At 39.2% G+C, this 136,786-nt stretch overlaps 8 protein-coding genes across 12 annotated transcripts in view; 4 read left to right on the top strand and 4 right to left on the bottom strand.

Annotated features, from left to right (window-relative positions):
• The window catches only part of tmem11.S (transmembrane protein 11 S homeolog), a 5,384-nt gene extending 1,665 nt beyond the window's left edge, over positions 1 to 3,719 (bottom strand). Inside the window, exon 1 of the mRNA NM_001096267.1 lies at positions 3,653 to 3,719. Coding sequence (NP_001089736.1) covers positions 3,653 to 3,699 — 47 coding nt within the window. The 5' untranslated portion in view covers positions 3,700 to 3,719. The remainder of the gene's footprint in view (positions 1 to 3,652) is intronic.
• A 6,153-nt stretch (positions 3,720 to 9,872) lies between these two features.
• On the bottom strand, positions 9,873 to 19,853 carry natd1.S (N-acetyltransferase domain containing 1 S homeolog). The gene is given in 5 exon segments (NM_001096341.1): positions 9,873 to 11,144; positions 12,642 to 12,760; positions 16,015 to 16,252; positions 18,849 to 18,991; positions 19,834 to 19,853. Coding segments are annotated over 3 exon segments (330 nt in total). The 5' UTR covers positions 16,109 to 16,252; positions 18,849 to 18,991; positions 19,834 to 19,853; the 3' UTR covers positions 9,873 to 11,027.
• Positions 19,854 to 22,786: 2,933 nt separating this feature from the next.
• arpc1a.S (actin related protein 2/3 complex subunit 1A S homeolog) lies at positions 22,787 to 42,090 on the top strand. 2 transcript variants are annotated; one of them, NM_001086684.1, is given in 11 exon segments: positions 22,883 to 22,971; positions 26,199 to 26,283; positions 27,034 to 27,128; positions 28,281 to 28,385; positions 31,552 to 31,774; positions 33,143 to 33,250; positions 33,422 to 33,634; positions 34,711 to 34,786; positions 37,167 to 37,360; positions 39,641 to 39,731; positions 41,603 to 42,090. In NM_001086684.1, coding segments are annotated over 9 exon segments (1,113 nt in total). In that variant the 5' UTR covers positions 22,883 to 22,971; positions 26,199 to 26,283; positions 27,034 to 27,064; the 3' UTR covers positions 41,642 to 42,090.
• A 5,042-nt stretch (positions 42,091 to 47,132) lies between these two features.
• arpc1b.S (actin related protein 2/3 complex subunit 1B S homeolog) lies at positions 47,133 to 63,856 on the top strand (the record flags this gene model as incomplete). The annotated part of the gene is given in 10 exon segments (NM_001092368.1): positions 47,133 to 47,234; positions 49,593 to 49,658; positions 53,354 to 53,458; positions 55,108 to 55,330; positions 55,503 to 55,610; positions 57,739 to 57,945; positions 58,445 to 58,520; positions 61,168 to 61,364; positions 62,790 to 62,880; positions 63,601 to 63,856. Coding segments are annotated over 9 exon segments (1,110 nt in total). The 3' UTR covers positions 63,640 to 63,856.
• Positions 63,857 to 66,873: 3,017 nt separating this feature from the next.
• bud31.S (BUD31 homolog S homeolog) lies at positions 66,874 to 81,935 on the bottom strand. 4 transcript variants are annotated; one of them, XM_041579248.1, is made up of 5 exons: positions 81,917 to 81,935; positions 75,039 to 75,145; positions 72,955 to 73,077; positions 68,393 to 68,559; positions 66,874 to 67,071 (listed from the first exon to the last, which is right to left on the bottom strand). In XM_041579248.1, exons 2-5 carry the CDS (start codon positions 75,130 to 75,132, stop codon positions 67,021 to 67,023), a joined length of 435 nt encoding a protein of 144 aa, XP_041435182.1. In that variant the 5' UTR covers positions 75,133 to 75,145; positions 81,917 to 81,935; the 3' UTR covers positions 66,874 to 67,020. The 4 variants fall into 4 exon arrangements, with proteins under 4 accessions (XP_041435182.1, XP_018094543.1, XP_018094544.1 ...); XM_018239054.2 differs by lacking the exon at positions 81,917 to 81,935 and adding an exon at positions 81,696 to 81,873; XM_018239055.2 differs by lacking the exon at positions 81,917 to 81,935 and adding an exon at positions 81,718 to 81,863.
• Positions 81,936 to 82,220: 285 nt separating this feature from the next.
• On the top strand, positions 82,221 to 96,865 carry pdap1.S (PDGFA associated protein 1 S homeolog). Its single transcript, NM_001092529.1, has 6 exons — positions 82,221 to 82,255; positions 88,720 to 88,811; positions 91,916 to 92,011; positions 94,083 to 94,204; positions 94,392 to 94,543; positions 96,538 to 96,865. The coding sequence occupies exons 1-6, from the start codon at positions 82,243 to 82,245 to the stop codon at positions 96,594 to 96,596; spliced, it is 534 nt and encodes a 177-aa protein (NP_001085998.1). The 5' UTR covers positions 82,221 to 82,242; the 3' UTR covers positions 96,597 to 96,865.
• A 6,278-nt stretch (positions 96,866 to 103,143) lies between these two features.
• On the top strand, positions 103,144 to 111,613 carry cpsf4.S (cleavage and polyadenylation specific factor 4 S homeolog). The gene is given in 8 exon segments (NM_001092868.1): positions 103,144 to 103,372; positions 106,296 to 106,346; positions 107,489 to 107,641; positions 108,262 to 108,357; positions 108,446 to 108,539; positions 109,142 to 109,214; positions 109,297 to 109,467; positions 111,233 to 111,613. Coding segments are annotated over 8 exon segments (810 nt in total). The 5' UTR covers positions 103,144 to 103,269; the 3' UTR covers positions 111,302 to 111,613.
• A 5,198-nt stretch (positions 111,614 to 116,811) lies between these two features.
• atp5mf.S (ATP synthase membrane subunit f S homeolog) lies at positions 116,812 to 120,342 on the bottom strand. Its single transcript, NM_001093896.2, is given in 4 exon segments — positions 116,812 to 116,922; positions 117,497 to 117,613; positions 118,099 to 118,206; positions 120,303 to 120,342. Coding segments are annotated over 4 exon segments (270 nt in total). The 5' UTR covers positions 120,319 to 120,342; the 3' UTR covers positions 116,812 to 116,893.
• Positions 120,343 to 136,786: the final 16,444 nt, after the last annotated feature.

The raw sequence follows: 136,786 nt of genomic DNA, 5'->3' as shown, positions 1-136,786 counted from the left end.
TAGGGGGCATTCAGGTATGCATTAGGCACAGAAGAAAGCCAAAGAAGTCTTCCAAAGTAGGAAACGTGTCATGAGACATGCAATGTTAAAGACAAATAGGATCAATGAAAAAACCCTAATTTTTAAGGCAATAATTAACGTTATGTGGTTTTGGTTTTAATTTGGGCTAAAAATTAATATTTTCTTTAAAATGTCCCCTTTCTTGGAGTTCCCAATAGATCTGCTATGGTCCCTGTCTGTGTTTAAAATAGAGGGTTGGGCCAGTCTTATTGGTCCCAGCCAGAAACACAGTAGGAGGGAGACAGCCGATCACAGCCCTGTAGTCACACAAGCAAAGACAGGCTTCAGTTCCCTATCAGGTCAGCCTAGCTGCTGATTGGTTCCTTATCCTACAGTGCAGCAGTAGTAGTAGTAGTAGTAGTAGTAGTGTTTTTGCTGACATTTTTAATAAATCAGCCTGCAACATCTTTTTTAAGCACATGCCAGTGCATTATACTCTTTTAAATATAGAAGAATTGTTCTTAAAAAAGTAGCGTTTTAGGTGGATTTTTTATTTATTTCTGCAAAACCCGTAAAAATCCCTCCCTTCTCTTCGTGCTCCCTAAATTCTCTGGCTGTACAGGGTAATCAGCGGCACTCAGAACACTGTAGGACAGGAACCAATCAGCAGCTAGCAGGACCTGATAGGGAACTGAAGCCTGTCTGTGCTTGTGTGACTACAGGGCTGTGATTGGCTGTCCCCCTCCTACTGTGCTTCTGGCAGGGACCGTTAGGACACTCCCACCCCTCATTTGAAACTGAGACAGAGACCAGAGAACATCTATAGGGGGGTTCCAATAAAGGGGCAATTTTTGAAGACAAAATTACTTGAAAATGGTTTTATAAATTTAGCGGAAACTACATTGCCAATATATTTGTCCATGGCAGGCGTTTTACTGGCTAGGCTGGTAAAATGCTGGCTGAGCGGCAATCCTATTACAAGTCAGGAAGTGGTACTAGTATTCTCAAGGAATATGGGACTTTCAAAATCAATTGTGTTTTTTGTGTGAATTTACCTAAATTTATGAAACAAGATGACTAGAACAAAATGATAAAAAAAATTGCCTTTCCAGACTAATGCAAAAATCAGCATGCAACCAAAATGATGAAAAATATACAGTTGCTGCAAATTTGGGAGCAACATTTTCTAAAGCGGACCTGTCACCCAGACATAAAAAGATGTATACTAAGTCTTTTTCAAATTCAACATGAAAACCAAATTATTTTTCTTCATGAAAACATCCATACATGTTATAAATGAATTTAAAAATCTCAGCTGTCAATCATATTTTGCTTGCCCCACCTCTCTGCCTTAGGAATAGAGGCGGGGCTGGCAATGACTTCCACTTTCCATTCTACACTTCCTAGATGTCACTTCAATCCTCACTAGTGAGGGCCGAAAACCGCGGTACTTGCGTGGGCATGTGCATCAAAAGTTCTCCATTCTGGTGCATAAACAAGATTTAGGGCTAATGCAAAGCTTTTCTTAAAAACATTGTTTATAAAATGGCTGCCGCCTGCTTACAGTGATTGTGAATTTCAAGAATCAAAGAAGCAACATTAAATAATTGGTATTATGTAACTAAAGTATATTTTGTTTGATTAACATGATAAAATTGGATTTGGAATAATTTCTTCTGGTGACAGGTCCCCCCCTTCCAACACTTTTTTCAGTTCAGTTGTATTCAGATCGATCACCAGAAATAAAAAAAGTTTTCCAATTACCTTCTATTTTCTACGTGTGATTGTTTTTCTAATATTCAAAAGTAAAGTGTAATTTTTCACCTTCTAATGCAGCTCTGGGAGGCCAGACCCTGTAAATTATTCTAAATGGATACATTTAGTTGATACATTTCTTATCTTTGTTCCTGCAGAGCAGAATCTCTGAGTTTCATTACAGGCAGCTGATAGAATTGATACAATAGTTGCTAATACTCCAGAGATGCTGCTGAGAAATGTATCAAAATTGTAACAGTTTAGGGCAGAGACATGCTCAGATTTGGGGAGATTTAGTTGACCGGCGATTAATCTCCCCTTCTTTGGGCGACTTATCTCCCTGAACTGCCTTACCCTCAGATAGAATGTAAATTGACGGCAGGATGGCATTCAGAGCGCTTTGTTTTCAGCAGTCACCCCGTTTCCTCGTGAGGCAACTTCGGAAAACGAAGCGCTCTGAGTGCCATCCCACCATCGATTTACATTCTAGCCGACGGGAAGGCAGTTCAGGAAGATTAGTCGTCCGAAGAAGAGGAGATTTGTCGCTGGGTGACTAATCTCCCCGAATCTGTGTGTGAGTGTCTCTGCCCTTAAGAGTCTGCACCTGAATTACTAAGCTGCCAGACTGAAACTTCAGAGACAGGAACATTCAACTTTAATGGAGAACAATGTAAAAAAACAATTAAAACTGAAAAAAGTGTTTGAAAGGTGAACAACCCCTTTAAACCTAATACCTCCACACCTACACCACGTGTGCAGTGCATGCTAAATCAAATGCTTTTTCTTTTTTTGACATAAATGCTTAGCGGTGATCAAATTTAATTTAATTGTTGCTCCAACATTCAACTATTTATAGAAGTCTTATTAGCAGTTGACGGACTATGGCAATTGGAAATCTGATTACCGATTACTAAGCGCGTTTTCAGAACTGAGAAGATCAAGGTGGCTCTTGGTTTTCTATAAGAGGGTGAATCCCCTTACTAGTTTTGTAGATGCCTCCTTTTTATTACAGACATCCAATCCGGTAGCAGATGGCAGTCCTGCATGTGTGGATTTTAGCAAAGGCCAGAGTGGCTACTATGAGATGCCACCAGAGGGGCTAATATGAGGTGCAGAGGGGCTACTGTCAGGTGCCAGAGGGGCTGCTATGAGATGCCAGAGGGGCTGCTACGATGTGCCAGAGGGGCTACTATGAGATGCCATAGGCAGTCACTGGGCTGGGGTGGGAGGGGGCTGTCAGGGCCTAAGTGTACTTGTAACCCCCAGGCCTATTTTGGATCCCAGTCCAGGGCTGATGATGGTATCCCCTACACTACTGCTGTTTAAAGGAGAAACACCCCAGTTCCTGAAAAGCAAAATAACATTTCCATGAATTTATAAGTGAGCAGACTGGCATTTTCTGATCACTATTTTAGCTACAGAAATGATTAACCTTCTCATCCCTTGTGTTTTGTCCTTTTATTCTTTTGAATAGAAGTCACTGAGTTGTAACAGTAGGGCTCGTCACAAACTATTGCCGTTGAACAGAGCCTTATAATAACAATTGTCCTACTCGTTTATTCTGCCTGGGAATTTTTCTCCGTGAATCCTTCTAATCTGTCCCAGACCCAACAGTTATATGGGGGTCACTTTCCCAGTTAACTACTTCAATGTGCTCGGGGCGCTGGCTTTGGCCACTCAGTGACAGCTGAACTGGTTATAATCCCGCCCCGGGCGGCTGACTACAAGGCAACCCTCCTGTCAGAGAGAACCAGGCCGCGGCCTCCATACATTAAGCGCGCAACTAAATTAAACACGTACAGGAGAAACGCAACTGATACTGGGGCATGCTCCCATCTCAATACTTTCGTCTGCCTCTCATTTCACTGGTTTTGGGCGCCTTGTCCCCCAGCCTCACCTCTCTCTACCGCCGGGCCCAGCGCGCCTCCTTCCCCAAGTGGCCATCTTGGGAGACTCGGTTGCAAATGTTTCTCCTCTAAACACTGTGCGCCGCGCGAGCGTTGCTGGGAAATATAGTCCTAGCAGCGGCCGAGCTGTCAGACATCACACAGAAGAAAACCACAAATACCAGGAGCCCTTGCGGCGCTGTAGTCGACTGCTTGCGCTTAGCCAATCGGGATTTGTAGTTCGGAAAAGTCTGCGGGATTGCTGAATGTCACAGGGACTCAGGGCAGAACAATGCAGTTTTGCAATAAAAGGCAGTTACAATGTTGCAATTGTGTGACTTCTTCCGAGGTTTTGAGTTGAACGCAACGTTTTACAGGATATTTTCTTCAATTGCATTTCGGCGTTATTGAAGGATATTTTTGCTGTGCACACGAATGACGATAATTATATAAGGCTTATTTATTAAAGCATGGCCCTGTCAAAGTATAAAATTCCTATACGTTACTTACAGTAAATCACCTCACAATATTTGAAAAGCTAAAGAGAGACACAACTGCCACGCCCCCTTATTGTGGAGACGACAAGCACTAAGGCCCTACACTTTATGACATATTGTGGCTCCTACAGCTAGGGTTGCCACCTTTTCAAAAATACCGGCCAGGTGGCAACCCTACCTACAGAAATTCATGACAGACACCCAATGCAGTCGGACTGGGATGCCATTTGGTCCCTTTGTCTCAATAAAGAATTAGAGAATGAACATGAAATTGTTACAAATACTTAGAAGGAGGGCCCACTGACACCTGGGCCCACTGGGAGTTTTCCTGGTGGGCCAGTCCGACTGGCATCCCGGGTATTCTAGTAGCCTGCACCCCATCCTCTCTTATCTCAAGGTAACTGCTTTTTATAAAATATGAGGAATAGGGTTGCCAGACCAGAACAATGCAGGCCTGTTCGGGAGTGAACTTTCTATTCGTTTTTCAGCCTTATGAAACCCAAACAATAATCTGGCCAATACTGTACATGAAAATCATTTAAATACTAAGATACTCACCTTTCTTATTATTACAGATACAAAAAAAAAAGCAAATCAGTCAAAAATAAGATTTTTTTTTTCTAAATTAGCGTTGCTGTATTTCAGAGCTTTCTGGATAACTGATTTCTGTATAATAGATCTCATACCTGTAATTAAATGATTGAGCTTAAGCATCAAGCAGAATATAGACAGAGATAGGTTTGCCACCTCTGTGGTTTTGAACTGGACATCAACACTTGAAATCCAGCCAGGTGATGCAATAATCTTACCCTGGTAACTCCTCCACCTGTTCCTACATCACTGCCCCACCCCCAGGGGCGATCTGTGGGCTGCTGCCGCCTGAGGCAGCAACAGCGATGCCGCCCCAGTCTCCCGCTCCGCACTTTAGTTTAGCGTCGGAGTGGGTCAAAAGGTGCGGCATCGCTAGTGTAATGAGCGCGTACTGCACTTACTGCACTAGCAGAGCTGAATTTCCGGTTTAAAAAAACGGAAATTCGGCTCTTAAAGTTACAGGAGGCGGCTTTTTGCCGCCCCTTGTAACTGGCCGTTCCCTGCCGCCGGAGGCAAGGTGCTCGCCTTGCCTCATGGCAGGAACGGCCCTGCCCACCCCACGTGTTCGGGTTTAGCCATCAGCAAAGGTGGCAACCATAATGCGGAATGAAGGCACATTCTCATTTTGCGACACTGTAATTGGCCAGCATGAAAAGACATTTAAGAGCCAATCCAGGACCATGAGCTGGCCTGCAAAAAAATTAGGACAGACCCTGTAAAGTAGGCCAGTTCCATATCACCTCTCTGAACAATCCCTCCCACCAAATTCCCACTTACCAAGCTCAATAGCAAGTGCCCCAACTTGCTTGTAAATTAGGTAATTCACATGCAACTGGCAACATACATATTCTAGCTGCATTCTGCAAATGTAATCACTTCCAGTACATAATGTCAATAGAGGTATTTGTGTGTAACTGACTGGATGAAAAGAAGTTGTGAGCATGGATCTATTGTCCACCTTTTCCAGAAAAAAATACCGGCCTTCCTATATATTTATCTTTTTTCCCTATAAATACCATTGGGATAAACCATCATTTATAACGGCCAGGTGGCAACCCTAATTGTCACATGCTTCTTCCTGAGCTCCAGTGACACACACAACCTCAGCATTTGTGGAGCTACACCAATATCAACAACTTTGTCTTGGAGCACACCACTTACTTATTGATGCAGGGTGCATTCATATCCCAAGCCAATTATGTCATTCAGACTGTGCAGGGAAGAAGCACACCAATTTTTTTGGCAAAGCCTTTATCTTTTTATTGCAAGCATTTGAAGTACAAGCTTTCGTGGACCAACCCTGAGGAAGGGGTGAAGCCCATTACTTCCAAAGCAAGGCCTAGACCATGGGGTCACCAGCCTTTTTCACTCATGAGCAACATTCAGATATAAAAGGAGTTGGGGAGCAAGACAAGCATGAAAAATGTTTTTTGGGTGGTGCAAAATATGGGCTGTGGTTGGCTATTTGGTAGCCCCTATGTGGACAGGTAACTATGGAGGCTCTGTTTGGCAGTGCATCTGGTTTTATGTAACAAAAACTTGCCTACAAGCCAAGAATTCAAAAACAAGCACCTGCTTTGAGGACACTGGGGGCAACATGTTGGTCACAAGCCAATGGTTGGGGAATCACTGGCCTAGACCCTTTCCAGCAGGGAAAGCATTGTTAACGATGGCTTGCAGAAGTGCAGACTTTTACATTTTGTTTTCATTTTTTCAACTAGCAGTTAGGCAGGTTATATACAGTATAGACTATAAAGGTTGAACTTGATGGACGTGGGTCTTACCTAACTTACTTTGGGGTCTGTTTACTAAATAGCGGTAAATTTGATGATATGTTTCTGCATGTTATCGCTGCGAATATATTTCCACCAGAATATTCACATCTACTAAGTTTACTAAACAGCAATGCGCTCATAAGTCATTGCGATCACTTGTGGTAACTACGTTGACGAACCAGCTTACGTAAGCGGTAATTTTAGCGAGTTGCAAATTTTCTGGCAACAAATTAAGTTTGAGAATATTTATGCTATAAAATAGTCTTGTTTTATGGGGTTTATTATAGCATGATTCATGGCCAGATATGTATCTTCAAAACTGCTAAACTTTATAGATATTATCAACAACACAGTTGAAATAGATTTCACACAATCAAACATGTGTGCATCATATAAATCCACATTTCAATACATCACAAGACTTACCCCCTGCCAATAGAATCATATAAATAAAATTCATAAACAAGTTTACCAATAAATCTGAGTGCATCATATAAATGTAGTTTAATGTAGGCCTTTGGTCCCTCATAGCCATAATAAATCGTCTTTCAGCTGAAAAAGCTGCTGTAGCAGCAGACATATGAATAATCCAAAACATCTTTGATTATCCTGTCATTTCTCTCTTCTCCTGTCAGGAATGGCAACAGGAACAGAATGATGGGTAAACCAAGGTTTTATGGGATATTTCCTGTCCCCTTGAGAATTTTCTGGCGAAAAAATAAATTACCACTTCTATATACAGTGGTGTGAAAAACTATTTGCCCCCTTCCTGATTTCTTATTCTTTTGCATGTTTGTGACACAAAATGTTTCTGATCATCAAACACATTTAACTATTAGTCAAAGATAACACAAGTAAACACATAATGCAGTTTTTAAATGAGGGTTTTTATTATTTAGGGAGAAAAGAAATCCAAACCTGTGTGAAAAAGTAATTGCCCCCTGAACATAATAACTGGTTGGGCCACCCTTAGCAGCAATAACTGCAATCAAGCGTTTGCGATAACTTGCAACGAGTCTTTTACAGCGCTCTGGAGGAATTTTGGCCCACTCATCTTTGCAGAATTGTTGTAATTCAGCTTTATTTGAGGGTTTTCTAGCATGAACCGCCTTTTTAAGGTCATGCCACAACATCTCAATAGGATTCAGGTCAGGACTTTGACTAGGCCACTCCAAAGTCTTAATTTTGTTTTTCTTTAGCCATTCAGAGGTGGATTTGCTGGTGTGTTTTGGGTCATTGTCCTGCTGCAGCACCCAAGATCGCTTCAGCTTGAGTTGACGAACAGATGGCCGGACATTCTCCTTCAGGATTTTTTGGTAGACAGTAGAATTCATGGTTCCATCTATCACAGCAGGTCTTCCAGGTCCTGAAGCAGCAAAACAACCCCAGACCATCACACTACCACCACCATATTTTACTGTTGGTATGATGTTCTTTTTCTGAAATGCTGTGTTACTTTTACGCCAGATGTAACGGGACGCGCACCTTCCAAAAAGTTCAACTTTTGTCTCGTCGGTCCACAAGGTATTTTCCCAAAAGTCTTGGCAATCATTGAGATGTTTTTTAGCAAAATTGAGACGAGCCTTAATGTTCTTTTTGCTTAAAAGTGGTTTGCGCCTTGGAAATCTGCCATGCAGGCCGTTTTTGCCCAGTCTCTTTCTTATGGTGGAGTCGTGAACACTGACCTTAATTGAGGCAAGTGAGGCCTGCAGTTCTTTAGATGTTGTCCTGGGGTCTTTTGTGGCCTCTCGGATGAGTTGTCTCTGCGCTCTTGGGGTAATTTTGGTCGGCCGGCCACTCCTGGGAAGGTTCACCACTGTTCCATGTTTTTGCCATTTGTGGATAATGGCTCTCACTGTGGTTCGCTGGAGTCCCAAAGCTTTAGAAATGGCTTTATAACCTTTGAAATTGAACTCAGGTGTGATAAACCACAGTTAAGTTATTTTTTAACAAGGGGGGCAATCACTTTTTCACACAGGCCCATGTAGATTTGGAGATTTTTTTCTCCCTTAATAACGTAAACCTTCATTTAAAAACTGCATTTTGTGTTCAATTATGTTATCTTTGACTAATAGTTAACGGTTTTTGATGAGCAGAAACATTTAAGTGTGACAAACATGCAAAAGAATAAGAAATCAGGAAGGGGGCAAATAGTTTTTCACACCACTGTAGATGGCGGTAAAATTTTGAAACTATTCTGGCATTAATTTTGTCTTTCGTACAGGTGTTAATGTGTTATTTTCAGCAAATGCGATAACTGGCGAAAACATATTCTTGCGCAAGAAAATGTATCTTCAAGCATGACAAAGAGTGGAGTGCCACTTGAAACGTTGCATCGTGTTGCTGTCCTGCTATGCATATTTGCAAACATTAAAGACGGTTTTAAGGAATTGGAGTGCTGTATATGGATATAGAGTCGTGAATTATGGAGGAGCCACTGTGAACAGGCTTAATGACGTGCACCCGAAAAGACGGTGGGCTTAAAAAGTTAGTGTAGCTTAACTGGAATCATTTATTTACTCCCAATACACACTGGGAAAAAAAATAAAAATAAAAACTTAGCTTGATGGTTAGCCGCAACAGTTAGAAAATATACACCAATGGCTCTCTCACACCCCTCCCTACCCATCTTCTTGATGGGACAAAAACTCCACTGTAGATTCCATCTAGACTGGATAGAGAATTTAACCAACAAAGAAAAATAGACCAAAACATTTTATTTTGATACTTGGCTCACCTACATAACAGCATTAACCCAAACAATCAAGCATCTAACAATACAAATTTTCCCAATATACCACTTGGTATTATACAGAACTACTTCGAGATAACTCACTTGTTCACAAGGCAAAACAAACCCTTCAAATCTGGACTCTTCTGGATGATATTCAATATATGCACCACTCTAACAGAAGGTTATAAACCGTAGGGCTGTTTTGGATACATTGTTTACTCAGAATAGTCACAAGATCTCAAGCTTTCATTTTTTATTACTTTCCCCTTTCTGATTTCTAATTCCCATTTTCTGATTATATAGATGTATAATTAATGTTGTTTCTTTAAGTAAATGAAAAAAAATGTACAGTATATAATCTGAAATGTCACACTTTCTTTAAAGTAGCAGCATGAAGGTATTAAAAAAGGGAGGAAAATGAAAAGTTACTCACATATTTTTTTATTGTAGTAAGAAGTAGTATCAAGCATATCTTACCAAACGCATTCATTTTACAGCCATCTGAAGTCTCACATGATGGGTTATTTGAACTGTATTATGCCAGCCACCTGGGGACTTGCCAGGTTCTATGTCATTTGTCTTTTCCACCCATCATTGCAACTTTAAAGCTATTCACATGCAGACAAGTGAAATAAACACAGTTTATTTTATTCTTAAGAAACCACTAAATAAAACATAACATATAGCTTTCATGATTATTATAAGCCTATCTAAGACATGAATGCTTATTTGAGGGGCCTGCAGCTATATTGTTCTACAGCAGTGTGCACATGTGCAACCTCTGAACAGCAGCAGGAGTCCAAACACCAGTGCAGATTAGAAGCAACATACTATGCAGTCTCTAAACTCTGCTTAGCAGTCCCATTATTTATCAGCTCAGGGAGTATCATGGATACTTTGCAAACTTTATTTGTGATCCCATATACTAAACTTCCACAAACAATGGTGATGAGTGCATACATTATATCCTTGGCATTGATTTAAAAGCAAACAACTGTACTAGGGGGAGGGGAAAGTAACAGCAATCAAAAGGACATTTTTAACAGATAACTGCACGATGGCTGCTGAAAGGTAGACAAAAGCAACATTTTAGCCAATATCTTCACACAAAACCCTTCAGTCTTCAATTTAATCTTCTGATATCATGATAAGACAATGGAGACGAAAGGGATAATTTTTCAATTCATCTGAATTTTCTAGCAAGAAAATCCACTGGGTTTCTGCAAAAAGCCTTAAAACTGCAAATGATTCTGGCTATCATCCAACAGGATATCAATAATTAAGAAGGGTTTAAAGTGAATACAAATAAAGTTTAACACAGTATGTTATTTTCTGGAATGATCATGACCAACCCCATTCATTTTCAAATGCTTCTGCTGATTTCTGGCATTAATTTAGAATCTGCATCTAAACTTTTCTGCTTTCAGAGTTCAGAGTTGTCTTATGTGCCTTCAATAGAAAAGCCATGTGAAATTCCTGAAGGCATAGCCAAGAGCAGAAGATCCAGGACATTATTTCCCACATGAAGCAGAGCCAATACAACAAAGCTTATCAGAAACCAGAGATGCACCCTTTGGTGGCCACTCAATAGGAATAATCTGAAGACAGGTCAGATGGTGTTAAAACATTTGTACTTGCAATTACTCATGTATAAAAGGTTCCCTTTGCTGCACTCATGGCTAAGGCTGGTGGGTTCTGTGATCTCTACTCCCTGAGCTTTCCTAATCCCAGTGTCTGTTCAATGGGCTCAGTGTGCTGGTGTATAAAATAAGTCTCAGGGAAGTCCAGGTTAAGGCTGTAAACGTTCCAGGTATTGAGGAAGTGGATTTTCCTTCACATATTTCTGAATATACCAGCAGGTCAAATGAGCCTTCAGATCTTCTTCGACAACAAAGTCCATGGCAGCCTAAAGGGAAGTACAATTTTCATTAAAACGTTTCTGACCCTTCTTTACATACCCATACAGCCACTCACTTCTCCTTAAATGCCATTAGCTGGGTGCTAACAGCCATATACCATATATGAAATGAAAGCACTCACGGCAACAGTCCAATTCAGGAAAATTCCTTCCGGCATTATGGTAAGATCGGACATTGACGGGTTTCGGGACCGGCATCAGGATGTACATACAGAAACCATTAACCAACTTAAATACCCCCAATCTTGGTCGTTCCACCCACAAGTGCCACATAATTAATGAGACTAATTAATCAAAGGGAACGAGGTGCTAGTGCATCATAAATTAATTTATACTAACATTATTACTTACAAAAATAAAACCAGATTGAATAGTTCTAAACAACTGCATATTTACCTTTTTCAGAGAGAGAGAGAGAGAGAGAGAGAGAGAGAGAGAGAGAGAGAGAGAGAGAGAGAGAGAGAGAGAGAGAGAGAGAGAGAGAGAGAGAGAGAGAGAGAGAGAGAGAGAGAGAGAGAGAGAGAGAGAGAGAGAGAGAGAGAGAGAGAGAGAGAGAGAGAGAGAGAGAGAGAGAGAGCTGAAGGTTCTAATGAGGACCAAACACTTGGACACAAATGGTATGTAAATAAACATGTATAGTGAGAGTAAACAATAGTGTGGAAGAATAATGTTACTAACATCAACATTATAATACTAAAAATACAAATCATGTAGTAACAAGGGTAAATACAGCAATGTTTTCCATATTCATTTATACTGCGTGTGATCTTTTTCACTGCCTAGCAAGCTATCCGTTTATGTTCCAGGCTTGACAGTTGCAAGTGATTAACTATTAGCCTCTATATAGACTGGCAACCTACAGGAGACTCTCTTTGGCAGATCATCTGTTTTTTATATAACCAAATCTTGCTTTGAGGCCACTGGGAGAAACATCCAAAGGGACCAAGAGCAACATGTTGCTCGCAAGCCACTAATTTGAGATCACTGGTCTAAATCATACTAATTAGGGATGGGCGAATTTGAGCTGTTTCGTGAAGAATTTGCAGCCGGCGAAATGTCGCAGATGCCCATTAAAGTGTATGGGCGTCAAAAAAATGTTGTCGCGCGCCTTTTTTTTTTTGACGCACGCCACCATACAAGTCTATGGGCGTCATTTTTTCGGCGAAACAAGGCGAAAAAATTCACCCATCCCTAATACTAATTGGTTTTTTTAAGGTTATTTAGCCCTCAGATTAATCAGAGCACCCCTTCTGAGGAAGAACCTGTGACACACCACCAATGATCTGATAGTTGGCCCGACAGCCTAACAATCATATCATACTGATCTCACTTCTACTGTATGTGTGCTTATGCACAGTATTTATAGATTACTATAGGAAGCAGTGACATGCAGATAGGGTTAAATACTGAATAATTTAACACCCAAAATGGATAAAGTCTCATACATAAATGTGTCTTCTGCAGTATACACACACCCGCACATACCTTAGCAAGATGTTTGGCTATCCCTCTCCCTCTGAAGGCATCTGGAACTTCAGTGTGTTGCAGATCCACAGTTTTTTTCCCCACATACTCATACAAAAGAACAGCTCGATCATGGCAACCTAGATAAAAGATTAAAAATTGAGCATGCAGAATTAAGAATACAGCCTACAATGCTGTACCATGAAGCTGTAATACGTCAGTACCTTGTACTAGATCCTAACTAAGCTGCATAAACCCATATTGGGGGAAAAACAACCCCATTATTTAATGTTTAAATGTTTCTTAAAAAACGTAAAAAAGATGTTCACCTGTTAAACAGTTTGAGAAATAAAAATTTGCAATTTGGCTTAGTTTTAAAAAAATAGAGCATTTACAATTTATCTGCCTGGAAAAGTAGTGATGTATAGTTAGTTGCTTTAGCTAATGCCATGCAGGGCCAATCTTGGCTTCAGGAAAAGCACAGGCCGAGAATCAACGCAGATATTGGCTTTCTACTTTGCCTGCACCTGGAACCATTGCGTTGGCCAGGGTGCAGGCATGTGGCGCATATGGGCAAAGAAATGCTTGAATATGCATTTTCACTCTAGCCAAGCCAGGGGATCGCTAAAACCAGCAGAAAATGTATTAATGCATGTGTGCCCCTATTATTTGCAGTTCCCTGAAATTGAATCCTGATGCAATTCAGCCAAATCAATGGCTACCAAAGGTAGGCAAAAGAAGGGGCATGCACACTAGCAAGCAATGACTGCACGTCCCTGCAATAAACTTACTAAGCGGCGTGGGTCCCCATTAAGTTATGGAGATCCAGATTAAAAAAAGAAAATCTATCTCTGGAAAATTCCAGGGCCGAAGCATTCTGGATAAGAGAAACCACAGACAAAGTCTACCATGCCTGCTGCATTGTAAATAGTTTGTAAGAAGATTTACTAATGATACTCCATGCATGGTCATTCTTTTGTTATACAGGTATGGGATCCGTTATTCATATCTCATAGAGTCTATTTTGATCAAATATTAAATATTTTAAAATGAATTTCCCTTTTCTCGGTAATAATAAAAGGGTACCTTGTACTTGATCCCAACTAAGATATAATTAATCCTTAGGGCAGTGATCCCCAACCAGTGGCTCATGAGTAACACATTTCTCTTCATTCCTACTGATGTTGCTCCTAGTGGTCTCAAAATAAATTTCCATTTTGCAATTTCTGGCTTAGATTCAAGTTTGGAAGCCATGAAAACACAGCTTTACTCAGTATTGGACTGGCCCACAGGGATACCAGGAAAACTTCCGGTGGGCCCAGGTGTCAGTGGACCCTCCTGCTTCATAACATTTGGCATATTTCATGGCCATTAACTATTTCTATAAGAACAAAGAGACCAAATAGATTGAGTAATAGATTATAGCATGTAAAGAAAAGAGACTAGCAGAATAGAGGTTGCATGAGAAGAGGAATTGTAATAGGACTGAGAGTGGGCCCCTGATCTAAGGTCTTTTGGTGGGTCCCTGGTCTAGGATTTTTGGGTGGGTCTCTGGTGTCCCAGTCCGACACTGGCTTTACTGCAATAGTATCATGCAGGCTAGCAGTCTACATGGGTCTATCAATTAGCCTATCACAGTCCTTATTTGGCATCCCCAATGATTTTTTTTTTCTTGCTTGTGTAGCTCCACAACAGTTTTTACATTTGAGTGTGGCTCACTGATAAAAAATGGTTGGGGACCCCTGCCTTAGGGCAGTGACACATGGACTGAGGCGGGTCAAGCTGGCCTGGCGCCCTAGGCAACCTGGCCGACCAGCTCTCTGTCCCCACCTCATGAATATGACTTGAGAGCACAGAAACGTACAACCCAGCAGCTCAAACAAAAACCGGCAAGCTTGAGGGGACAATGGCTTGGAACAGGGGTAGGTGGTAGAAGAGGTACGTGCTTGGTGCCCCCTACCGCTGTACCCTAGGCACATGTGTCTTCTGCCTACCCCTAGTTCTAGCCCTGTACAAAAAGCTACTAGTAGCAGTTACTTGTTGTGGCTTTGCCTCCTTCTTCGGACTCCAATGGGGGTCACTGACCTCATCTGAAAAGCAAATCTTTCTATTCAGGCCCTCTCCAATTCATATTCCAGTCTCTTATTCAAATGAGCGTGTGGCTGCTGGATAATTTGGACCCTAGCAACGAGATTGCTGAAACTGCAAAGTGGAGAGCTGCTAAATAAAAAATGAAATAACTAAATAAAAACACTATTGCTATTTTATTACTGATTTGTACTTACTGACACAGATTTGTATTTCTTAGTTAGCATAAATAGTATAAATTCGAAAAAACTCAAATACTACTAAATACCAAAAAGTAGCAATAACAACACATTTGTAGACTTACAGAGCATTTGTTTTTTTTAGATGGCACAGTAACTCTCATTTGAAAGCTAGAAAGTCAGAAGAAGAAGGCAAATAGGCAAAGAAGAAGGCAAATAAGAACAATTGAACAGTTGTGTAGAATTAGCCGTTCTATAACATACTACTAGTTAAAGGGGTTGTTCACCTTTAAATTAACTTCTATTACAATAGAGAGTAATATTCTGAGAATTTCCAATTGATTTTCATTCTTCATTATTTGTTGTTTTTGAGCTATTTAGCTTTTTATTCAGCAGCTCTCCAGTTTGCAGCAGTTTGCAGCCCAAACTGCCCTAGCAACCATGCATTGGTTTTAATGAGAGACTGCATTAAAGCATTAATAGGAGAGGGCCTGACAGGAGAGATCAGGAATAAAGAGTAGTAATAACAATAAATGTGTAGTCTAATAGAGGATTAAGATGGGCTCAGTGACTCCCAGTTGAAAGCTAGAAAGAGTCAGAAGACAAATCAAAAATTATATAAAAAAAAAGCAAAACTGAAGACCAATTAAAAAGTTGCTTAGCGTCTTTCTTGTGTTTAATTTATTCCGATATAGTGTTTCTCAATAAGTATTGCATGTGCTCTAATATGCTACTCATCATCAACCAGGTGGCATTTTGGACTTTTAAGAAATGAAACATGCAGGGTATTTCCTCTTGATACTTTCTCCTGGAACCAAAGCCCTAAACAACACAAGGCCAGTCCCCATTTTGACATCCCACCTCAACCTATGCATTACCCCTCTAGAAAATATCTGTGTCAGGTTACATTTTCACATTGTTTATTGATACTTATTTAATCTGAAATGGTCTACAATGATGCAATCAATCAATTTCCCCTGAATAAAACTTTTAACTATTTTTCAGACACAACCAGCCCCATATGCCTTAGATTCTTAGCTAAATAAAGCCTAGCTCCCCTCTCTCATTCTAACTACTCCTCCCATAGAAAACCAATTTTTCTTTCCTTTCCCAATACCCTTCTATACCGTTTAGCCGCACAGAAAACTGTCTTCTCTTTCTGTCGTGCTCCACTCGAATTAGGCCACTTGGATCCATGCTCTCTGGTACTGAGTGTGCCATGTGCAACTCCGGTATCCCCAAATACGGCCAGTAAATCAGCTGTGAAGTCATGTGCCGCAACCAACCTATGGCAGCTGAGCGTATTCTATTAGCAATCATACACACGTGCTGCAACCAATCATAGGGCTAGATTTATTCTTGTTCCTGCAGGACAGAGAAAGATTTTACCAGCACCAATCAGCATGCAGAGACCTGTGTTTTATACAATATATAGCTTAACAGTTGGTTTAGCCTGTTACCATATTATTATAATAATTACATTGTAAAAATGTATAAGCTTTTAAATTCAAATGTATTTCTCCGTTATGTATTATATTGTTACACTGTTGATCAAAGTATATAATACTTGTTTATATTGTGTAACAGAATCATTTGTTTTGTGTTTGGTCATCCAGAACTAGTAGCTCAGACTAATATGGCTGGGAAGCTGCTCTAAGGTAGTTCCCCATCATTCAATTTTTTTATTTTTTTACATTTCCCTCAGTTAAAGGAACTGTACCATCAAAAAGGAAAAGTGTTTTTAAGTAATGACTAAATAATGTAGTGTTGCCCTCACTGGTAAATCTGAGGTTTTAGTTTCAGAAAGACTATTATATTTCACGTTAAAAAAAAAAAAAAAGCTTCTGTGTAGCCACGGCGCAGCCATTCAGGCACAAGACAAATAATAGATAAAAGAAAAGCTATGTAGAATCACACTGTATATTACAGGGCTTATCTGTTATCAGCTGTGTAACCTGTGCCTTTTCTCCCTTTTCAACTTTGAAAGGCTGCTCCCACAGCTACCCAATAGCTTGTGTATATAAACTATAATATGTTCCTTTAAATAGTTAATATGTTCAGCCTTTTCTCTATGAATTAAGGCCCCACTGTTGTGTTGTGACGAAGAGTAAAAACCCTGCATAGCATCAGCATTTATAGGTGGAAGACTGTAGACAAGCTCAATAATGAAGCACAAATGTATCTTATGAATATGCAGAAAGTACTCACACCAGTGAAAACTGGAGCCATTGGTTCCTTTTCCTTCCACGTGGTAGTAGGTAACAAAAGGTTAACTTCAGGAGTGATTTGTAAGGATTATTATATATATTATTATATAATTTAAGGACATTGGCTTAACTAGTAGGGGCAGGGGGTGCAAGTGTACCTGGGCCCACCTCCAGGGGGCTCAATGAAGGCACAGGAATAAAAAGCTAAGAACCAAATTCACAGAGTTGCACTATGTCCAACCACAGCCAATGAGCCATCCAAGGTGGATAGTGAGATGGTATTTGTGACCAGGTATTACTATAAATTTGGTAAGGTTAGAGAAGTAGATGGAGTCAGGCAGCCATGGTCCCAATATGGAAGCACATGAAAAAGGTGGTTTGGGCTTGAGGGAATGCCAAATAGGTATTTGTGGTGAATACATAAATCCCAGAGGAGACAAAGGCAGCATTTTAGGCTGAGAATCTGAAGAAAGGTAAATGTTTGAAGACATTTGAAACAGAGTCCATAAGGACTGCTGCAGACCAAACATGTTATGGCTGTTATAAAAAAAATCAGACTAGTAATACTGTAGTGAAGTGGATACAAATAAGGAAATTGGTAATTATAAAAAAAAGCAACATTTATACGAGAAGGTTTGTTTTGTATACCCTACTTAAAATTAAATTCACTTTCTAGAGAGAGAGAGAGAGAGGTATAATTACCTGATTATTGTACACTTACTAAGAACGAAAAGGAGTAAAACCCCTCTCTATCTAGTCACCCACCAATTATTTATAACACATTGATTGATATGCAGCAATTTTTGTATTATTCAACTGTTCAGCATCCAATTATTGTGAATAAATTAAATAAATAGTTTGAATTAAAAAATTGTGATTCATTATTCATGATGGTGTTAACCACCAGAAAGTGATTACCCAATTAAGTGCTATGTGCAGTTAATTAACAATTCATCAATTACTTAATTCTAAAATAATTTATAATAATCATTTAATTTTAGAATTATCAAATAATAGCTGTGCACACATCGCCAGAAAGGGACAATAAGAACATCAATCACGAGTCAGGCTTAAATACAAACAAGCCAGGTCCATTGGGTTTTTTGTCCCATTAATTTCAAGCAGGGACTGGTGGGCATGGAGCTTGGGGCTCGTTGGTCAGTAATTAAAAAGGCTACTGTTAGTATTACATTGAAGAGCAGTGTCAATGGGGAGCAGGATGTAAATAAAAATATGAACATTGTAATGGAACCACACCTTATGTAGGTGTTTCAAAAAGAACAGGTCTCTAATACAGAAGGTGGAAAATATTAAGATTTTAAGAAAAGGTTACGTTTTTATTCTAAACAGGCAGATGCAACTATGTTGAAAGTGTTTTAAATTGAGCTTCACTGTTCTTACAAAGATGTCTGAGGCAGTCTAAGCATCAAGTAATCTATAATCAGCCTATTCTAAAGTCTTAGTAGAAAGTTAAGTGGTAAAAAGTTAAGTCTAACAGCAGGTTTTCAGAGCCTCCTTGTCTTCCCATTGAGGAAGTTTAATATAGACTAAAACACAGTTTAGCCTACCGAAAAGGGGGCTCTGTGAACAATAGTATTAATGAGGAGTTATGTAAAGTTTCCTATATTTTCTAACTATTTTGCAATAAGCAAAGAAGTTTTGAAATGTTTGGAAAAACAATACGATCGATGAGCCTACAAAGGCTTTAAAGGCAGATGGGGAGTTAAAACTGACATAACCGGATTGTAACTCACCTGCAATGGAATTCCTGATTAGGAGGGATGTCGCCCCTGTGCTTATTGTAATGTTGCATATTTCTTTGGGGTTAAGCAGGACCCATTTCTTGCCCACCTAGTCTGTTTAGTTGCAGCTGGTATTGGGTACAGGTCCTGTGAAACTAACACATAGAAACCAGTGTTAAAATGTTTATGTAAAATAGGCTAGATCAGGGGTGTCCAAACTTTTTGCAATGAGAGCCAGATTTGGCGAGGTGAAGATGTGTGGGGGCCGACCATTCAGCCCGACATTAACATCATTTTACTCATTTAAACAAGGAATCACGTAGCCATAATAGTTGGGCACATTAGTGAAATGATCTGCCACTTGGTCTATACTGCTGCCTGTGTGCTGAAGGTGTTAGTAATAGACACGTACTGGCACGTAGTGACGCACCGCTCTCGCACACAATACTATGCATTTTGAACAGAAGTCACTTGAAGTTCTAGCAGCAATCATCACTGTACAGCAAACCACTGAAACCTGGTTACTGCATTATGCTACTCGTTTATTAAGTGAATATTTCCATTCTGTCTGGGGAAATCTTGGGAGCTGCCTACACCTTTCACGTGAATCCTTCTGATCTGTCCTAGACCAGGACAGGACAGGACTGGGATCCAAAAAAAGCCCTAAAATTTCAAGTACATAGAGGCCCAATACATAATGACTGTCTATGGCATTTTACAGCAGCACCTCTGGAATGACAGATTTCACAGACTGCCAGTAACAGAGCCAATGTTTCCGAGTTAGTTACCTCCCAATAATCCCCGCCCAGGGTGGCTGACTGCAAGGCAAGTCGTCAGTGAGAACCAGGCCGCGGCCTTTTAAAATTAAGCTCATCCTTAAATAAGGCACCGACAGGAGAAACACAAGTGACAGCGGGGCATGCATCATCTCCCATTTCAGTACTTTGGTCTGGTTCTCGTTTCACTGCTTTTGGGTGCCTTGTTTCCCCAGACTCACCTCTTAACACTACCAGGCCCAGTGCGCCTCCTTCCCCAAATAACCATCTTGGGAAGCTCGATTGAAAATCTCTCCCCTAATCACTGTGCGCCGCGCGAGCGTTGCTGGGAAATATAGTCCATGCAGCAGCCGAGCTGTCAGATATCACACAGAAGAAAACCACAAATACCAGGAGCCCTTGCGGCGCTGTAATTGAGTGGCGCACTTAACCAATCAGGATTAGCCTGTGGGATGACTAACTGTCACATGGATTTGGGATAGAATAACGCAATTTAACAATGAAACTATCGAACATGCGGTGGTGTAACTTCACTAAGGTGTTCGAGCTGCACATAATTATATGTCCTAAATGTCCCTTGTAATCATATATTGGAATAAAATCACCCATGCATCTCAACACCCTAATTCTGCTTACTACACCAACCACATTTACCATACCGACCACATACTCTAGTCTAAATACTATTGCTTGGGAGCTTCACTTGCAGCTCCTCTTGGAAACAGTTGGACCACAAGACTATTCCCCTGACAAAAGCTAAGGCTAGAGGCACCCTAACAAAATATGATAAAATGTCTCATTGGTGGGTTTCACTATAACAATGCACATGTCACAACTGTTCAGAGAATTATTACTCACTTATTATTTTGTTTGAAGATTTTATAGCGGTGCAGCCACACACATCAACTTTGACTGCTTGGTGGTACTGCTTAGGTTTTTTTTTATAAATCTAATAATGTTTGCCTTTAAGTAAGATTTACTTATCTCACCTTTGAGATAACTTTTAGTATGATGTAGAGAGTGATATTCTGAGACAATTTGCATTTGGATTTCATTTTTTATTATTTAAGGTGTTTGAGTTATTTAGCTTTTTATTTGGTAGCTCTTCAATTTGGATTTTAAGCAATCTGGTTGGTCTAAACTACCCTAGCAATCATGCATTCATTTGAATCAGAGACTGGAATATGAATAGGAGTGGGCCTGAATATGAATAGAATGATGAGTAATAAAAATGAGCAATAACAATACATTTGTAGCCTTACAGAGAATTTACTTTTTAGAAGGGGCCGGCGATGCCCATTTGAAAGCTGGAAAGAATCAGAAGAAAAAGGCAAATCATTATAAAACTATAAAAAATAAATAATGAAAATAAATTACAAATTTGCTTAGAATTGGCCATTCTATAACACTAAAAGTTACCTTAAAGGTGAACCAGCCCTTTAATGATTTGAACATCATGTAGTTTACACTTTATATTTATTCAGTTCATATACTGTCTTATATTTTTGAAAAACATTTCATGTAGCGGTCATTAAACAATGTTTTTCTTTATGCTACAGAGTAACCTGGAAATTAAGATTTTAGGCAAAGGGGATGGCATGCGTTCCTTTTTAGAAATGCATACCTCCCCACTGTCTCATTTTTTGTGGGACAGTCCTGATTTTGACAGCTCAGCCAGCAGTCCCGGATTGTTACTGAAATGTCCCAATTTTCTCTTTGATCTCCTGCACGATACAGTCAGACATAGATACAAAGTTTCTAAAACGTAATTGGCTTTTGGCATAGAGCCCAGTATAAGTGGCAGGTGCACTTGTATACTTTTGTAACAATTTAAGATAAGCAAAGCAACAATTGTAATAATTTAAGATAAACTGTGATTTGCAGCTCAAAGGGCAATTCACCTTCATTTGCAAAACTGTAATAGTCCAATTTCCAAAGACCCACCAGCACACCCTGGCCTCTCGAAATACAGCTGGTCCGGTGCTCAGTTAGAAGGGATCGGCAGCCCTTGATTAACACACTTAGAAAAGAAAAACCGGCACTCAGGACTCCATGCAAGCGGCCAAGCCCTGCTGGTTTAATGCAACGTATTTCGGGGACGCCCCCGAAACGTTACGTTGCATTGAAAAACGCAGGGCTTGGCCCGCTGCATGGAGTTCTGAGTGCCGGTTTTTCTTTTCAAAACTGTAATAGCACATAAATTCTGACCCAAAGACCCCCAGAAATGTACAGGGCTGGATTTACATAGCGGATGCCCCTAGGCCCGCTGCCGTTCATCGCACCTGTCCTCCCCCTCTTTACACAATTTTTCATTGGGACCGGAGAAATGGGGATTTGCACACGTGAAATTTAAATATCTATGGAATCTCCTGCACATCCCCAATGTTTCTGAAATAATGTGGATGTGGTTGGGCAGCATGCTGCCCCCTAAAATCCTGGAGCCCTAGGCCCCCGGCCTTGGTGGCCTTTCCATAAAATCCAGGCCTGGAAATGTGTTCAAACTTTTCATAAAACCTGCCAAATTTTTTAAAAAGAATGTGGTATTTAGGGGAGAGGCCATAAAGTAGGTGTGGTCCAAAAATCATACCTCCCAACATTTTGGAAGTAAAAAGAGGGACAAAAAATTTTTTTCCACACGTAGCGCAGCAATTTTTTGACCACACCCCTTTCTGTGGCCACCCCCCCTAATTACCATGTTTGTTTTACAAAATTTGGCAGGTTATGAAAGTTTGAAAATATTTCTCCTTATCTAAACTGTGTTTTTGTGTCTCAAAATTGTTACAAAGTATCTTATTTGCACCTGTTACCTGTTCTGGGCTCTCTGCTAAAAGCCAATTAAGTGAGAAACTTTGTTTCTTTTTCTGGCTGTTCAGTGCAGAAAAAAGAGGGACTTTCCAGTACAAATGAGGGACTGCGGGTTGAGCTGTCAAAAGAGGGACTGTCCCTCCAAAAAAGGGACAGTTGGGAGGTATGCAAAATATGTGCAGCTCAAATGTTGGGAGGTATGACTTTAATAACTATGCAGGCGTTTCAGCTACGCATGAGGCTTAGCTAGGCAAGCAGCATTGCCAGTCGAGGCCTAATAGAGTGGTACACTAAATAGAAAGACAAGCACACTTTTCAAAGATACAGTAAGCAGAAGCAGTCCATGTCTGGCCTTTAGAGCATGCGCAGTTTGGTCTTTAGAGCATGCGCAGTGTGGCTTTAGCGTCTGATGCTCGCTTGGGCAGCTCCTCCCCGCCGGTACGCGCATGCGTTGTTGTGGTCAGTAGCCGTCAGGGCAATCTTCGTTCTAGTGCCGGGTTCGCGTTGACTGTCCAGAGTCCGCGAACCGGTACCGCGCAAGTGAACGGACCTCGGTGAGAAAACTTCCCGATTATGTTATCTATGTGTTCGTGCGTTTATTTCCGCCAGCTTGACGCTTGAATGGCTTCTCGCAGTAGGGGCCTGTAGTTCCGTGGGAAAGAAAGCTTTAGGAGAAGGATACGTGAATAATTGCTGAAATACTATATCGGTTTTTAGATTGACCTATTCTAGATATACTATATCGGTTTGTGTTTTGCACCGAGAAAAGCAAAATGGTACTTATCTTAAAGGGAGCGTTCACCTTAAATTAACTGTTAGTATGATGTAGAGAGGGATAATCTGAGACAATTTGCAATTGGTTTTCATTTTTTATTATTTGTGGTTTTTCTGTTATTTCGTTTTTTATTCAGCAGCTCTCCAGTTTGCAATTTCAGCAGTTTGGTTGCTAGGGTTCAAATTCCCCTAGCAACCATGCGTTGATTTGAATCAGAGACTGGAATATGAATAGGAGAGGACTGAATATTTAGATGAGCAATAAAAAGTAGCTCAGCTTCCTCACGAGGAAACTTCGGGCGACTTCGGAAAACGAATCGCCGCGTGTGATTAGCGCAGGCGATTTTTCATTTTAGCCAGGCTATAATTATAAGGGCTTTTGCAGAAATAGTAAATAAATCACTACCTTTTAAAGCATAATTCTTCTATATCTAAATGAGTATAATGCACTGGTACATTCTTATTTTTTTTTTACACAAAATGTCTCCTATAAAGGACTGGTTCACCTTTAAGTTTACGTTTAGTATGTTATACAATGGCCAAGCAACTTTGCAATTGGTTGGCATTATTTTTATAGTTTTTACATCAGTTGCCTTCTACTTCTGAGTCTTTCCACCTTTTAAATCAGATTCCCTGACCCCAGCAGTCAAAATCAAACTGAAAGCTCTTCGGGGCTCCAATGTTATTTTCACTTTGTATAAGTGATGTTTCTGTTTCGGGTCCTCTGCAATTCATTTTTCATTCTTTCATTCAAATCACTCCCTGGCTGCTAAGGTAATTTACACCCTAGCAACCAGATAGCTGCTAAAACTCCAAACTGGAGTGGTGATGAACAGAAAGTGAAATAATGTGAAAGTAAATGTGTAAACCACAAATATACAAATCAAGCCATGGTTTCTAGGGTAATTTCGACCCTAGCAGCAGCAGCCAGATTTCTGAAATCGGAAACTGGAGAGTTGTGAATTAAAAAGTTAAATAACTTAAAAACTGAAACTAATAACATGAATACTAATTACATATTGTCTCAAATTAGCACTGTCTACATCAAGGGTCCCCAACCTTTTTTACCTGTGAGACACATTCAAATGCAAAAAGAGTTTGGGAGCAACACAAGCATGAAAAAGTCCATTGGGTGCCAAATAAGGGCTGTGATTGGCTATTTGGTAGCCCCTATGTGGACTGGCAGCCTACAAGAGGCTTTACTTGGCACTATACTTAGTTTTTATGCAATTAAAACTTGCTTTCAAGCTCGGAATTCAAAAATAACACCTCCTTTGAGGACCCTGAGAGCAATATCCAAGGGGTTGGAGAGCAACATGTTGCTTGGGGGCTACTGGTTGGGGATCACTGGTCTACATCATACTAAGCATTATCTTAAAGGGGAATAACCCATTTAACAAGACAGAAGTGGGTGAACTGGTTGCTTGTAAGATTTAATTTGTTTAATAACAAACTGCTTTTACAGCCACCTTCACGTCTTGGCTGGTAGTTTGTAAATTCTGGCAAATGCCAGAGGGGTTCCTGTAAGATGCCTTAGCTTAGACAGTCACTTTTTAATTGGGCCTTTGTACCTGATATCCCAGGGCCCATTTTGAATCGTAGTATGGACCTGGCCACCTTGACCTCCTCTCCTGCAATGGAGACAGCCATTAATATTCTTTATTAATCTTGGAAGGAAAGTATAATGTTTTTGATGAGTGAAGTGAAGGGTAGTTTATTCAGTCCTTTATTAACAAATATGCATAGGCCCTATGAGGAATGATTGGATCATTGTAGGGCTCATGCAGTACAATTTTAAAGGACTGTAACGTGGTCCTCCTTAGACTGGACTTTTAAGCCTACCTTAAAAAATAGCTGGCTTATCCAAAATCAGATGTATAGGTTTAAGAAGCCTTTGTTTTGCCCCCATAACATGGATGAAAAGCATTCAACTTGGTCTTGGCCTAAATGTGTCATTGGCCACATATTACTATCTTTAGTCATTTAGTTAATTGTCAATGCTTTAATTTCTGTGATGTTTTGGGAGCCAGCATAACATTGAGACTGCTGTAGTGGTGGTCAATGATGCTGTTTGGAAATAAATGTTCCATCAGTTGAAATACAATGTGTAATGTAACTTTTTTTGTGTTAAATTCATTTTTAAAAATAGTTTTGCAGTATGCGTGTATTAAAAGCTTGCATGCATAATGATACTGTATGACACCTGCACACTAAAGCCCTTGTGTTTTCATAGAATCATTGAACTCCTTAGTGTTTATTGATGTAATTGATTTCTAGCCTTGTTTAAAAATAATAAATTCTGTGTGCCTCCTCCCAGGGCTTTATATTTATTTACAATATAATTACAATAGGAGAATTGTATTGTTAACTTCTCAGTGAGGACCTCTCAATTTGTTTTTGATTTATTTCTTTATTTCCTATTTATTTTATCCTCATGTTGTTCCTCCTTTTGTCTACAAAATTCAATACAAATGTATGCATTAAGAAAAAATGAGTTCTATAAATACATGCTCCTTCCTGCCCCCATATTCTATTTGGCCATAGATGTGCAGATTTTATTCTTTGTGTCACGAACAATCATTTGTTTCAGTTTGATGATCTTCCAGTAACCATTCAGATTAAAATAAGTAGGAAAAATAACAAATCAGACAATTGATATTCTGTAAATTTACAAAAGTTATGTCCAACAAATAGTAGTGACAGTCACTCACTGATATTGCCAGATAGGCAATACATGCAGAGATCTTATCGGTAGCCAATATAAATCTTTTAACCTGTCTAATTGACTGAATGACCAATTGCTATGGAACGAGAAATGTCGGGACACTCCACACACAATCCGCTGTTATTAGGGAACTTTTCTTAGTCCAATCCTGAGTGTGGGCTCTTGTTAGCTTTCACCTCCAGTTTGGGAAATCATTTTTAGGTGAGAGGTGCCCTTTAACTTATTTACAGTAAACAATGTATGTAGTGCATATTTACCATATTTTTTCTTTTTGTGTTAAAGTTTACAGCTTTTCAGAAAAGCAGAACCAGATTTTCCTACACTCTAAGGGATAAGTAGAGAAGAGAATTCCATCCGTACTCTTCAGGTATGTGGACCCTACATCTAGATCATTCTTCAAATCATGTTACCTTTTATAGCAGTGTTTCTTTAGCTGTGAAGACAGCCTTAAAGGAAAACTATACCCCCAAAATGAATACTTAAGCAACAGATAGTTTATATCAAATTGAATGACATATCAAAGAATCTTACCAAACTGGAATATATATTTACATAAATATTGCCCTTTTACATCTCTTGCCTTGAACCACCATTTCGTGACTCTATCTGTGCTGCCTCAGAGATCACCTGACCAGAAATACTACAACACTAACTGTAACAGGAAGAAGTGAGGAAGCAAAAGGCAGAACTCTGTCTGTTAATTGGCTCATGTGACCTTACATGTGGTTTGTATGTGTGCACAGTGAATCTTACGATCTCAGGGGGAGGCCCTTATTTTTTAAAATGGCAATTTTCTATTTATGATTACCCAATGGCACATACTACTAAAAAGTATATTATTATGATAATGGTTCATTTACATGAAGCAGGGTTTTACACATGAGCTGTTTTACTCAGTATCTTTTAATAGAGACCTACATTGTTTGGGGGGTATAGTTTTCCTTTAAATATGAAGCCCAGGAGTGCTGTTTATTTTCTATACATGGCTTTGCTTGTGACATAAAACATTGATATTCAAACATCTGGAAAAGAGGGCATATTGTATAGAAAACAATGTGTCTGTGCATTGTGTTCATATATATTCTATGCATCACTTTTATTTGTTGTGTATTTACAGTTTTTCTTTGGGGCACAAAAGGAAGATCACAATGTCCTTGCACCAGTTTTTGCTTGAACCCATTAGCTGCCATGCCTGGAATAAGGATCTGACACGTAAGTTATACGTAACTTAATGTATACGTAACCTAATGTATCTGTCACTGTCAAAACACTATAATGTTTTTGACTAACCATTAACAGAACAATTCTTTTAAATGAGTGCTGTATATGCCTGTATACTGCCTTTTTTTCAGCATTAGCTAAATTCATGCTGAAAATATGTTCTGCGCATTGTTTTAATTGATAAGATTTTTTTTAATGATAAGGCAGAGTTGTTTCTTTTCACATTATTGCGAAAAAACAAGAATACATATAGACAAATACAAGAGTCCTCTGCACTCAACCCATTATCAATATATTTAAGACAGAGACATTTTGTGCATACTGCTGCTGAAAAATGCCTTACCCTTTAAACAAAACAGGGATTGTTTGTCCATATATTGCAATATATTTAAGCTGGCCAACTACATCAAAGTCATCCCATATCTGGCCAGTCCAATGCTTAATTTTATCTGATTCATTAAGAATTCTATTGCTTCATTATACATTTTACAAAGGCACTAAGTTTTACCTGCAACTTACTAGCTGCTTTCAGCTATAGTCAGGTGATCCCACTGGTGTCTAATAAAAGGGCAGCCAAGTTTGGGAGTTTTACTTTGAAAGCAGCTAGTAAGTTGCAGGTAAAACTAGAGCATTATTTTCCTCTGAATATAGAAGGAATGAGCTTAGAAAGTTGTGTTTTGGACTGGTTTCGTTTTAATTTCTCCAAAAGCCCTACTAGTCCCTCCCATCTGTTCCCCTTGTTGCCCATTGAATTCTTTGGTTGTGAGGGGAGCCAGCGGCACTCACTGTTGTATTGCAACCAGTCACCAGCTAGGCAGTTATTGGCTTGTTGTTATTGGCTATTCCCCTCCTACTATGCTACTGGCAGGGACTGTTAGGACCCTTCCATCCCAGGTAAGGACAGGAACGGTAGCAAATATGGGGAGCTCAGATAAAGGGGACATTTTTAAAGTTTACAATAATTTATAGCCCAATGTGAAACCAGAACCATATATATTTTGCGTTATGCTTTGAGTTTCTGTGAAAAATACAATTGACGTGGTAAGAAACTTTTTCATGGCCAGGTTCAGTTCATTTTTTGAGCTTTATTTTGTTTACTTGACTTTTTTTATTAGTGATTCTTATTACAATATTCTTCACCAGAGATTGCAATTAGTCCAAATAACCATGAAGTCCATATCTACAAGAAGAGTGGTGACCAATGGGTGAAAGGGCATGAGTTAAAGGAACACAATGGGCACATCACAGGTAAGTTAGAGAGAAGGAACATTTCTTTTACATACAAGTTGTGAGGTATCCAAACACACACACACACACACACTAATCTAGTGTGGTAGACCTGTGGCCTGGCCTGATATCCTAGCTCATAATTGTATAACGTATTTAACTTAAAGGATATCATTATGGCACCCTTCCCATATTCTGTAAAGCTTATTATGTGTATTTTTGTGATACATGCACTGTGTACAAAACAAGACGATTTTGCAAAGACTTTGCTCTGCTTTTCAAGCAGTACAAAAAACATCAAGAACCGTATCCCTACCTTATGTTACATTCTAACACATAGACAGCTTACAGTACAGATAATGTCTAATTTTGGCTTGTATTTCAAAATACTGTTTCCAATGAATTTCTAGAAAAAGGAATCTACTCCATAGAAAAATATTTACAATAGCAACATGTGGATTTTTTAGTATTCTTTATATAGAGCCAGCATGTTCCACAACATTTTATAGAGATTATTTGCATCAACCCCTGCCCCTATGGAATCAGTAACCAGTGTTTTACCCCTGTGTGTCATAGTCCTCAGGTAATGGTGTAATTATCTTTGTTACACAACTTCACATTTATTAACATTGAAAATATAATTAGTTTTGGTCAAGCTGTTAAAATATTGGCCTGCTGCAGAAGACGAGGTGGAATGGGTTAGGGAAAATAAATATACTGGAAAGAAAAGGAATTGACCAAAATGAGATTGAAAGAAAATATCATAAATGGAAAAGAGGAGAAAGAGTATCAGGTCCCCCATTCTCGCACATAAAACAAATTTTTAGCATGATGCAATGCTCGCCTTAATAAAAGTGTCCACAAAAGGGATCCTGCCTGCTTGCTGAGATTGAAACTTAAAAAAACAAGGTTTAGATAATTTTTATAGTGTAAGTGAAATTGATTTAGCTTGACTAAGATTGTAAAAAGGGATTTGGAATTATTTCTTAATTTGGAGGGAGGGGTGGGGGGGATGAAGAAAGTAGAGACCAGAGGGGAGAAAATAGCTGCAGCATGAACAGAGAAAATGCAAGAGCAGAGGAGAAAAGAATAAATGTGGAGTAAAGAAATGGGTAGCAGAGTGATATAGTGAGAGGACAGTTAAGGGAAGCGATAGCAAACAAAATGGAAATGGAGGGTGGCAGAAAGTGTGAGAATTAAAGGTAAAATTAAACTAGAATGAAGGATAGAAAGCATGGGTGGTGGGATAGAAAAGATGTATGCTTTGGTGAGTTTTTTTTCAGTACCCACTGCCTCTTACTGTATATATAATGTACTTGGGTTGCCATTACTCACTGTGACTAATTTTGTATAATGTGTTTGATGTGTCATCTCTCTGTGCATAATGTGTTTGAGATTCCAGTTCTCATTGTCTCTCACTGTTTCCACTGTTTATGTGCTTGCTTATGTCAGCTTACACTTCCTTTTATAGTATAAAATGTGCTAGGGATGCCAATACTCCCCATTTCATATTGAATATAATTTACATACTCTCTGCCTCTTATTTCCTATAATGTGCCTTGGGATGCCAGAATGCACTGTATAATGTACATGTATTGCCAGACCCTCCATGTTTAATTTTCTTGGCGTCCCAGAACCTTTTTCAGTTTAGATGGTTTCAAATAGTAGCCCAGTAATACAGACTTTGTATTTTCACAGTTTTCTAATATTAAAGTTTGATTTTTCACCTTCCCAACTCTGGGAGGGGGCTCATTGACTCCATAAACTGTTATCCAAAAAACTAATTTTCCAGAAATCTCCGAATTATGGAAAGGCTGTCTTACATAGACTTCATTATAATGTCATGATCCAAATTTTTAAAAATGATTTTCCTTTTCTCTATAATAATAATAAATCTGTACCTTGTACTTGACCCACACTAGTATAATTCATCCTTATTGGAAGCAAACCCGGCTTATTGTGTTTATTTAATGTTTACATGATTTTCTAGTAGACATAAGGTATGAAGATCCAAATTATGGAAACATCCGTTATCTGAAAAACCCTAGGTCCCGAGCATTCTGGATTACAGGTCCCATACCGGTACTTGGCTTTGCTAAGCATAAAAAAGATACAATATTTGCTAACATTGCACAGATGCTGCTGAGAAATTTATCAACTAATGCAGCAAACATAATCAGTTTAGATTTTGTATCTGGATTAACGGAGCTGCCAGACTGAAAGACCAAAGAAAGGAACACTAAACTTTAAACTTCTTCAATTTAAAAGAAAGTTAAAAAAATAAAAAGCAACTGAAAAAAGTCTTTATATTCGGTATAGTATCCAAAAATACATGAACTGTCATGTAAATGGATTTCAAAACCGTGCAGCAGAGGAAATCTATTTTCATCTGTTTGTGTAAAATATAGTCACAAAACACTTTAAATATATAATAAAAATGCCCAAACAAAGCTCATTATAACAATCACTGTAAGGATGTGTTAATGGCGGAGCTCATCCCAGCACAATAGCGTCTCCCAGCCGGTGCCTGCTCTCTCTCTCGTTTGACAACTCCTATTCGAAAACTTCAATGCTTTACAAAACTGTTACCTGCATTGGGCGTTGACTCACATATCCACCGGAGTTGCTAATCTTAATAACAATGCAGCTTTATTAAAACACACAATGTGACAACAATATGGCAGTGGGTGTGCAAAGCTCATTATGGCTAATTAATTTAGTACTTAGACCATGGAAACTTTATACACTTCATCATGGATCTGAATGTAGCAACTGTACATGGTTTGCTCCAGGTATAATAACCCTTACATAGCAAGATTGTTGACCTACTGCACATAACAACTACTTGCTAATATCTGATTTTTCTTATACTTGATGAATGAGCAGTTAGGCAGGCTCACTTAGACAAAAAGGTTTAACTTGAACTAAAGTGTATTTTCAGCCATATTTACTATGTTTGTCACTTGGAGCAAATTGTGCTCCTGTTGCAATATTTTTCATTAAAAATTGGACAAGACACACTTGAATATAACTGAGTTATCAAGGATTCGTACTTAAAAGTAGATTTGTGTTTTCAGCAGAGTGCACTATGCTTGGGGGCATTTCCCTGCACCCAAGCCATTTTTGCTGCCAGTAATTATAGAAGTTTGTTTTGTCATGGAAGCATAACAATATTTTGTTTCCCTAGGCATTGACTGGGCTCCTAAAAGTGATCGTATAGTTACATGTGGTGCTGATCGTAATGCATATGTTTGGAGCCAAAAGGATGGTGTATGGAAGCCAACATTGGTGATTCTCCGCATTAACCGTGCAGCTACCTTTGTAAAGTGGTCTCCCCTAGAAAATAAGTTTGCAGTGGGAAGTGGAGCAAGACTCATATCTGTGTGCTACTTTGAATCTGAAAATGACTGGTGAGTTCTTCTTATTACAGTAACAATATGTTTCACTCTTGAAATTTTCCTAGATGGGCCCTTAACACCAGAAAAGGAAGTAATGATTGATACACATTAAGATACAGTGGAGGGGGTGTAGATGTAGAGTTTTAAACAGATCAAATAGCAAAGCCTCTTGTGTAAATAAGATTGATTCTACACAGTTGACTGGTCTTAAAAATTCTCCTCAACGAATCTTCAGCCTGGGCCCTTTTAAGGGTCTGGCCACACGGGCAGATTTGGGGAGATTAGTCGGCAGACGACAAATCTACTCTTCTTCGCGGTGACTAATCTCCCCGTTCTTGCTAAAATGTAAATCGCCTGATGGCAGGCACACGGACAGCTTCATTTTCCTAAGTCGCCCGAAGTTTCCTTGTGAGGCAATTACGGGCTACTTCAGAAAACGAAGCTCTCCTTGTGCATGCCCCCAGGCGATTTACATTTTAGCCAGCAGAAGGCAGATCGGGGAGATTAGTCACCACGAAAAAGAGGAGATTTACCATGTAAAGTAATACCATGTAATAGAGTAATACCATGCAATTATATTAATAGACTCCTATACATAGTTTTCAATTCATATATCAACATTTAATCTATGACAAATATTAAAGCAGCCCATCAGTTATGTAATTGATGTAATTATGTCCATCAGTAACAATTCATTAAAAATAGCCATACATCAGGGCAGGAATTAATCAGAAATAGAAGCAGTTTCCAATTTGCAAATATTGATCAAAAAATAGCAGTCGTTGCATCTTGAAACATTTGACATTCCAACAGTTTATGTAAGCAGCTGGTATTATGTACTGATGTCTGACCCTGAGGCCAATTTGCTGCAAGGGGCATTAAGAGTAGAATCGCTTTGGTACTTATATATTTCATTCCCAAAGTATCAGAACAAATTAAGCTTCACAGCTGTTCATGTACTTGGTGGTTCCACCAATTTCCTTCTCCTACTATATGTATATGAATAATCTTAATGTTCACGTCCCCTGCAATTCCATAGCCTATTTTTCTTCTCAAGTACATTACCACCTCCAGACACACACACTCTGTCTCCATCCATCACACCCTGTTAGGGCATGCATTCCGCCTTCGGTATCTGCATTTCTCCAGTTTTCATTCCCAGTTTATACATTATAACAGCATTTTAAAGACATAATATTGCTGATTTAGTAACAACCCTGTTAAATTAGTTTAGGAGTCACAAGTAACGTGCCTTTCAAGAGTCCTGCTACACAAAACATTACCACTAAGTGGTAGCCTTTTATGGGACCCTTTCTACTCTGAAGTGCCCCCTTTTGCATTAAAGTAAAATTTTAGCAATTTTGAATCTTTTATTTACAGGTGGGTAAGCAAACACATCAAGAAGCCAATTCGTTCAACTGTGCTGAGCCTGGACTGGCATCCCAACAATGTCTTGCTGGCAGCTGGATCCTGTGACTTCAAGACAAGGTATGGTATCCATTGTTGGATTTGAGATTATGCTGCTAATAATGTGTGTCAAAATAGACATACAGAGTAACTTTGGTGTATAAACTTAAATAAATGTTCAGTTTATGTTTACGTGTCACTCATAATATCGCTTTTAATTTTTTTTTATATCAATATCTCCTATAAAATTAGGGTCTTCTCTGCATATATTAAGGAAGTGGATGAAAAACCTGCAAGCACTCCGTGGGGATCCAAAATGCCTTTCGGTCAGATGATGGCAGAGTTTGGGGGAGTTAGCAGTGGAGGCTGGGTGCACAGTGTCAGTTTCTCAGCTAGTGGCAACAAACTTGCATGGGTCAGTCATGACAGTACTGTGTCAGTAGCTGATGCTTCTAAAAACATGAGGTAATATGCTAGGGAGCCTGTTGTAATGTATTTTTTGTCTGTTTATCTGCATATTTAAAGTCTGCAGGCCCACTTGGCATCAGTCAATGGGCAGACAAAGGTATAAAAATATTAAGGGACATAGTAACAGATGGGAATATAAAGCACTTTGCGACTCTTTGAGAAGAGTTTGGGCTGTCCCCTGATATGCACTTTCGCTACTTACAACTTAGACATGCTTTCTACACCCAGTTCCCTGCCAGACTTCTGCAGGTATCTGAGACTTCCCTGGTAGCTTGCCTCCATAGGCAGAACTTAAAAAAAAACCACTTTCCTGGTTCTATACCCTGCTGTGGCAAACCAACCCTGATCCATTAGCTATGACTAAAGGGAAGTGGCAGAGTGAAATATCAGACCTAGAGGATGAAATGTGGGTAGATGCCTTAAAACAAGTCCCAGATATTAGTCAGTCAGGGACAGGCTCATCCAAATTAAATTAATTATTCGGGCCTACCTAACACCTCACAGGCTGGCCAAACTGTATCCCCAAGTACCAGAACCTTTGTTTGCAGAACAGCACCAGACTGTCAATCTTTTAGTTTAAAAAGTCTTTATTTCAGCTTTGGGCATCACCACAACATTTCAGGCCCTTTTATCAAGCTGGCCTGAAACGTTGTGGTGATGCCCAAAGCTGAAATAAAGGCTTTTTAAACTAAAAGATTGACAGTCTGGTGCTGTTCTGCAAACAAAGGTTGTTGTGATATCAGTGGAAAGTGGCCACTGAGGAACATGCACCAATTCTCTACAGGAGAGATAATCGATGTGCTGACTGCTTTTCCAAGATCCCCAAGTAACAGATACATGCCCCAAATGCAACCTAGCTCTGGACAATTTCCTTTACGTCTTTTGGGAATGCCCAGTCATCAGGAAATTTTGGTCAGAGGTTTTAAGGTACATCAATGAGAGACTGGCATTATTTTGCTTATTTTGCAAACAAAAATTCCTCTACTTAATGGGCACCAATATTGTTTGCGTTATATCTAGTATAACTGTTGGAGAATTTATGGCTTATATAAAATACTGTCTTTTACATTTAGTGTTTCCCAGCTGAAGACGGAGTTTCTTCCTTTATTAAGTGTCATCTTTGTATCTGAAAACAGCTTGATAGCAGCGGTAAGTCTTGGTATACTTATTTGGACTGATTCTTGTCTATGTTTGGATCCATCTGCTTTTCATCTTGTGTCAGAGTGTGTAAGAGTTACTCTTACCATTCCTTGCTGCAACATCATCCTGTGGAAATGGGAAATATTTTTGCAATAATCTTTTTGCCGGCATGCTAGCATTCAGTATTTTTTTTTTTGTTCCACACTTTCCCTCCAAATCACTGTGAGTAATGTGTTTTACTAGTGGTGATCCAAAACGTTTGCAATGGGAAGGCATTTTCATTAGGCCTACATATTTAAGTGGGCCACTGAGAGTTTGTTTGATGAGGTTTTAGAATGTAATAGTAAACTTTGTAGTACAGTACATTTTTCAAGGGTCCAGGCAAAATCTAGAAAAAAATGTAAAATCAGAAAAATGTGTTAAAGCAACTTAATCTTCAAGAATATAAGCAAAGGAGTCAGTTTGAATTTGAAATACGTTTACTGTGTTAATGACAGGGGTTAAGCATTGCAGCATCAATGTTACACTATGGAGGGCATGTGCAAAAGACATTTCTGACGGTAACATGCACAACCTAAACCAACAAGTGATTGGTGCATGACTGTATGAGGTGCAGTGCTAGAGGTAAACTTAAAATACTTATTAATAGTAACTATTAATACTCAGGATTAATAGTTAATTAATTAATACTCAGGATAAATTAACATCAGATTTATCAAAGGTGTGGCACTTTCAAGTCGCCTGATCTTCCTATGGTACTAAATCAAGCACATTGTCTGGAATGTACTTCAACATTACCCTTGAAGTGAAAAGATGGAAAACGATATTGCAATTATTTCTTAAAGGAATTGTTCAGTATAAAAATAATAACTGGGTAAATAGGCTGTGCAAAATAAAAAATACTTCTAATCTAGTTAGTTAGCCAAAAATTTAATTTATAAAGGTTGGAGTGACCGGATGGCTAACAGAACCCAACTTCCTGCTTTGCGGTTTTCTGCACTTCCACTAATTGGTTAATAGGCAGGAACCAATCAGTGACTTTAGGGGGGGGGCACAGGGGTCATATCTGTTGCTTTTGAATCTGAGCTGCATGCTAGGGATCAATTGCAAACTCACTGAACAGTTATGTCCCATGTGGCCCCCCCATTCAAGTCACTGACTAAATCAGAGTTAGAAAGCGGAAAAGCAGGAAGTGGTGTTCTGTTATGTTAGACATCCAGTTACTCCAGCTTTATAGATGACATTTTTGGCTAACTAATTATATTAGAAACATTTTTTATTTTGCACAGCCTATTTATCCAGTTTTTATTTTACACTTAGCTGCTCCTTTAAAGGGCACCTGTTGGCCAAAAATATTATCCCCAACAAAAGGTGTGGGCTAATAGAGCCTGCATTCCAGTTTGTGATTACAGTAGATTTTTGTAAAAAAAAATTAATTGCCAGCGCTAGTACACTCCTGATGCAAGCGGCCATGTCATGCGCATAATGGGCTAGTTGTGGCATTCGTTCATTATGCACATGTGTGTGCCCCAGCATGGCTGTTCGATCAGGGAGCTCGCTCCCAGTGTGGGTGCCCTAGCACTGGTGGGGGGCAATTAAAAAAAAAACTACTGTTCCCTCCTTCCCCCGAGTTCGAGCTTCATTAGCCCGAGCCTCTAAAATTGTAGAGTCGTGGGGACTTGGATTTTTAATCATGATAGTGTTAATTAAAAATTTGTAGATATGTCACTTGTGCTCATGTGCCCTTACAAGGGTAATAACTTTTTGTTTGCAAGGTTACATACTGCATATGATATGGCATCATCCATTACTAGGTCTCAAATAGCTTACAGTACATGACTTTAACAGGTTTCTTTACTATAAACCTTGATATGTTTAAGAAATGTAAGACTAAGAAAAGTACTTGGTGCAAAAATAATTATACATTATTTATAGGAATTGTACAAAATACAAGTAGTACCTAGACAATTCTCACTTTCCGCAATGCCCTCCATCTCCCTTCATCCTTTTAGAAGTTAGAATTTAAATACCTTCTCTACAGAAACATTTAATTCATTAATTAAGAGAGACCGAATGGACTTTTATGTATTAGCTGGTATATCTTTAATTGGTTGTCTAGCTCGTTAATGTGTTTTGTTTTTACTCTTTTGTTGTTAAAATATTCAGAAACCACAGGGATCTGTTGAACATCTTATAACTCTAAAAAAAAAAAAACAAAAAAAACAAAAAAAAAACAAAACATTGGTAACAATAGGATAAGTACATTAAATTATCCCTTTAATTACAGTGTTTTAAAGTTTTCCCACAGTGGCTTCTGACTAGCATTGCATCTAAAGCATAAAACTAAGGTTATATATAAGTTGTTGGATTTAAATGTCCTTTTTTTCAGGGCCATGATTGCTGCCCAATGCTGTTTACCTACGATGAGCATGGTTCCTTGACTTTTGTTTCCAAACTGGACATTCCCAAGCAGAGCACTCAGCGCAACATCTCTGCCATGGAGCGATTTCGCAACATGGACAAGAGAGCTACCACAGAAGACCGAAATACCACACTGGAGACCCTTCATCAGAACAGCATCACGTAGGTTTGATGAGGGAAGAGTGGTTCATAGACTGCATCACTGGTGGAGTCGGAAACAAGTTAGACTTTTGTAGATGGAAATATCAAAGTGAATGTAGGGGCAATGTGTCCAGTAATAGATGTGAATTTATGGATTTAATGTTTGCAATATGGGTTGGGGTTAGTAAAAAGCCAGGCTACACAATGAAAGAGGGAATTTGATGCACAGATTGGAAACCTGATAAGTGGTTGCTAGGAAATTGAAAAGCAATTTCTATAAATGCATGCAGCTTCAGAACTCAAGTAGAATAACCTAGGCCATTGCTGTCCAACTTCTGTGATACCAAGAGCTAAAAATTTTCTGGCCAATGTGGTGGAGGCCCGATAATGAAAGCCAGTGTTGACCACTCCCTATTTTAAACCACGCCCATGTTATCACAGAACTTTTAAGACCATGTCCACATTAATGGTGGTTGGTGCTCCCTTTAGGGATATTACTAATTTCTCATATGTGAAAAAAGTCATATCCTTGAATATACCATAAACATACCTTAAATCCATATGCCACTGCCTCCTCCAATATGAACAACACATTTCCAAATGCCCTCAAAAAACCCTACCCAGCTCACGTCCCACAGGCTACAGAGTAGGGTAGGCAGAGTATGGCACACACAGGGAGCATAGGCCAGGCAGACTATGGCACACACAGGGAGCATAGGGTAGGCAGAGTATGGCACACATCGGGAGCATAGGGCAGGCAGAGTATGGCACACACAGGGAGCATAGGGAAGGCAGAGTATGGCACACACAGGGAGCATAGGGAAGGCAGAGTATGGCACACACAGGGAGCATAGGGAAGGCAGAGTATGGCACACAGGGAGCATAGGGAAGGCAGAGTATGGCACACATGGAGCATAGGGAAGGCAGAGTATGGCACACAGGGAGCATAGGGTAGGCAGACTTTCATGTGGGGGCCACACAAGTGGGTTCAGCCCACAGGCCACCGGTTAGACAAAACTGCGATAGGCTAAGTTTATCAGCTCAAGTGACAAGTCATGGACACTTGTATTTAATACATCTGCAGTTTATACAGGTATACTATCAAATTTTGACCCAGAGAAAATTAATGGTCATGAACATGGCAAGAAAATATAAAGAAAGTGCAATGTAAAATAATACTTTTAGTAAATGTCAATATATAGACAGGTTACGGTGCTGATGAAGGAATTTGGGAGGAAGATGGTTGGCTTGTTTGTTTCTTTGACCAAACTGGATGGCTGTTGCCTATGAAAATCATGTAGTGACAGTAAGATATATGGTCCGCTCCTTCAGTTGATCTGATCCAATTGTGTCAGATATTAAAGGAGAATTCAACATGTGGGAAAAAAACCCGTACCCCCCCACCCCTGGTAGACCTCCCTCCTCCCCCCTTGCTAACTACCCCCCTGGGGAAATGCCCCATACTTTGTACTTACCCCTCGGCGCATATTCTTCCAGCGGAGTTCCACGCATCCATCTTCCGCGTCCTCGGTAAGCTGACTGGGAGATCGGCAATTTCCATGTAATTCCGCACATGTGCAGTTGTCGCAAATCGGCAAACTGCTCCAACTGCGCATGCACAGAAATACCGATCTCCCAGTCAGCGCACCAAGGACTCTGTAGATGTATGCGTGGAACTTAGCTGGAAGAATCTGCGATGAGGGGTAAGTATGGAGTATGGGGCATTTCCCCGGGGAGGGGGGTAGTTAGCCTGGGGGGAGGAGGTCTACTTGGGGTGGGGGGTACCGGGTTTTTTTCTCACAGGTTGAATTTTCCTTTAAAGGTGTAGAATTACACCTGATCAGAACTGAGAAAATATATGTACATTTTTGCTGCAGCCTGCTCCCACGCTGCCCATATCATGTACTGAGAAATAGAAATAAACAACTAGAGATAAATAATAGAAATAAGCAGGAACATGCAGAAACTCTTCTGTACAGTGTTTAGTACGTTAATGGTAGAATGTAAATAATTGCAGACACCTGCAGGAAATTTGCTTTGAAGTGCATGTAGTAAACACTTATAAGCATAGTATTCTGATTGTTCTTGTGCCTGCACAAATCACAAATTGATCAGAGATGTAGCCCATCATGTTTGTGGTTTCAGAAATGTAGTTTTCCATAGTGGGATCATAGTGGTAGTACTAAATATATTTTATTTTTTTAAGGAAGGGCCCATATTTAGAGTGTTGATCATCCAGGTTGGTAGAAAGACTGAAACCAAATACTAGTTGTCAAATCCTATTTTTTTCCCCCTTGATAGCCAAGTGTCCATCTATGATGGTGACAAGACTGAATGTCGCAAGTTCTGTACTACAGGAATTGATGGAGCAATGACTATCTGGGATTTTAAGGTAATTTATCATAATCACTTAAGGTAGATTTGAGTATTTAAAAAAATGCGGCCAATAGATATAAGTAACTGTCATCCCCATTGACCCACTGATGTCATTGTTGCAACAAAATAACAATGTACAGGAAGGGAGGTTTTCAAAAATCTATTTTATAAGAGCAAATTGTAAAATCTGAACTGATTATGCAAGCGGTATTGGCCATGGCCATTCTGTCACCCACCTTTTATGGTAACCCTTTATTGGTCCCATTATTTGCTATGGACCATACAAAAAAATTGTACTGCAGTATACATCATTGTATGTCCCATATCCGTACAAAATTCCTGTTTAGTGTGCAACATAGTATCTGGGTGACATCTAGAAGTGAGTGTCCTGGGCTCTGGGACACATGTAAATGTTTGTGTGCCCCAGCTTGACTTCCCATTCTCATACACACATTGTGGGCTTCTGCTGTACTGGGGGGGGGGGGCAATAGGTGTCCTTTAAAATACTTGGGCTGATAAGTGTCCCCATAGCTTATTTTAATATTATTTCTATGTAATGTGACCCTTAAATATTATGCATATTGGATATATTCAGTCCCACTCTATTTCAAATTTTTAATTGTACTGTTCTGATAATGCAACTAATTCAATAACAGCATTTTGCGCACTGTATATTCACATATGACGGGAGAGGGACAGATAATATTATTGGGATAAGTAGAACTAGATTAGATGGCTCTCAGGTTGAGACTGATTAAATATACCCATGCATACATTGATCCATTAGTTATACTACTGTTTGTCATACATATGTGTTTGTCAAATCATTAGTTGGAGTTCTGATTCAGTCTTATGTTGATTAATCCTGTCCTTCCAGTGTTAGTTTTATCAACATACTCCAAAAAACAAGAACACTCAAGAAATGTAGCAAAAAGTTACTAAGACATGGAATAGCCTTTGATAAGAATAGCCTCTACAGTTCTTTGATGATAACTTACATCCCCACAAATTATATTATTGCATTGGCTGTAATTTCTACAAGATAATTCAGGGGTTTAGACAAAATGCCTTTTGAGAAGTGGTATAAATAGTTGCCAGATTATTAATCTCTCTCTTAGGTGTATTTATCTTTTATAAGTGAAGAAATGCTTCTTGCAAAAGAGAATTCCCACCTAGGGGTCATAGGATAATCCCTCTGAAAGTTGAACCAACAATGTTGGGTTTTTTTGTCTTGTTTTTGAAACACAAATGAATACATTAATTAAAAATAAAATTAAAAAAAATTTGTTTGTCGGGTCTCATGTATAAATGCTTCACATATTTGCACATGGGCAGTGGCCAGTAGCAACCAATCAGTTATTGCCTCTTTCAACCAGCTGCATGATGGACAATAAAAGCAAGAAATGTATTGGTTGCCGTGGGTTACTGCCCAGGTGCCGATTTGCAGACAGTGGAGCTCCTTTATAAACACAGTTTATGTGTCTCAAAAACCCCTAGCAACAGTAAAAAAGAGAACATATTATTATATTACTATTATATATATTTGAGAAAGTTTTATGAAATGTTTTAAATACTTTGGATATAAAGACAAAAAAAATTATAAATATGAATGCCGCAGGTCTTCTGAAAACAATTATGCATATGATTTTCCTACAATTCTTTATATAAAGAACCCAAAATGTAAATAGCGCCTATTGTTATTTTCATGACTGATTCTTTTGTTCTTGCAAATAAAAATGTGTTCTTTAGAATTTAACTGTTCATTCATGATCATGTCCTGATTTTTTTTCGTTCATTTAGTAAAATAATAATAATAATATACCTGATGTAAGCACAACAAATTATGTGCGCTAAATGTGTTTAACATTTTGACTGTTTTCCTTTTAGACCCTGGAGTCATACATTCAAGGTCTCAAGATTATGTGATGGGTAAAATTTCCATTCCTAGCAGGACAAAAAGACCTCGTGTGTCCCAATGCACTGATTAAATATAACGGACAGCTGCCAACAGAAATCCATCAATGCCCAGCTGAGCCCCGGAGTAGTGGGAGAAGTTCAGTAATATTGATATGGCTATTTAAAGATGGAGGCTACATGGGCTTTTGTTTTGGAACTGTTTACATTGTTTTCAGCTCCAAATACAACTGGGATGTATGGGTTTCTGCCTATATATATGTGTGGTTGTTAATCTGTGGTGAAGTTAAATAAAATCAGCTGCACTTTTTGTTTTTAATTTTTTTTTGTTCATTTAATTGCATAATTTACGAAAGCTGCTCTGAAGTAAATTCTGTGGGGAGCCCTTGTTATTAAGTTAAAAGGGGAATTTTATGTAATTTGTCTGCTAGGAAATAAAAAGCAAAATATTCTAATATGCATGTGAATTTTAATTGGTATATTCTGCAGTTAAGCTTTCAAGTTCACACACAATGCAGCAGTAAGAAGGGTTGGAAAAATTGTGTGTTTTTAAAGGGCAGCTTGGATCCAGGGCATTGGTCTGTTCCCATTTTTGTGTGAATTTCCTCCATGTACTCCTGTTTTCTCCCACATTCCAAAAACAAACAGACATGTTATTTGGCACATGGTAAAATTTACCCATAGGAATTGCATTTACACACTGTCAGTTCAAGTGATGAATAATGAGTGTAAAGCACTGTGCAAAAGTGTCAGTGCTATACATATAATAGAGTATGGCCCCATATACAGTATGCAGCTAACATTGGGTCTCCAGTGCATTAAAGGTATATTGATGAAATAGAGAAAGTTCGAAGGAGCTGAGGGTATGGAAGGTCTCAATTATGAAGAAAGACTGGCCCTGCACAACACTGTTGAGATAGGCTGGCACCGTTTAGCAATGTGTTAAAGAAAGTAAGTTTCTGTTGTATAACACCTGTAAGAGTCTGTCTCAAACTGGGCAGTCGCCTCCACTTATTTTACCTCATTTGCATTATTTTGCTAGTTTTTTATTAATGAATGAGGAAAAATATTAGAATTTTGAGTGAATATCTTTAGGGGAAGTACTAGAACACAGCCCTATCCACAACATGTCATTGACACTTTACCTGTGTCCACATATCGTGTCCAGAACTACAGATCTGCTCAGTGTTGGCCCCTACTTCTAGCCGTGCACCGTCTGTTCCCAACATCCATCTTGCTGATTTTGAAGCCGATGCATGCATGCTGGAAGCCAAATTGTGATCTTGAACTACTGCACAAATTATATGGTAAAGATAGTGGCGTGGCCCTGCAGTCCTGGATGTGCAATGGGCCACATTTATAACTGATGTGCTTGGGTGGGGGGGGGGTGGAGGACCTGTACACTGGCTCTAAAACCTAACGTTTTTTCAGGAGGTTTAACTTCCCCTTCAACAGGAGGCGACGCCTACTGAATATAAGTCATGTACTGTATATCCATGCGTTCAATTGAGGTCAATTTTAAACATATAAAAACACACCTAAAGGGGTAATGACAGAAATGTAAGTCCACGTGTTACAGCATAATAGCAAAGGCGTACAGGGCATTACAAGTCACAAAGGGAAAGAGTGATAGTAGATTGCACAAGAATAGAAGACTGGGAACATACATGGGGTGGGACACTGACGAGGGCTATGACTGCACTGGGCAATAGACTTTGTGGGTGTTGAAGACACTACATTAGGCATCAGTTGGTTGGATTGGGGCAGGAGCTATGTTGCACCATGGACCCCACCCAAACAGTGTCAAATTTGGAAACTAATCCTTTGGTTTGTATATACAGTTGTGTTCAGAATAATAGCAGTGTGTTTAAAAAAGTGAATAAAGCTCAAACGCCTTATAATAGCTTTTATTGCCATACATATGTGATAAATAGTCCCAACACCATAGTATGAGAAACATCCTAGACACAAAAAGAACAATCTTGCTTTCATCAGTCCACAAAATGTTGCGCCATTTCTCTTTAGGCCAGTCAATGTGTTCTTTGGCAAATTGTAAGCTCTTCAGCATATTTTTTTCATCAATGGGACTTTGCGGAAGTTTCTTGCCAATAGCTTGGCTTCACATAGAAGTCTTCTAATTGTAACAGTATCACAGGTAACTTTAGACCTTCTTTGATCTTTCTGGAGCTGATCATTGGCTGAGTCTTTGCCATTTTGGCTATTCTTCTATCCATTCGAATGGTAGTTTTCTGTTTTCTTCCAAGTCTTTCATGTTTTGGTTGCCATTTTAAAGGGGTTGTTCATCTTCAAACACTTTTTTCAGTCCAGATGGTTTCTGATAGTTCTCCAGAAATGAATCAAAAGAGAAGATAGGTGAGCCTAATAGTTTCAAAGGAACTAAATACACCCACAGGTTTGAAATAATAATATTACGAACGAAAAGATATATTAGAGAAACTGGAGGATATAGAACCCATTATTTCGGGACCATACCCACAGCTGCCTTGCAAACCAGTTCAGGTGAGATAGCAAAAATACTTCAAAATAATGAAAAACTTTAAAACGTAGCCTTTAATAAATACCATTTAAAACTAAAGTAAACAGGGCCATGCCCTCAGCACCACAAAACCAAAACAAAAGTGTAGACCCACTGTCTCAATAGCATATAGAGTTAGACAGTGCAGGACAATTGCCTTAAAAACACCACACATTAAAAACTGCAACAGGTGGTAATCGGTGGAGTGAAAAACGCCGTAATGTAGGCGATCATTTAGAGTTTAGGGAGTCCTAGTATCTGGCATTCTACCCGCCCCTCAAATTTTTCCCATTCCCAGGAGGACAATTCTGCCTACCTACGTTGGGAACGGATGGGAGCTTCTCCCCCACCGTCCACCTATGCTGCCCGATGCGTTTCGCCGTCAACACGGCTTCTTCAGGGGCATAGGTTGCAGTTTTTAATGTGTGGTGTTTTTAAGGCAATTGTCCTGCACTGTCTATATGCTATTGAGACAGTCGGTCTACACTTTTGTTTTGGTTTTGTGGTGCTGAGGGCATGGCCCTGCTTACTTTAGTTTTAAATGGTATTTATCAAAGGCTACGTTTTAAAGTTTTTCATTATTTTGAAGTATTTTTGCTTTCTCACCTGAACTGGTTTGCAAGGCAGCTGTGGGTATGGTCCAGAAATAATGGGTTCTATATCCCCCAGTTTCTCTAATATATCTTTTAGTTCCCCAGAAATAAAACCTTTTTCCCCAATTACTTTCCATTTTCTATTTGTTGCCGTTTTTCTAATATTGAAGTGTAAAGTTTAATTTTTTCACCTTCTAAAGCAGTTCTGGGGGGGGGGGTTGCTTACTCTTTAGCTGTTCTAAATTGATACATTTACAGTTAGGTCCATAAATATTTGGGCAGAGACAACTTTTTTCTAATTTTGGTTCTGTACATTACCACAATGAATTTTAAATTAAACAACTCAGATGCAGTTAAACTGCAGACTTTCAGCTTTAATTCAGTGGGTTGAACAAACAGATAAAAATGTGAGGAACTAAAGCTTTTTTTAACACAATCACTTCATTTCAGGGTTTCAAAAGTAATTGGACAATTGACTCAAAGGCTATTTCATGGGCAGGTGTGGAGAATTCCTTTATCTCATTATCAATTAAGCAGATAAAAGCCCTGAGTTGATTTGGGGGGGGGTGCTTGTATATTGAAGATTTTGCTGTGAACAGACAATGTGGTCAAAGGAGCTCTCCATGCAGGTAATACAAGCCACCCATAAGCTGTAAAAACAAAAAACCCCATCTTGCTACAATATTAGGAGTGGCAAAATCTACAGTTTGGTACATCTGAGAAAGAAATAAAGCACTGGTGAACTCAGCAACGCAAAAAGACCTGGACGTCCATGGAAGACAACAGTGGTGGATGATCGCAGAATAATTTCCATGGGGAAGATAAACCCCTTCACAACAGCCAAACAAGTGAACAACACTCTCCAGAAGGCAGGTGTATCGATATCCAAGTCTACCATAAAGAGAAGACTGCATGAAAGTAAATACAGAGGGTGCACTGCAAGGTGCAAGCCACTCATAAGCATCAAGTATAGAAAGGCTAGATTGGACTAAAAAAAAACATCTTAAAAAGATAGCACAGTTCTGGAACAACATTATTTGGACAGATGAAACCAAGATCAACCTCTACCAGAATGATGACAAGAAAAAAGTATGGAGAAGGTGTGGAACAGCTCATGATCCAAAGCATACCACATCATCTGTAAAACATTAGGGAGGCAGTGTGATGGCTTGGGCGTGCATGGCTGCCAGTGGCACTGGGACACTAGTGTTTATCCATGATGTGACACAGGACAGAGGCAGCCAAATTAATTCTGAGGTGTTCAGAGACACTGTCTGCTCAAATGCAGATAAATGCAGTCACATTGATTGGGAGGCGTTTCATAATGACCCAAAACATACAGCCAAAGCAACCCAGGAGTTTATTAAAGCAAAGAAGTGGAATATTCTTGAATGGCCAAGTCAGTCACCTGATCTGAACCCAATTGAGCTGCATTTCACTTGTTGAAAATTAAACTTCAGACAGAAAGGCCCACAAACAAACAGCAACTGAAAGCCGCTGCAGTAAAAGGCCTGGCAGAGCATTAAAAAGGAGGAAACCCAGAATCTGGTGATGTTCATGAGTTCAAGACTTCAGGCTGTCATTGCCAGCAAAGGGTTTTCATCCAAGTATTAGAAATGAACATTTTATTAACAGTTTTTTTAATTTGTCCAATTACTTTTGAGCCCCTGATTGTGTTAAAAAAGGCTTTAGTTCCTCACATTTTATGCAATCTTTTTGTTCAACCCACAGAATTAAATCTGAAAGTCTGCAGTTCCACTGCATCTGAGTTATTTCATTTAAAATTCATTGTGGTAATGTACAGAACCAAAATGAGTAAAAATGGGTCTCTAACCAAATATTTATGGACCTAACTGTACTTGATACATTTGTTATCTTTGTCCCTGAGTCCCTGGGTTTCGTTACAGGCAGCTGTTAGAATTGATACAATAGTTACTAATATTGCACAGATGCTGCTGAGAAATGTATCAACTAAATGTAGCACAAATTGTAACAGTTCAGAATCTGCACCTGAATCACTGAGGTGCCAGACTGAAACACCAGAGACAGGGACATTAAAATATAAACTTACATTTTAGGGGGGTACTTGAAAAAAAGTGTTTCTGGTGAACAATCTGAATTTCCCTGGAAAAAAGGTCAACGGCCCCTTTAAATGCATGACTTTCATTATGCTCCATGATTGCCTCACAGTTACTCCAATCCAAGCCAGAGCACTGGAGCTCTCTATTTTTCGAATGAATAGTAAAGAGGTAACAGCTCCAGATGTGAGGTCGTGTCTGTGCCAACGTCACCAGGCGAGGGAGCTGTAAGGGAGGGGCGGCTATTTGCGTTGCTTTCCGAGGCACTCGCTCGCCCCGCCCCCACATAAGGAAGTGGCTGAAAGGCTGATTCGCTACAAGTTGCAGTCGCTCTGCTTTCCGCTGTATCTGTGTTGACTGCTCAGAGTCCACGGACAGCAACCCTCCGACAGAGACAAGTGAGTATTCGCTGTGCTGTGTCAGTGACACTTGGAATCCATTCATCCTTTTTGAACCGAGGAGAAGTTTCACCTGGACAGGTTTTGGGCGTATCCCCTAGTTTCATGGCGAGCGCAACTTCCCCTTCTTATATAAGGACGTTGAACTTATATACGTGTACCAATTGCTCCCCAACCCCACAAATACTCGATGAGCCGGCGGCTCTGCCTCTGCCCGACTCTATGGGCTGGCTTCTGGGAGCGTCATGGTCAGTTGACTGACACTAGTGATGTTGGAAAGGTCGGGATCAAACCAATTGCAAAATCATCCCTGACAGGAAACAGCTTCCTGTAATTTTTTTTTTTTTTTTTTTTAAAAAGCCAACCTCCTTACTTTATTGCTCTGATTCGCTGCATTTTTACCTGTGAAAGGAGAAACAAATCCTCAACTTTTCTCCAAGCTGAGAGTTTCCTCTCCTAGGAGCAGTCCTTTAAGACAAGATAATGAAGGAAAGAATAGAGAGAAGTACCAAGGAAGGGACTTTATCTTGCCTGACCGCAAAATCAAACCTGTCTGATCAATGTCTGGCTGATTTTGGGTTAGATATTTGTCAGACTGGCCCTAGAAGGACTGAATTGCAGGGTGGTATATAGTGAGAAAATATAAAATCTCCCTAGCCTCTAGCCCAGGGATCCCCAACCTTTTTTTTTTTTTTTTTTTACCAGTGAGCAACATTCAAAAGTAAAAGAAGTGGGAGAGCAACATAATCATGAAAAATGTCCCTAGGGGTAGAGACACGGGTTGTCAGTTTTGCGGGTCGTGCCGCGGGTTTTCTCAATAGCGAGTTTTACTCCTTTTTTCTGATCACGTCTACTTCCGATGATGTTACTTCCGGTTTACAATGACAGCACTCCCTGATTCTTGATGGTCAGCGGGTCGCTGATCAGGTTGCGGATAAGGTGCTTGCGGGTCAGGTAGCGGGTCCAAGCGGGTAAGAATGTGGGTTGCGGGTCCTGGGTCGGGTTTAACAGATTGGTTCCACACAGGACTCTACCTGGGGGTGCCAAATATGGGCTATGATTGACTATTGGTAGTCCCTGTGTGGACTGGCAGCCTACAGGAGGCTCTGTTTGGCAGTATACCTGGTTTTTATTCAATCCAAACTTGCCTTCAAGCCAAAAATTCTAAAATAAGCAGCTGCTTGGAAGCCACTGGGAGCAACATCAAATGAGCTGGTGAGCATCATGTTGCTCATGAGCGACTAGTTGGGGATCACTGCTCTAGCCTCTAACCAAAGGCCTGTGAGTAAATCTGTCGAACAAGCTGGGGTTTAATGGGTATGAACCGCGTTTTTGCACATCACAAGCGAAAATGACATCATACGCAATTGTGCCCGTGATGTCACTTAGAAACTGTCACATCATTCTCTTTTATTGGCCTGTGTATGGTCACCTATGTGCTTTGGATAAACAATAGGTCATAGCTGTTAAAAACAATGGCAAATGGGACATTTTGTCACCCATGGTCAATCTGGGGTACAACTGGCAATAGAACATCCATTGTTTCCTCTCCAGCTGCTAACATTGTCACCTGGGAAACACATTCTGTCGCTCGCTGTACCTTACCCCAGATTAATCATGGGCAACAAAATGTCCTAAAAACTGCAGCTCTCTGCATTTTAAGGACACTATACTGTTGTGTTACCAGAATCCCACACCCCAATCCTTCCCTTTTGGCTACATTCTCTAGATTAACCCATTTACTCAGTTGCTCACTTTTTTTTCCTTTATTGAAATTCACCGTTTCATTCTAAAACTTGCCATTCACAAAAACAACAATGTAACAGATGGAATAAACCTCAAAATGTGGCTTAAAGACAGAGGCTGTTCATCTTCCAACACCTTTTTTTGTTGTTGTTTTCAATAGAAACTAACTTAAAAAAGCCTAGTTCTGGTGAACTATTTGTAACCAGTTTTCTAATATTGAAATTTAATGTTCTATTTATCAACATCTCATGTCTTTTTAAATAAGTCGGGGGGGGGGGGGTGGTCACTGAATCGGTAACTGTTTAAAATTGATAGTTAGATTAATTAGTTGATACATTTCTTATTAAAGGCAACTGTTAGAATTGTACAATAGTTGCTAATATTCCACAGATGCTGCTGAGGATGTATCAACTAATGTAGCCAAAAACTGTCTGTTGACAGGCGATATCCATTACATTTTTGGAGCTTGTTTGCCAGAGCATTTTCACATTATTTAACTTTAGTTTGTTTTTAATATAAAGGAATGTAACAAGAAAGTAGCTGTAATAGGTTTCATATATTGCCAGAAATTGATTTCTTTGCATATTAAAATGATATATTTTGTTCATGCAGAAATGGCATTCCACAGTTTTCTTCTGGAGCCCATTACCTGTCATGCTTGGAACAAAGATGCAACCCGTAAGTGTCGTCATTAAATTGCTCTGTAACATAATCCTAGTAGTCATGAAAGCGTGTCACCTTTTGTATACATCCATTCGCTACTGATTTCAGGGATACATTAGTTGTAAAGGAGATTGGATCAGCTATTTTGGCACTTTTCCACTGGCTGAAATACAGTAGTTAGCTGGAGAGAAGCCACAAAACTCATAAAGCATGGGTTCCACTATGTCTTATATCCATGACTGTTTTTAAAAGGGAAATAAAGGATATTTTATATATTCAGCTCTTTGCTATAAATGGCACATGAACTTTTTTTTTTTTTTAAGGTAAATTTTTATTAATTTTAACAAACAAACACAAAACAGACAAAATACAGTGTCTAATAGTATTAGCATATGAGTGATGTCGGATCAAGCTCCGGATTATACAGACAGGAGAATACTGTACTGCGGCAGTTGTCAATATGCATGTGACCGTAGTTAGTGATAAAAAGCCGTCACATCATTTTTAAAAGAATAGGTTACATGTCCTGATCACACCAGTCCCCCCCAGCTTTTGTCAAACTTATCACATGCCCCCCCCCCTTATTTCACAAGTAAATTTTATAAGAGAAGAGCTCCATCCGCCAACTGTCTCCATAAGTTGCATGTGTATGTAACCGGACTCTGGCCACATTGGTGGGTAGTACCTTATCTATTACTCATAGCAAACAGACTGCTGGGTCCACTATCTGTGGTGTACCCAGTTCATTTGCTAGGGCCTCCATTGTTTTTGACCAGAACCCTTGTATGGGGGGGTTACAGGATCGGGCTATATGGATAAAATTGGCTCCAGGAGATTTGCATCGTGGTCAGAGGTCGTCCTGTCCCTCCCAAATTTCTTCAATTTGAGGGGAGTTATGTAGGTTTGGTGGAGAATTTTATACTGTATGAGCCTATCTTTCAGTGGGATTATAAAGTTATAGGTCTGCGGCTTTGTCCCATTGATTATATTAGAGTCCTGGAATGGCCTCCAAAGGTGGTTAAAAAGCTGGTTTGACCCTCTATAGAGTTTAGATAGGAGTTTAGCTGGGGATGGGGAGTAGAGGGTATCCAGAGCTACCGTGGCCACTGTAGGGGAATGAGTATGGAACTGCACATTAAAGGTGTGCCTGATTTGGAGATATCTATGATGTTGCACCTGTTGGCCAAGGACTCTCTCTTGCAAATCTTGGTGTGTGGGAAACTGGGAAATAGGTGTTAGGTCAAAAAGTTTTTTTTAAAGGCCATTCACGGCCAGTAAATAAAATCTTGTAGTTGGGGTATGAGCAAGTTGACCAAAAGTTGAAGGTGGGGTGAGAGAAGTGGCCATGGGTGATGCTGAATTTTCAAAGCCATAGACCATTTGTGTGTCAGTGGGGTGTCCTGTAAGGTGGTGGTAATCTGAGTGGTGCTTGTAGGGGTAAGACAATAGGTTTGAGACAAAGAGTCAATTATATGATCTAGGTTGAGTTGTAAGAAAGGTTGGGGGTCCGGGTGTACCCATATCCCCAGGTACTTGAATCATGTGACCCACTTCAACTGTGCCTGTGTGGAAAGTGGTGCAGGGGATAACTGAACAGCTGAGGTGTTGTGCTTGAGGTAGAGGAGTTTTAGAGATCTTCATAGTACTTAGCAAACGTTTAATCTATCAAGTGGGGTTCATAATTCATAAATCATTCAGGCCCCCCCCCTCAGACTGTATGGGAACACAGCCATGAAAGGTTGCTGTTGTTTAGCTAGGAATGCCAGTGTTTTAATGTTTTTATACCCCTTGTCAAAGATTCGCTGGGAGCTATATAGTTGGGCAAGCTGTTTGCTTTTTTTTTTTTGTCTTCCCCATACATTGTGACTTCGTAAGTGTATATGATCACAAACTCCTCAGTAATTTCTAAAATCTTTACAGTAGGGTGTACATGCCATATATTTGATATTGTATATAATAAGTATTATATTTATCACTATTGGTATTTTTTTTAAAAAATCTAGCTCACTGTATCTAACAGCACAATTACATTTCTATTAGAGGCTTTAATATTATTTTTGTCTAGTTTTAGTAAATAGCAAGAGCTAATTTAATATACGTTAAATCCTGACTTTTATTTATATATTTTTTATCTCTAAGGAACTTATTGGTAAGTACAACTGCACATTCGCTGCACTTCCTGTGTGGACACCGTAGCATGCTGGTGGTTTTGGTTTTGGTTTTGCCGGCACATCAGATAATGAGCTTAATCACTCACATCCTGCATGATTTCGAAAATAATGTATTTTGTGGGCATGTGGGAACAGGCATGACACAATAAGCATTTGTATTGTTGGTTGTTCTGTTTTCAGTGACAAGTACCCATGCCAAATTTTGAAAGACTTGGCAACCTTGGTAAGATTGCAGACATGCTGGCACCCAGACAATTACTCTACTTTAAATATAGACTGAGTGATTGGATTCCATTACACCTATCGTTTCAGTACCAAACTGGTGGAGCTTTAATCAGGAACCTGAGCCTGAGTAGTGCACTTAATAACCCTCTCACGGAGTGTTATCAAGTTTTATTATACTAGACATACCAGCACAATGTTTTGATTTGTAAGATTATAGATGTTTTGTTTAATTGCTTCATTTTAACTTTTAGTTTTTTTTTTGTAAATGCAATTACTTGTACAAAGTTGAAAAAAAATATTGTTGCTTATTACATTTTTCTTTTCTCAATAGTTACCCTTTGTGAATCTGATTTAATAAATCCACCACAGTATGATAGCAACAACTGAAGCAATTAGTTGTAGCTAATAAGAATTCTTCCTCACTCTCTAGCTTGTACCCCAAGCATAATGCAGGTCCAGATCCCACACCTGAACCTCTAACTACAAGAAAACTTGCAGGGAAATACTTACCTGTAAAAACACATTTGCTCCTTATCATAGATACAGCAGTATTAAAAAAACTAACATCATGATGATAGAAGCTTTAAGCATAAATGTGTCCAAATAAGGCTTAATAGTTTCCTTATTTAAAGTAGAACTAAACCCTAAAAATGAATATGGCTAGAAATGTTATATTTTATATACTAAACTTATTGCACCAGCCTAAAGATTCAGCTTGTCAATAGCAGCAATGATCTAGGACTTCACACTTGTCACAGCGGGTCACCATTTTGGAAAGTGTCAGTTACACTCACATGCTCAGTGGGTTCTGAGCAGCTGTTGAGAAGCTAAGCTTAGGGGTCGACGCAAATTATCAAGCAGATAAGGTTGGCCTGTAATATAAGCTGATGCAACAAGGCTGATTATTAAATGTGGATGCTAATTGCATCTGTGTTCATTTCTAATCAGCCTTATATTGTGACATTTAAATTCTGTATGTTTTAAGTCAGTCGCTAAGCTTGGTAAATGACAGCAGCACAGAGCATGTGCAGTGAATCAGCAGAAAAGAAGATGGGGAGCTACTGGGGCATCTTTGGAGACACAGATCTTTACTGCTAAATGGCTGTGGTTGCCTTGGGCTGGTACAGAAGCCCAAAACATAATGTACAAAATGTCTAGTCTACTTCTTTAGTTAAGCTTTAGTTCTCCTTTAAATCAGACTGCTCTGGAAGTGTCTTTTTTTTGCGCGTGTTGTGGATTGCATTGTGTACACAGCGTTTTTTGCTGTTCTGTGGTACTTCTAAAATGCATTAACTTTTTTAATTTTTTTTCTAGAAATTGCCTTTTGTCCAAATAGCCATGATGTTCACATTTACAAGAAGGATGGAGTTAAATGGACCAAAATCCATGAACTGAAGGAACATAATGGGCAAGTCACAGGTATTTGAATAAACTTTTTATTTTTATTACTATATAATTTCATAAGGAATCTTTCTAATAAAAAGCTTTGGTAGAGACTTTTCGTACTTTTGCTGTCCCCATTATAGGATAACTTTTTTTTTTTTACATTTCTTTTCTCATGTCTTTTGGTTCACACAAAAATGATAAAGTTTCTCCTACATGTAATAAAAGGCACAACATTTTGCCCAGGTGCAGTAACTCATAGAAAACAATAACGGGGGAATGTAATAAAAATCGCTAACGGAAAAACTATTCACAATGCGAAAAGTTATGCCTTTGCGCAAACAAATTTTGCTTTGTGCGAATTTAATATAGCTTTTGCGAGCCCGGAAATTGTTTAGCAAACACTTCCGACAGTGAAAGACTGTTTGCGAATTTTATAGTTTGCGCCAATGCGCAGTCAATGTAATAAAACTTCTTACTGATATAGTCGTTATGTTTACTCCAAAAGATTACGACACCTTCAAGCACTTCTTATGAGTGCGCAATTAAAATTCGCAGTGCAATAACAGTTTAAGGAACAATATTACATGGCGAAATGTGGATTTTTAGTCTTATTGGTGCGAATTGTTTTGCTCTTTGCGACTTTTATTACATTCCCCTGTAAGTGGATTACTTTTAAAAAGGTAACTGCTAAATGCTATCTGCTTATTGGTTCCTATAAGTGACTAGTGACTTTTTTTATTTTATTAATTTTTTATTACATAATTAGAATGTAGGCTCCACAGAGGCAGGTGAACGATTCCAGAATATGGTGACACTATATAAACTAGGGATGCACCGAATCCACTATTTTGGATTGGGCCGAACCCCCGAATCCTTCGCAAAAGATGCGGCTGAATACCGAACCGAATCCGAACCCTAATTTGCATATGCTAATTAGGGGTGGGAATGGAAAACATTTCTTACTTCCTTGTTTTGTGACTAAAAGTCACACGATTTCCCTCCCTGCCCCTAATTTGCATATGCAAATTAGGATTCGGTTCGGCTGGGCAGAAGGATTCGGCCGGATCCGAATCCTGCTGAAAAACGCCAAATCCTGGCCGAAACCCGAACCAAATCCTGGATTTGGTACATCCCTAATATAAACGGCAGATAACAGATTTAAAGGAACAGTAACAACACAAAATGAAAATATTTTAAAGAAATGGCAATATAATGTACTGCTGTCCTCCACTAGTAAAACTGCTGTGTTTGCTATAGAAACATAACTACATTTATATTAACAAGCTGCTGTGTAGCCACAGGGGCAGCCATTCAAGCACAGGATACTCCGTAGATAACAGATACGTTCTGAAGAATCCTATTGTGAACAACAGTTTATTGGTTATCTGCTGTGTATCCTGTGCTTTTTCTCATTTTTCAGCTTTGAATGGCTGTCCCCATGGCTACACAGCACTATGCTTACTCACACATGGAATTATGCTCAAACTTTAAACCACATGAATTTCCATGGATAAGAGTTGAAACTATATACACTAGTTTACAAAAATTAAAACCTATGAAACTACAGATTTACATACAAATCAGCCAATAACCAATAACAAAAGGGACCTGGATATATAAGAATAATATGCAGCTGGCAAAGCTATAAAACCTGACCTTTTTTTATTTTCCCCTGGTCCAAGGTATTGACTGGGCTCCTGAGAGTAACCGCATTGTAACCTGTGGTACGGATCGTAATGCCTATGTGTGGACACTAAGAAACAATGTGTGGAAACCTACGCTGGTCATCCTTAGGATTAACCGAGCTGCGCGTTGTGTAAAGTGGTCACCTAAGGAGAACAAGTTTGCAGTGGGCAGTGGATCCAGGCTAATCTCCATCTGTTATTTTGAGCAGGAAAATGACTGGTAACAATAACAATATTGATTGTATCAATTGACTGATTTATTTAGAAGTGATCTATATCGTAGGTGCATTTTGTGTGCAAGGGAATCTATTTATCTATTTTATCTAATCTCCCCAAATAATTTGTTTACGTTTGTATACACATGACAATTGTTTTTTCATTTTTCACCATAGGTGGGTGTGCAAGCACATCAAGAAACCAATACGTTCAACTGTCCTGAGTCTGGATTGGCATCCAAACAATGTTCTTCTGGCAGCTGGGTCCAGTGATTTTAAGAGCAGGTATATATGTTCAATTTCCTTTACAAAATTAGCAAATAATCAAGGCCTGATCTTCAATAAAGAAGCAATTTTGTTTTTTTGTGGTCAAGTCAGACAATTGTAAGCTTTTGGATACAATGAAGCAGAGGGAACAAGAATGTAAAAACTCTCTCTCCTTTACTAATTATGTACAATGTTAGGGAATATGTTGGTTCTTTGTAAATAAATGTAGTAGTAAAAATAGCAGGCTCCAAGCAAGGGCAAAATGCAGCAATAATCATATTGTCAAATCTCATATTTTTGCCTTGGCCAATGTGTTAGCCAAGATACTGACAAAATTAACCATTTATTGAATGAATTGGAAAAACTAGACCATATTCTGATAAATCTACAAACATAACCCTCCAAAGAACTCTTCCTTAATATGCCTGAATGAAGCCTTTGACTTGACTGAGTGGACTTATGTTTTTTTTTTTTAGCTGAACAGCGTTGCTTGCCAAGGTTCCTTTCTCCCCATTAGCATTATTAAAGTTTTGCATATTTAAACTGTTCGTCTTTAAAAACTCGTCGTCTTTTTATATTCCAAAAAGTTGGTTGCTGTGGCATGAATATGGTTAATACCACCTTTAAAGGTCTAGTAACATCAATTTAAAAAAAAAAAAAACAAAAACAAAATTTGTTAGTATAGAACGAAAAAAACCCACAAGGACAAATTAAACTTTATATCACTAAGTCTTTATTAAGAAATAACTTACTGAAACTCTGCTTTCGCTCCTCTTCACAAAAGGCGACCCATTGTGCGGTACTCGATTTCTCCTCCCTGCTTTCCTTATATGAGATAGCCAGGGAGGAGAAATTGAGTGCTGCATGATGGATCGTCGCCGTGTCGCCTTTTCTGAAGAGGAGCGCAATCGGCGTTTCGGTAAGATATTTCTTAATAAAGACACATGTTTGAGTCAGAGGTGGTTAGATAAAAAAAAGTCCATAAAATGGACTTTGTTTTCAGAGATATCCATCCTGTAAATGAGTAATCTATGTGTCCACATTTAAAAAAAGTTATTCAGAATGACTGCAAACCTTGTTAAACTTTATAAAACACCATTTGTATATGAAATGCTAGGCATTCCTTAAAAAGCAGTAAGATTAAAAAAGTTAAAATGTTTTAAAGTAATACAAATGCCAATGCACTCGCGGCGCTTTGATTTCCGAAGTCGTCCCAGATTTCCTCGTGAGGCAACTTCGGGCGACCGGAAATCGAAGAGTGGCATTGCGCTGGCATTTTCTCATTATAGCAGGGGCAAGGCAGTTCAGGGAGATTGTCGGCCCGCAGAAGAGGCAATTAGTCGCCAGGTGACTAAATCTCCCCGAATCTGCCCGTGTGCACCTGCCCTAAGGGCACACCTGGAGATTCGGGGAGATTTAGTTGCCCGGTGACTAATCACCTCTTCTTTGGGGCGATTAATCTCCCCAAACTGCTTACCGTGTCTTCCATCTGCTTCAATGAAAAAACGCCTGAGCTAATGCAGTTGCGGCGTTTTGATTTCCGAAGTCGCCCGAAGTTTACTCGTGAGGCGTTTTTTCATTGAAGCAGACGGAAGACACGGGTAAGCAGTTTGGGGAGATTAGTCGCCCCAAAGAAGAGGCGATTAGTCGCCGGGTGACTAAATCTCCCCGAATCTCCAGGCAGGGTCAGACTGGGGGGGCCCGGGGCCCACTGGAACTGCTGTCCAGGGCCCCCCCTCCGGCCCCCCCGCCCCCTACTGTGACGCTCCGGCTCCGCTTCATGGAGCTGCTTGGCACGCATTCGCAACGGCGTCCCTCGGCGCGCATGCGCAACGACGTTCCTTCATGCGCAGACAGCACTATGCAGTGCCGGATTTTTTTTTTTCTTTCAAATCCCAATATCTGGAGAGGGGGTTTGAGGGTCGGGGCCCACTGGGTTTTTTCCCGGTGTCCTGCCGGGCCAGTCCGACACTATCTCCAGGTGTGCCCTTACCCTTAATCTGGTGTGAATTAACAGAAAAACGAATTTGAGGTCAGGGCCTGTTCGGAGTATTGCATTTCAAAAATCTTAACTAATACATCTGGTGTTACACTTTCTTTCTATTAGAATGCCATTCTGACATGTATCTTCAATATTTCTTCTTAGGATTTTTTCATCTTATATCAAAGAAGTTGAAGAGCGCCCTGCCCCAACCCCATGGGGTTCCAAAATGCCTTTTGGGGAGTTGATGTTTGAGTCCAGCAGCAGCTGTGGGTGGGTGCATAGTGTCTGCTTTTCAAATAGTGGAGACCGTATGGCTTGGGTGAGCCATGATAGCACAATCTGCATTGCTGATGCCACCAAGAAGATGAGGTAAGCTACGTGAAACACCTTCAAAAGTAGGAGAAAGTTCAGCTTTGGCACATATATAAAGAATTAGCTTGTCTCATTATAAACAGCAGGAAAAAATAGTTGACATAATAATGATATGCTTTTCAAAAAGATGCTCAGAAAAATAAGAATGGAAGCAAATTTCTCAAAGCTTTTATAAACTTAATGTCACCCAAAGTGGAACTGATTGCACACATGGTGCATTGTCAAGATAATTTATATATTTGGGTAGATACACTCTCTCAAAGTCCACCACATGTAATTCTGTCAAGATTTGGAAGCTTCTCCATACAAGTCTATAATCTAGTGTCCCTTTTAAACTGAAGAGTTGGACAGAGAGGATGATTAAAAAAAAACTATTGTACAGACGACTGTATAAACTTTGAATTAAGAGATGACAACCAAGAAGCCACAATTGAAAGATACAGAAATGGGAGAAATATGCAAAATCAATAAGCTTAATTTGTTTTTTTTCCTCCAGAGTCACCTCCTTGATTACAGACACTTTGCCACTCTTGTGTGTGACGTTTATCACTGAGAACAGTCTGGTGGCTGCTGTAAGTAAATCTGTTTCAAGGCCCAGCCGAAAACTGTTTGCACAGTGGGTTTGTAATGAGACGTATGCTTCTGAATGTGCATCAAGCACAAGTAGATACAGCATGTTGCATCTAAATTAATGAGATGTTGCACCAGTTAAATAAGTCGCAACTCTGGTTGCTCATGATACAGCCAGACAGAATATAATGGAATCAATTAGCTGATGCATTTAGATGAACTCAAACCTGTGTCTCCAAAAAACCTAGAAAAACACCCGCTTGAAAGAGGACCGAGGTTAATTAGAAAACAGTTGGGCAGACATTGGCATCACATCTTCTGAAAGATAAAACAATTTGTAACTGAATAACAGGTGCTGATAAATATAAAAAGGTATACCTGACACACACACACACACACACACACACACAAAATACAGTAAAATTTATACTAAGAAATGTTATTACATGCCATATAGAAGTATGAAAGTTTAGAACAGGTGATACATCTGAAACATCTTAGTTTACTTCTTTGATTCAAATTATTGTAAAGGTCAGATCTTCAGGTGAAAAACAACCCCCATATTTGTAACTGTCCCCTTCCACACCTGCTTTGCGGACTTTGTTAGCGGTAACCTCTGGATAGATAGGGGAATTTGATAAGTGGGAGCATTTTCTCATCCAGATCTTCCGACCCTTTAAGGCTAGTGACACACGCTAAGATTGAGGGAGATTTAGTCGCCCTGCGACAAATCGCCTCTTCTTCAAGTGACTAATCTCCCTGAAAAGCCTTCCTGCTGGCTAGAAACGAAATTACTGGCGGGATGGCACTCAGATCGCTTAGTTTTCCGAAGTAGCACGAAGTATCCTTGTGAGGCAACTTCAGGCGTCTTTGTAAACAAAGCGATCCGAGTGCCATCCCGGCGATTTAGATTCTAACCGGCGGGAAGGCTTTTCGGGGAGATTAGTCGCCCGAAGAAGAGGCGATTTGTCGCCAGGTGACTAAATTGCAGGATTCTGAACAAACGGTTATGCTGATTTTGAGGCATTACATCGTCTATTGGTCCCAGCAGACAGACCTCTGGGAAGGGGAAAGCTGTGTTTATTGTTTAGGTCCGGTGTGATCTCTCCCCAGATGTTCTATGTCCAACAGATACATAAAATCTAACTGGTGCCTCTGTGGAAAGGGGGTCCCATTTGCTTGATAGTTGTGAACCTTCCCCTGAAGTCATTCTTGGTCCAGTTCTGGCTCATGGCAAAATATTGCAGAGTTTTCATAAAAAAAATACTTGAGTCTATATCTCCTAAAAAAGCACGTGTCTTAACAGAATCCCACAAACACAGCACCATTGGCCATAACAGTATATGCCCAACATCTTCACTGGCATATTCTGCTCTGTGCTATGAAGTTTACTGGTGAAATGCAAATACAGGTACGGGACCTGCTATCCAGAATGCTTGGGACCTAGGGTTTTCCGGGTAACAGATCTTTCGGTAATTTGGATCTTAATACCTTAAAGGGCAAGTCAACCCCAAAATAAAAATTTGCCTTATAAAAGAAAACATTATTCTAAGCAACTTTGCTATATACATACATTACACATTTTCTGTGGTTTTTAAGTTATTTGTATAAGTATTGCTATTGAAAGCAGTATTTCTCTGTCCCTTTTCTGTTCTCTGCCCTGATGGCTAAGACTGTTGATACAATGTAAGACAAGGCAGCTGATTAACAGACTTGTCTATGCTGGGGAACCAAGACTTTTGCAACATTGTTTAAAAAGTTACAACTGGGAGTTAAGCAAACGCTGCTTTCAAAATCAATTGTTTTTACAAATAACGTTAAAAGCACTGAATATTTTGGGGTTGACTTGCCCTTTAAGTCTACTAGAAAATCATGTAAACGTCAAGGGGCAGTTTTATCAAAATTTGAGTTTAGTGCTTAATAAATAAAATCTCACCCACGTTCTATTAATTCCTATGGGGTTTTTAGAACCTTATCTATCAAATGGTGAGTTCTAACGTTACGGCATTGATAAATACAATTCTAAAAATCCCATAGAAATTACTAGAATGTGGGTGAGTTTCTATTTATTATCTGCTCCTAAATAAACTTAATAGACTGGTTTTGCTTCCAATAAGGATTAATTATATCTTAATTTGTATCAAGGACAAGGTACTGGTTTATTACTACAGAGAAAAGGGAAATACTTTATTTGGATAAAATGGAGATTATGGAAGATGGCTTTTCTGTAATTAGAAGCTTTCTGGATAAGGGGTTTCAGTATAACGGGTTTCCGGATAACAGATCCCCTACCTGTACTACGGGACCAGCAGATCAATCACAATGTTCTTAACAACACTAATGTTGTCGAATTAGTGTGTGACCAAAATAAATTAATCTAAAACTAGTTATGCTTTTGCACGTTGCAGAATTTTTACATTAATAATGGGATCATGGTGACCCAACCTAAACAGAATGAGGAGCTATTGGTAGAATTTGGTGCTAGGAAACTTAAGTGTTTCAGGATAAATGGATGCAGCACTGACAGAAATAGGACCGCATAGAGATGAGGCTGATTACATATTAAATATTCTGTTTGTAAGAGCAGCAAGAGGCTGAATTAGCACAATATTGCAATTCTCTTTAACAAATACATGTATTTTTTGGCAGGGTCATGACTGCTATCCAGTACTGTACACCTATGATGAAGCGCAGGGGACTCTGAGTTTTGGAGGAAAACTAGATGTCCCCAAGCAGAGTTCCCAGAGAGGGATGACTGCCCGAGAGAGATTTCAAAACCTGGACAAGAAGGCCAGCTCTGATACCAACAACATAACTCTGGACTCTCTGCACAAGAACAGCATCAGGCAAGGACTTGCACACTAATCATGCACTCCCCCTATGATAACTACCCCCTGTTTGTTCATGCTTAGATCTTTCAGAATTCCATCCCATACTACATGAAAATGTATCAAACATTGAATATGTAAAGGAGAACTAAAGCTTAACTAAAGAAGTAGCTAGGAATGTTGTACATTATGTTTTGGGCTTCTGTACCAACCCAAGGCAACCACCGTCCTTTAACAGTAAAGATCTGTGTCTCCAAAGATGCCCCAGTAGCTCCCCATCTTCTTTTCTCACTGCACATGCTCTGTGCTGCTGTCACTTACTGAGCTTAGGGACCCACTCACAATATACCGTACACATAGAATAGAAATGTCACAATATAAGACTGATTAGTAATTAATACAGATAATTACTACATGGCAGCACAGAAACCAGTGCAACTAGCATCAGAATTTAATAATCAGCCCTGTAGCATCAGCTTATATTACAGACCAACCTCATTTTCTGCTTGATAATTAGTGACGACCCCTAAGCTTAGCTTCTCAACAGCTGCTCAGAGCCCACTGAGCATGTGAGTGTCACAGACACTTTCCAAGATGGTGACCCCCTGTGACAAGTTTGAAGTCCTGGATCATTGCTGCTATTGACAAGCTGAAACTTTAGACTGGTGCAATATACTCCGTATATAAAATATGGCATTTTTAGCCACATTAATTTTTAGGGTTTAGTTCTCCTTTAAATGAAGCACATGCTCTATGGTACCTCTAAGTGACACCCATAAGCTCTTGTCTATCCACACCAAACAATAGAAATCAGAAACTTTCTTAATATTTGCAAAGGTTTTTTGTCTTATGTGTCTCATTTATAATTGGCTGTTGGCATTACATGGGGTGATGGTCTGTAAAACTGAAGGCCTTCTATTTGTAACCAGCAGAGGCAATAAGTGTCAGAGATGAAGCTTGTTGGGTTAATCTAGTGAATGTTTCTACACATACGTTTACAGGTTTATTTTCCTGTGTATTTTGTTTATATTGTCCAGTGGAATATACAGGTGATAATCTAAAGTTTAAAGGTAGTGGAAACCCTCTATTCTCCTACCATGTCTTTCAGTTTGACACATCTCCCCCACTTGAACCCCATCATTTGTACTACATACAGTATATCCTCCTCATTGGCCAGAACCATCACATTTTCCTAAAACAAATAGCTGCTTTCATCCAGAGAAGGAATCCAAAGTGATTAAGTGGATGCTGCGACCTTACTATTAAACTTTAAACAACCAGAGTGAGAGGTGGAAAGATGTTCAATGTTTGCATATTATGTAGGGGGTTTACATATCCTTTAATCACTCACATCGGCCATCGACAGGTAATATTTGTGTGTGTTTAGGCAGAAGAGGGAATCTTGTTCATGGTGTATAATCATTTTTAATTTCCTTTTAACAGTCAAATATCTGTGCTGAGTGGTGGGAAGGCAAAGTGCTCCAAATTCTGTACCACAGGCCTGGATGGAGGAATGTGCATCTGGGATGTCAAGGTGAGCAATCCCTGTTACGTTACACTTTTACTTTTCAATCAGAACTTATTTTTTTTTTTTTTTTTTTTTAAAGAGTCAACTTTTGCATTTTCTTGCAATTAATCCAAATCACTAATGTGTTACTTTCTGTAATCCAACATGAAATGGGAAGGATTCTCTCTCTCATCTCTCTCTCTATGGGTCAAATTTACTAAAGGGCAAAGTGGCTAACACTAGCCAAAATTCGCCATTGTGACATAATTTTAGCACTTTGCCGATTTACTAACGGGCGCTGGCGTAAGGAGATCAGTAACGTAACTAGAGGTGAGTGGCTCTGGCGCAGGACTGCAGCCGGGCCCCCGCCCCCCTCTGTACGTCATTTTCTGCCACTGGAGTCAGTGGCACGCGAGCTGCCGGGGGGGCCCTGAGGGGGTGCGGGCCCTGGCCCAATTGCACCCTCAGTAGTTACGCCACTGAAGGAGATAGACTCTAGCGCAACTTAACCCAGGCGTATTTTCGCTCTGGCAAAAGATCGTTACTATGCAAATTCACTACGTTTTTGTTTTTACTGAACGTTGTATATAAGAATATATGTAATATGTATATAAATGATGTATAGACATTTTTAGCACTGGTTACCATAAAGTTACCAACATTACCATTTTGGAAATGGGATTTTATTTTTATGAGCGCTACAACGAATATACTCAATGTTTTCAACATATTGTGCTTTTCTATCAGAGCCTGGAATCTGCATTGAAAGATCTGAAGATTAAATGAACATACAGTGAAGGCTGAGTCTCTGTTGCTAAAGCTGCTTCAAACTCCATTTATAAAAGGTTGTCTTGCATCAGCCAAAACCTTTAAAAGCCAAAGCCTATATCTGCAGTTAACTTTTTTCTTTTTTTTGCTTAATGCATCTGTGCTTACTAAAGGAACAAAATATGCTGGACATTTTTTTTACTCCTTGAAATAAAAAAAAAAAAATTGTCCCAAATCCTTTATTTTGTTTTTGCTATTTTCCAATACGTTGATATGTAACAATATAGAGGAAACTAAAGAAAGTATACGCTACAGATTACATATAAAATAGGTGTGTATGTATATTTTATATATGTATATATTTATAGCAATATAACAATCTTTTTTAACCATTTTTGGTAAAATTGTACCTTTACATTTCAAAAAGTAAATTAGGAATATTTTTTGAAAACAATCCAGGTCTAATTAGAAATGAACTGCACGATCAGAGAATTAAGGCATCTGCAACAGACGTATATTCGTTTTTGGCGAACGCTACAATTTGGTTAAGCTTTTCTGTGCACCGGCGTTTTAATAAAGCACTTGTAACCTTGATAGAAACCATGAGACTGCCAATTTATAGGTCCTGAAATGAAAAGAGTGTAGGCTCTTGGCATTCTCATTGCACATTCTGTATTCATGTAGAGGTGTCAAGTCTGAGAAGAGAGAGTATTCAGTGTGTACTTCATAGAATCAGGACTGTCCACTTAGGCTGCATCAGTATATTATTGTTCTATACTGGCAAACAAACCCTTAACCTCAGTTACCCTATACTCGTACCATTTGCAAAACGTCTTAGACCAGATAATGGGAAACGCATGAAATGTCCAAAATGAAAAATCGCCGGTGCTAATCACACGCGGAGATTCGTTTTCCGAAGTTGCCTTGGAAACTTCTGGTGACTTCGGATAACGTATCATTGCGTGTGATTAGTGCCGTAGATTTTTCATTTTAGCCAGCGCAGAGTGAGGGAAGGCATTCGGGGTGATTGGTTGCCGCAAAGTCGCGGCGATTAGTCGACAGGCAACTAAATCTCCTGAATCGCCCAGTGTGCCCTTACCCTGATCATTATCGGCTAAATGGGGATTAATAACAGAGGAGCATGATCTACCATCAGCTTCAACTAAGCTTTGTGGCTTTTGAATACAGAAGCAGAACACCGGGACAATCCTGTTGGCTCAGCTTGCTCTGGAAACAAAGTATCCATGCAGATATCATTTCCTTGGCAATTGCTTGAGCTACGATCACCACGAGGGCTTAAGTAGAGCAAACAGAGGAACACAGCTTATGCCAAGTTCCCATGCACAAAGAACCACAGAACCCAAGAAAGAGCTGCTATACCAACTTGAGGAAGTAGATATGTAACTAGTTTACTAATCTGAACACCTTTGGAGTTGTCACAGGCCCCTGTACCAGGAGTCTAATGAAAGCCACAATTACTTTGGGTGGACTTGGCTTATTGGTAACATTTCCATGGAGTTGGTTGAAGTTTTCGTTTGTCTTCACGGTGTAGGTCAGTGATCCCAAACCAGTAGCTCGTGAGTAACATGTTGCTCTCCAACTCCTTGGATGTTGCTCCCAGTGGCCTCAAAGCAGGTGCTTATTTTTGAATTCCAGGCTTGGAGACACGTTTAGGTTGCATAAAAACCAGGTGTACTGCCAAACAGTCTCAATGTAGGTTGACAATCCACATAGGGGCTAATAAATGGCCAATCACAGCCCTTATTTGGCACCCCAAGAACATTTTTCATGCATGTGTTGCTCCCCAACTCTTTACTTCTGAATGTTGCTCATGGGTTCACAAGGTCATCCCTGGTGTAGGTTATGCCACACCAGAAGTTGGACCTTCCAATTACACATTAATTTATACAAATGCGTGAAACCCTCCGACTACCCACAGCTGAACTGCACTTTGTGTCTTGAATTCGATGAACCAGTGATGATTTAGGTGTCATATTGGGGGGGGGGGGTCATTGTAATTAATTTGAATCACTAAATCCCTTTTGACATGGTCTATTTTTGTAGGCAGTGTGGTGAATTTATGAAATTAGAAAACATAAAAAGCTTTCAACATTTTTTATAAAAACCCTGATATTTCTGATAAAAGAATCTGTTCTTCACAAAATTACAAGGTGGAGCTGATGGTTTCAATGCAGACAACACACAAATAAAGAAGGGACAGCTTTGACTGGTCCCCTCCTCTATATAGGATGGATCACATATCAAGGTTGTGGGGGGGGGGGGGGACAGAAGGAACTGTAAGGAATTTAGAAAGGGGAGAGGAGAAATAACAGGTGACTGAATAAATGGAAAAGAAATTAAAAAAAAAAAATCTGGAAGGTGACAGATTGGCAAAAGCCCCCTGGACCTTCTGGCATTTGAGTCAAATGTCAGCCCTTCCCTTTAACGCAGTGATCCCCAACCAGTAGCTCGTGAGCAACATGTTTCTCTCCAACCCCTTGGATGTTGCTCCCAGTGGCCTCAAAGCAGGTGATTATTTTTGAATTCCAGGATTGGAGGCAAGTTTTAGTTGCATAAAAAAAACAGATGTACTGCCAAACAGAGCCTCATTGTAGGTTGACAATCCACATAGGGGCTACTAACCTTATTTGGCACCCCAAGAACATTTTTCATGCTAGTGTTGCTCCCAAACTCCTTTTATTTCTGAATGTTGCTTACGGGTTCAAAAGGTTGGGGATCCCTGCTTTAAAGGAACAATAACCATAAAAAAAAGGAAAGTGTTTTAAAGTAACAATTATAATGTAGTGTTGCCCTGCTCCGGTAAAACAGGTGTGTGCTTCAGAAACACTACTATGGTTATATAAATAAACTGCTGTGTAGCCATGGGACAGCCATTCAAAGTAGAAAAGGCTCAGGTTTCACAGCAGATAAGCTCTGTAGAACCTCATGTTATCCGTTATCCACTATTTAACCTGTGCCATAGCCTTTTTTCAGTTTCCACCATTGCTCCACAGCAGCTTGTTTATATGAACTATAGTAGTGTTTCTGAAGCAAACACATCCGTTTTACACTACATGATGATATTTTAAAACATTTAAATTTTTTGGTGTTACTGTTCCTTTAAGAAGATGGGCAACGCTATTCTATATAATATGCATCTGCCAAAATATCGGAAATGGGATTTTTAAATGGAAAAAAATAAATAAAGTTAGAGCTTTTCTGTTGTAACCGGGAATAATTAAAATCAATTGGTCCATGAAATGTCATGTTTATTACACCTTTATAAAAAACACAAATAATATTAAAATGACGTGACGTTATAGATAAACTTTCAAAACACAATTTCAGTCGCCGGCCTTAAAATACTCCAGAAGTCAAAAATAGAATCGGACCCATTCTTTATCCAGAGCATCCTCTGCAGCCACAGTGTGTGCACTCAATGATCCTCCCCTATAGAAACAGAGACATTCATTTAGTCTGTTAGAAAGCCAGCTCAAATGGCATTGTGATGCTACGGATACAAGTAGGAGTCATTTCCTTCTTGCTTATACTCAAGTATAAACCGAGGTACATAAAATTTTACCTAGGAAAACTGGGAACCTGTATTGACTCGAGTATAAGCCTATACTACACTTTTGCCTGCAGGGTCACATTTTCCTTTCCCAGCACAGCTACCCGCCCACTTCTCCTTCTAACCGGATCTCAGGACAGGCATGCAGGGAGGATTCTGAAGGGTAAATCACGGGGGTAAGGGCTTTTTGATCTAAAAACCTAGCGCTTGGGTAGGTGCAAGCCTTAAAGGGGATCGATTGCGAAATTAAAAATTGGTAAAAAGACTCATTGTATGAAGTTATGTCTAATTATAATGTGTTGGAAAAAAAAATGTACAGTTTTAAAAATATTGCAGTCATTATAGTGAATCCATTCCCAGCTGCTTCTCTCTACCTGCCTCTGGCCAGCTCCGAGGTCGGGTTACTTTGCATAACAGTTCTTTACTCACTCATTGGCTGTCAGTGCTGTCAATCATAAGTTGTGGAAAGCCAGGGTCGGTCAACGTCTCAGTTATTCGCGCTATGCTGCCTTTATCCTTTTCTCCCCTGCAGCCAGATACCCCCTCGCCAGTCTCAGTACTTTAATAACGCCATTTCACTAAAAGCTGCAACCAGCCTCCGTAGTTTCAGGTCTCCCGTGCCCTGTCTTAATGCACATTCCTTTCCCTCTGTAACACCCCTTCCCTCACAGACAGGCACGGGAAATAAAGGGAGACTGGCTGTGTATTTGCTCCTTGCCGCACATTCCTTTCTATGCGCAGCACTGACACACAAATGTCACATATGCAGCATAATTGAACTGTACTTGCATGTGTCAGTGCTCAGTGTATAGAAAGGAATGTGCATTAAGAAAGGCCTGAAACTACAGAGGCTGGTTGCAGGGGGGGGGGGTTGTTTCGGAGCTTTCTTTCCCCTTGCTTGTCTGGGGTGGAGGGAGAGCTGCAGTAGGAGAGCAGCCTTTGGTGAAATGGAGTTATTAAAGTGTGACTCGAGTCATAAACTTATGACTCGAGTATAAGCAGAGGTAGACTTTTTCAGCACGTTTTGAGTGCTGAAAAAACTCTGCTTATACGGTACATTAGACTTTCCTCTATAGACCCAATATTCAATATAGAAACATTTTGAATACACAGGTAAGTCATAATGTGGACAATGCTTGGTCTTCAAAAGCAATTTTAGTCAGAGATCACCACTGGTTCCAGAAAAATAAAAAAACTCACCACTTCCAGTTTGGTTTTTGGGACCCTGCAAATACAATTGGTCCCAAAGTTGGTGTCTCTGGTCTGTATACAGCGCAGGCAACACAGGTTTTCATAGCCCTGTTTTTTCCATTTTGCAATGAGGTTCTTATCAGCATATCCTTCCCTGATGCAGTAGTCGTATAGCTCTGTAACAATGGCAAATACCGAATTCATGTAAAAGTTCAATCATAAAGTGTGCGCCATTATTATTATTATTATTATTATTATTATTATTTATTCAGGCTGCTCAAATGGTTACCCACATACACCATGCCGACGTTCTCTTTCATCTAAAGTGCTTCTTGCCTTAATTAATGGCAATTCCTGATTCATTACTGGAGAAATTCATACTGGCTGTCACATAGAGATTCACAGAAGATTCATTTAACGGCAAATCTCAGATGATCTAATCTAATTGTGTGGCTAAACATCTCACTAGGTATTTTAAAGTATCAGATTTCTAGGAGAGGGAACCAAACTTACCAGGAAAAGTAGAAATACGAGGGAAGGGGAAAATAAGCAGATAAGAGTAGGATGAAGATAATGAAAGACCAAGAAGAATGGGAAAGTAGTAAAATAAAGGACATGCAATACTCAGAGGATGGAAAACATCAGAATCCAAAAATCCTCCATCTTGGACCTGCTGAGGTTGTATATAAGTCAGTCAATGGGGGAGGTCCCATTCCTATTTGGAAGTTGCTGTGCTCTGTGCTGGATCCAAAAAATAATTAGATTTTTTAATCTGAGCAAAAAATAATTTTCGCTCCATTTTATCAAGTTTGTCCCCAATCCAATTAAATCAAGCTTTAATAAATAAGGTTATATTGTGGATTCTAGTTTGGTGGGACTTTTTATTTAAAAACAAAATTGTTTTTTTGATAAATCACCTGTAAACAAAAAACTGCATTTACAGCAATCAAAAGTTTGAAAGGGTGTCATTGAGGTTTGACTAAATACTAAAGAAGAACAAGAGAAGCACAGAGGAAAGACTGTTACATATGAAGTAAACTTAAAGGGGGTTACTCGTCTTTCAGTTTTAGGGGGTTATTTATTAAACCTGAATTTTTTTTTGAGCTTTTGGGTCATAAAAATGTAAAACATTTTTCATGGAAAAAAAAAAAAAAAAAATTCAAAATTTATTACACCAAAGACTGCCAAAAGTCTGAAGCTGAAAATACTCCATCTCAAACCTGCCGAGGTCATGTAGTCAATGGCAGAAGTCCCTTTTACAATTGGAAAAGATCATGATCTGCGCCGAGTTTCAAACGATAATCAGATTAATTTGTGGTTTTCAGGTAATGATATGAAACGTTCTGGGTTTTCTGGTATAAAATCTGAAAAATTCGTACAATCATAATTTTTCACAATTGTATAAAGTCTTTTCCTGCATCAAATGTTGTGAGTTATTGATAAATAAGGCAGAATTGTGGATGGGAGTTTGAATTTGTTTTAACAAAATAATAAAAACATTTTCATGTTTGAAGTAAATAACCACATTGTATGATGTGAGATTGTTATTCTGAGATAAATTTTTTTTGATCAGGTCACTTTTTATCCAGTTTGGAATTTGAGCAGTTATCCAGTTTGGAATTTGAGCAGTTATCCAGTTTGGAATTTGAGCAGTTATCCAGTTTGGAATTTGAGCAGTTATCCAGTTTGGAATTTGAGCAGTTATCCAGTTTGGAATTTGAGCAGTTATCCAGTTGCTAGGGTCCAAATTACCTTAGGAAACAAGGAGGGGATTGAAAGAAAGACCAATATATGAATCGGAGAGGAACAGAATAAAAAGTAATGATAACACTGTAGCCTCACAGAGCAACAGTTAACTACTGGGGTCAGTGACCCCTACTTGAAATTCAAAGAGAATAATTCAGAAATAACAAAAAATAAATAAAAGACAAAGGCTGATTGGAAATGGACATTCTATAACATACTAAAAGTAAACCTGAAGATGAACTACTCTATAATGCGACATTGCTCCTGACAATAAGAAACAATTACCAGATCCATTATATCAAGTTATTACCGTATATACTCGAGTATAAGCCGACCCGAGTATAAGCCGAGGTACCTAATTTTACCTACGAAAACTTATTGACTCTAGTATAAGCCTAGACACAACTACAGCCCTGTCTCCCAGCAGCGCACATTCTGCCAAAGCGACCCCCCCAGCGATCAACCGGACTTCTTTGCAAAGTTGACGGTGACAGAGAATTGCCAAATGGATTACTGTGTGCATTGTCCCACTGTCCCACTACCATGTGCAGAGGGTGATGTTTGATATTGCAGTCACTGTTAATCTTTCGTATAACCAACAGAGGGCACTGTTTGATATTGCAGTCACTGTTATTCTTTCATATAACCAACAGAGGGCACTGTGTGATATTGCAGTCACTGTTATTCTTTCATATAACCAACAGAGGGTGCTGTGTGATATTGCAGTCACTGTTAATCTTTCATATAACCAACAGAGGGCGCACTGTTATTCTTTCATACAACCAACAGATGGCGCTGTGTGATATTGCAGTCACTGTTAATCTTTCATATAACCAACAGAGGGCGCACTGTTATTCTTTCATACAACCAACAGATGGCGCTGTGTGATATTGCAGTCACTGTTATTCTTTCATATAACCAACAGATGGCGCTGTGTGATATTGCAGTCACTGTTATTCTTTCATATAACCAACAGAGGGCGCACTGTTATTCTTTCATATAACCAACAGAGGGCATTGTGGGATATTGCAGTCTCTCCCCAAGTGTACTGTTGGTATAGGAATGATTAAAAGTGACTGCAATCTCAGCTACTCGGGTCGGGTACCGCTGACCCGAGTATAAGCCGAGGTAGACTTTTTCAGCACATTTTGGATGCTGAAAAACTCGGCTTATACTCGGGTATATACGGTAAATTATGAAGCAAAATGGGATGTATAGCTCACACCCATGGTTAATCCAATTATTCTTTTAAGCTCTGAAACAGAACCATACAGTCATGTGAAAAAGTTTGAGAACCCCTCTCAGCCTGCATAATTATTTACTCCTCTTTCAACAACAAAAAGATAACAGTGGTATGTCTTTCATTTCCCAGGAACATCTGAGTACTGGGGTGTTTTCTGAACAAAGATTTTTAGTGAAGCAGTATTCAGTTGTATGAAATGAAATGTGAAAATCCGGATGTGCAAAAATTTGGGTACCCTTGCAATTTTGCTAATTTGAATGCATGTAACTGCTCAATACTGATTACTGGCAACACCAAATTGGTTGGATTAGCTCGTTAAGCCTTGAATTTCATAGGCAGGTGTGTCCAATCATGAGAAAGGGTATTTAAGGTGACCAATTGCAAGTTGTGCTTTTGTTTGACTCTCCTGTGAAGAGTGACAGCATGGGATCCTCAAAGCAACTCTCAAAAGATCTGAAAACAAAGATTGTTCAGTATCATGGTTTAGGGGAAGGCTAAGCTATCTCAGAGGTTTAAACCGGCAGTTTCAACTGTAAGGAATGGAATCAGGAAATGGAAGGCCACAGGCACAGTTGCTGTAAAACCCAGGTCTGACAGGCTAATAAAAATACAGGAGCAGCATATGCGGAGGATTGTGAGAATGGTTACAGACAACCCAAAGATCACCTGCAAGAACATCTTGCTGCAGATGGTGTATCTGTACATCGTTCTACAATTCACCATAATTTGCACAAAATATCTGTATGGCAGGGGGATGAGAAAGAAGCCCTTTCTGCACTCACGCCACAAACAGAGTCGCTTGTTGTATGCAAAAGCTCATTTAGACAAGCCACAGTCATTTTGGAACAAAGTGCTTTGGACTGATGAGACAAAAATGTAGTTATTTGGTCATAACAAAAGCACTTTGCATGGAGGAAGAAGAACACCACATTCCAAGAAAGACACCTGCTACCTACTGTCAAATTTGGTGGAGGTTCCATTATGCTGTGGGGCTGTGTGGCTAGTTCAGGGACTGGGCCCTTGTTAAAGTCGAGGGTCGGATGAATTCAACCCACTATCAACATTATCTTCAGGATATTGATCAAGCATCAGTCACAAAGTTGAAGTTACACAGGGGTTGGATATTCCAACAATACAATGACCATAAACACACTTGGAAATCTACAAAGGCATTTATGCAGAGGGAGAAGTACAATATTCTGGAATGGCCGTCAGTCCCCCGACTTGAATATCATGGAAAATCTATGGGATGATTTGAAGCAGGCTGTCCATACTCGGCAGCCATCGAATTTAACTGAACTGGAGAGATTTTGTATGGACAAATACCATACAATCAGAATCCAGACACTCGTCAAAGTCTATAGGAGGTGTTTCCATAAGGCATGTTATATATTAACTAAAAGGAATTTGCTACTTTGAAAGCTCAGCCAATGATAAACAAGTCTCCAAAGAATTAAGAGGGGTTCTCAAACTTTTCCATATGACTGTATGTCTAGTGTCTACTCTATGGAGAGTGTTTGTTTTAGTTATTCATTTGAAATGCTTCCTGATTAAATATCAATACCAGTGTGGATTACCTTACCTCTGCTGATGGCTTTTCTCTTGTAAAATAGGTCAAAGATATAGCGAGTTTTCTGATGATGAATCCTGAAGATCGGCCACAAGGACTCTACTTTTCTCTTTCCCTCATGGGGATCAGTTTCCGCTGTAGTATAAAAGACAACATTGAGTACACAGGAGGGGGAAGCAAATAAGGGTAACCTTTGCAGATGGGCTGTCATTTATATACAAGAGAATCAAATGATACATAGGTTCAGGTATAGGCTTCATTATATGGAAACTGATTAACTAGAGAGCTGTGAAACACAGCAGGGCCATTTCCCATGGTGTCACAAAACCCTTTGGGACACATTTATCAAAGTGTGAGATTAGAACTCACCACAGAAAAACTCAACTCACTTTCTGTTCATTGATGAATAGGATTCTAAAAATCCCATAGGAATGGAGTTCACCATGTGATAAATACACTTCTAAAAATCCCATAGGAATGAATAGAAAGTGAGGGAGTTTTTCTGTGGTGAGTTCTAATCTCACACTTTGTCTATGCCTTTAAGGGCTATTCCACACGGGGAGATAGCCTTGCGTTTGCGGTCGCGGCGACAAAGCGCCGCGCCAGTCGCCGCGACCGGCGCAGGCGACAGTTTTGTATGGGCGCCTATGTAAAAACGCCTGTGCTAACCACACGAGGCGATGCGCTTTTCAACAGTCGCCTGAAAATGCCTCGCCAGGCTTTTTCAGGCGACTGTTGAAAAGCGCATCGCCTCGTGTGGTTAGCACAGGCGTTTTTACATAGGCGCCCATACAAAACTGTCGCCTGCGCCGGTCGCGGCGACTGGCGCGGCGCTTTGTCGCCGCGACCGCAAACGCAGGGCTATCTCCCCGTGTGGACTAGCCCTAAAGGGGCAGATTTATCACACATGGAGATTTGGGGAGATTAGTTGCACAGTGACAAATCGCCTCTTCTTCGGGCGACTAATCTCCCCAAACTGCCTTTCCGCAGGCTAATATCTAAATTGCTAGAGGGATTTCTTCATTTTCCAAAGTTGCCCGGTTTCCTCGTGAGGCAACTTCGGAAAAACGAAGCGCTCCAAGTACCATCCCTCCAGCGATTTCGATTTCAGCTGGCGGGAAAGGCAGTTTGGGGAGACTAGTCGCCTGAAAGAGGCGATTAGTCGCCTGAAAGAGGCGATTAGTCGCCCGAAGAAGAGGCGATTTGCTGCCGGGCGACGGAATCTCCCCGTGTGTCTCTGCCCTAAGTGCCACATGTGTTGGATACCCCAAAGTTTTTCAATCTTATGTGCTTTTTTTACAGAAATGTATAATCTAGTATATGAACAAAAACACAGCATATCTGTAATGTGTGTATATCTGCAGTATCTGGGGCAGGGCAAACAGCCATTGGAGGGCCACAGTACCTGTATTTTTTTACAAACACAACAAATATGTTATTGGAATATTTTTTCAACTGGAACAGTAACACTCAGATTTAGGAGCATAAGAGAAGATAACCCAAAAGTACTAGAGATGTCTACCATCAACAGCAAAACAAACTGAAAATGTCATGAAAGAATTGTGCTGTTACCTTGGTAGCAAGGTTTGTAACAGGAAAATCTTTGAATTGACCATACAAGTGGTATTTCCTTTGCAAAGGCTGAAGGTGAGATCACACACTCACCCTTATTAATGTATTAAAGGTGGAACATTGTAAAATTAAATAAGAACTAATTATGGAAATAAGAAACTGCTAGATATAATTAAACATTCTTGACAGTTTCTGAAATAATCAAATTATGCTTTAGGATCTCCCTTCTCAGCAATCTCTCCTGGGAGTAAGATTTTGATTGACAGGTCAAATACATTGGTGTGTGCTCCCTTTGCCTAGGAGAAAGGGAGGCTAGAAGTTAAATCATAGAGGGGTTTATTTATCTATACAATTTATTAAGATTCACTTGAAATGGGAATCTAAATAACGTATTTGTCACTGGAATGACTAAACACAATTGAACATTTTAAAGGGTGCTTTAAAAAAAAAAAAACAACCTCTTCAATAAAATAGAGAGCTTCTTGACTGTGTATATTTTATATGCTTCTAGACGCAACAATTACCCTCTCTCATTTTCTGGTCAAGTTCATCTAAGGTTGGCTCAATGAGCTCCCATCCATCTGGTGGAGGCTTTCTGCTCCGCTTTACTTTTGGCATGTTCGTTAGTGATCTGGGGGAAAAAAAACAACAATGTCAAGGCTTTATTCTTTAGGTTAGTGACTATAGCCAACCAAGAACATTTCAAACTTAAAAATAAATCTATTAATGTGCCTCAGAAATTTAGTCAAGAAAATGTAGACAATTGCATTGTATTGCAAAACACAGATTGAAAAAACATGTAGACAAGGTCTCACTGCAAGCTTCTTTCTCATCATATAAACAGACAATTAGTTGGCAGATTTAGTCCCATGGTAAACAAGTTTTTTGCTCTAGCGGGGGACAACCCCAGGTTGTTGCGGTCTGATATCTAGCATAGGGGTGGAACAAATGTCTCCAGCCTTATAATATATAAAAAGAAGTATTGGGAAAGAGCCAAGAGGAGAACCAGGTCAGTTTAAGATGGAGAGAGCTTTTGTAAACTCGGGTCTGATGAGTCAGTGCTTCTCCCTTGGTTCTTCATGGGAAGGTGTTTCTGCTCCTTAAAAAAAAAGGAGGTAGTTCACCTCTTTTTTAGGATGATGTAGGAAGCTATATTCTCAAGACAGTTTGCAATTTGTATTATTATTATTATTATTATTATTATTATTTGTTGGTGGTATTTGAAATAATTCACTTTTTTTTTCACCTCTCCTGAACAAACAAAACTTTCCAGATATTAAGTAAAAGTTTCTCAGATTTGCTCTTGGGTACAAAAATGCTTAAAAAATGGATACCCGTCATCAGGGGCGATCCTGTCCATTTTGCCCATGAGGCGGCCTTCATTTTGCCACCCCCACCCACCTTTTCAGCGCTGGATAGGGGTTCGGGGCGGTCCACGTTGCTAGTGCAGAGCGAAATTAAGCTCTTTGCAGTAGAAGAGCCAAATTTCCGGGTTAAAAAAAAAAAAATACAAAGGAAATTCAACTCATAGTTACAAGGATCGGCATTTGTGCCGTCTTATTGGTGGAGCGCCCCTAACAGTAATCTTCAAAATAAAACCATGATACAGGGAGCCCAAAACAATAAAATCCATTACCCTCAAACGCTATGAAAACTCTAAAAATAAACTTTACATTTTTGGACGGCATACATAAAACAAACAGTCTTTCTACTTAAAACAAACAAACTCAAAATTTTTGCTGTCAAGACATTTTGGAAAAAACTTTGCAAGACATATTTCTCACATGCCCCTATGTATAAATAAAACATGGCAAACATTTGTTCATTGCAGTCTTCTGAACCATTTCATTTGTATCCCTAAAAAACCTGATGGCAAGGACGAATAGACGTTTTGGCTCAGAAGGAAATAGGGTGCCAAGTAAAAATTAGAAGTAGGAACATATTTGTAATTGCAGCACTTGAATGGTGCAAAAAGCACTGACATGACAGAGTTCAACGAGAACCCTTGATAAACACAATAATGCCTTTACACTAATAGGATACTTCAATGAACAGAAATGTTCACCTTCTAAAGCAGGTCTGGGAGGAGGGGGGGGGGTTATAGACTCTTTAACTGATCTAAATTGATACATTTAGTTTATGCATTAGTTATATTTTTCCCTGATGAACAAAATCCCTAAGTTTCATTAAAGTGGCTGTTAGAATTGATACAATTGTTGAGAATATTCTAGAGATACTGCTGAAAAATGGATCAACCAATTGTATCAACTAAATGTAGCAAATTTTAACAGTTCAGAACCTGCTCTTGGCTAGATGAGCTGCCAGACTAAACAACAAGGACAGGAAGATTCATCTTTAAAGGGATACGGTCATGGGAAAAAACATTTTTTTCAAAATGAATCAGTTAATAGTGCTGCTCCAGCAGAATTCTGCACTGAAATCCATTTCTCAAAAGAGCAAACAGATTTTTTTTATATTCAATTTTGAAATCTGACATGGGGCTAGACATATTGCCAATTTCCCAGCTGACCCAAGTCATGTGACTTATGCTCTGATAAACTTCAATCACTCTTTACTGCAAGTTGGAGTGATATCACCCCCTCCCTTTCCCCCACAGCAGCCAAACAAAAGAACAATGGGAAGGTAACCAGATAACAGCTCCCTAACACAAGATAACAGCTGCCTGGTAGATCTAACAACAACACTCAATAGTAAAAACCCATGTCTCACTGAGACACATTCAGTTACATTGAGAAGGAAAAACAGCAGCCTGCCAGAAAGCATTTCTCTCCTAAAGTGCAGGCACAAGTCACATGACTAGGGGCAGCTGGGAAATTGACAAAATGTCTAGCCCCATGTCAGATTTCAAAATTGAATATAAAAAAAAATCTGTTTGATCTTGTGAGAAATGGATTTCAGTGCAGAATTCTGCTGGAGCAGCACTATTAACGGATGCGTTTTGAAAAAAAACATGTTTTCCGATGACAGTATCCCTTTAAACTTGCATTTTGGGAAACTGGTAAAAAATAAAAGATGTAAAGCAATTGAAAAGTATTTGTTTATGGTGAACAATCTGAAAACAACTGAAAAAAAAAAAAAGTGTTTGGAAGGTGAACAATCCTTTAAGTGCTATGTGGTAAGAGACAGCGGGAAGGAGGTCCCGGACCAGTAAAGCTAAGTGGATGGCTAACATACACGCACAAATTGGAGGGAAAAAGTGCACAAGGTAAAGGCATTGCCCAATAGGCACCAGGACTAGACCAGTGTTCTAGTGCTCTAAAAGGTAGACTTTTAGTTTTTTCTTGAAGAGATTGAGAGGACTGCTTATGAAGGAATTCCAGAGGTAAAGAGCAGCAAGATAGAAAGATTTGAGATGGGAGGTGGCAGTTAATGTGAAGTGGATGTGAAGTGCTTTAAATATTAGCAGAAGGATTTTATATGCTATCCTTAGCATAACAGGCAGCCATGCTAAGGATTTTAGTTGTGGTTGTACAGGTTCCCTCTTAGGAGAGAGCAGGAGGATCCTGGTAGTGGAGTTTAGGATTAATTGGAGGGGAGAGAGATGGGAGTCGGGAAGACCAGTTAGGAGGAGACTTCAATCGTCTAACCAGGATAGGATAAGGGCATGGATTAGTGTTTTGGCTGTTGTTTTTGAAAGAAATGTGTGCATTTTGGCTGTATTGTGGAGGAAGAAGCGACAGGTTTTGTTGGTAGTATTAATATGGTTACAGAAGGAGAGAGATTGGTCAAAGATGACCCCCAAGCAGCGTGTTGATTTAACAGGGTTAATGGTCATGCCATCAATAGTAATGGTGAAAGGAAGAGTTGAGCTTGAGGTGGCGTTGATTCATCCAGGAGGAGATAGCTACTAGGCAGTCTGCAGTCTGGATTGAACGTCAGTGGTTAGTGAAGGGGTGTCTAAATATATCTGGATGTCATTGACAAACAGGTGATATAGTTAAGGCCAAATGAAGATATTAGGTCTCCTAAAGAGAGAATGTACAATGAGAAAAGAAGAGGACCAAGTACAGAACCCTGAGGCACTCCCACATTAAAGGAAAACTATACCCCCAAAATGAACACTTAAGCAACAGATAGTTCATATCATATTAAGTGGCATATTAAAGAATCTTACCAAACTGGAATATATATTTAAGTAAATATTGCCCTTTTACATCTCTTGCCTTGAGCCACCATTTCGTGATGGTCTGTATGCTGTCTCAGAGATCACCTGACCAGAAATACTACAACTCTAACTGTAACAGGAAGAAGTGTGGAAGCAAAAGACACAACTCTGTGTTAATTGGCTCATGTGACCTAACATATATGGTTTGTTGGATTGTTTGTGAGTACAGTGAATCCTACGATCCCAGGGGCTGGCCCTTATTTTTTTAAAATGGCAATTTTCTATTTATGATTACCCAATGGCACATACTACTAGAAAAGTATATTATTATGAAAATGGTTTATTTACATGAAGCAGGATTTTACATATGAGCTGTTTTATGCAATATCTTTTTATAGAGACCTACATTGTTTGGGGGGTATAGTTTTCCTTTAAAGGAAAACTATACCCCCAAAATGAATACTTAAGCAACAGATAGTTTATATCAAATTGAATGACATATTAAAGAATCTTACCAAACTGGAATATATATTTACATAAATATTGCCCTTTTACATCTCTTGCCTTGAACCACCATTTCGTGACTCTATCTGTGCTGCCTCAGAGATCACCTGACCAGAAATACTACAACACTAACTGTAACAGGAAGAAGTGAGGAAGCAAAAGGCTGAACTCTGTCTGTTAATTGGCTCATGTGACCTTACATGTGGTTTGTATGTGTGCACAGTGAATCTTACGATCTCAGGGGGCGGCCCTTATTTTTTAAAATGGCAATTTTCTATTAATGATTACCCAATGGCACATACTACTAAAAAAGTATATTATTATGACAATGGTTCATTTACATGAAGCAGGGTTTTACACATGAGCTGTTTTACTCAGTATCTTTTAATAGAGACCTACATTGTTTTGGGGGTATAGTTTTCCTTTAAGATGAACGGGGGAAGAGAGGTTTTGTTGGCAAAATTAATAGAGGAGTGGTCCAATAGGTAGGAAGAGAACCAGGATGCAGCTTGATCTCGGATACAGAGATGCAAACTTTGCATTAAAACAGAATGGTCAACAGTTTTAAAAGCATAAGATAAGTCCATTATAGAGTAATGTCCCTTGGCCTTAGCAGTCTGGAGATCATTTGCTACTCTACATAAGGCAGTCTCAGTGCAGCCTGCTGATCGAAAGCCAGATTAGACAGGGTCAGATTATTGGTGCAGAGAAATCTGTAATATGGGAAAAGACAAGACTTTCCAGAAGTTTAGAGGCTAGTGGCAAGATTTTCCATCTGATGTGACATATCTGTTGGATGTGAACGCAGCTGCACCTTCATCTGACAAGATAAAAATTGATGGTGTTGGAAAGACTTATTTTTCTCATTGAAATACATTGACGGCTCTATAAACAAAATACTTCATGAAACACCATGACAACTACTTCTAGTAGCAAAATCTAGTTAAAACTATTCAAGCATTGCCAAGTACCAGAACTACAATCACTCATAGGGACCTTAAAGGGCTTGTTCAGCTTTGAGTTAACTTTAAGTATGATGTAGAGCAGGGGTCCCCAACCTTTTTTTTACCAGTGAGCTACATTCAAGTGTAAAAAGCATTGGGGAGCAACACAAGCATGAAAAAAAATTCCTGGGGTGCCAAATAAGGGCTGTGATTGGCTATTTTATAGCCCCTATATGGACCGACAGCCTACAGTAGACTCTGTTTGGCAGTAAACCTGGTTTTTGTGCAACCAAAACTTCTCCAAGCCTGAAATTCAAAAATAATCACCTGCTTCGAGGCCACTGGGAGCAACATTCAATGGGTTGGAGAGCAACGTGCTGCTCATGAGCCACTGGTTTGGGATCACTAATGTAGAGAGTGATATTCTAAGACAATTTGCAGTCAGTTTTCATTCTTTATTATTTAAAGTTTTTGACTTATTTAGCTTTGTATTCAGCAGCTCTTCGATTTACATTTTAAGCAATCTGAAAATTACCCTAGCAACAATTCATTGATTTGAATAAGAGACTGGAATGAAGGCTGCCATTTGGCCGGTATTTTACCAGCCTGGCCGGTAAAATTGATGGCTGATCGCAATGTTATGAATAGGGAAAAAATATAAATATATAGGAAGGCCAGTATTTTTTTCCAGAAAAGGTGGCAACCCTAACTGGAATACTTATAGGAGAGGACCTTACTAGAAAGATGTATAATAAAAAGCAGCAATAACAATAGATTTGTAGCCTTAGGGCAGAGACACAAGCTCAGATTCTGGGAGATTAGTCACCCGCCAACAGATCTCCTCTTCTTCGGGGCGATTAATCTCCCTGAAATGCCTTCCCACCGGCTAGAATGTCAATTGCTGGCAGGATGGCACATGGATCAATTCGTTTTCCGAAGTCGCTCAAAGTTGCCTCACGAGTAAACTCCAGGAGACTGCAGAAAACGAAGCGCTCAGAGTGCCATCCCGCTGGTGATTTACATTCTAGCCGGTGGGAAGGCAGGTCTGGGAGATTAGTCGTTCTGAAGTCTCCGGGGGGAGACTAATCTCCCCAAATCTGAGTGCGGGTCTCTGCCCTTACAGAGCATTTGTTTTTTAGGTGGGGGTCAGTGACACCCTATTGAATGATGGAAAGAGAGTCATAAGAAAAAGGCAAATAATTATAAAAAATAAATAATGAAGATCAATTGGAAAGTTGCTTAGAAATGGCCATTCTATAACATACTAAAAGTTAACTGGTGAACCACCCCTCTCGCATACAGAGCGATTCCATTAGGTAGGGACTTTAACAGAAAAAACAAAACACTGAGGCATCATGGGAGAAAAGACTTCCACTTCCCCATGAATTAACCTTAAAGGAGACCACTGGCTTTCTAATGCCATAACAATATGGGACTGATCACAAGAACGTTCCAGATTTGTTTTTTCTTCAGAGAACAAAACGAAGGCTATGAGGATATATAAAAAATAATCAACACAACACAATTAAAAAGATAAATAGAATTGTTGTAGTCCAACTAAGTGACAGTTAAAAAGCATTCATCAGCATACAAGCTATAAGCCTTACTGTACTTGTCTGTACTACGCACTGTAGCCTTCTCTCTCGCTTCCTTTTACAGAGGTTATTTCCGCTTCCTGTGTGCGCGCCCAGTCACTGTATGCTAATCATCCCACGCGCCACACGGTCTTTTCAATTTCAAGGCGACGCTTAACTACGTCATATGTCGGATTTTACCGTAATACTAACAAAATCGCCGCATTCGTGTGACGTTACCGTAAACCAATTACCTTTTAACAAACAGCGCTGTGACAAACCACACGAGAATAGGCCTCACGGGCTTTGAATGGTTGCATCAGTCAGGCTGTCCCAGCTATTGCCTGACTAGAAAAATAAACGTTTGCCATAAGCTCTCATCTAGTGTTCTGAAAGACTGTAACGGAGTAAAATAGATAAACAAACTGAGTTACTGGAAGGAACTAAAAAAAGAATAGGCGTACAAAATTAGGAGTCTGTGGGTAGGCAATGTATAGGGCAGCTGTTAACTGAGGGGCCTTTTGCAGCGTGCCCGCCAAGGGGAGGGACAGAGGAAGAAGCATCCGAGAGACCCGACAACATGCCGAAAGGAGGTGAGAGAATATGTTTTACTAGAAACCCTGCTTTTGCTTGCACTCTTACGTCACGTATAGGATTCATTACGGGCTGTTAGGCCGGGACTTCATAGAAAAACAAGAGCCTTTGTCAATAAAAAAAAATGCGATGATGTCACGAAGATACAATGGGATTAAAAAAAACACCGGTTTTCTTTGTGAATGTGAAAGAAACAGTATTCGGTGGATGACATGAGTCGCACCCTGTACAAGTACTCGTTTGGGGGCATCATGTGTATGTAACGTGTATTACTACTTCTAATGAGTCATTTCATCACCCGCCATTACTCCATGCAGCAGCTTACACACACATCCTTTATATGTATGTATGTATGTATATATATATATATATATATATATATATATATATATATATATATATATATATATATATATATAATACACGTACACACACATTCTTTATGTGTGTGTGTGTGTGTGTGTAATACACAAGAGCCATGAATATCCTGTAAATTATATAGTGACTAAAGTACCACCTCTTGTAAAATATAAGGATATTACAAGTTACCGAGGAGTTTCATGACCATATAAAAACACGAGGCCTCGGTCATGAAACTCCTCGGTAACATGACTCACAAACTTGTGTATTATAAATAAACTACCCCCAGTTGCAAAATATGAGGATATTAGAAGTTATCTCAGAGTTCCATGACCTGTATAAAAGCTTTCGGCTTCGTGCAGGGTCAGACTGGGCCGGTGGGGCACTGGGAAAAAACCCGATGGGCCCCTGGCTCTTGTGGGCCCCGCTCCACACCCATATGTGGCTCTTAATGCCGTGACCCCCTTTGTGGGAGGTAGCGTAACAACAAGCGCACAACCACGGCACTACACACATGCATGCAAACAAGCCACAAACCGGCACTGGAGCCCCCCAGTCTGACCCTGGCCTCATGCTTTTATATGGTCATGAAACTCCTCTGTAACTTATAATATCCTTATATTTTACAAGAGGGGTACTTTATTCAATATATATATATATATATATATACACACACGTCATTATAAAGCCCTCCAAAACCTACCCCTCTGTTAAAAGAAAAAACCCATGCATTATGGCAGCATATCATAAAGGGTCATCAGCTTTTATCAACAACGTTTTTCCCCATTACTTTAGATTGTAAGCTTTTCAAAGTAGGGTCCTCTGGTACAATTTTTTTTTTTTTAAATTGTTAAAAGGAACAGTAACATCAAAAAATGAAAGTATTATAAAGTAATAAATATAATGCAGTGTTGCCTTGTACTGAAGTTTGCTTCAGAAACACTACTATTGTTTATATAAATAAGCTGCTGTTTAGCAATGGGGGCAGCCATTCAAAGGAGAAAAGACTCCGGTTAGGGCAGAGACACATGGGAAGATTCGGGGCGACTAATCTCCCGGAACGGCCTTCCCGACTGCTAGAATCTAAATCGCCGGCAGGATGGCTCTTGGAGCGATTCATTTTCCAAAGTTGCCCAAATTTTCCTCGTGAGGATTCTAGCAAGCTGGAAGGCTGTTGGGGGAGATTAGTCGCTCCAAAAGTGGTTATTTGTCGCTGAGTGACTAAATCTCCCTGAATCTTAAGCTGGCCATAGACGCAAAGATATGATCGTGCGAATTGAGGACTCGTACGATTTTTGGACCGTGTGTGGACAGTGCCGGAATTTCCGTGGCGGAGAGCAGTTGTTTGGTCGATCGGACAAGTTAAAAGATTTCTGTTGGCTGCCGATAATATCTCTGCATGTATTGCCAATCGTATGATTTTCAGTGGGAGACTGTCTCTAGCTTTTGTCGGACATAACTTTCGTACGATTGCTGTCAGGGGCAGAACATTGCTGATCTGTTCTTTTCTACTTTATTTGATCTGAATGGTTAGTGGCAGGTCGGGAGATGGTGATGTCCGATTGTTCGATGATTGGTACGATCGGATCTTTGCATCTATGGCCAGCTTTAGTGTGAGCCCTTATCCTTACACAGCAGATAAGCTCTGTAGAACATAATGGTGTTATCAGTTATCCACTATTTAACTTGTGCCATATAGTTTTTTTTTTTTTTTCCAATTTTCCCCATTGCTACACAGCTGCTTGTTTATATAAACTGTAGTAGTGTTTCTCAAGCAAACACATCAGTTTTACCAGTGTAGGGCAGCAGTACACAATATTTTCATTACTTTAAAGCACTTTCAATTTTTTGGTGTAACTGTAAATTTAATTTAAATTACTGCAATACATTTTCGTAAAGCACTGTGTAACTTGCTGGTGTAATAAGAACGATGTTGATGTAATGTTATCTGTAACATAGAAAAATGTCCCTTTATATAAATTCCGATGTAAAGCGGTTGTTCACTTTCAAACACGGTTTTCACTTTAGTTGTGATCGTTTTTCTAATATTGAAGTGTAAAGTTTAATTTTTCACCTTCCTAAGCAGCTCTGGGAAAGGGGTTGTCAACTCTTTAACTGTTTTAAATTGATACATTTAGTTGATACATTTGTTATCTGTCCCTGCTGAGCAGAATTCCTGAGTTACATTATATGCATGTGTTAGAATTGATACTATCGTGCTTCTATTTCACAGCTGCTGCTGAGAAATGTATCAACTAATGTAGCAAATTGTAACAGAATGCACCTGGATCACTGCGGTGCCAAACTGAAACACCCGAGACAGGAACATTAAACTGTAATTTTGTGAAAACAGGAAAAAATGAAAGATGGAAAGCACTTGAAAAAATTATTTATTTCTGGTGAACAATCTGAAAACAACTGAACTGAAAAAAGTGTTTGGAACAAGACCTTAACAGTCAGGCCACATAAGCAGATTTGGGGAGGTTAGTCGCCCAAAGTTTTCTCGTGAGGCAACTTCGGACGGCTCCGGAAAACGAAGCGGCGTGTGTGCGTTCCCCCCAGGCTATTTTCATTTTAGCCAGCAGAGGGCAGGAGGAATACTTTTGGGGAGATTGTCGCCCGAAGAAGAGGAGATTTGTCGCTGGGGCTTGACCCTTAAAGGTCAAGTCAACCCCATTATAAAAATCTGCCTAATAAAAGAGAACCTAATTCTAAGCAACTTTCCATTTTCACATTTTCAGTGCTTTTAATTGTAAAAACTATTTCTTATGAATGTAGCATTTGCTACATTCCTGGTTATTTTTTTTATTTTTTAAACAATGTTCCAAAAGTGTGAGTTCCCCTGCAAAGACCAATCTGTTAATCAGCTGACTTGTCTTACTTTGTTTCAACATTCAGAGGCAGAGAATAGAAAGGTTAATAAAGGAAGAACTGGCACTCAGAGCTCGATGCATGCGGGCAAAGCCCTGCGTGTTTATTACAATGTAACGTTTCGGGAGCGGGCCCCTTCGTCAGACAGCAAATCACATCTGAGTTAGTCAGCGACTTGAAGGGGGGCCACATGGTACATTTCTGTTCAGTGAGTTTGTAATTGATCCTCAGCATTCAGCTCAGATTCAAAAGCAACAGATATGACCCATGTGGCCCCCCCTCAAGTCTCTTATTGGTTACTGCCTGGTAGCCAGGGTAACCAGTCAGTGTAAACCAAGAGAGCTGAAAAGCAGGAAGTTGGGTTATGACTGACAAGTTATACATCAAATCACTCCAGCCTTTATACATTACATTTTTGGCTAACTAACTATATTAGAAACATTTTTTATTTTGCACAGCCTGTCTATTTACCCAGTTTTTATATTTACACTGAACAATTCCTTTAAGGAGAAGGAAAGGTCTATATAAATAAACAAGTAAACCTTCAAAGTAATGCTGCTTTGAGTCCTCTGTTAAAAGAAATACCACATTTCTTTCCTTCTATTGTGTACACATGGGCTTCTGTATCAGACTTCCTGTTTTCAGCTTAAACCTCCAGGGCTAGGGCTTAAGCATGCTCAGTTTGCTCCTCTCTTCCTCTCACCCCTCCCTGCTGTAGTCTGAGCCCAGAGCTATGAGTGAGCAGGGAGAGACAGGAAATTATGGCACACCAAGCTAATATGGCAGCTGCTAGCCTAATCAAACACAGACAGTGTCTAGAGCTGTTTACTCAGGTATGGTAAATCATTCTACAGAATAAATATAGTTTTATATCTTGCACTATTGTGGCTAATCTATTGGCAATAAACTGCTTTGGTAGCTTTCCTTCTCCTTAAAAAACAATAGAAACATTTAATGAATGTATATTGCAAAGTTGCTTAGAATTTTGTCTTCTGTTTAAATTTTTGGGGTTGATATTCCCTTTAAAGGAGAAGGAAAGTCATCCTGCATTTGGTGCCAAATGTTAAGCACCCCAAAGGGATTGTATTTACTTACCTGAAACCCCAGCGAGCACCACGGAGCGCTTCTCTTCCGTCTTCCTCTTTCTTTGCGCGGCTATACATGCGCAGTAGAACGAAAAGCCTAACTTTTTCTAAAAAGTTTGCTATTTTGTTCAACTGCGAATGCGTTTGCAGCAAATTTGAAGCCAGAAGAGAAGCGCTCCGTGGTGCTCACTGTTATAACCCCAGGCTGGTGCAGTTTTCTGCTGATAGGAGCACTGGCACATACAATCACTTGGGGATGACTTTCCTTCTCCTTTAAGGGGAGCCTTTACCAAATATCGGACCCCAAATAGTGTCCAGTGGCAAAAATATTTCGGGATGCTATGTGGTTTACTAATTTTGGATGCCTGGAAAACCTTTCTTTCCTGCCAAGATTCTAGGCTGCCATTAGAAAAAGTGAGATTACCTATACTGCAGTGAGTCTGGGCATCCAAGTAGAAGGCTTAGGGGCATAATTGGGTATACTTTATAGGTATGTAAGCCTGGGCCGGTGCTCCTATCAGCAGAAAACCCCGGGCCCAGGGTTATAACAGAGAGCACCACGGAGCAATCTTACGGCTTCTTCTTGCTTCAAATTTCCCGGGGCAAACGCATGCCAGTTGAACAAAATAGCCGACTTTTTAGTTAATCCGTGGTGCTTGCTGGTGCAGTTTTCTGCTGATAGGAGCATCGGCTGTAACATCACCTTTTCGAGAATGTCTTGTGGCATCTTTTGCCTAGCAACTGGCTCAGCACATGATAGGAAGCAACCATCTCCTCCCAAGAGCAATACTTTTGTGCACGTAAGTGATGCTGCGGCTAGAAACCTCTTATATAGTTTTTTTTTTTTTTTTTTTTGTACATGAGTGAGGTGCCAGCCCATTCAGTTTTAATCTACAATGCCTGTTGTAGGACTAACCAACTATCTACCTACCTAAAAGGATACTAAAACAGACAGGGCAGGCAAGACTGAGCTGTAAGGAAGTAAAGATAAGGACAAAGACATTTATAAAATTAGGATTAGTTGGCTGTTGCAAAATCAAAAGATCAAGGAAGATGTACTGTAAATAAAGGTGGCAGGCTACAATGCCTGTTGTAGTCATTACCAGGATAAACTACCTACCTACAAGGATGCTAAATCATGATGAAGGGTGGTGAAAGGGTGGTGAAAACCCCCCGAAACGTTGATGTGTGGTGAAAATAACAATAAATAACCTGCTGATTATGAAGTGTGTGCGGAGCCGTGATTATACTGCAATTTGTTGAGGGGCCTTGCCGGGCCCGCGGTGAACCAGCACCACCAGTGCAGGAAAGTGGACAAGGTGAGGGTGCGGTAAATATAACACTGGACCCTGAAATGCAGCGACCAGCATCAGACAGGGCTGGCAAGACTGAGCTGTAAGGAAGTTAGGAGTGCATATTTGTGTTTAGCTGTCAGCCTGTGCTGGGAGTTGGGCTCCAACAGAAAATATAAAGTGCTGCTGCCCACTGTTCCTACAACTGCCTCATAACATGCAGTGCCCTTTCAGATGCTGTTCCTGGCAGCATCCCTTTCCCCCAAAAGTATTTGGCTCACTTCAGGGCTGAATTTAGAAAGGCCCCTTGGAAATTTCAGAGATATCTGAAATTTCAGTCAGGGAAAAGTCAGGGATATCCAACCTGTCTGGGGGTTGCTAAATTTGTAGTTCTGCAGCAGATGAAGCTCTTGGTGATCATGGAGTAATAGTTTAATGGTAGCTGGAAATCCTTTGTTGGACAACCATGATGTATATTTAGAGGGTATCTAAATAAATCATATTGTATCTGTGCAACTAAGTGGACCCTGTGATACTGGTAAGTACTTTTCCTTAACACTGGCTCAATGTAAGCCCTGCTTGTGGATTCCTGCTGTACTTGAACGTTGCCATCCGATCAGAATGGGATACTAGCTGATGTCATTTGGCACCTCTATTGGCACCTACATTCCTAGGTCCCCACAGGACTGTTGCTATCTGCACAGTTACAATTCCATCAGCAGCTTCCCAATCTTGTTTGACATTGGGGGAATGTATATTTAACCAGTGAAGGTACTGTCCAATATACTGATTTTGTATTCTCATAATTTCTAGTTCACCACCAGTAAAGAAATGTCTTTTTTTTTTTTTTTACAGGTAGAAAAGGATGCCACAAGGGCCGGATGAGGCAGTACACAAGTCCAGAGGAAATTGATGCACAGATTAAAGCAGTGAATGAAAAGGCTCAGGTGAGTTAATAAATACTTAAGCAAATTCAATACAGAACAATGAGAATGTAAATCTAAGCAGCTTTGCAATGCACATTAAAGAGATTATATCATGATTTTTATGATGCAGTTTTTATTTCTAAATTACACTGCAAATAATTCATTCTGCAATATAAAATTTCATTCCTGAACCAGCAAGTGTATTCTTGTTAAGTTGTAATATTGGTGTGTAGGCAGCCATCTCAGGTCATTTTGCCTGGCCATGTGCTTTCAGAAAGAGCCAGCACTTTAGGATGGAACTGCTTTCTGGCAGGCTGTTGTTTCTCCTACTCAATGTAACTGAATGTGTATCATTGGGACCAGGATTTTACTATTGAGTGCTGTTCCTAGATCTGCCAGGCAGCAGTTATTTTGCGTTTTGTGGTAATCACTCAAACTGGCAGTAAAGAGTGACTGAAGTTTATCAGAGCACGTCACATCACTGTGGGCTCCTGGGAAACTGACAATATGTCTACCCCATGTCAGATTTCAAAATTAAACATAAAAAAAATCTGTTTGCTCTTTTGAAAAACTGATTTCAGTGCAGAATTCTGCAGGGGCAGCACTATTAAAGGATACATATTTCATTATACTCCTACTTTAGCAGTATATTCCCCTTTCTCTAAAATGTATATTGCTTGTAAAAAAAAAAATTCAAAATGTTTACCTGCTAAAAGTGCCATTATACTAAAGCGGGAGAGAGATTTTCTCCTCAACGGCTAGGCAGAAGTGAGAGTTGGGCGTGTCTTTTCAGTGTCTCTCAGGAAGTGATCATGACTGTGAGTGACAATCGAGTTCTCCAGTAGTAGCCCAAGTCCCACCCCCAGTACTAGCTTCACTAAAGGGACAGCTGGTAAATAATAACTTTATTCACCAAGGAGGCTTAGTTATATGACTACTGGACGGACTCCTTATCACATTTCCACAAATCAGGTAGTGTAATAAAAAAACTCTGAAAACTATTTTTAATGCTGTAGCTTTCTAGAGTGGTAGTGAATAATAGAAATAAAAGTATGTGTAAGAATGCAGGGAGTTGTTAAACAGCAACACATTGCATATAGTGTATGTATATCCAGCTATCTATAACTTCTGACAGCTGCCTGGGAGGAATATTCAGCTCTGTGCTCCTCAAGTCTGAAAGAATATTGCTCCTGTAAAGCCTTTCAGAAGCCTTGACAAGAAACAGACAACCGCAGTTTTCAGTAGAGGAGCACGGAGCCGAACATTTCTTGTGAACACAGTCAGAAGTTAGCAACGGTTTTCAAGGAAGCAAGACAATGCTCAGGGCTAGGTGGGTAATAGCTGATCAGGGCTGGCAGGTAAGAGTTTGAGGGAGAGAATCAGTGTGCGGGTAAAGGCAGATATGCTGTGAAGCACTGAGCAGAGTGCTGATGTCACTAGAAGCACCTCCCTCCCCTCACAGCCCAAGTCTTTCATAACTGGATGCTCGCTGTGTAACAAATCGGAAAGGAGCCCACGGCTCCTTAAAACACTGTGAGGAGTCTTGGACTGGAACTCAAGGAAAGGGGTGGAAACAGAGCAGTTTTGGACCATTTTTATGAAAATTTGACCCGAAAGGTACTAACATAAACCAGTTCCTTCTGTTTTACTTTAAGGAACATCTAATGCTGTGAACAATTATAGTATATGTCCCCTTTAACTGATGTGTTTTGAAAAAAAAAAACAATGACAGTATACCCTTAATTTTAATGATTTAAATGTTTTTCTAAATATAATTGGTATATATGAGTCATTGTCCCTTACTATGGGCTGCATTGCTGGGCCTGATGTGTCACTGAAACAATGTAGCAACTAACGGGTTGCACACTTATGCCATACTCCTTTGTCACCTGTCTGTCAACCACAGAACATATTCTGGGAATTTTATTCATTGAGTGAATTAATATTTCTTGCCGTCCTTCATCCCATTTCAAAAGTTAGTCCAGAAGTTCTGCCGCCCAATCAGTTGCTGCCGACCCCCTGCAACAGGGATCTTGATTTTTCATAATAAAATGCCTCATCAAGAGTGTCTGTGTCCCTTGCAAAAGTTACTGTTTTATTCATTCAAATATATTTTAGAATTTATTTTTTAGTAAAAAAGAAATATAAAAAAATAGTTATAATGTTTGAAATCTGCCATTGGCTGCTGCCAAGTAGCCTGCTATCTTCTATGATTTGTACAGCTATGATTTAACCAAATTGCACCTTACTAAACTTAATGAGATACAGGTAAGGGACCTGTTATCCAGAATGCTCGGAACCTGGGGTTTTCCGGATAATGGATTTTACCATAATTTGGATCTTCCTACCCTAAATCTACTAGAAAGTCATGTAAATATTAAATAATCCCAATAGGCTGGTTATGTTTCCAGAAAGGATTAATTATATCTTAGTTTGGATCAAGGACGAGCTACTGTTTTATTATTATTATTATTATCATTATTATTATTACAGAGAGAAAGAAAAACATTTATACAAATTTGGATTATTTGGATAAAATGGAGTCATAGGGAGACAGCTTTACCGTAATTAGGAGCTGTCTGAATAACGAGTTTCCGGATAATGGATCCCATACCTGTACTAGACAAAACAATAGTGTCAGGAACACTGGGCACTGGATACAAAATATAAAGTGAATGCAGGAGACACTATTGACTGCTACTTAGCAGATGGGAACACAAATGCCCAAGGGACATAAAGTAAACATGATGGTGGATCTGTAAGCCAGACTCCTTTAAGTACTGGTAAGCTGCAACACAATACTAGAACAAGATAAAGGACCGGAAGAAGTATATTAACAACCTTTTAACAAAAAGGGAGAAGTCTGTTACTCCAGTATAAACAGTGGGATATGTGCATGTTATCCCCATCTACATAGAATAGAAATTCAGCCTGTTTCTACTCTGTCTCTGAAAGGAGTCTGCACTCTGCCAATAATTTATTGCTGAAGTGTTAGTCCCCCAAATGCACATTGAATCTTTTAAGCTCTGTGAGTGCATATTTTTTTGATTTATATGTATGTGTGTATATGTGTATATATATATATATATATATATTTTCTTTCATAACCCATATTTTCATTGCAGGAAGCAGAATTTGAAGAAAGCGGAGGAGGAGCAGCTGGAGTTCCAGCCAAGCCAGACCAAAGTTCAGATGAGAGCGATGAAGACGAAGACTATCAGGTATAAACAGTGTATCTATTATTTAACATTGTAGTTAAAAATGTAATTGTAAGAAAATAAATGTTGCGGTTGATGGATATTTTAGCCCTTTCACTGCCAGAAGGCTTTCACAGTTGTGCAAATAGCCAGACGATTTTTGAACATTTTGTACTCTTTTTCACTTTAGGGGCATTTCCATGGGGAAGGGGGCCTTTATTTTACCTAGGAAATCTTTTTTGGAACTGACCATTGTTTTGGGCCTATAATATGGTTGAGTTTTTGATATATATAAGGCTAAAATTTTCATAAGACTGTACATTTTTGGTATTGCCATGCTGTGATGGGCTATATTTTTACGTCTTCTTGTTACAGAAGTAGAATTACACACTTGTGTACACTAGTCCTTGTCACACACTAGTCTCAATCAGTAGTAGTTTTGGAAAACAATATGTATTCTGGGCAAGTTAAATGTAGCCACAAGGGATGTGCCTGAAAATTGTGAGAACACAAAATGGTGCATATGCTTGCAATGTGTGAAAAAATTGTGAAAGGTCTATGGCAGGGGTCCCCAACCTTTTTCACCTGTGAGCCACAATCCATTGTAAAAAGAGCAACACAAGCATGAAAAAAAGTTCCCGAGGATGTCAAATAATGGATTTGATTGGCTATTTGGTAGCCCCTATTTGGACTGGCAACTACAAGAGGCTCTGTTTAGCAGTACACCTGCTTATTATTCAACCAAAACTTGCCTCCAAATCTGGAATTCAAAAATCAACACCTGCTTTGAGGCCACTGGGACCAACAAACAAGGGGTTAGTGAGCAATATGTTGCGTATTAGCCACTGGTTGGGTAAACCATAGGATGCACTGTTCAGTTGACTTTTAGTATGATGTAGTGTGCGCTATCCTAAGACAATTTGCAACTGTTCATTTTTTATGATTCTTTATTTACATTTTTTTCACATTTTGTTCAGCAGCTATCTTGTTGTAAGGGTACAAATTACCTTGCAGCCAGGGAGTGGTTTGAATGAAAGACTGATATTTGACTAGGAGAGTGCTTGAATAGAAAAATAAGTAATGATTGCTAAGTGTCACCATTAGAACGCTTGTAAGAGGCAGAAGAAAAAAGGCAACTAGTTCAAAAACTATAAAAAAAAAAATTAAAACCAGTTGAAAAGTTTTTGTTTTTTTTAATTTGGACAGCCTATCTATTTAACCAGTTTTATTTTTATGCTGAACAATTCCTTTAATTTATAATTGCTGTGTTAGAGGCACACTGGAATCCTTCCGTTCACCTGGATCAACAGTACCTTCCAACACATTTATAAAAGGGCTGTACTTTAAACATGAAAAGCAATTCAGGGGGATAGATAATGCACTGTGCCCTTTGCTTCTGCTTTCCTATATTTTCCCTTCCCTTCTATCTAATCTTTCTATAATGTTTACAACTCCTTCCTGTAGATCATTCAGATTCACTCTCTCTCATCCCCTTTCTCTCTCTCATTCTGTATCTTCCATTCTCTATAACTCTAGTAACTAGTATAAGTATATAATAACTCTTATATCTAGTATAAGTATTTCTAGAGCAACTGGGCATGCTGAGTAGTCAATGATTACTTCGCAAGTCTAGTTGCTCTAGAAATATTAGATATACCATGTCCTGGATGAAAGAAAATCTTCAGTCACCTGTCCGCTTATCTTCTGTTTCTTACATTTCTTTTCTGTTTCCTCCACATTCTGTTTTATATTTTGCTATCCTTTTTGTTTATACAGTTTTCTTTACTTTTTGTGCTTTCTGTACCCTCGGACCCTTATCTATCCTCTATTTAACATTTTAATTTTATTCTTTTCTTTGTCTGCCCTTCCTTTTCCAAAATTTGTTCATGCTTTCATAAACCTTCTTATATCATTTTCTCCATTTAGCTCCACTTTTCAATCCCACATTTTAACTCCTCATTTATTTTCCCTCCCGCTTTAATTCTTTCATTCTCAGACTGCTACCTTTTTTCCTATTTGGCACCCCAACTTTTTTGTGCTGTTCCAAGTTTGGCCTTTCCCTCACAATCTCATATGATTTTTTTTTTTGTTTCAGCAAAAATGTAAAGGAGTGGAAGGTCTGATAGACATAGAGAATCCTAACCGGATAGCACAGTCTTCCAAGAAGGTGACACAGGTTGACCTAGAAGGACCAAGAGAACTTTCGAGGAGAGAAAGGTAAAGGAGGGCTTGGTCATTTTGCTCTAAACTGAATGTATGCTCATTTGGTTTCAAGAATCTTCTGTCGTATTTTGTGTTGCACAAAGTTTGAAATACATAGACGCAATTGATTAAAAAAAAAAAAAAAAGATATAGTTTCAAGGACAGATAAAACCATTAAATTATTTCTTTTTTTTTTTGACAGAGAGGAAATTGAAAAGCAGAAGGCAAAAGAGCGCTACATGAAGATGCACTTAGCAGGTAAAACTGACCAGGCAAAGGCAGACTTAGCCCGCCTAGCAATTATCCGGAAACAGAGAGAGGACGCAGCAAAGAAAAAGGAGGAAGAAAAGAAATGTGAGTGTTTAATAATATGAATGCAGTACTCCCTCGGGACAGTAGTGTCTTACACTCTTTATGGATAGTGTATTTACAATGAATCAATGCTCTCTCACCCATACTAAGTACTGTCTTTTTCTCACTCACCTCACTATCATTGTTTCCAGCTCCTGCATGGAAAGTTCTCACTATTTGTTTCTTAGTTTCTGTTTACAGACAGATCCCTGTCAACTCTTTCAGATAAAGGTTGTTCACCTTCCAGCACCTTTCAATTCATTTATTTTCAGATAGTTCCTTCTCTGGAGATGACCTGAGTTTCATTAAGGGCTGCTGTTACAATTGATACAATAGTTGGGAATATTTCACAGATGCTACTGAAAAATATATCAACTACTGTAGCAAATTGTAACCATTCAGAATCCACACCTGGATTGCTGGACTACCAGACTGAAACCCCAGAGGCAGGAACTTTAAACTTCAATTTTGGAAAAATTGTCAAAAATAAACATGGAAAGCAATTGAAAAAAGTCTTTATCTGGTGAATGATCTGAAAACAGCTGAACTGAAAATAAGTGTTTGGAATCTGAACAACCCCATTAAAGTAAAAGGTTGAGTTGATGTAAAGTTGGAAAACATTATTTTCTTTCCTCCTCGTTTGTGTACATTGTTTGTAAAGGTGCCTTCTTGGGAGGGCAATTTTGCATGATTTTTGTTTTAACCGAAGCAACTACCGTGGGTTTATAAAAGATAAACTTGTAAAGGGACACAGGCCCATGCCTTAAGTCATTTATTGCGGTAGAATCTCAGCTCTCTAATTCTGGTTCTGACTCAGTGTAGCAGAACAATGTAATTCTCCTACCGCACACCTGTAGTTCACCAATCCTGCAAGCTGGTGGTGCGTTCCTTCCGTTGACCCGGCAGGGTCCCTTAGCAACCAATGTGTAAAAGAAACGGATCCGCACACACACCGATTAATGTAGTCGGGGAATATCCCCTTTTATTCAGCCACCAAACATCAACGTTTCGGGGGGGGGGAACACCCACCCTTCATCCTAATGCAGGATGTTATTTACAGACATGTAAAAACACGCAAGTCATTGTGGGAATTGGAGTCTTGGCTGGATGTGAGCTGACTTCTTTTACATTCCTTGAAGAGTCAGAAAGAGGCTGATTTTAATAAAAATCATATTTGCAGATAAACATTTTTATTTTAATGTATATTGTAAATGCAAAAATACAAAAAAAAAAAAAAAAGTGGGGTTGAGTTACATACATATGGTGCAGTGGCTTTATTTGAATCCCTGTGGGCAAATGCTCCCCTTGCCAACACTCCTTGGTTTGACTTTGACACACAAACATATCCCCCTCCAGAAACAAAACAAATTGGTTTGTGGCATTAAGACTGTATTAATGGTAATCCTCTTACAAAGTTTATACCCTTCAATACCCAAAATACTAATGTTTGATGTACCTTCTTCATTCCTTCAAAAGATTTCTATCTTTGAAGATACATAAATGTAGAAAAATAGGATATTGCAGGAAATCTTCCCGCTATAAACAAGAGTTTGATCATGTTTGTGGGAGAGCTAATATCAGATAACACATCTGTTACAATGAAATGGTTGGAACATCTATGCAGCCAATAATGTCTTCCCATCTAAGGACAGCAGGAAAGACCCACATTTATAGCAGGGGTTTGTCAGTAATTTGTAATAGAAACAACAATAAGTGCAATCCAAGGGACATGTTTATACCACTAGACAATATCCTGTTATCACATACTGTATGTTGTTTTCATACAACAACATGATTTGTCTGCAGTCTAATTAGAAAACTCGTTAACAATGATGTCATCATTATTTTCAGCCATAGATGTAAAGTTTATATTTTGATAATTGTGTCCCTCTGAAGTCAAAACATGCCCTATTCATAACTTGTTGATTGTTGTTTATGTATTTGAAAAGGAAGTGTTTTTTTCTGCTACTAATTTTAATTTTGGTTTGTTTTTACAGTTAAAGATGGAACAGTAGCAACGGCTAAAGGTGTTCAGTCAATGTCCCTAAATAAGTAGCTTTTCCGCAGCTGAGCAGCAGAGACAGGATCGCACCTCTTGGAACAGTGTTGCCACTTGGCCTGTTGAAGTGACCAACCATCTCCCCTGTACCATCTTCCCTGTTCCCCATGCACCATTTCTCACTGAGCCGGCACAGCGTCTCCAGCCCAGGCATACAGCAGTCAGAGACTGGACAACACTTTGCTTATATAAGAAATTCCTGCAAAGTGCCTGAAAGACTTGGGTTCCTAAAGAGAGGGAAATAAAATTTGGAATTCAAATAAAAACTGTTCTCCTTTGTTTCTTTGCCTGGAGAAAGAATGCAGATGTACAGGCTCCCAAACCTTTTTAAAAACATGTAAAATACCTTAAATAATGAAATCAAATGTGTTTTGTTTTTTTATATTTTAAGAGTACTCTTATGGCAGACATGCCGTTTTTATACTAGTGGAGGAAAGGAAATAAATGAGGTCTGCTTGTCACTGCAGAAAGGGTGTGGGTTTAAATTTTCTTAAAGGGGAACTATCGCAAAAATGAAAATATAATATAAGCTTCATCATACTGAAACTTTGTAAATACAATCAATTAAATATTATGCAAAATTTCTGAAATAATCAGGTTTATGTTCACTATCCCTTTCTCAGCATCTGTTTCTCTTCATTCTGTCTTCATGCAGCAATTGCATGTCAGATATTCATTGACAGTTAGATCCAATATATCTTATGGGGGGAGGCTCCCTTTCCTATCAGATGTATTAGAGCTCATTCAATACAAACAAAATCTAAAAAAAAATAACTGCCTTTTGCACACATTCTGCATGTAGAGAATCTGGTGATTTTAATAGAGTGAGTGCCAATACATTATCTAGGCAAAAGGAGCCCCCCTATAAGATATACTGGATCTAACTGTCAATGATTATCTGACACCCAACTTGCATGAAGAGAGAATGAAGAGAAACAGATGCTGAGAGAGGAATAGTGAAGATACACTTGATTATTTCAGAAACCGTATAGAATTTTTAATTGATTGTATTTAGAAAGCTTCTTATCTAAGTATGCTTAAGCTTAGAGATAGAGATCCACTCTTTTGGCTATACCCACCTTGAGGTGGGCGATATCAGGCTGATCTGATTGTGGGCCCAGATCAATACTGGTGGTCGCATTGCTGGACCACATCAACGAACATATGCGGTCCACGATCCGATGGGATTTTTAGCCCTGGCGACTTTCGGTCAGATATCAATCAGGGAAGCCCCTCAGAGGGCCCCATACACAGGCCAATAAGCTGTCGACTTTTATCGATCCATGTATGGCCACCTGTACTGAAATCTGCCTCATCACAGTGACGAGCTAACCTCATTCATTTCTGGCATTTCATGTACTGGACAGACGCAGGATGGATCAGAGATGAACACTGTGTGTGCCACAGAGGGTCACTCATATACCATAACTTATTAACTGGATCTAGATTAGATGTACCTCTATAGGTATAGTAGTATAAGTACGGTTAAGAAGGTTACACTAGCTTTGTTCCTACTAATGGCCATTGTATCTTGACACGGTCATGTTGGTTAATGCACTTATTTTGATGTGATTTACGGGAGAGCTTCTGGGCAATCACCAATCGTGATAAACATTCAGAAGTTAAAGGAACAGTAAAGTGTAAAAATAAGAACTGGGTAAATAGGCTGTGCATAATAACAAATGTCTCTAATATAGTTAGTTAGCCAAAAATGTAATCTATAAAGGCTGGAGTGGCCCGATTTCTACTATAATAGCCAGAACACTACTTCCTACTTTATCTCTCTAACTCTGAGTTAGTCAGCGACTTGAAGGGGGGGGCACATGGAACATAACTGTTTTAAGTTATTTTGCTTTTGATCCTTAGCATTCAGGCCAGATTCAAAAGCAAATGGTTATGACCCGTATGCCCCCCTCCTCAAGTCACTGATTGGTTACTGACCATGTTCTTGCTATTATGCTGGACATCAGTTCACTCCAGCCTTTATACATTACATTTTTAGCTAACTATATTGAACATATGTTTTATTTTGCACAGCCTATCTCTCTCCCTAATAAAATATTTAGAAAGTCTTGAGTTCCCTGTCCTTAGTTTCTAATAGCTAGTAGCTAATAAAATACATATGTACACACACACAACACAATGTGAAAGAGTAGGGATGTACTGAACAAAAAACAGATATGACATCACATATTGACATCAGTAATGCTGAGAACTACCAGTAGGTGTTGTGGTGAAATTCTGGAACTTCTAGAGAACTTCCAGAAGCTTTTACACTTGCACTGAGTTTGCTGAGACAAGTTGACCAGAGTAAGGTGGAATCTTCTCCACTTGTAGATGATCTTCTGGACAGTGAAATGATTGATGTCTAATTGTTTGGCAATCTTTTCAAACCTATAGATTTGGTTTTAACCTTCTTTCTAAAGGCCTCCAAGCCTTTTTGGTGATGCCACACACACACCAACAACGGAGCGAAACTAATATCTGGGATTTAAATAAGCACAGTTTCTCCAAGTTCTTCTCTAAAATGTTCTAATTATTTACCCATCATCCGGTGCACACATTCTAATTTGAGCTAGCCATATAGATAATGATTAACATTTCCACATGCAAAATAATTTGTATTTGTTATTTGTTGCTCTCAGTGGCCTCAAAGCAGGTGATTTTTTTTTAATCCCAGGCTTGGAGGCAAGTTTTGGTTTTATAAAAACCATGTGTACTGCCAAACAGAGCCTCCTGTAGTCTGTCAGTCCACATAGGGGCTACCAATAGCCAATCACACTCCTTATTTGGCACCCCCAGGAACATTTTTCATGCTTGTGTTGCTCCCCAAATCTTTTTACAAATCTTTTTACATCTGAATGTTGCTCATGGTTGAAAAAGGTTGGGGACCCCTGATGTACATGGTGCAATAATATCTGTTCTCACCTTTATCAGTAATGTTGAAATTGCCTGTAATTTTGAGGTAAACAGATGATACATGTATTGTCACATTTGGGCTTATTTATGGATTTTCTGATAAAGTGGCAGGCCATTGTTGCTGGCAAACTAAATATCGGTGACCAAAATGTAGTTGTTGAACTCCTTCCACAATAGGGAAGGTCCCTAAAATGTTTTCTTTGTTTTATATTTAAATTGTATTTGATAACACTGCAAAGGGGAACCAGAAAATGTTGGACCATAGTAGCAAATGGATAAACTTTTATCTATCTATCTATCTGATATAATTGAATAATGCCCCCATACTTGTATCATCTAAGCTTAACAGTTGTATAACTATATAATGACACAAGGCCAAAGGCTGGGTGATTTGATACATGTTTGGTAACTTCTAATATTGTCCTATTTTACAGCAGGGGTACACAATATTTTATAAAACAAAAGTGTCATAAATATCATGTAATTAGTATCTCAAATGCTTTAAAATGGCAACCATAACCTGACATAGGAACTGAAAATAGAAGAATAGCCAAAATGGAAAAGACTCCGCCAACAATTAGCTCCAGGAAGATCAAAGAAGGACTAAAGTTACCTTTGAGTACTGTTACAATTAGAAGATGCCTATTTAAAGCCAAGTGATCAGAAAGAAGCCCCCGCAAAAGTCCCATTGTTGAAAAAACAAAAATGTGCTGAAGAGGTTACAATTTGCCAAAAAAAAAAAAACACATTGACTGGCCTAAAGAGAAATGGCACAACATTTTGTGAAAAGATGAAAGCAAGATTGAAGTTATGGAGTGACCAGCCCAATCCCCGGACCTTAATTCAATAGAAAACATGTGGGGTGACATCAAAAATGCTGTTTTTGATGCAAAACCAAGAAATGCAGAAGAATAATGGAATGTAACAGGTGCCAGGGGTGATCCTGCAGAATTTGCCGCCCGAGGCGGCCTTTGTTTTTGCTGCCCCCCACGGCACTCACCTTCAGCGCCAGTCGGGGGTCCACGTCGCTAGTGCAGAGAGCGCAATTGCGCTCTCTGCACTAGAAGAGCTGAATTTCCGGGTTGAAACCTTAGTTACCTGGAGTGGCATTTTTGCCGCCCCTGGCAACCAGGGAGGAGCTGCCGCCTGAGGCGAGTGCCTCAACTCGCCTCATTGGCGGAGCGCCCCTGACAGGTGCCAGAATTTGGTTGACTCCGTGCAACACAGATGTACAGCAGTTCTCAGAAACACTGATTATACAACTAAATATTAGTTCAGTGATTCAAAGGAAAGCAACATCTTGAAACATGTTTCAGTTTATACAGTGAATGTTTGAGAATGTAAAGAAGAATGTAGAGACTATTTTTTGGAACAGCCGAATATTCCCTTTTTGTCACTTTCTGTAAAAGAATAACAAATTTGATTTTTATTCATTATTATTAACATTTTTTTAATTAGCGCCAGCATAATTCGCATCGCTGTAAAGTAAATGTGTTTATACAACTAAATCACATTAATTTCATACATGGAACATATGGAGTGAACATACATCACAACCAATACAGTACAAAAGGTGACGAAGGTTTTGATTAGGCTTTTTTTTGTTTTTTTAATTGGTGCTGTTCTACCAGATATCCAATATCCAGACACACCAGCTGCCCTAAAGCCATGCATGAAACTAAAATAGCTGTGAAGAACCATGGAAGGCATAGTGGCAACTGGAGTCTTGGTTGGATAAATGCTGACTTTTGCTGCATTGAATGAAAGGGTTATCTAACCTTTTTGACCAATATACATTGGAAAGTTGCTTAAAATAGCATTTTCTTTCATTATGCAAAATGAATTAATCTTTACTATTTGGATGGCCATTCAAGCACAAGATAACAGATAAGCTCTGTAGAATCACACTGTATACTATAGGACTTGTATGTTATCAGCTGTATATCCTATGTCTTTTCTCCTTTTTCAGCTTTGAATGGCTGCCCCCACAGCTACCCAACAACTTGTTTATATAAACTATAGTAGAGTTTTTGAAGCAAATAAAACAGTTTTACCAGTGCAGGCCAACAGTGCATTATATTTTAATTATTTTAATACACTTTCATTTGTTAGTGTTACTGTTCCTTTTAGTTTATGATGTAGAAAGTGATATTCTGAGACTATTTATAGTTGGTTTTCTTTTTTTATTTGTGGTTTTTGAGTATTTTGGCTTTTTAATCGGTAACTCTCCAGTTTGCAACTTCAGCAATCCCGTTGCTAGGGTCCAAATCCCCTTAACAACCATGCAATGATTTGAATAAGAGAATTTAATATGAATAGGAGAGGCCTGAATAGAAAAATTAGCAATAACAATAAATGTGTGACATCAATTATGGAAAACTTGGAAACAACAATATTTTAACCTGTCAAACACATAACTCCCAAATAACTACAATACACAATCAAGACGATCACAAAGATCTTCAAGTGGAAAGAACTAGTACACTCAACTACTCCCTAATTTCCCTTCCCCATTTTCCCTCTCTATTCTTCTTTTCATTCTTTCTCTGTTCAAATCTCATTGTTGATTACAATGATGTTTAATTGTATATTGATTAGGGATGCACTGAATCGAGGATTTGGCCGAATCCTTATGCCCAGCAGAACCGAATCTGAATTATGTAAATATGCAAATTAGGGGCTGGGACGGAAATCACGTGACTTTTTGTCAGAAAACAAGGAAGTAAAAAATGTTTTCCCCTTCCCACCCCTAATTTGCAAATACAAATTAGGATTCGGTTCTGTATTCGGCCGAATCTTTCACAAAGGATTCGGGGGTTCGGCCGAATCCAAAATAGTGCATTCGGTGCATCCCTAATATTGATAAATCAATAAAAAAAAATGTAAAAAAAAGTGTTGCTTTACACAGCATTTATTTTTTCAATGGGGTCAGTGACACCCATTTGTAATCTGGGAAGAGTCAGAAGAAGGCAAATGATTAGAAAACTATAAAAAATAAAGCCCAATTGGAAAGTTGCTTAGAATTACCCATTGTATAACATACAGGTATGAGATCCTTTATCCAGAAAGCCCCAAATTACGGAAAGCCATTTCTCATAGATTCCATTAAAAGCAAATAATCCAAATTCATAAAAAAAAATTTTTTTTCCCCTATTCAGGTCATCTATTCATATTCCAGTCTCTTGTTCAAATCAATGCCCGGTTGCTCGGGTAATCTGGACCCTAGCAACCAGTTTGCTGAAAGTGCAAACCGGAGAGCTGCTGAATAAAAAGCTAAATTGCTCAAAAAAAAACAAACAAATAAAATAAAAAATAGCAAATTGTCTCGGATTATGACTCTCTTCAATACACTAAAAGTAAATTTAAAGGTGAACAACCCCTTTAAAACGCCTTCCTTTCCGCTGTTTATTTGCAACGCACCAAACGGCAAAACCATAGATATTCCCTGATTAAAATATTAGGCAAAAGCATGTTAGCCTATATATTTACCCTATTAAAACTTTATACTAACAAAACGCGACTTCATAACTTACTACTCAACATCCCCTCACGTCTCACCTCCAGCTCTCGCTTCTCCACTCACAGCTTTGAGCCCCGCCCCCTCCCGGCGTGCTTCGCATTGGTTGTTTCCCAGAGTGCCCTGCTCTAGGTTGAGAAATCGATCGTAGGCGTCGTGCGGCTTTCTGTTGGTCGAGTCTGATGCTGATATTTGGTAGTGGTGGTGGTGCGGGACTCGGTACCGGTAACGAAAATGCAGGAGTTAATCGCTTGTGTGGACCACTTACGGTTCGATCTGGAGCTGGCCGTGGAACAGCAGCTGGGGGCTCAACCCCTCCCATTCCCGGGCATGGACAGTAAGTACCGGGGCCTGATCCCTCCCATAACGGGGGGTAGGCTTTAAAAAGCGGGTAATGACGATCCCTCCTCTTAGCCCTACGCTGTGCTGTTTCTAGAGTGGATTTGAATGTAATTCTTTGGCTGCATGAGGCAGTGACCTACACCACGTGACTTTAGCAAAGAGAAACTGGGACTAGTTGGACCTGCTTCCTTTTGTCTCTCGTTTTCTGCTTCAGAGAAATGATGTGTCCTATCCTTGGGCTCCTCCAGCTGTGGGCAATTTAGGGACAGCAGCTGGGAGATTTAAAGGGGTTATTCACCTTTGAGCTAACTTTTAGCATGATATTAGAGAGAGAAATGTTGCTGTAGGTTTCCAGTTAGCAGTTTCAGCAGTCTGGTTGCTAGGGTGTAAATTCCCCTAGCAACCATGCATTGATGTGAATGAGAGACTGGAATATGAATAGGGGAGGGTCTCAGTAATAAAAAGTAGCAATAACGATACTTTTGTAGTCTTACAGTGCTTTTGTTTTTTTTAGATGGGGTCAGTGACCCCTATTTGAAAGCACGAAAGTTTCAAAAGAAAAGTAATTTAAACTAAAAAACAAAGACCGATTGAATAGTTGCTTAAAAGTGGCCATTCTATAACAGACTAAAAGTTAACCCTAAAGGGGAACCACCCACTTAAGATAACAAGTGGATGGTCGCAGGTTGGACGTAAAAGAGTCACTGCTTGAAATGCGGCTTGTCGGTGCTTCAAAAGGGACGGGCACAAGCCAGGGTCTGAAAGGATACCCTATATCCACATACCACTTATTTAGGACAGTCAACACCCTTAAAGGAGACATTTTGTGTAAAAAAAAAATAAGAAGAATGTACCAGTGCATTATACTCATTTAGATGTAGAAGAATTGCTTAAAAAGTAGTGTTTCAGGCTGATTTATTGAATATTTCTTCAAAAACACTAATAATCCCTCTCTTCTCTTCAACTTCCTGCTCCCTGAATTCCCAGGCTGTGCAGGGGAGCCCCTGGCTCTCAGCTCCCTGCACTGTAGGACAGGAACCAATCAGCAGCTAGCAGGACCTGATAGGGAACTGAAGCCTGTCTGTGCTTGTGTGACTGCAGAGCTGTGATTGGCTGTCCCACTCCTACTGTACTTCTGGCAGGGACCATTAGGACACGCCCACCCCTCATTTGAAACACAGACAGGGACCAGAGAACATCAATAGGGAGCTCCAATATAGGGGCTATTTTTAAAGATATGAATTTTTAGCACCATGTAAAAGCAACACCATATATTACTTATAGTTGCTTACGACATTTGGATTTTTTCATTTATCCTATATGTCTCCTTCTGCGTGACTTTTCAGTGTCTGTCAATCCCAGGATTACCTATATGTCACTCACATGGTTATGAAACATACAGGTAGTTGACTTTGAAATGGACACTGTCTTCCCTTTATATGAAATATTCTCAGAGACTGTCAGAAATATGCCCAATGTGTCATGGAAAGGAACCTATTATGGACATGCTGCATACATACATACAGTAATATTCACATACATAATAAATTGTCATCTAGGGTTTGCTCCAGCCTATGTAGAATGTTAGGCTTCTATGTAATGTTTCAGGAAAGAAAAATTCCATACCATGGTAATCAAACATAGTTTTACCTGTATCCTACTTTTAGGGTGACTGCAGTAAAAAATTGCAGGTAGCAAAGTGCTAGAACATACGTTGCCTACAAATGACTGGAAATCACCACATGAAAAAACATTCTCCATGCGCTGTGCCAGAGTAACTGCTCATAAATGTGGAAGGAAGGTTCAGCAGAACAAGAATTCGCCTTTTGACCCTTTTTATGGCTTTTTAAATAACCAATAAGATATTAACCTAAAAACCGTTACACGAGCAGAAGTAATGCTGGTTGACCCAGTTCGCACGTATGCAATGGCATAAACACATAAGTGGGTCCTAGGAAGTGAGATTCAAATACTAAAACGTTGTCTTCTATCAGAGTAGACCTAGCAATCAACCAAAGGCACAAGAGCTTGGGGTGATAGTGACTTATTTCAATGCAGATTAAAATAACAGACTTAACTACAGAAGGAGATGCAGGACTACTTGTCAATCAGTACACTGGTTTGTTAGCTTTCCCTGTGAATCTGGTGATGCCTTTAAGGTGTGACTTGCATGGTGTGCTTTGTAGCCTGTAAACTCCCATTATTAAGGCAAATTCACATTTTGTCACTCTCACTTCTCCATCACAGGCAACATATTTTTGGAGTTCCCTTCCCACAGGCGTCAATGTAAATTGCAGGTGGAAAACCGTATGCAGCTACTTGGGGCTACTATGAGAGGCAGAGGTGATGCACACGTTTTCCCACCAGCGATTAACATTAATGCAGGTGTAAAGGGAACATCAAGTGTTTTGTTGCCCTCGCTGAAATGTGTTGGCAACAAAGGGTCTGTGTACCATTGCCCTGTTTCAAAAAATGCAAAAAAATGGAGCAATTGGTCATGTGCACTTTTCAGAAATGTTTCAAAATGAAGCAGAGATACCTGTGTCTGCCCCAGTAGTACATTGCTCCCTGTGTTTGGCAGCTCTGTAATTGCAAGAGAGGGAAACAGATAGACATGTAGGAGCACCCCATGCTATGCACTAGAAAAACACTCCACTCCATTATCCGGGCCAGAATCCATAATTGAGAAAAATCATAATTTTTTCCCAATTTACCTTAAAATGAGATCCTTTAAATTCTAAACCATAGAGCAGTAGAAAGAAAACCTCAAATCACAACAGAAAGGCAGTGGCACACTTTCATTGCTAAACTTTTGAATAGCTGAAAGCATATCTCCTAACCACAAACTGGTAGTGATGAAGCCAAGGGTTAATATATGTTGCACTTCTCTTCTTAATAACTGAAAATGTCTTTTGCAGAGTCTGGGGCTGCTGTTTGTGAATTTTTTCTGAAGTCGGCCTGTGGAAAAGGTAATCTATATATGTTGTAAATAATGATATGGGATGTACTTTACTATCATAGGTAAGAAATTACACTTGTGTTGTTACCCCTAGCAACCAATCAGATATTAACTTTACTGTGTTATAGTAGCCTTAATAAAATATGCTGATTTATTGCTGTTGGCAGCTATGCACCTATGTTGGTAAATGAGACATGCAGAATTTAAAGTAATTGGTACATTTTGCTGTTTTCAGTGTAATGATTCAATCACTGACTTTGGACCAGAAGTCACAAAGTTCTTTATATTCCCAGATCATATTGGCACAGGTCCCCTCCTCATCACCCCACTTTAGACAAGTTGGTTATATGTTAGGGTTCGATTTATTTAGGACAAAGAAAGGCTGATACAGTAAGGGGTGCAAATATACTAGGCAGCACATCATATCTTGAATTGCTATCTGTTTTACTAGTATTCCCAATGCTGTTTTCAAACTTCTTGATTGCTCTTGCACACTACAGCAGAGATTTTCCAGTTTTACTATACTGTATAGGGATGGCATTGGAAATACTAGTAAGACTAAAGCTGGCCATAGACGTGCAGATTTTATTCTTTGTGTGGCGAACGCACGTTTGTTTCAGTCAAACTATGTCACATTAGACATTCAGATTAAAATAAGTAGTAAAAATAACAAATCAGACGATGTTCTTGACAGAGAGCAATTGTACAAAAGTTATGTCCGACAAATTGTAGTGACAGTCATCCATTGATATTGTCAGATAGGCAATACATGCAGAGATCTTATCTGTAACCGATGTAAATCTTTTAACCTGTCTGATTGACCAAAGGACCAATTGCCTTGTACAATAGCTTGTAAAATATATGCTAACTATAAAGAATCTTTGTTTTCTCTAACTTAACTTATTCTTTCTTCATCTCTTTTATATTAGAAATGCACTAAATCCAGGATTTAAGCTAAAGCCTTACAGTTTAGCCTAACCAAATACAAAATTGACAAATGAAAGTTGTATTGTATAAATATACAAATTAGGATCCAAATTGTGGTGGGTATTTAGCCAGTTCCCCAAATTATGGATTTGGTGCATCACTAATATACATTAGCAGAGAGGGCTGTGATATGTTATTTTCTCATCTATGTATCTATCTGTGAAGGCGGAATGTGTCCGTTCAGACATATCAGTGGAGAGAAGACGGTAGTCTGTAAACACTGGTTACGAGGCCTTTGCAAGAAGGGAGACCAGTGTGAATTCCTGCACGAATATGATATGACTAAAATGCCAGAGTGCTACTTCTACTCCAAGTTTGGTAAGTGATTGTTCTATCGGCATTACAATCTATATTTAAATGTTATATCTGTGCTGGTCATTTCCACAAGGGCACAGTACATATCCCTTTGTTTTTCCCTTTGGTATTCAAAAGTAAATGTATAATTATCTTACTTTTCGTTCTTTTTTTCTTTCATAACCAGTGGTACATATAAGTGCTCACCTTTGATACTGGACATACTATTCTGCAATTTCACTGGATTGCATTACGTTAAGACAGAAAAAATTTGTTAGTGCCTATGTAGTTTTGTGGTCTGCTGTTGCACACAAATGTTTCAGATTTTAGCCAGTAGTGGAATGAATGGTCCACCTATATGTTTGTGAGATACAGTCTATTTTAAAGGGTATGGCAAGCCAAAAAACTTAAAAATTCATAACAAGTGTATACAGAGATATTGTAAAACCCTCTCCTCCGTTAAAGGGGCAGCAAGATCACTTTTTACTTTTTCAATGAGTAGAGCTCATGTAGAATAGACTTTCTGCCCATAATTTTAATTGAGAAATATTTACGCTTGTTTGCTTTAAATCCAAAGTCACCTAGCTAATCTGATGATTACAGCACATTAGCTGAATACTTATTGGTTTGTTTCTATTTGTTAGGCGAGTGCAGTAACAAAGAGTGCCCGTTTCTGCATATTGACCCAGAATCAAAGATAAAAGACTGCCCGTGGTATGACAGGGGCTTCTGTAAGCACGGTAAGTGTATAGGACCTTTACAATCTTTGCCACGTTATGTTGTATAAAGGAATGTTGGTGGCCCTTTATTTATATTATGTCTTTTCAGGACCCCTCTGCAGACACCGGCATACTCGAAGAGTTATTTGTGTCAATTACTTGGTGGGATTCTGTATCGAAGGCCCTAACTGTAAATTTATGCAGTGAGTACATTTATTTTCCATTTATTGAGTACATTTATTTTTCACATGTAATTATTTAGTATGAGACTTTCCATACATGTGGCATTCATACATACATCTGCTCTATTTGCATAAGGAAAAGTCTGTCGATAAAATCTAAAAAAAACATTTTTGTTTCAAAAAATGCAAAAAAATGGAGCAATTGGTCATGTGCACTTTTCAGAAATGTTTCAAAATGAAGCAGAGATACCTGTGTCTGCCCCAGTAGTACATTGCTCCCTGTGTTTGGCAGCTCTGTAATTGCAAGAGAGGGAAACAGATAGACATGTAGGAGCACCTCATGCTATGCACTAGAAAAACACTCCACTCCATTATCCGGGCCAGAATCCATAGTTGAGAAAAATCCAAATTTTTTCTCCCTCAAATCGCTATAGAACTCCATCTCGAAAGTTAATAAATCCTCCTATTATTGCCTTAGTATGTCGTGTTGCTTAGGAATGCTTAGTCTCCTCATTATATTATCTCTATATGTGTAAAGAGATATTATACTGGAAATATTAGGAAAAAAATTCTGGGGGTTATAAGGGAATTGGTCTTACTGATTTCACAATATATTTCTACAGTCCCCGTTTTGAATTACCTATGGGAACCGCAGAACAGCCGCCGCTACCTCAGCAGACACAGAATCAGCAGAAGGTATTTGTCTGTTTACACTATGCAAACCTACCAGTTAAAATTGTGGTTTAAGAGTTCTCACATGTTTCTTTTTCATCTCCAGCAAAATAATAACCAGGTGTTACAAAGGTCATCTTCACTCATTCAGCTAACAAGCCAGAATTCTCCTGTCAGCCAACAGCGTTCTCCACAGACAATCGGTGTCATGCAGTTACAAAGTGGCACCCAGGGAAACCGGGGACCTAGGCCACTGGACCAGGTTACCTGCTATAAGGTCAGAATTTATCTAATAAAGTATGAATTACAGACAGCACCGGACTGGGAGTTAAAAGCAGCCCTGGCAAAGAAAAGCTGAAGCAGCCCACATGTATACATCTGCACTAAGGGGTGTATTTAATAACAATATGACAACTGTCACTAGTGAATTTGCCCATAGCAACCAATCAGATCTTTGCTGATCTACACATGTATTTGCTAAAGGACATTTGATAGAGCAAATATTTTATTTCTATATCTGTAATGTCTGATGGTGACATTTTTAGGCTCAACCGTAAAAGCAGCTTCATAGTCTTTTTAACAGATATTGGCTGCTAAAATGTTTCAGCAAACACAGCAATAAGCTCAGAAATAAGTATAAGTAATAAGTATAATCTTGCCAGCGATCTGCACCTCCATGCTGCAAGGGAGTACCAGGGAGGTAGGACATAAAGACTGCACACTTAGAAACAGATACTTGTAAAAATGCAGTTGCAGGTTCCATAAGTGCACCTAGTGGTTGCTTTGAAAAAATGCAGAGGAGCTGCAGTCACTTGAGAAATAAGAGATATCTATTGGTGTTTGTCAGCAAGAGCAGCCTCATTACCGGACATTTACAGTAGAACTCAGGACAGCAGACCCGTCCGGCCCATTAACATTACACAGACAGTGGCCCAACGGGCATTTTCTTGAATTCACAGATGGCCAGTCCGGGCCTGATTACAGAGTGATGTTTCGGTGGATATATAGTACTAATCGGTATAGACTGAGGAAATCTATGCATGATATTAAAAATAGTAGAATATTTTTTTTTTAATTAAAGAAGCATGCTGCTCTGCAAAACATTTGCTCTGCTGAGTAGTTCACTAGTGCTATTAAAGGCTTCTTAATTCCAAGTCCAGATGACTGATTTGTGTTAACATGGATAGCACATGAGACTGGGCTGAGATATGCAGGGGCAGGTGCCCAGGGAAGTGCATTGTAAGTAGCACTTCCACTATACTTAAATATACTTTAATTTAGCCTTAAGAGCTTCCACAACCCCCAAATTCAGAGATATGCAAGGGCCATTGTGCCTGCTTTTTATGACAGTGCCGGGAATTGAAATCCATCAACAGCTAAAGCCTTATTTTCATTTATTATGAAAATAAATTGGGGGAGTAGCAAAACAGTGGCAGATACTATTCTACTTTCTATAGGTGGTTGTGCTTCCACTGTATCTTAATACTGAGATAAATTCTGACCTTGATAAATAACCCTTCTAATAAACCCAAAAGGATTGTCTTGCCACCAATATCGGTTTATGCAGCTTTGTTAGGATAAAGTACAAGCGACAAAATGGAGCCTATCGGTAAAGGCCATTACTTAGATTTTTGAGATTTATAATATACTGCTCTTTAAGAACTCAAATTCGACTATTCGCCACCTACAATCTGCCGAATTGCTGTTTCAGTCAAAGGGAGACGTCATGGCATCAATTTGGAGTTGTTTGCAGCCTTCCTGACATTTGAGTTTTTTTCAGAGAAAAAAAAACTCTAATCAAGTTTTTAAAATTTGCATTAAATTTAATTCAACTTCGATTTGAGTTTTCGGGTCGATCCAATTCACCCGAGTTTAGGAAATTCGATTTTTTAATAAATTTTGATTGGTTGAATTTTGAGTTCATGGGAGTTTTTAAAACTCGAATGAATTAGAAATTCGACCTTTGATAAATGTGCCTCCTCATGTTCAAAGTCTCATTTTTTCGGTATTGAACTTTTCTCTTTGTTCTTTTATTATTGCAGTGCGGGGAGAAAGGACATTATGCCAACAGATGTACAAAAGGTCACTTGGCTTTCCTGAGTGGGCAGTAACGAGTGCTTTGGGGTATGGACATAATGGACAGTCAATTTTAATTTTAACATCAAGATGCTGGAGACTTTTTCCTTGTTCTATGTAAATATTGGACTCTTTTTCTGCTATTTACTCTGAGCAGTTGATAGGAATCTTCTCCTTCCAAGAACTGTTTGGCAAAGAGAGTTTTTGCCAATAACTATTTTTTTAAATAAAAAATGTAAATGAATTTTTATTTCTTTTTATTTCTTTAATATAACTTTTGTACAGACAAGATCAAATGCCAACAGTTCTCTTGAATTTAACATTGTTAATAAACTCTATTTTAGTGATGACTGGAAACTGCTTACTGTATCTCAACAGCCTTCTTTTTATAATGGCCTAACCCAGATATTATTTATTCAGGACTCCCTACCATATTAAATGAGAACTAAACCCTAAAAATGAATAAGGCTAAAAATTTCATATTTTATATGCTGAACTTATTGCATCAGCGTAAAGTTTCAGCTTGTCAATCGCAGCAATGATCCAGGACTTCAAACTTGTCACAGGGGGTCACCATCTTGGAAAGTGTCTGACATTCACATGCTCAGTGGGCTCTGAGCAGCAGTTGAGAAGCTAAGTTTAGGGGTCGTCACTAATTATCCAGCAGAAAATAAGGTTGGCCTGTAATATAAGCTGATGCTACAGGGCTGATTATTAAATTCTGATGCTAGTTGCATTGGTTTCTGTGCTGCCATGTAGTAATTATCTGTATTAATTACTAATCAGCCTTATAGTGTGACATTTCTATTCTATGTGTACTGTATATTGTGAGTGGGTCCCTAAGCTCAGTAAGTGACAGCAGCACAGAGCATGTGCAGTGAATCAGCAGAAAAGAAGATGGGGAGCTACTGGGGCATCTTTGGAGGCACGGATCTTTACTGCTAAAGGGCTGTGGTTGCCTTGGGCTGGTACAGAAGCCAAAAACATAATGTACAACATTTCAACCCTACTTCTTTCATTAAGCTTTAGTTCTCCTTTAAATAAATGTGTTTTCCTTCAATAGGAATGTAATGCCTTTATTACCCATTTTATTAGCAGACAAACTCATACAGAATCCATGAAAACGCTACCTATATATACACTCTACAACATGTCTACTTCTTGTGCTCTCCAGCCAGGCCTGGATTGGAAGCTGTAGCAAATGCCAGAGGGACTGCTGTATGGTGCCATAGAAATGTATATTGGGCCTGTGGGGTACTGCTTGGGGCCACCATGACAATTCATATGTACTATATACTTTCCAGGCCTTTATATGGCAATTATATGCATAATGGGCAGCATGCCATTTGGTTGGTTCCTGGCATTTACATTAATTCTGTTTGATTTTACTAACTTATGATATGGGAGATACGATTCTGCAAACTGTAAATTCTGAGATGATTTTTCAGAATCTGCAAACTTGATGAAGCATTGCAGCTTGGAGTAGATTGACATTTGCACATTTTGGATTTGTCACAATGTCTTCTTTCCTACAATATATGGTTTTCTGGGGTAAACCTACTGGGAAGATTTTATTGGCTTTGTAAATCTAAAGAATACAAATTTCTGAAGTGGTTCTTTGAAAATATAGGAGTGTACTGCTGGGAGCTTATGAATACAAGTCAGAAATCTCCATAAAACGATACATATTTCATACAAGTATGGGATGTATTCAGGACCTGGGATTTTCCTTTGTCTTTCTTTAATTTGAATCTCGATACCGTAAATCTATAAAAATCATTTAAATGAAACCCGATTTGATTGCTTTGCCACCGATTATTGCGAAACAAAAAATACATTTTACATATTTGAATTATTTGATGAAAATGGAGTCTGAGAGATAATGGGTAATTTACACATTTACACACAAAAAACACGCTCCAACCGTAGGAGGACTAATGTAGTCCTAAACGCATCAGGCAATGATGCGGTCTTTGATCTTAACATTAATAACAATAACAATAATTATTTTTAATGGATGTGCGGTCCACGTTTTTCAAAATTATTTACACATTCAGCAGACAAGTTTTTTTTTTTTAATTAGGTGTGTTCACACATAAAATATATTTTTGATATATTCCCTATATTATAAGAAAATTCACTTTTTTTGTTTAAGATTTTTCTGTATTTACATCCCCGTACCCTGTTTCAGAAGTACAATATATAATCTTCTTATAATATATAATTATAAGAAGATTTAATAAGCTCAGGTTTTCCTAGGTAAACCAAAAGTTCCCCCCAGGAAATGCACCTTCAGCTCAACTGGTTAATAATAATAACAACAACGGTGGGTTAGTTGTATTTATGATTGTGGTTAGATCCAGCACAACCACAGGGTTAAGGCCAGCGACACGTGGGTCGTTTTGAGTGCTGGTGCTATCAGGTGGAAAACAGTAGATGAAAGGTCTCGGTCATGGCTCTACGTGCCCTATTAGATACACAAGGCATGTGTTACATTTAAGTATTAGGAAAGATGACAGAGGAATGGGACACTTTCTGCTGAATGGCTTCACAGGGATTTATTGCACACCACCGTATTCCACTAGACCAGGCATAAATAGGGGGTAGACAAAAGAGGCAAGTGCAGCTGCAGGGGGGGCACTAGGCACGGACCTTTTCTGCTGCCTGTGTTCTGGGCATTGCACCCCCACACCTGCTTTTTATATTCCACACCAGTTAGAGGAGGGGTGGTCCGCACGTTCTCGATCATACGCGTATGCACAGCGGGCGGTCAGCAGCTCACATGCAGTGAATTGTGCACAGGGGGATAAGAGCTGACCCGCCAAGTTGCCAATAAATACATTGTAACTTTTTTATGTGGGTTCAGCAACCCCCATTTGAAAGCTGGAAAGAGTTTGAGCAAGAAGGCAAATAATTCAAAAATGTTTTAAAAAATAAAGGGCAACTGAAAAGTTGCTTAGACTTAGCCATTCTTTTACATATTAAAAAGTTAAGTAAAAAAGTTAACTCAAAGGTGAACCACCCCCTGCTACTACTGTCTACGACCTACTGCTGCACTGCAAGTCTCGCCCAGTATCTATCAGGCAAATCTTGTTCACCTTTCAACAGAACAATAAGCAGGTAGCAAATAACTGCTCATGCAGTAAGGTCACACGGGGCTGTTAACGAAGACCAAGAAACAGCCCCTACATTCATATTAGCAGCCAATATTCCCTCTAAAGCTGACCACAGATGTGCAGATATACCTTCAATATTGGACGAATGATTCTGCGGTGCAATCTCCCGACCTGCCACTAACCAATCAGATCAAATAAAGGAGTAAAAGAACAGATCAGACGATGTTCTGAGCTTCACGAAACTTGAATTGCAGGCAGGCACCAGTCCGGAACACCACAATCAGTCAGTAGAACCCAGGAGCCCAAATTTTAAATGGTACAAAAATCTTTATTTTGCATTATATATAAAAGATAAAAGCCTTACGCGTTTTGTGTCCCCCAAGGACATTTAATCATGAGCCTATGATTGAATGTTGTGTCTATGGCCAGCTTTAGGCAGTGATCTCTAACTAGTGGCTCGCAAGCAACATGTTACTCTCTAACATTGGCTTGAAAGCAGGTGCTTACTTTGGATATCCAGGTTTGGAGGCAAGTTTTGGTTGCATAAAAAACAGGTGTACTGCCAAACTGGGCCTCCTATACACAAGTCCACACTGCGGCTAGCCATTCACAGCCTTTATTTTGCGCCCCCAGGAACTTTTTTCATGCTTGTGTTGCTCCCCATCTCTTTTTTTACATTTGAATGTGACTCACGGGTATAAAAGCTTGGGGCCCCCTGCAAACATTTTGCACATTATATGTTGGGCTTCTATACCAGCCCAAGGCAACCACAGCCCTTTAGAGGTAAACATCTGTATCTCCAAAGTTACCCCAGTAGCTCCCCATCTTCTTTTCTGCTGATTCACTGCACATACTCTGTGCTGCTGTCACTTACTGAGTTTCGGGGATGACTCACAATACACTGTAAATGTCACCCTATAAGGCTGATTAGTAAATAATTCAGATTATCATAACATGGCAGTTTAAAAATCAGCACAGTTAGCATTGGAGTTTTATAATCAGCCCTGTAGCATCAGCTGATCTGACATGCCAACCTCATTTTCTGCTTCATGATTTTAACTGTCTCTAAGCTTCGCTTTTCAACAGTTGCTCAAAGCACATTGAGCATGTCAGGGTTACAAACACTCTTAACATAATCCAAGATGGGAAACTCCTGTGCCAACTTTAAGGGTCTGGTCACACAAGCAGATTCCTGGAGATGCCCAGCGACAAATCTCCTCTTCTACAGGGCAACAATCTCCCCGAACTGCCTTCGGGCGTCTTCAGAAAACGAAGCGACACGTGTGCCTTCCCCCAGACGATTTTCATTTTAGCCGGTGGAGGGCAGGGAGAAGGCAGTTTGGGGAGATTGTCGGCCCGAAGAAGAGGAGATTTGTCACTGCGGCGACTAATCTCCCCAAATCTGCTCGTGTGGCCTGGCCCTAAAGGCATCCAGGCCTACTACTATTGAGATGGTGAACCCTTAGGTTCGTTCAATAAGTTGAGTATATAAAATATGGTATTTCTAGCAACATTCCTTTTTGGTCACTTCAGTATATTCCGGATCCTCTTCTTTCTTTTTGGTAATTTGCGGGGCTAAAGTGCGCTACCGACAGAAGAATATGGAAGCGACCTATCATGGTGCCCCTGAGCTCCACTGCACTACTCTGCAAATTTAGGTCAGTGTTGCTGGATGGGACATGTATTCTTATTGAACACTATGTGGAAAGAAAGCAGGGGGGAGGAGGCAGTGGAGAAGTCGAATGGGGGTTTTTTAGCTGCAGGGAGGGCGCTTAGTTCTCCTTTAAATGGGTTGATCACCTTTAAATTAATCAGAGTGATATTCTGAGGCAATATGCAATAGGTATTTTTATTTGTGGCTTTTAATTTTTTTTTTTTTTTTTAGCTGTTTCCCATATTTACATTTAGCAGCTATCTGGTTGCTATGGTCAAAATTAACCTAGCAACCAGGCATTGGTTTGAAAGGGAGATTGGAATAAAAGTAGATAAGGGCCTGACCGGAAAGACCAGCAATACAAAGAAGCAGTTACAATATATGGGGTGAGTGACACCTATTTGAAAAACTGGAAAGAATCAGTAAAGAAAGGCAATTAATAGAAAAAAATTTAAAAAATAAAGACCAGTTACTAAAACTGGCCACTCTAGAACTCTATTAAGATGAACTACCCCTTTAAGTGTTGTGTTTTAATTCTCTATCCCTGTTCATGATGCAATACTGGTGAACACTGTTCTGCTGCAGTTTGTTTATATGTTAACTTTGGAGAATGTTTCCCTGTAACTGCAAAATTACCAGCCAGAGAATCCAGCAGTTGACACAACTGATTGGGAGTGATTTCATAGGACACCACTGCTCCAAGATTTCACCTTTATAGGTCCTAATGAAAATAGTCTTTCAACAGCAACCCAGACTAAAACAAACACAAAATACACGGTTTTCGATTTATTAATCAAGGACTGGCTTGAAACTGTACAGGAAACATTACGCATAGAAGAAGGAATGATTTCCACAGATCAGTGATACTTTCTCCAGCGATCATGCTCTGCAACAAAGGGGAAAACAATGTGAAAAAAAAAAACCCTTATCGTATGATTTCAGCAACATTTTACTAAATGTAAAAATAAAAACTGGGTAAACAGATAGGCTGTGCAAAGTTAAAAAAAAAAAAAAGTTTCTAATATAGTTCGCCAAAAATGTAATGTATAAAGGCTGGAGTGAACAGATGTGAACAGATGTCTAACATAATAGCCAGAACACTACTTCCTGCTCTCTTGGTTTGAAGACTGGTTACCTAGCAGTAACCAATCAGTGACATGAGGTGGGGGCCACATGGGTCATATCTGTTGCTTTTGTATCGGAGCTGAATGCTGAGAATCAAGTGCAAACTCACAGATATGTCCCATGTGGCCCCTCTTCAAGTCGCTGACTAACTCAGAGTTAGAGAGCTGAAAAGCAGGAAGTAGTGTTCTGACATCCAGTCACTCCAGCCTTTTTACATCACATTTTTGGCTAAGTAACTATATTAAAACAATTGTTATTTTGTACAGCCTATTTACCCAGTTTTTATTTTTATACTGAACTGTTCCTTTAACGGATGCTGCAACGTGGAAACTTACTGATGTGATCATATTCCGAGACATAACTCAGAATAACATAACCAGCCAGGAGCATAGCCACTCCTCCAATGCCTCCCTTCTTCACATTGATGTACTTGTTGTAATAGGAGCTATGGCCTAAAAAGAAAAAAAAATTATATGAAAACAAGTTAATTTTAAGGAATTACTTGCAATTGCAGAATATCCTTTGTTGAACCTAAGTGAACACCTATGTGTAACCAAAGGTTTAATTTAAATTTTAGAAAGAAATGAAAGGACACACTAAAGGAACCTTCTTTAAGCAGATACCCTGGAATTAATTAAAAGTCTTTTACTGGCAGAAAGGTGAAATATGCAGCAGCTTATGTGCTTTATTGGACGGATACTTTTTATACCAGGAAAATGAACTTAAAAATAATTTGCTTGCATTTCCATTTTTATTTGTGTAATGGAAATATTAACATAGTGCATATGTATTTTCCTCCTGTTTGCACATGGTTGCTCAATAGTTATCAGATTCTGCCAAAAACAGAAGGACCGTGACACATAATAAAATCAGCAGGAATGACAAGGAATGAGTAATTGCGAATGAACAGCTAGTACACATACACTCATGTACAGACCTCTGCGTAAGGATGCGATGATTCCATTTGGAGTGAAATCACGTGTGGATAGCCAGCTGGGCAGCTGACCAAGCTTAACATCCATGAGCCTTCGCTCTGCTATGGGCACTACAAAGAGAAAAAAAAAAAAAAAAAACTTTTACACACTATTTCATGACTGTTGTACGTTTAAGTACAGTTGCCACCTCAGAAAAAGGTGGCAACCCTACATGTAGCAATTAGAATTTCCACTGCGCATTGAGTATCTGAAATCAGTGTCTCCATCTGCAGGTAAATGGTGCCTGATAAATAAATAATATTTACTACTCAGGAAGGATATAATAATTAACATGTATTTTTAAAGCGCCAACATATTCCAAGACGAAATACAATAAATGCACATTAAACACACACCCCACATACAAAAATACATCGGATAACTGAATCTTAAAGGATACCCTTTGAGAAATGCTTTTCTTTTCCGCTATTGCAGTAGTTGATGATTGCAAGTTAACCATTTTAACTAAAGTAGATGGGGGTGCAAACTTCATTCAGTCTCCACTAGTGCTCCTAAACCTGGTGGTTGCATTTTTTTTTGTTAAAGGGGTTGTTCAACTTTAAATTAACTTTTAGTATGATATTCTGAGAATTTGCAGCTGGTTTTAATCTTATATTATTTGTGGCTTTTGAGTTATTTTAGCTTTTTGTTCAGCAGCTCTCCGGCAATTTAGTTGCTAGTCTAAAATACCCTAGCAACCATGCATTGATCTGAATAAAGGTGGCCGCACATGGGCAGATTAAAGTTGCCGATATTGGTCCTTTAGACCAATTCGGCATTTTAGTTTATTTTCCAAGGGCCAAACGTTCGGATTAACCCGATATTGCCCTGCCTTTGATGGGCACATTGGGTTAAGATGCCAAACGAGCTAATCTTATTGTGTATGGCCACCTTAAAGATGTCGCCAAACAAGAGGATCTCTCCTCGATATGCCCACATTGAAGTGGGAGATATTGAGCTGATCCGATCGTGGGCCCTAGGGCCCAACGTTCGGATCATAATGGATCCGATATGGGCGGTCAGATCGCATATACGCACAGATGCAGCCACATCCGACGGGGTTTTTTAACCTGCCCGATCGAGATCTGCCCATTGCCAAACGAGTGGATCTCGCCTCAATGGGCCCAACGTTCAGTTCATAATGCATCCGTTACGGGTGGTCGGATTGCATATACGCACAGATGCGCCCGCGATCAGACGGGATTTTTTTAACCTGCCCGATCGCAACCTGGCGAATTTTGGCCAGATATTGACCGGGAAAGCCTGTCGGATGGCCCCACACATCGGCCCGTGTATGGGGACCTTTAGAGTCTGGAATATGAATAGGAGAGGCCTGGACAGATCAGTAATACAAATTAGCAATACATTTGTAGCCTTACAGAGCATTTGTTTTTTAGATGGGGGTCAGTGACCCCCTTTTGTAAGTTGTAAAGTGTCAGAAGGTAAGTAATTAAAGTATAAATAAGGAATAAAAAAAAAAAAAGAACAATTGAAAGTTGCTTAGAATTAGAAATTCGATTACATACTTAAAATTAACTCAAAGGTGAACCACCTGTTTAAATCAAAAGTTAAACCAAAACTCATTCCCCTTTAACAATCCTACTACCGCATATGTAAGTCATTTCAAAGGTTTGTGCCCCAACAAGGTCATTCAAAATGATTTAGTCTCTATAGGGGTTTACAAAGTTGTGCAGTGTGCGCCCCCCCCCTCTGCATATGGTTGCAACTGAAGGGAACAGGCTCGCAAAGTCATTCATTCCCTCACACGAACATTCCTCTTGTTGATCCTATATGAAATCATTCCCCTATATACAGTCCTATAGTGACAGGTATAAGTCACGTTATGGGGGTTTATGACCCACCAAGGTCATTGGAGAGATGATTTAGCCTTCCCACGGTTTAAAAGCACAGATAATGATTGCAATGAATTCGGGTACATTGTGAAGTCAAACAGTATTTCTCAAGCACAAGCTCTGCACGTGAATTTCTACAGGGAAACCCACGGACACATAATACGCGCCGCACTTCTCGCTGATATTTTCGCGCAATTGCGACTCGCAGGCCGCTTCCGAAAGCCTATGCACTTGATCTCCGGGCTCGTGCTTGATCTTGTAAAACAATGCGTTCTCCAATCAGAAAACACAATATTTCGCCGCTAATAACTTACCCATCTTGTCCGCCATCTTTATGACCGAGATGTCACAGGCGCTGGAACCCTAGGAAGTGGCTATATCAGAGGGTGCAATGCATGACGGGAAACTGAATGAGAGGCGGGGAATAGAAGAAGGTCATTTCCGGATAGAAATGTCATTGCGGTTACGTGAGCTGCAGAAAATGGAGACACGTATTAGAAAAGAATGACATTTTAGGGATTTGTGTGCAGAGTCGTGTCTACAGACTAATAGTACCAGGAACATCAAAAAATAAAAGTGTTTTAAAGTAATAAAAATATAATGCAGTGTTGTCCTGCACTGGTGAAACTGATGTGTTTGTTTCAGAAACACTATTATTGTTTATGTAAATAAGCCGCTGTGTAGCAATGGGGCATACCTCCCAATTGTCCCGTTTTTAGAGGGACAGTTCCTCTTTTGACAGCTCAACCCGCAGTCCCTCGTTTATACATAGTGTTGCCACCTGGCCGGTATTAAAACACCAGCCGGGGCCGGTATTACAAATTTAACGGCAATGTAGCTGCCGGTAAATTTGTAATACACCTAAAAAAACTGCCCCCAGCCTGCTCAAAACACCTTTTTTCCTGGGCTTCTTGGCAAACGTGTGCATTGACTCCGCCCCTTTGACATCACGACCTGCGAAGCCAATAGCGCATCATGGCCCTGGCCCCTTTAGCGTCACAACCAGTGGCAACCCTATTTGTACAGGAAAGTCCAGTTTTTCTCTGCACTGAACAGCCAGAAAAAGAAACAAAGTTTCTTTTCGTTTCAACTTAATTGGCTTTTGGCAGAGAGCCCAGAACAGCCACAGCTTCAGATAAGATACTTTTGTAACATTTTCAAGATAAGCAAATAAGTAATTGTAACAATGTAAGATAACAGGTCCCTGGGTAGAAGTTACACTCACAGCTTAAAGGACAATTCACCTTCATTAGCAAAACTGTAAAAACTGAAAAAAAACAGAAATATGTTCAAACTTTCATAACCTGACAAATTTTGTAAAATGGAGATGCTAAAATAATTTGTTGCGCTAAGCGCGGCAACTTTTTTGTCCCTCTTTTTAGTTCCAAAATGTTGGGAGGTATTCAAAGGAGAAAAGGCTCAGGTTACACAGCAGATAGCAATTTCCTCCATTGCTATACAAGCAGCTTGTTTACGTGAACTATAGTAGAGTTTCTGAAGCAAACACACCAGTTTTACCAGTGCAGGAAACACTACATGATATTTTCATTACTTTAAAAGTCTTTCATTTTTTGTTGTTAATGTCCATTTAATGAACTAGTGGCCTCATTTAAAGTTACTTGGTCCTGTTTCAGTAAGTTAGTTAGTTTCTAAATTTCATGTTGAAACATCAGAATGCAAATTGATATTAGTTTCTAGTGTTTCTTCTCCGTTCCATTAAAGGAACAATAACACCCACGAATTAAAGTTTTTTAAAGGTTAAAGAATTTAATGTACTGTTGACCCACAATGAAATACCTCCCAACATATATATATATATATATATATATATATATATATATATATATATATATATATATATATATATGTATCCTAATACCTCTTATTGAGTTACAGAGTTCTAGGTTTAGTCTTTTTCAATGTTTATTTCATAGGGAGGCTTTGGGTCTTATTTTATTTTTTAATGAGGTACTTTTCAGGCGTAATTTGAATCAGAATATACAAACAAACAGCCCAGCTATTAAGAGGAGAGGTAAGGTCTTTGTTAAGGACTAACAAACCCTCCCCATTGTTCCTATTTGCAAAAAAATGAGTAGTGATCCAAGTATGTTTTTATTGTCTCTAGTTAACGGGGCATTAAATTGCAGGGCAAATATTCCATATTCTACTGCTCTTTGGGCAGTTGAAGTCCCTTCTCCCCCCCCCCCCCACTCCTACTTAGAAGTAGTAAAACTACTGCCCTACTTTGAAAAGGATAGGAAATCCCTGTATGTTGAGGTTTACAATGTTGTAATCTAAATGTGCTATAGGCATACACTGTATCCGATTCATTAAGTGCTGTTTTGTACCTGTGTCTGCCAAGGTGTCCAATATTAAATTTAAAATTGGCTATATCTTATTGCTTATAACTCTGCAAATAATGTAGCTAGCATGTTTACTAATGTGCAATGTGCTGTTATGAACTATATGTACACATGTTCCAAAGCTGTCCAAGTTCCGATTTTAAACATGAAAAATTACAGATAAAAAATTTTTAGATAGAAAGAGGTATAATTAATTTATACCAATACCGCGCCACTGCACTATTGACAAAAAAGGTGGGGGCTGCTTCCTTGAATATCACCGTTCACACCAGGTTAAAACGACACAGGAAATCTGAAATAGAATGCAAAAGGAAGCGCACACATAGAGTAGTATTGTCTCAATTAAGATAAGCAATTAAGCCCCTAGAGCCACAGAGTGTTTAAAAATGGTGCCTGGAGAGCTATATTGCAGAAGATCCACCAGTGTGATATTCTTCAAGGTTCCCCCTTTCGGGTATATACTCACAAGATTTCTTGGATTTTTGATGCATGTAGTAATGTTCGTTCTTCACCTTATAAGTTTTCTCCAGTCATCCACCAAGTAATATAATGAAGATATAAGCAAAATATAGTATAATATTGCTTTAATAAATATTAAAAATCACCATAAAACAAACGATTTTCTACTCACAAGGATCACCAGATCATAAAGCACGTAGTACCCAAAGCAAAATAAAAGTCCAGAGTTCTCTGGGTCCAGGAAGGTTTCTCCTGTTGCGTCTGTGATCGATGAATAAATCAAACTGCTCCAATATCCGTGATCAATGAATAAATCAAACTGCTCCAATATCCAACGCGTTTCGCAGTCTCTCTTGACCGCTTCCTCAGGGTGATCATCACACTTTCCCTGAGGAAGCGGTCAAGAGAGACTGCGAAAACGCGTTGGATATTGGAGCAGTTTGATTTATTCATTGATCACGGATATTGGAGCAGTTTGATTTATTCATCGATCACAGACGCAACAGGAGAAACCTTCCTGGACCCAGAGAACTCTGGACTTTTATTTTGCTTTGGGTACTACGTGCTTTATGATCTGGTGATCCTTGTGAGTAGAAAATCGTTTGTTTTATGGTGATTTTTAATATTTATTAAAGCAATATTATACTATATTTTGCTTATATCTTCATTATATTACTTGGTGGATGACTGGAGAAAACTTATAAGGTGAAGAACGAACATTACTACATGCATCAAAAATCCAAGAAATCTTGTGAGTATATACCCGAAAGGGGGAACCTTGAAGAATATCACACTGGTGGATCTTCTGCAATATAGCTCTCCAGGCACCATTTTTAAACACTCTGTGGCTCTAGGGGCTTAATTGCTTATCTTAATTGAGACAATACTACTCTATGTGTGCGCTTCCTTTTGCATTCTATTTCAGATTTCCTATGAAAAACTACAGGTTTTGAATGAACTTGACACATGCATGATTTTGTATTTGGTTAGAAAGTAGTATAAAAAAGTAGCAAATGATATCTCTAAATTAGAGTTAATGTATGCATGGAGGAATCACACTAGATCATTTTGTTTGCCTTAAGGTTGCTGTGGCCCTAGAATTGGGTTGCATGGCAATCAGGAGATGGACAAAAGCATGTTCATGTTTATTGCCTTCCTAATTTTACTATACAGCGCATGCATGTAGCACTAAAGAAATGGACGGCACTCTGAACCAAGGAATACAGATTTATTACGTACTCCTACAAGGATCCAACGCATAGAAAGCCTCAAGGAAGTCATGGGAAGTACTGGAAATATTGCAGCACTTCACTAGGTACAAAAGATCCCCTGTCCAGTGCAGTGTTTTTTCTGAACAGCAATGACCAGGGGGAAAAAGTTAGCAATTTTATTTACTTGGGGGTGCCTAACATATTGAACCCCCACTGTGTTTTACATGTTCCTTTTTTTCAAGTCTAACAAATTAATAAAAGAAATCTGCAATATTCTCCTGTGTCCATTTAAAATATTCTGGTCACATGTCAGTTGTCTTGGGCTCTCAAAATCTAATACCGAAGACACCGAACTTCAAGCTTATTTACTCCCAGAGCACTGGCAGGATGGAATACCACTGACGACAGAATATGACAACTTTGACTTGATGTGCTTAAGAAATCCCTGAATTAATTAACTTGATTTTGTAAAGAGCAGATGTTGTTTATATGTCAGAGAGAAATTTCTAGTTCTTCACATATTGTCATATTTGAGCTGTAGTATAATGTAGTTGCTTTATCAAACAACATGAAATCATTCTCTTAACTCCAGTCTGTTGGTTCAAAAAGCCACAGTTAAAATTCTGACTTTGGTTTTAAAATCTGTATTATTATAGACAACTTTCAGTTTGAATTAGAAAATGCTTTGTTTTTCTCAATACAAATTAAATGTTTGTTTAGGGGTAGTTCACCTTTAAGTTAACTTTTAGTATGATATAGAATGGCTAATTCTAAGCAATTTTTCAATTTGCCTTCAGTTTTTCTTTCTTACTTTATTTTTTTTAATTAATTGCATTCTTCTGACTGTTTCCATCTTTCATATGGAGTCACTGACCCTATCTATAAACAAATGCTCTGTAAGGCAACAAATGTATTGTTATTGCCACTTTGTATTCATCTTTAAATTCAAGCCACTCCTATTCATATTTGTCTCTTATTTAAAACAATGCATGGTTACTAGGGTAACTTGGACCCTAGCAACCAGATTGCCAAAGCCGCAAACTGGAGAGCTGCAAAATAAAAAGCTAAATAACTCAAAAACCACAAATAATACAAAATTAAAACCAGTTAAAAATTGTCTCAGAATATCACTGTCTGCATCATACTAAAAGTTAATTCAAAGGTGAACAGCCCCTTTAACTGGGTTTTATGAAGGGCTGTATCATGTATGGTTTCCCAAAACACATAACAGATGCCAAAACAGCCCCCTACCAGCCCAAGGCCCAGACAAGGGAGTAACGGGGTTAGAGCAAAGCACAGTCAGAGAACAGTCCGGGGTTAAAAGCAATCAGACAGTGTGGAGGAAAATGTCTCCCTGTGGGCTCCTGCTACACCAAGAAATTTGTGATAGCACTAACCTCAAGTAGGTGAACCTCAATATAATATAGGAGGTAATGAAGAAATGGTCTTTGTTTACATCCCCAGGTTTGTCACTCTGGACTAAAAATGGGGACACCACAAGGAAAAAGCAAAGCAATTTAAATGATCATGCTGTAAAAATTCTGTGTTCTGCCATCTCTGGGGGATGGTTATGTTTGATGGTGGGTTCCCTGTCCTTTTTGGACTTGGGAAATTGCCTCTTTTGCCCATTTATTAAAATGGTTGTGATTTTATGACTGTGTTCTGGGCCCAGAATTTATCAATATTACAGAAACATATACTGGCACATGCCATCACGAAAAGCACAATGTTTGATTAACAATGGAGACCTCTTTTTTGAGTGGTTGAAATACTGCAAACCTTCAACAGCAAGAGTTTACCTTTGTGCTAATGCATATTATTATTTGAATATTGTTAGCCACACTATGGGGCAGATTTGTCAAAGCAAAAATTAATTTTCCCATATTACTAAAAAAGTGAATCTTTTAATTGCTCTATTCCATATATCAATTAAATAAATGTTTTAACTTCCTGAAATTGATTATTGTTTTTATTTTTTTAAATATTAAACACTTTTCTCGAGTTAATACACGTTTTATTATTAATTAATATGCTTTTACATATTCCCATAAAACTCAACAGAAAAAAATCTGAAGTATTTTCCCCATAACTATTTTTGACAAAACAGAGGTGGGTGGGCATAACCACTAAAAATAGAGTTGAAGAGTTGAAGCTTTCTCAAAAAATTCTAAAAATTATCTTAAAAAATTGGAAATACAAAAGGTAGATGCCACAACTTTTATCTTATCTATTTTCAGACTATTGCACATTAGTGTGCTTTGGCTGGCATCATTTACATTCTCCAATTTGGTTTTGCTTTGAGCTACAGTGTTTGTATGGAACTTATGTTTGCATTGTTTGTGTGTAAGGCGTGCAATGAACTTGCAGTCACTTTTTTAATCTTATTCAGAGCAGCATCCTTTTTATGTGTGGGATTTCAGGAGACTTTACTTCTAAACTGTGACCAAAGTAAATGGGGGGGGGGGCACCGGAAATCCAGATCTTTAGGGTCTCTGTTCACAAACTGTCACGACCCTCGCCATCTTCCCGACTCAAGGCTGGTGGCGGGTTAGTGGGATGTTCCAGGGTGCTGGTGCCCAGCAGGAAAGAGGTCCACAATGGGTTTTTTTAGAGTACCCTAGTGGGCCAATTGAAATCTGCAAAAGTGTTATTGCAGTTCTACAATATATAGAAAATGCATATAAAGTATCATTCAAATTTAGCAAGGCAGTTTACAGTCAGTTTACAAAATCCTGTTTGAAGGATCTTCAGTACTGCTACATTTTGTAATTAATGCAACATTCCAGTCTGTAGATGGCAGCAGTCTGTAAGGTTGGCCACGTATGGAAATCCCATGTTAATTTGCAGAGTGGGTGAGATCCCAGCCCTACAGCCTATAAAAAGTGGTTGTAAGACAAGTTCTTAGCTTGAGAGAATTATTTCATCACCTATGTTTGCAAAATGCTCTGTTCACAGTAAAGGTCTACAGCAATATCTTTATTTCAGCTGGCATGTTCCAGTTATGTAGCATTTGTTAATTAGCTAAAGCCAAAAACCACTTCTCACTACCAATACTCCTAGATCTCTCAGCAGCTTTTGACACCGATGATCACCCTTTCCTCCTCCAGTCTCTCCATACCCTCTGCCTTTGTGACAGTACCTTGTCCTGGTTTTCATCCCATGTCTCAAATCAAGTCTTTTAGTCTCAATAGGTTTCCTACAATAGATCATCATCTTTTTCCTTACCTCTTTCTTTTGGGGTCCAAAAGTATTATTTTTATATATACTTACTCCCTTGGCAAAATGATCAATTCATATGGTTTCCAATACCACCCCTATGCTAACAATACTCAACTGTATCTTTCCCCTCCTGATCTCAGTCCAGGGCTCTTAAATCTGGTCTCATCCTGCCTGTCTGCTAGCTCTGTCCCAATACTACCTTAAATTGAACATCTTTAAAGGAGAAATCAACCCATTTGTAAAAACCGAGTACCCCCCACCCCAGGTAGACCTCCCTCCCTCCTCCCCCCAGACTAACTGCCCCCCCCCGGGGAAATGCCCCATACTTCCATCTTCCGGGTCCTCGGTAAGCTGACTGGGAGATCAGTATTTTGGCACATGCACAGTTGGAGCAGGTTGCCGGTTTGCGAACAACTGCGCATGCGTGGAATTACATAGAAACTGCCGATCTCCCAGTCAGCTTACCATGGACCCAGAAGATGGATGGTGGAACTCTGCTGGCAGAATCTGCGCCGAGGGGTAAGTATAAAGTATGGGGCATTTCCCGGGGGGGGGGCAGTTAGCCTGGGGGGTGGAGGGAGGTCTACCTGGGATGGGAGGTACTCGGTTTTCACAAATGGGTTAAATTCTCCTTTAAGAGACAGATGGTTCTGCACTGTCCTTCACTCCTCTTATAAGTCACTTACTAAATCATATCAGTTTCATCAAGGGCATAGTTCCAAAGGTGTAGTGTGTCAATATAAAACTAAACCAGTTTTCTTCATGATCCAACTAGGGTTGCCACCTGTCCGGATTGAACCCATACAGCCTGTTTTTTGAAAGGGCTGCCCAGGTGAAAAGTTCCTTTGAATGAATGACATGGTGATCAGCCAATCGATGATCGTCACGTCAACAGTCCCGCCCCTGACATCAACCACCAGTCTCCCAATGTCACAGACCCAGGGAAAAAAACTATGGTGACTGAATTCACTCAGGGTGCCTAACATATTTGCATCCCCAGTGAGTTTGTGTTTCCTTGCCATTTAGTAACTGAAAAATTATATGATGGTTCTCTTTGCTCTTCTGCTGTTGTCTGGCAGAAGAAAACAGAGGTGGGCAAAATGTCCCTGTTCTGCTGTCACATCTTGTAATGTTCATATAATATTAATCAATGAATGCCAGCCTGTATGATGCAGTGACAGGTAAAAGTACTCAAAATGATCTGTGTGCAACAGCCAGGACACTTTTGATTGATTAATATCTGCAAACTACAGGACCTAATATCCCTTTTTTAAAATCTGTAAATTTCACACTTGCTTAAATTATAAGCTCTAAGGGACAGGGATCTTAGTATCTTTTTTATACTTAGTACTTTACCTTTAATGTAACTGTACTTTGTATTTATTTATTTGTATCTATTATTGTATTGACCCCTGTTTGTTCTATTAATTAATTGTTCTGCTGTACAGTGCTGTATAAATAAGCAGCACAGGAGCAGTTTAACACATGGCAGAGGTGGTCAAAATGTATATGTAGCATTAATTTTACAGTTCACTTTTCTGTTAAAGGTTAAAGATTAAAAAATGAACTAGGGCTCTAGGTTAGTAGCAATTAAGAAGGTAAGCAATGGAAAACAAATGTGTATTTTTTTTTATCAGGGCAGGATATAGGTAGTTATAGTTTAAATACAATGCAACAAGAGAGACGAAGAGGGCAAGTAAAAATGCAATATCAACCTAATTAGTCTTTAAAGGAACAAACAGTGTTAAACACATCAAGGTCTAATCACGAACCAAAGTCAGAACCAGCTAATTATCAATACAGCATAGTAAAAGGGATCTGTCATGGTTCTGTATGCATCAGTCGGGGTATTATTCATTTATTAACATTACACGATTTGACAGCATGACAGAGACATATTTGACAACCTCTGTTTTCTCACAGATGGCAGCAGCAGTCAAAACAACCACTGTGCCTTTAGCACACAAGTTATTAGCAATAGAAATAATTATCTTGTCTGGTGAACTTTTCATTGGAAAGCCAAATGTCTCCTGAATCCACCAATACCAAATATGTATTGTATTTTATAGTATAAATGTATACGACTGTTGACCTGTTATCCAGGATGCTTGGGATCTGGGATTTTTAAATAAAGAATAATTCTGTAATTTGGATCACCATACCGTAAACTGAACAAATAGGGCTGTTTTGCCCCCAATAAGTATTAATTATATCTTAGTTGGGATCAAGTACAAGGTACTGTTTTATTATTATTATTATTATTATTATTATTATTATTATTATTATTATTATAGAGAAATCATTTTTAAAAACGTGAATGATTTTATTAAAATGGAGTCTGTGGGAGATGACCTTGCCTTAATTTGGAGCTTTCTACATAATGGGATTACAGATAATGGATCCCATACCAAACAGAACAGCTTTGCATTTTAGCCTTTTGTCTCCTACATATTCTTATGTATAAAAATAAAATATCCTATATCTAAAGGTCAAGTGCTTTATGAACTCTTTGATGCCCAGTATGCATAGGATTCTAAAGTTAGTTCCACCTCCCCTAAATGAAATAAAAACTACACTATAAAAATCACGTCAGAATCCCTTTAAAGAAGAAAATTGATGTCACCATTCAACATATATCCACACTAAACTACAGAAATTGAATTTCAAATTAAAATAGGTCATAAAAATAATCATACTATAATTGAGTTTTGGATAATGGTCTTGATAAGGTCAAAGTGCCCTGAAACTCATTCGTCATCTATAAACCAGGGTACACATCAATTGAAGATTAAAGATCTTTTACAACATTTTTTTAATACTGTTTTTATTCATATTTTTCATTTTCAATAAAGCACTTAGAAGTATACATTGCAAAACAAAGAGTAACCTTAATAAAGGTATTTGACTCATATCAGTCCAGGGTCTTCAGCCCCCCTGGGGGGTGCATTTGTCAACAAATTGATTCCTTGGTTTGTGTTTTGGAAAGTGGGTGGCGTTATGGGGGGAATATCAGGGAGTAGCCACTGGTGTAATATTGTTTTTCAGGCTGCTGCTGCCAGTCTCTTTATTCATTTTCTATATGTAAGAGACATATATAAATATATACAAATAAATAAGAGCAGATCACATTGTCTCAAGCCCATTTACAACCCTAAGGATAAAATGGCAAGGTTTGCCTGCTAACCCTCAAATTAAATTTTTACTTTATGTGGAAACTCCAAAGACCTACAGTATTTAGGAATCAACAGAACTAATTTGTATCAAACCCTATATCATGCTAATTTCCCATGATTGTTATGTAAGATTCATAAAACTGACCCTACAGGATTAGAGACTAATTTTTCAGGAAATATTTGTGGCGAGATTAAACCTCAAATTAACAGCCAACATACTGTATATCATGCTACCGTCAAAATGGATTAATAGGGGGTATAAATGGTGTTCCAGATATTTTACTGCTTTGATGAATGTGTTGGTTAGGCTGATGGCACACTAGGAGATAAGTTTCCCTTGCAAGGCAACTTCGGGCTACTTCAGAAGAATGAAGAAACATGTATGTTTTCCCACCAGCGATTTACATTATTGCCACTGGGAAAGCATTTGCATGAGATTACTTGCAGATTTATCATGAGCAGCTAACCTCCTAGTGTGCAATAGCCCTTAGTGAGAATGTTTTTAACTGCTTTCAGCAGTCGAACTCCACTCACTATGGGGTGTTAGAGCTACAATAAGCTCTAATGCCTCACTGATTCATTAAGACCCAAAATTAAATGAGCATTGAAGATGGATTAAAAATTCATAAAAGCTATTTTCTGGTCTGAATTGTGAGTCTCAACCTGCTTCTTTTTACAACTGATATATGGCACATCAAGAGCCCAAAAGTAGAAATGCTCTGCTCTAACCATCTATAGCAATTATTTAGTACACAATGCACAGACTATCTTCTTCAGAAGTATGTCACACAACAAATGTAGAGATTTTCATGCATTTCCATGGGAATTATAGCCTGCATCTTGTGACCTGCCTCTTACATGTAAAAAGGAGTTGTCAGGCAGAATAAACATCAAGTAGGGAGTCTGTGCGCTATATAATATATAAAACACCACATTTGCGATCAAATAGTGTGCTTCTAGGTAATGTGAATTATTAAAGAAACAGGGCAAGCTGAAAAAGCAGAAGTAAAACTATTTATGTATATATGTTACTGGCAACATAAGTACTGCACCCCTGCACCCCCCCACCTTTCCAATATTAAGGTTAGGGCATGTACCAATAAACGAGATAACACTTCGATAAAAAGTAAACTCTATTGCGACCTTGCCTTGTATTGTACCTGATTTGTATCATGTAACAACTGTGGTTTTTTAAAAATTGTTGATTAACCTGGGACACGCTCAAGTGATTAATTTTTTTTCCTGAAGCCTATACTGTTTTAGAAACTGTCTGTGTGTCCCACTGAATGGGTTTTTGGCAATAGCCTCCTATGATCATCAGACACTACTGACTATGTACAAAGATTTTGCTAACATTTTCAGTTTAAACTCTGCTCATACTACTAGTGATTACAGAAACTGGCTTATTTTGTTTTGCTGAAAAATTACCAAACAAAAATTTTTTTTCAAAATGTGTTGGAGTTAACTTGAAATTGGAATTACATTGCAGTTAAAACACTTATTGTAACATACTAGTTAGTTGGACCCTAAGGTGATTGCGGGTACTCACAGATGCACAGGGCACCCCTGTGGTTCCCGTGTTCACCGACGCCCTTTTGGGGCCCCGGGCTTTCTGCTGCGGAACTGAACAAGAGGTTGTGCAAAATAGAAACAAGTCCAGGGAAAGGTACCGGCAAGGATTAGACAAAAAGCGTAGTCGAAGTTCAGGCAAGGGATCAAGGCAGATGGCAGGAATCGTAGTCGAGAAGTCAGGCAGTCAAAATCCAGGAATACAAACACGAATATAATGCTTGAGCAGGATCAGAAAACTGAAGCCAGCTTGGGCACTCACAAAATGGAGGACTGGGCTTTTAAGGCTGTTTTGGCACCAAAGATTCAAATTCGGAGCCTTTTCGTGACGTTGCGACGCTCAGCGTCACTTTGGCTGAAGACACGGAAGTGCGCACTTAAGGAGAGAGACGCGCCAGGAGGCAAGAACTGGGAAGAATCTCCCGGCCCGTCTTACACTTATCCTCTGCAATAGCATATAGATTGTCCTACCTTATTAGATAATCTCCTTTCCACTCTTCTACAACTGTTCTTCATGTTGCAAATTTTTCCAAGCACCCCGGTTGGACAGCTCCATAGATAGACTGGGGGTGGACTGGCAAGGGTCCTTATCTGAATTGATTGATATGGTAAGCACATCATCTACTTCATCATTCATTATCTTAATGATCACCCTTTTACAGTATATAACACTATAAGAATACTAAAACACCCAGACAGCATGCTATTATTTGTTCAATAGGTTTGCAGTGCTATGGCTGCATGAAAAAAAGGCTGAACAAAGCTATGCCTGTGACAGCACCTTTCTTCACTAGCCATTTATGGTAATCATAGAAACCCCTAAAACTACAGTATTTATATAAATATAGGACAACTCTGTGCTGAAACCAACCCCCACTGTAACTTGTCCTGGTTTTCTCAGCATTTGGAGTATTTGGAATGATATATAAATCATCAGAGTCTCAGAGTGCTTTACTAGGAATTGAAACAACTATATGTATAATTTTCTTAAAGTGATACCCTTTTAGAAACATAGTGAAAAAAGGGAAAGTTGTGCTCACCACTAAATTTTAAACCATTAGGTGGAGGTGCAATGAAGGCAAGTAGCAGTTGAAAATTTGTCCCTGTTAAAAACGTATAATAAAACAGTAGAATTATCAATGAAAGTGAGTGATGACTTTGACGTAGTTGTCCAGTTTGAATATATTGAAATATATGGACAAACAATCCCTGTTTTGTATAAAGGGGAGGGCCTTTTTAGTAGCTTAATGCACAAAATGTCCTATATATGTATATTGTTAATAGGTGAATGCGGAGAATCTATTGTCTTTGTATTTTTATAAGGTGTTTTATACCTGTGTGCGTTCCTGACCAATGCCAAATTTATTACACGACTCCAATTTTCAGCATGTAAAATAATGCTGATATTTTGGGGGTGGAGGGTGGGGGAATGGGTATGTGTGGCAGTGTGTTGGGAGTTTCCTTAAATGAGAAGGATCTAGAGGTCTTTGTAGATAACACGTTGTCTAATTCTGGGCAGTGTCATTCTGTGGCTACTAAAGCAAATAAAGTTCTGTCTTGCATAAAAAAGGGCATTAACTCAAGGGATAAAAACATAATTATGCCTCTTTATAGGTCCCTGGTGAGGCCTCATCTGGAGTATTCAGTTCAGTTTTGGACTCCAGTCCTTAAGAGGGATATAAATGAGCTGGAGAGAGTGCAGAGACGTGCAACTAAATTGGTTAGTGGGACGGAAGACTTAAATTATGAGGGTAGACTGTCAAGGTTGGGGTTGTTTTCTCTGGAAAAAAGGCGCTTGCGAGGGGACATGATTACACTTTACAAGTACATTAGAGGACATTATAGACAAATAGCAGGGGACCTTTTTACCCATAAAGTGGATCACCGTACCAGAGGCCACCCCTTTAGACTAGAAGAAAAGAACTTTCATTTGAAGCAACGTAGGTGGTTCTTCACAGTCAGGACAGTGAGTTGTGGAATGCACTGCCGGGTGATGTTGTGATGGCTGATTCAGTTAATACCTTTAAGAATGGCTTGGATGATTTTTTGGACAGACATAATATCAAAGGCTATTCTGATACTAAGCTCTATAGTTAGTATAGGTATGGGTATATAGAATTTAATTAAAAGTAGGGATGGGTGTATGTATGGATGCTGGGTTTTCATTTGGAGGGGTTGAACTTGATGGACTTTGTCTTTTTTCAACCCAATTTAACTATGTAACTATGTATTGTATTAAAAAAATAGTAGATTTTTGCAAGCTTTGCTAACAAAATATCCAAAAATACTTTTGTATGGCTGTCCCTTCACATTGCCATATGTAAAATAAGAATGGTTTGCATACAGTTATTTAAAAATCTTGCCAGGCCTTGTATCCCTATAGTTGTGATCTGATTGTTTGGCCCATACTATTGGATCAACTCAGTATTTCCCACCTCAAAGTGGCAATATTGAGGAAAAATCTGCTCATTTGGCGACCTTGCCTTTCATCACCAAATGGTCAGTGCTAAAAGATTTTTCTATGTATTACATACATTGTATTAGGTACTCTCCTCCTATCAGTTCTCTGCCTTTTTACAATCCTCACTCACACATCCATAATCCAACCTCCTCCATCCTTCCTCTGTTCTCATCCCTGTTCTGAAATCAGCTCCTCTCTTTTCCTCCACTCCATCTCAATGTTCCCTCCTCCTTCAGTCACCAACAGTTCCTCTAAATAAGCGATCCCAACCTTTTTTACCCTTGAGCCACATTACTGTAAAAAAGAGTTGGGGAGCAACATAAGCATGAAAAATGTTCCTGGGGTGCCAAATAAGTGCTGTGATTGGTCATTTGGTAGCCCCTATGTGAACAAGCAACCTACATTGCCTCAATGCCAGGAATTCAAAAATAAGTATTTGAGGCCACAGGAAGCAACATCCAAAGGGTGGAGGAGCAGCATGTTGCTCACAAGCCACTGATTGGGGATCACTGCTCTAAATATTCACTTTAGTGCTTTTCCATCAGTCCTGATTCCAGCAGGCCAGTGGCTTCTCCGACATTGCAAGACTCTGAGGTCCATTTATTAAAGGTCGGATTATAGTGGTGTTAGAGCTTTTTGAAACCAAGATTAAACTCATTTTCTCTACAACCACCACCACATGAAAGTTATTTAAAGATCTGATTACAAAAAGCACAAACAAAAATAGTCAAAGAGCGATTCTAAAAAAAAATTCTGGAAACCTCAACATTTTTGTGAACACATGGTTGGATCGAAAACCTCTTAAACCACAAACACAAGACAGATCTTTGCAAGAAAAGAAGGGCAGCTTCCATTGATTTCTGCATGACCTCGGCAGCTTTTACCTTTTGTATTTGTGGATTTTATAAGCTTTATAATTGATAAATTACAAAAAAAACTGTGGATTAAGGATCTATTAGAAAAATGTGCCAAAAAAGCTCGAATCTGAGAAACAAACTTTCCCAGAACATTCTTATCCATGTGACAAACCAATAGTGGGCATTCACTAAGAAAAATTATTGGTACAGTTAAAAAGGGGAATGGGGATCGTGATAGCTTGAGGCAGGATTGAGGAGAGGTAGGGGGGGTTGATCATAGATGGCTTGAGTGTGGAGGTGTTGAGTAAATGTGAAGGAGGAAGGTGAGTCATCTAGGGTGGATAGAGGAGATACAAGGAAAGCTATAGGTAGTGTTGCCATATGACAGAAGAAGAGAAAGATAGGATGAGTCAAAGTAAGGTATTTTTTTGCACACAAGGCAACCCTACATAGAGGAGAAGCAAGGAAGGAAGGATTGTGGAATGCCAATGGTGTATGTGGGTGGATCAAGAAAGTAATGGAATGAGAAACGATGCATGGCATAGACCAGAAAGTGAGATTTATGAAGAGTGCAGATTAAATTTGTTTGATATTGCACTGCAGGCTTGGAGCAAGTAGGATGTCAACTATGCAAAATGTTTTTAAAAGCCATTAAAAAGCCACTTCAGAAGCTCAATCATGAAGTCAAAAGTAACTGTTGGCAATATTCAATCTCTTTAGTTTTTTAACATTTTCAGAAAGGAGAGCTGGCTCACCATGTACTGTATGTAAACCATGTATGCGACACTGACAAAAAAGGGAATATAAAAAACATGTTTCCATTGCCTAATGTTCTTTTTGTTCTTCCCATTATTATAGTGAAAAGACAAATTACATTATTGAATAGGTAATCAGAATTAATCTACACTTATGACTGTTGTAATTGTTTTGTCTTGAAACCTTTGGGAAAAAAATGAAAAAAAAAAGTTATTATTCTTTACACAGGTAAAAACTTTGAGCAGCCAGAATGTCAGAAGAAAAGATGTAAAATATTTGCAAAAAAATTACATTATGCTTGGCTACAGTGACAATGGTTTCAAGACAAAACAGTGGAGAAAAACAGTGCAAAAATATACTGCTTTATTTTTTGTTGCTTTTTAAAGAGGTCCAGTAAGTTAAAAAAAATCAATTGTTATTATATGTACTTCCTTAGTAAGTGCTTTATTGCTCCTCAGACTCAAGTCATCTCCCGCTGGGGAAGTATTACTGGCAGTCAATATGATTGTGCATTTGAGTGAGAAAAGCTTGAGCATATACAGCAGCCTTAAAGCTTTTGCCTTACAACCCCCTCCAGCAGGATGAAGCTGAGCATATACAGTATATAAATAAAACGCTTGATTTTTTTTTTCAACAAAAATCATACTGCAAAGAAATCACATTTTGCCCAATACTTCAGTTCCAAAAAAAAGGTCAAATTTAAACAGTTTAAAAATTAAACTAAATGCCA

The sequence above is a fragment of the Xenopus laevis genome, chromosome 9_10S (genome assembly GCF_017654675.1).
Source record: "Xenopus laevis strain J_2021 chromosome 9_10S, Xenopus_laevis_v10.1, whole genome shotgun sequence".
In the NCBI taxonomy this organism is placed as follows: Eukaryota; Metazoa; Chordata; class Amphibia; order Anura; family Pipidae; genus Xenopus; species Xenopus laevis.
Note: the sequence above shows the minus strand (reverse complement) of the source record. Positions and strands in the feature narration are given on the sequence as shown.

Excerpts from the sequence above, each read along its gene's own strand:
- pdap1.S (NM_001092529.1), top strand. Across the intron at positions 94,205-94,391 it reads GAACTTTCGAGGAGAGAAAG|AGAGGAAATTGAAAAGCAGA; the intron begins GTAAAGGAGGGC and ends TTTTTTTGACAG. Across the intron at positions 94,544-96,537 it reads AAAGGAGGAAGAAAAGAAAT|TTAAAGATGGAACAGTAGCA; the intron begins GTGAGTGTTTAA and ends TTGTTTTTACAG.
- bud31.S (XM_041579248.1), bottom strand. The coding sequence starts at position 75,132 with ATGCCAAAAGTAAAGCGGAGCAGAAAGCCTCCACCAGATGGATGGGAG. Across the intron at positions 73,078-75,038 it reads TGACCAGAAAATGAGAGAGG|CGGAAACTGATCCCCATGAG; the intron begins GTAATTGTTGCG and ends TTTATACTACAG. Across the intron at positions 68,560-72,954 it reads GAGAAAAGCCATCAGCAGAG|AGCTATACGACTACTGCATC; the intron begins GTAAGGTAATCC and ends CCATTGTTACAG.
- arpc1a.S (XM_018237224.2), top strand. The coding sequence starts at position 22,802 with ATGCGCAGTGTGGCTTTAGCGTCTGATGCTCGCTTGGGCAGCTCCTCC. Across the intron at positions 31,775-33,142 it reads TTTGAATCTGAAAATGACTG|GTGGGTAAGCAAACACATCA; the intron begins GTGAGTTCTTCT and ends TTTTATTTACAG. Across the intron at positions 33,251-33,421 it reads TCCTGTGACTTCAAGACAAG|GGTCTTCTCTGCATATATTA; the intron begins GTATGGTATCCA and ends CTATAAAATTAG.